Below are 144179 nucleotides of genomic sequence, written 5' to 3'. Positions count from 1 at the left end.
TGCGGGTCTGGGGTTGGCGCAGAGCGCGGAGGACAAAAAGGAGGTCTTGTCGCCTGGAAGGCGTGTGGCTGATGGTGCCGGAGGCCCCATCCAGAAAAAAGCCCAAAAACTTCACTTGGCTTGAAGGGGCAAACGTGGAGTCGCTTGGATTCAGACGGATGCCCGCGCGAACGAGTTGATCGAGAAAAAGATCAAGCTGGAGTTTCAAAAAGTCGGGGTCCGGATGCGCAAACAAAAAGTTGTCCAAATGGGACCACGCCCATAACCCGCGGGAACGAGCTTCACGAGTAAGAGCGGTCGCGAGCGACTGCATGAAAAAGGGCGCAGGCCGTATGCCAAAGGGTAACACAGTGTAACGGTAATAACGGCCGTCCAGACGAAAAGTAGTAAGGGCGCGGGTAGCTGGTGCTAAGCTGTGTGCGGATATCGGTGACGAAATCAAGGGAATTCCGAATAGACCGTGAGTTCCCGTCTGTCAATGGCCTCAACGATTCAACTAAGAACTTAGGTTGTAAGTTGGCGAACCAACAAACGAAACAATAGGGCGAAGTGGGCGGCCGGCTTTGTGCTCCTTGGGCAACCCGTACATCTTAGGAGTCACCCCATCCAACGAAAAAAGTCAGCAGTATAATGTTTGATCCAGGCGATCTTTGCTTTGTAGTCCTTGCAAATGATCAACGAACTGCCTCTCGGATTTTGCTGTGGGGTCACTCAGTTTCGGGAAGTGCAAAGGGTCATTCAAAGTTTTATGGATTTTCTCGTCATAGTCATTTCAATCTAACAACACAGTGCCCTTCCCCTTGTCAGGAGAAAGGATAACTATGGAGGTGTCAGCTTTAAGATAGACCAATGCCGCACGTTCCCCAACACTAATGTTTGTGCGGATACATTTGGCATTCGCCAAGACGCATGCAATGTGGTTACGGGCCAAGTTTACCTCAGTCGTACCCTGATATGGCGAAATCTCTCCTCGACCTCCACAATAATGTCCCGTTTCAGGACTCTCCACGGGGCAATAGCAAAGTTCAGTCCCTTCGCCGACAGACTCGCGTGGTCTTCGGAAAGAGACCTAGAAGAGAAGTGATGCACGGCCGCCGAACTCTCACGCTGCGGCTGGTGCTGGGGGAGCAGTCGTGAAAGCTTCTGGCGATAAATCTTGGAGGTCTTGTCCCTTTCCAAATCATCAGCCCGCTTGCGGGCTCTGATGATATCATGGAAGTTATTGGGACGTAGCTTCGTTCGAAGGCAGGTTTCAGCTGGATACATATGACGTCTTGCCTGTTGTATTTGTTGCTTGTTGTCCTGGATTCACACTTTCAAACAGTTGCGGCTGAAGTCACCAGCCAGCTTCCGGCCATAGGTGGTTGACATCCTCAATGTTCTGGGTGTTCGTACAATGCCATGTCAGAAATTTCCCCTAAAAAATTGTCAACTAAACAAAACAAAAATTAGTAGTTGTTAGCTGTTTTTTTGGACTTCTATTGTCTCCTTGGGGTGCCTACCGTCGGAGAGGGGTGGACTGGAATGTCGCTGGTTGCTGGAGGGCTCGTCATCGGTGGTGAGGACTGGGGAGAAGGTCGACCAAGAAGCTTCGTGTTTCATTAAAACGCAAACTTTACTTCAACTTTTGATGAGAAGACAATAAAATTGAGATACTAATGATAGCTGCCGCACGGGCTTACAGTTGTGAGGACAACCTCGTTTTTTGGAAGCGTCTATCGTTTGAAGTTGCGGAAGGGGGAGTTTGTGGCTGTCTGCTGTGCAACACAATATGGCAGTGAACCGGTTGCGCTAGTTGCCTGTCGTCTGCAGACGTACCTGATGCTCCCCTTTTCTGCGATGATCCTCTTACTCTGCATGTCATATCAGAGTGGCGTCTGGTCGGGAAGTTCCAACCACCGGCCGGATTCTGGCATTTGAAACTGGCCATTTCTTCCTTGGAGCCCGTGTCAAGCTTGAATGTAAGTTTATGTTCACTTATGTCAACTGTTTCGTCCCATTTGTTCCAGTGTGCGCCGGGACTGGAGACTTAAATGCTGCCGAGGAAGAACTCTTCCCGAGAGTCTTGTCGCGGATCCTCTTGTTGAAGTCCAACTTGTGGTGGAGGTGTTAAGTTTGGTTGCTGCTGTTACTTGAAAAGGGTTGCAAAGTGACCAAATATGCTGCAGCTGAAGCAGTTCCAGCCGTAAGGTGGGCATTGTTGGGGTGAATGTGTCGTCCTGCAGCGTGAACATTTGCGTCAAGGCATTCTGGTTGCTTGATGAGCTTGGGAGCCCTCTTGTTATCTTGTGGACGCCCGAGTTGCCTTGGCGTGTTTTGACTGTATTAGTGAACGGCATTCACTTCTGGTTCCGGATCGCTCAATGTAAGCTCTTTCAAGTGCTTTTTTGGAAATTTCCACTGTTGCATACAGAGATGATCTTGTCCAACGAGAGATTTCACTCCCGAAACAGGCGCTCTCTCAGAGCTGCGTCACAAATTTTGACAACTAAGCAGTCGCCTAAGAGCCGGATCACACTTGTCATCGAAATCTCAGCTTTGCGCCTGACAGCGAAGCTCGGTCACTAAGTCTTCAATCGTCTGACCTGGTGCCTGAACCATTGAGTTGAAGTTGCCAAGGCGAAGACAGAAAGCTGTCTTTGCCTTGGCAATCTTGCCCCGAGTTGCCCTGGAGGCATGCTTCGGCTGGTGGCTTCCAGGAGCAATGTTCATCTCCTTGAGCACCCTTTTACAACCTCTAGGACTGAGATTAAACTCAAGCACGGCTAAAGCAACACCCGTCTCCACAGTTTGCAGCGAGGCAAATTCCGTTTTGGGACAGCGCTTCCAGATGAGGGCATTGAAGCTCTCGTTTGCATTCTGCGTTTTCATGCGGGAGCATCGGATGAGCAATTCCTGCTGCATCAGCCTCTTTTAAGATCAGAACGATCTTCTTGGCGACATCCTTTGGGAAGGCTGATCGGTGGGGTTGTGGTGCTGAAGGCTTGCCTGCTGCCTCCAGAGCCTTGTGGCGGTTATAGTGGCACCATGAATCCTCGCCCCGTGGACAGGCATTGTGACGGGGCTCCTGGTCTGTGGAATAGCTATGCAGGAGGCTGGCGAAGACAACTTTCTGCATCTTGGGGACGTTGGGAGCGTTGTCCTTTATAGCGCACATATAGTAGCTCAGCTTCTTTATCACCACGTTAGCGAGTTTTCCTTTTCCGCCGAGCCCTTTTTGGTCTTCTTGAGCTTTTCCATGCCCGCATACATTCGCTTGGCCACATGGTTCACACAGTCTTCTTTGTGTATTTCTTTGTCGTACAGTTCGAGACCAGCTACGTGCGTAAACGCCTTGCTGTTGCCGTCGCACAGGACGGTGACATATTGCATGCTATACCGTCAGGGCAATCAAGTTTGGTGTGACACGTCGCGCCACCTGGTCCAAAATATTTCCAACACTGAGAAGGCTCTTTCGGCAGCTGTGCCTTATTGTGTGGGTCGAGACTCGCTTCCTCGGCGTTAATTTAAAAGTTGTCTGGTTTCCCTGGCTTTCGATACGCCTTCAGTTGTCGCGTGCGATCCCGGATGCCTCCGCAGAAGACCAAGCGTCGAAGGGCATCGAGCGTTCGGTATTGTTGCGTGAAGGGCTGTCACAACCGAGAAGGCCTAGCTGGTGTCAAGCTCCACAGGTTCCCGTCGCGGCCCTGGGAACAAGCACGCCGCCAGCGATGGATAAATGCCGTAAGGCGTGTAAAGTAAGTACTCCGCGTTAATCGCAGAGCTCGAGACGCATTGCTAGGTGTGCTTTTTGATTTGATATTTCAATGAGGACGGTCGAAGCGCGGCGTTTTTATCATTTATGTTCGATGCCACGAACTTCCTAGAGCCAGGTTCATGCTGTTGACATGCAGTCTTCTCGGCGTACTATTTTTCTTTGAACTGCGTTTTGAGGACAGTTGTGCCAATGTTTCGCGGAGCATTTCCTGGAACTGCGTTTCATGAAAATTTTGCGGAGATCAGCTCACTTGGTGAACTGCTTCGCGAGGCCAGAACCTGTTTCAATTCCAGTAATGTGATCAGAGAACCACACATTCTCTAATGTTCGCGAACCGTTGCGGGCCCGTGTCAGTGAAATCTTCGTTCGAGCAGCTTTCAGCCAGGTATTTTACGCTTCCTTCTTGCGTGTACTGAACCCAAGTGCTTTTTAAAATATAGTTTAGTAGAGATTCCAACCTTACCGATTGAATTCCCAATTTCACTCGGGTGTTATATTAAATAGGGACGGGGAAAGTAGAAAACCACACAAAGCACCAGTTTAAATGAGCATAGTCTGCATACCTTGCTGCCTCCTAGATATCAGTTGGGTTTGAAGCTAATTCTTGCATTCACTACTTCAGCGATGACGGTTCAAACTGGATTCCGAACGAGAGCTCCAGGATATGCTCAACTCATTTCCTGAACAACGAACTCAGCAATATCGAGAACCACCCTGGTTACTACCCAAGTGTACCGGAAGAAGTCTGTGGATCCTGAGGCTCAACTTGGAAGGTTCAGCAGGTAAATATTGACTTTATTCACCTTTGGTTTGTTGCTCGCTATGTGTATGGTGGTATGTGTGCACTGGCTTGTGTGTCCGCCGGCATCTTTATGGGTGCTCGCTCGCTGTAGTGATATTAAGTTCTACTTCCTCATCTAAGCTAAGCAGATCGCGCGACTGTGCGCCCTGTAAAAAAAAGAAAAAAGAAAAAGCACGGGGGATTGTTTGAGAGAGGTTCTGCCTGAGAGATTGTCGTGTGTCTGATTCTCTCGTATGCCCAGCGACAAAACTTGGTCAGCAACTGTTAATACTGTTGGAAGCTATATTTACGAGGGTTGTTTGAGAGGTAATAATGTTACCTGCGAAGGAGTTGCCCGAGGTCGACGGCACTTGAGAAATCTACTTAGTTCTCCTTGAGCGTTATGCACTTACCGGTCATATTCCAATGTATCCAATTCATAGAGAAAAAATTGCTATTTGTCTTGGTCCTCACACTACTCACATAAAGAGTGTGATGGTATGGTCACTGTGAAAAGGCTGCTGTTTTAGTGCAGAGAACAGATGAAGGTTCGACGGTGCCAAATCTGGTGAGTATGGTGGGCAAAACAACAGTCAAAGTCACATTCATGAATTCACTGCACAGAGGTGCGGGTGTTGTCTTACTTCCACGACATTCAAAAACAGAAACGACGGCAATATGTCGTCGTTTCAGTTTTTTCGTCCTTCAGCAGATGACACAGAATGGGACGGCAGCACGTCGTGTCTGTTTCTCGAGTCGCAGGTCCTTCGGCAGATGAGGGAGAGTAGACATGGAGTGCGACGGCAGCACATTGTCGTTTCTCTTTCTCGACTCGCAGGTCCTTCAGCAGATGAGGGAGTGTAGACACGGATTGCGATGGCAGCACATTGTCGTTCCAATTTCTTGAGTTGCAGGTCCCTCAGCAGACGACAGAGAGTAGACACAGAACGGGGCGGCAGCACATTGTCATTCCTATGTCTTGAGTCGCAGGCCCTTCAGCAGACGACAGAGTAGACACAGAACGGGACGGCAGCACGTCGTCGTGGCTGTTTCTTGAGTTGCAGGTCCTGCGGCAGACGAGGGAGAGTAGACACGGAGTGCGACGGCAGCACATTGTTGTTCCTATTTCTTGAGTTGCAGGTCCTTCAGCTGACGAAAGAAAGTAGATACAGAACGGGACGGCAGCACATTGTTGTTCCTATTTCTTGAGTCGCAGGCCTTCAGCAGACGACAGAGTAGACACAGAACGGGACGGCACCACGTCGTCGTGGCTGTTTCTCGAGTCGCAGGTCCTGCGGCAGACGAGGGAGAGTAGACACGGAGTGCGACGGCAAACACATTGTTGTTCCTATTTCTTAAGTCGCAGGTCCTTCAGCTGACGAAAGAAAGTAGATACAGAACGGGACGGCAGCACATTGTCATTCCTATTTCTCGTTGCTGCTTGGAGGGGCACGAAGTTTGACAGAGTGATATGAAGCATTGTCCATTACTATGAGTGACATGAAGCATTGTCCATTACTATCACACTCCTGGCCTTGATGTTTGGCAACAACTTCTCTGCAAACTACTTCTCAAATCGCTCTATTGACACACCAAAGATGACAATGTCGCACTCAGTGTGTACCTTGTGTGGCTCGGGCACAAGCAATGAAATGGAACCTTTTCGCCCCAACTGGGAGTTCATGACATTCATTTCGTCCTCTTATGACATTGAACATATGACATGACACCTGCGATCCTCGATATTCTGATAGGAAGTGTATAGTGCAAGATTAGCAGATATGTATTTGATTGTCCATACTTGTTTGCAGGTGGCAGGAGCGATTAGCATGTTCAGGTGCCTCAGCTGCAGGATCTTCAGGACTGCCATCTACAGGTGGTACCAGCCCAGTGCCTTCTGAGCATGATTCAGATTCCAGTGGAAGCCCACAACGGGGGTTGGAGCTGCTGTGTGAAGCTGTAGAACTTCGAGAGAAGTGTTTAGTGGTGAGTTGGTAGTTATTATGTCTTTTCCCCCCCATCTTTTAATTGCAGCAAGGTGCATCAGAAGCTGAAAAGCAGAGACTCAAGCCAAAAAACTAGCCGTTTGATTTCTGTTACAGTTAAAGCAGTACTATGAAATTGATTACGTTTTGGTACCGTATTTACTTGAGTCTAAGCCGGCATTGATTTTATGCCGATCCCAAAAGGTAGAAAAATAATAAAAATATATCCTCGATTGTAAGCCAATCAAAAAGTAAAGAACACCGTGCATTTTTAAAAAAAAACTGGCTCGTGCTTTCAACACTTAATTCGCTTTTGCTTGAATAATTTTTGTGATCATAGGAAGTGTCACTGTTTTCTGCGTCATCGAATGGATCACTCGAAATGAAATTGGCCAATATTAACGAAGTAAATAAGTTTACTGTGGTTTGAGTGAGGTATTTGACACTAACCGGAATGCATAAATCAGGAGAAAGCTAAACTGGTGACGCGAGCTAAGATAACCAGCTCTCCACAAAGCCGTACAGGAATCAATCGCTTAGTTTTGCAATAACTGTACCAAAAACCAAACCAGTTGTTTTTGTTGAATCTTTGCTGGGAAGTGATAATTTGAAAATGAAAATCTGGAAAGTATCAGAAAACCAGTTGACATGTCATTCACTATAGATATGCATATCAAAAGCCGAGCTAGTCGGATAATGAAAAAATATGTGCTGACTGACCTGTACAGTTGCCAGTTGGGGTCAGGAAATCTGCAATGCTAGTTACAGCTACACATTGTCAATCACGGAAAGGCTAATTCTTTGGCTGATAGAAATGAGACTGGGGATTGTAAGGCACGCTGCAGTGCATCCAGTGCCTTAACTCCCTTAGAGCCGCGGTCTTTCAGCACTCCAACAAATTCATTTTTCATGGCTGGCCTCGCTGAATGTTCAAGATGGGAAATGCTTTTTCAGGAGATCCAGACCGATGAACTCGGTACTTGCAGTCGAGGCTTCGCAGTCTTCACGTGCTCCCTCGAAGGCGGCGATGGTTGCACACAAATCACACATCGCGAGGTCTGCGACTTTGGGACACAGCACCAGCCACGGTTGTCTTCAAAGTATTCAGGTCCAACCGAGAGGACAAGTTTCTTCGGAGGTTACGAGAGCATCCGACATTCGGAGGATGCATTACAAGGCATTTGCAATGTAAGCATGAGTGTATTTGCTTTGTTTTTGAGCATGTTGCCCCTTGTCACCGAGCGGAGCTGTGATGTAACGCTGGGGAACTGGCTGCTCCTCTTTCTCATGAAAATGAAGCTCGGGTTGAGCTACACTGCTCTTGGTGTGATTTTTAGAGTCGATAGTGTCGCGCCGCTGTACTATCGGCGTACGATTGCGAGCAATGAAGAATGAACCATTCGCACGGGACGTCTGGGAAAAGGAAGCCCCTGTGTTTTATTTCGTCCGCCCTTTTATAGACAATCCTGCGGACGTCACCGATAACCAGAGTACACCACGTGTAGCTTTGTCACACTGTTACACTGTTATCACACTGATACCACACCTCCCTTTCTTTGGAGAAAAATAATAACATGTTAGCAAACAAAGAAAATACGTTAGAACTGAAACACTCTTCAGGATACCGCTTAATCATCAATCCCTAGTCTGATCGGTTTCTTAACTACTCTACCTGATCTTGTGGTTACGACGGTCGTCGGTGTCCTCGTAGTCACTGGAGAAGGATCGCAACTTATATCGCTTCTAGCTTCCGAATCTTGGACCCTTACGTCACTCTCACTGTCCGGTATATCGTAGCCTTCATCGTCCTCTGGCTCCGCTGGCAGTACCTTTAAGTTTCGGCGGTTTCGCCTTAACTTCACCCCTGGCTCGGTCTCAACCAAGTAAGACCTTGGTTTTTCTGTTTGGGCCACGACCGTTGCCCTTGCCTTTCTGTCAGAAACCCACACTTTGTCGCCCGCCTTCAATTCAGAAAGCTTCTTAGCCCGATGGCGCCTATCGAAGCTTTTGCGCTGCTTTTCTCTTAGTTGACGATCCTCTATCGCCAACATTTTAAAGTCAACGTTCCTTTGAAGGCGCAGCTGCGGAAGCATTGGTACGCGTGTCCGTAGACGTCTACCCATAAGGATTTCTGACGGGCTTTTGCCGGTAATCCCTGGGGTGGCCCTATAGGCTAGGAGAGCTAAGTAAGGGTCGGCTGATTTGAGCACCAGCCGCTTAATTGTCTGCACCATTCTTTCCGCTTCTCCGTTGGCTTGAGGGTGCCTCGGGCTTGAAGTGACGTGTTGGAAACCGTATAGATTCGCAAACTCTTCAAAATTACAACATGCAAATTGTGGACCATTGTCGGAGACCACAGTCTCTGGCACCCCATGACGAGCAAATATGCTTTTAAGCCTTTCTATAACAACGGTTGCGCCAGTCGAAGGGAGAACACAGATTTCCGGGTACCTTGATAAATAGTCTACAACCACAAGATAGTCAGAGTTCCTTATTTTACACAAATCGACCCCTACTCTTTCCCATGGAAAACGTGGAGTCATGGTCGGCATCATCGGTTCAGCCTTCTGAAAACTGAACTCGGTACACACATTGCAGTTTTTTATCATCACTGCCAGTTGCTTGCTTAGGCCAGGCCACCAAACAGACCCTTGTGCAAGAGCTCGACATCTGCTGATTCCTTGGTGCCCATCGTGCAGGCGGGATAACACTTCCTCACGAAGTGCCTGGGGAACAACTAATCTTGTACCTTTTAACAAAAAGCCATCACACACAGTTATGCCAGCCCTCTCTTGCCAGTACTGCCGAACGGAGCACGGGACGGACGGTTTTTTAGGCCAGCCTTTACGAGACAGCTGAGCCAGCGTTTTACACACTTCGTCTGTAGTTTGACTTGTTTTTACACGTGACAACAAATTGTCTCCTGTTTCAAGACCCATTAAACATCCTTGAGAGAACTTTAACACCTCTTGAATTGTAAGACGTTCCCTTTCCATTGGCATTTGATTGAGAGGTGCCCGCGACAAAACATCGGCGGTTGCAATGCACTTGCCCGGTACAAACACAACCTTAAACCTATAGCGCATTAGCCTCATTCTAAACCTCTGAACTCGAGGCGGCAACACATCTATCGGACTTTGTCCCAGCAACGTAACTAGAGGCTTGTGGTCGGTCTCGAACGTCGTGTCTAAGCCCCTCAGGTACTCGTCAAACCTTTCGGCAGCCCATGTCAGTGCCAACGCCTCTTTCTCAATCTGCGCATAGCGAATCTCAGCTTTGGTCAAAGACCGCGAAGCAAAAGCGAGAGGCCGTCGTACCCCTTGCTGCTCTTGTAAAAGAACGGCTCCAAGCCCAAATGACGACGCGTCTGCCGAAAGGATTGTCGGATGGGTTGGATCATACTTAGCCATACACTCGGAAGAACAAATCATGCTCTTTAGATCGTTCCAAGCACTTTTCTGAGCGGGGCCCCAAGCCCATTCCGTGGTTTTTTTTAGCAGTTCTCGCAACGGTGCAGTTTTCTGAGCGAGATTAGGCAGAAAACGGCCCAAGTGATTGGCCATACCTAGAATGCTTCGTACTTCCGACACGTTTGTCGGCGATTTCATTTCTTTGACCGCTTGTAGCTTTTTGGGGTCAGGCCTTATGCCATCTGCGCTCAGAAGATGACCTAGAAAGCTAACTTCTTTTACACCGAACACACACTTCGCCCCGTTTAGTGTCATGTTTGACTCTGCGAGTCTGTCCATGACTTTTTTCACGCGCTCATCGTGTTGTGCTTTGTCCGAACCAAACACCAGGATATCATCCATCATGTTAACTACGCCAGGGAGGCCATCTAGAATCTCCGACATTCTTTTTTGGAAGTATTCAGGCGCTGACGTAATGCCGAAGGGCAGTCTAGTGAAACAAAACCTTCCAAAGGGCGTTATGAACGTCGTTAGTTCCTGGGATGACCTTGCTAGTTTTACCTGGTGAAATCCCGAATTAGCATCTAACTTCGAGAAATACGTTGCGTCCGCGAGCAGTCCCAATGCCTGGTCTACCGTTGGGAGCACGTATCGCTCTCTCTGGACATTTTTGTTTAATTGTGTGAGGTCAACACACACGCGTACGTCTCCGGACGGTTTTAAGACCGGAACGATCCCGGCGCACCAGTCTGTAGGACCATCGACCTTCCGGATGACTCCCATCCCTTCCATTTTTTCAATTTCTAGCTTTACCGCCTCACGCATAGGAATCGGGACTCGTCGGGGCGCGTGTATAGCGTACGGGACCGCATCCAAATTCAATCGGATGTTGTATTCTCCCGGAATGGTTCCAAGACCATTGAACACCTGCGGGTACAGAACATCATAATTTTGTTTATCAAGAGACACACCATCGATGAAATTTACAACTCCCAAAGCCTCTATGGCTGGTAACCCTAGCAGTACCTGGCGAAGCGGACTCACGACATAGACAGTTTGCGTCGACACTTTGTCCTTCCAGATTAACTTAGCTTTGAACTTTCCAAGTACCGTAAGGCGATTTTCTCCCGCACCAGTCAGTACTTCGCTTGCTGTTTCCAGCCTAGACGGAATGCCTGGAAACGTAGACGGTACAAGAGTGGCTTCTGCTCCTGAATCAACTTTAGCAAACACTGGTACAGAGTTCAAGGTTATCTGGACATACCGCGCTTTCGCGTCCGGAACATTTATCGCCCCCAGAAAAAGTTCGCCAGTCTCTTGTTGTACGGATGACACTTGTACCTTTCTTGGAGACGACGCCGACTCCTTCCTGCAGGCCCGGCTGAAATGTCCCTTGGTGTGGCAATTGAAGCACTTCTGTGCCCTTGCAGGACACACCGACCTTGGATGCTGGTCGCCTCCACAGAAGGAACACTGCTTGTCCCGATGTGATGTTTCCGACCCGTAGACTTTTCTTCGAGGTGCATCCCGGCGTTGGCTCACGGCGTCTACGTTCAGGTCCTCTTTCGTCGAAGAACAGGCCTGTTGACCGGGCTCTCCTGAACGAAGTTCTCGCTGCTGCTGGTGCACCACTTCCTTGAGGCGTGCCTTGGCTAACGCCGATGACAAGGTCAGCTTGGCGTCCATTTGCAGGTTTTCGGAAAGCTTGTCGTCATGGAGCCCCACGACAAACCGGTCCCGGATCATGCGTTGTTTCATCTCACCGAATTCGCAGCGGTCTGCGAGGACGTGCAGTGCCGTAACGTACTGGTCCATGGACTCTCCTGGCTTCTGTAGCCTTCGGTGAAAACATGCACTTTCATACACGACGTTTCGTTCCTTGACGAAGTGCTCGTCGAACTTTCGCTTGACGAGGTCGAAGTCCTTTGCCTCCTCTGCCGAAAGGTCGAACGTGGCAAAAATTTCCCTTGCTTGCCGGCCCATTGTGTACAATAGCGTGCGAACTTGTGCCTCACCGGTTCTTTCGTTGATGCCTGTGGCGAAGCGGTAATCGTCGAAATGTTCTATCCACGCCGGCCACTCTGTTGTGTTGTCGAAGTCCAGCTGTGGTGGCTGTTGAAGTCCAAACGTTCCCGTAGGTGCCGGTGGCGTTTCGTTCGCCATAGTCTTTTACGCTTGCTTTCGCGAACCTAGACTGATGATACGCCCACTTCTGATACCATGTCGCGCCGCTGTACTATCGGCGTGCGATTGCGAGCAACGAAGAATGAACCATTCGCACGGGACGTCTGGGAAAAGGAAGCCCCTGTGTTTTATTTCGTCCGCCCTTTTATAGACAATCCTGCGGACGTCACCGATAACCAGAGTACACCACGTGTAGCTTTGTCACACTGTTACACTGTTATCACACTGATACCACAGATAGAACTACAGCATCGCGCCACTTCCGAGCTGTGCTGACAACGTTGACTGCTGCGACAGCGAGGTGGATTTTTCGGCCTCCATCTAGCATTATTCGAGCTACGTTGCCAGAGTGTTTTAAAGTCAACTACCCTGAATGCAAAATGATCATTGATTGCACCGAAGTAAGAACAGAGGAGCCAAGTAGTGTTGGCCAGCAGCGCGTGCTGTACTCGAGCTACAAGAGTGGCTACACTCTTAAGTTTCTGGTCGCTGTAACCCCTAATGGCGCTATTTGTTTCCGTCCGTCCGATGCTCCGACATCCATGTTACGGTGGACTCTGGGTTCTTAAACATTGTGCAGCCGGGAGACGTAATTCTGGCTGACAAAGGTTTTCCGGGCATCAGGGCAGGTCTGGCAGACACCGATGCGGTGCTCGTGATGCCGCCTTTTTTATCGGGGAATGGACAGTTTAGTGAGCAAGAAGTGCGCGACACTTATGACATTGCCCAGGTCCGAATTCACGTGGAGCGTATGATACAGCGAATTAAGATATACAATATCCTCAGGACAACGGTGCCCATTACTCTGATCCCCCTGATGGATGATGTTTTCCACATGTGCTGTGTGCTGGCAAATTTGCAACCTGCCATCATCAAGCCACAGGAATAAGCGGCAGTATGTGTAGGCCCATTCAGACGAATGGCAAGGCTTGGTATGTGGCTCCAATTTCTCGTATGGGGGTCGACTGTTCCTGGGTACCAGCGTAGGCTCCAACGAGCTTGAGTACCACTTAGAGCGGTAAACCGCAACCCAGGGCCTACAATGGAAATGGCACCACCCTCCCCCCCCCCCCCCGGTTGCCGCCATCTTACCCAATTGCCACATTAGTGATCACGTGAAACTAAGATGGCTGCGCCCAGAGGTGGGCCAGGTCAGATTGGCCAGATCACGGTAAGCAGAGGGGACCTCTGAGGCTGTGTTCGAATCTTACTTGAATGGATCCGCATTATTCCGGTGGGTCATGTCACGTGACAAGACTGATAGAGCAACTGGACGCGGGTAGGTTTTCGAACGCCAAGGTACAGAACATTTACCCTAGAGCGAGATCACGTAAATTTTGGACTGCGGCCCTGCTTATTGTAATCTGGCCAATCTGATCTGGTGCACCTATGGGCGCAGCCATCTTAAAGTCACGTGATCACTAATGTGGCAAACGGTCAGGATGGCGGCAACCGGGGGGGGGGGGGGGGTGCCATTTTTGGCCTATGGTTTACCGCTGTCAGTTTACTCAAGCTCGTTGGTAGGCTCTTTATTCGCAGACGAGTTCTCTGCCAGTGACTGTTTTGAAGGGGCCCTGCAAGGACTTTTTTACTGGTTTTAGTTTGCACCGAACCTGACCGCACTGGACGTAGTAACTTAGTGAAACTTTTATTTTCTCGAAATTCGCTTTATTTTAAAAGTTATAGGCAAATTAGAATTACAAAAACAAGCAAAAAATAACCTCCCTTGTGACGTCCTTGGTTGCTTGAGCGGCCGTGAACTAGAGGAGGGGTAGTGGGCTTATCGCGAGCGCTCACGGCTGCCGCACTTTGTGTCAACGGCGAGAGAGGGCGCCACTAAATCATGTTCTGGATAGGCTGTATGCAGCGGGCAGCCAGAGCGGCTCTCATTGCATTTGCTGCGCGATTAAACACTATTTCGGCATGACACTTCATTGGCCACAAACAACGGCAAACACAGGGTAAAGATCAGTTCAGAATGGGAGCCACTCCGCGCTCGCATACCGCGAAACGACCAAACCGCAAAACACAGCTGCTCGCCGAAGGCCTTTGGAACGCTCAGAGCCGGTAGGATTCTCCAGTCTGTAAACGACTGCAGCGCCGCCGCGTACATCCGGGACCTTTCCGTGTCGGCGCCCGATCCCACTATGTCGACGGGTCATTTCTTGTTTCCGTACTTTATAAACTGCATTTGTTTCTTTCGTGCTCTAAAATACTGAACAAAAACTACTTTTATAAATAATTGAAATGGTTCGCGCCACTTATATTTCGTATTTCGACTAAAAAGAAGCTTTTAGCGGCTCTGACCAGTAGTAAGCCCAGGACCTAAGACGTCGCATGTCGCGCGCTTTCGGTACCGCGGGAGGTTTCTGCGTCGTCCGGTTAAAATATGATGCACTGATATTTAGTTACTCTCTCCGTGCCCGCTGGCTTGCCTGAACCCCGAAAGACGTGGAAACTGCAAAAAAGGTAGACGCTGAAATATGATTGCAGGGCCCCTTTAATGGGAAGCTATGGAGCTTCTTGAAAAAAAATTAGTTAGAAGTGAATTCTAGTGTATTTTTACCCCGTAAACCCAAACCATTTGCTGCGCAAGTATTGTTAAACGGGGGGAAAAGGCGAAAGACAATCGCTGTATGTGACGTCATCGACGGATCTTTTGGCTGCCCAAGGCTAGGGAGGCGGGGCTTCAGCCCTATTTAGAAATTGCTCGTATGGCTCTCGGGCGCATCGCATTGAAATATAATTGTGATATCTCTTATTCTAAAGGCCAAATGAACACAATTCAAAAGTTTTTTTTTCGAACATAAAAGTGCCTTATCTTCCCTTTAAGCGTTCCTGTATGTAGGTCATCTCCTGTTCTAAAAGATGTTTGGTAGCTTTTTTATTAGATGTAAAGATGGTTGATAGCTTTGAGTGTATTTTCCATGTCCTTGGGGTTCTATTGTATAATGAAAGTGTGAAATCCGAGCAAGTTTTATGAGTACCATTGTGTTTGTCATTGAGAACGAAGCAGCGGCAAATGAAAATCGCACACCTCAGTGCAGAAGTAAACATTTCGATTGTAGGATTATATTGTGTGCACTCTGCTTCACATTTCAGCCTCGTTTTAAACCACCACTTCCTAAAAAAACTGGCAAGTATGCAAAAGAAGCATGGAACACTGTTGCAACTCATGCTGTCTGCAGTGAATTGAATGCAGTACTTTATTTTTTGTCTTTTTGTCACTCTTACTGATGTGCTTAGATCTGGTACTTTTGCGCAAGGGCTGGCAGGTACCAGCTGAAATAAAACCATTCCAGAGAAGGGATCTCATTGTTCAAAAACTTGTCATTCCTGGGAACGAGCACAGTGGCATCATGCTCATCACATGTGTAGACATAAAAATAACAAGATTGTAAGTCCAGCACAAACATCAACACTTGCACTTGTGTGTAGTAGTTGTGCGATGGTTTCAGGCACAACTTGTCATCAATGTACACCAGGCAGCTGGTGAATGTCTTCCTCTTATTGGCGTCAACGACCGGTTGCCCTTTTATCGAGCTGGGGTACTTGATTTCCAGAAGGAATGTTTCTCCATCTTGCTGGAACACTCCGTCAGCACTGCCGCAAAGCCAAGACCTCTCTTGATGCACAAGCAGGCCCACCTGAAATGAAAGAAGTGAAATAATGCTGTGGAAAGTAGACCTCCTAGCACACGATTTCGTAACATGGCTACACCTGTCCACTTCAACCACTGCACTCGGCGTGAATTCTTCTGGGGTATACTGTCGAAGCAATTAGTTTCCACATTGCTTTCGGGTCGCACCGTTGTGCGAGCACCTCACTTTGCCTTGTCTCATTCTCACATGCAAAGGAGTTGCCAAGCAATGCCATGCGCTCGTGCAAGTAGCTTTGAAAATGCTGCAAGCACTATGTTCGCCCTGGCAACATAGTGCCTGCAACTGAGAAGATGCAGTGAGAACTTTGTGTGTTTTAGAATGTGTATGTGGAGGGCAATACTGGTTTCTATGATAAGAAAACAATGCAATGCACTAATGTGTGGGTGTGTCAAACATTAGTCTTGTCATCTTTTGAATTGTGGACCGGTTTCACCGCAACTAAAAAGTTATTTAGGGTATTTGAATAACGCACCTCCACGATATGTGCTCCAAACTTTTCTTCGAACCGTCGCCGTGCTTTTGGTTCAGTCTGCAAGCCTGTGTAATTGAAATTGGTATTAGCATATATTGTGAACACTCAAAGCCTAAATAATACCATAAGTCGTTGCGTCGCTTGAAAAGCTTGTGGTGTTCATCAAGCTCGCAACAAGATCCTGTGGAGTCTTCCTGGTCCGGAGGATGGTATGTGCCATTGTGCTCGAAATCCGCACCTTGCGCTCTTGGTACCACCTGTTGGTATCGAGAACATGAATTTAATCTGAGGAACGGAGTTTACAGCTCTTCTGAAAAGTAGTGTTAATAGAGTAATCTTCAGCACCAGGCACATGCAGGCCAAGGCAAGAAAGTCGAGGAAAAAAAACAAAAAAACTCCAAAGCAAACAGACAGTGCAGATTTTGGGCAATAATTTGATAGTGGAAAGAGCAGATCCTTCAGACCTTTTGAAATTGCATTATCAATACTGCGGTTTCACCACTTCAAGAGTACAGTTTCGCATGAAACCTCACTACAAAGCTGGGCCTCTCGAAAGCACCCCAGATAGGTGCCAACATGCACCCTGACCTCTGAGGAGGTAAAATATCTCACTGTGCACACTTGGACTGTGCCATCGTTGCCATGCAGATTCCGAGTACATCACGAGAAGCCACTCTTTTTTGAAAGAATGCTTTCTCGGGGTCTGTGAGTTGATCTTGACGGTACTTCAGTGCCACTCCGTCCGAAGCCTGATGCGTTAGATGTTGCAGCACCACTTCCACTTCAGACTTCCTCACAATGGTGACCGCACCATTTACAATGTCTTCTAAGAGCTGGGCACACTCCAGCTCTACTTGATTCTGTCCTGTCAATCGCAGAATGTCCGTAAATGGGGTGTCAATGTCTGGGAAATGGTCAATGATGTAGCGTGGCAGCACCTCTCGTGGCTCTTGTTTTCCTACGAAGTTGCTTCGGTTGCCTGTGAAATTAACATTGCACGCTATTAACAACTCATAAATACAAGGTTGTAGATAATTAAAAAAAGAAAAGGTTAATACGTCCAGATTGCATGCAGGGTTTGGGGGAAAATTGCAGTTTGCGTCAGCAAGATATTAATCAATTTGGGGTAATAGTTGATGTTTGCTTGCCCATGCTTGGAAACCATCATAGCTGTTTAGCTTGCAGAAGGGTGCTAGGTAGGGCTAGTTGCTAAGACGACATAGTGAAATTGCAGCACAGAAGAAACTTGACACACAACACCTATGTTTCGTTTCTCTCCTTTTCTGTTGTGCACTGTAATTTTTACATATATCTAACTCGGGAGTCACTTCACAGGTATAATCTCAAAGTAAAACCAATGATATTGATAGTTATGCTTAACAAGGAGGCTGTAATTCTCCGTGACGTGCGGGACTAGGCTAGATAATCGGATCCTGTGCAATACTTTTATTTTTTTCTGTTGAACAGCACCCAAAATAAAACTTGTGCATAAGCTCAAAACAGTGCTCCGTGGATACATTGTATCGCTGGTGTCTGGTATTCCGTTAGGCGCGGCCGAATCGCCAACCCAGCAGTAACTTGCACGATAACGTGTACGACTTGACACTAGCTTTTGCGACTCGTAAACGTCAACGCCACACAACGGTGCTGCAGCATGCTCGTGAACCGATATGGCTGCACTCCTACCTCCAAAAAGGTCCCCGATCGACGCCTTGCCGCTTAACTTCGGCCTCTTTGAAGGCTCTTTCCACGCTTGGGGCACGCTAGTGCAAGCGCTGACCTCGTGCGTGTTGATGTAGTGCACTACAGCGGCGCTGTGCTTGCACTCGCCGAGGACACCGTACCGGCAAGTGCAGGACCCGGCGACGACCTTTCGCGAGTCTTGGATTAGCTGTGCAAGGAAAACATTAATAAATCACCCTTTTGTCCATGTAAATCTCGATAATATATCTACTCCTCATTGCTTGCACTCACCTGGAGTGTTACGTCGTACACGTGTTTTCCCTGCTGGGAATGGCACTTGGCCGCGATGTCCGTGCCGTTCTCTTCCCGCACGCCATACACGTGGTTGTTCTGGAACAACCTCTTACCCTTTTCTAATGCCTGGTCGCGATAAAAGTTGCCGATATCTTGAATTGGTTTGAATCCGCAAAATAAAATAACGGGTGGCATCTTTCACGTGATACCGGCCGTGTCGCCGATTTAAGCCTTCTCAGTAATACGGCATTTGGCCACGGTGGCGCTGGCGATCAACCGACGGTGGCGCGCCCTAGGTACACTGCCCAGGGGGTATGCCTCTCGACAGAGCGATTGAAGATGGTTGCTGCAGCTTGCACTACTATTGCATTCGATGAACCTTCATGGTTCTTCTGGCAGGTCTTCCGACGCGTGTCTGACCACTCCTCGAAGCCTTCCGTACCTCCTTGGGGCCCAGCTGGCACTCATGACAGTACTTGCTTTGCACTGCGAAGTCGATCACCAAGCCGGTCTCTAGTTGAGTTGCGACACCGACTTCAAACTTTGACGTGTGTCCACGTTTATGCCTTGTTCCGTCGTAACTGATACATACATCCAGAAGATCGCTCTCGGTGCTCGTGCCCTCCGTTGCCTGCGCTTTTCTGACGGCTCGCGCAACCCCCTCCATTACTTGGGTCGCCGCCAGCATCGCGGCATCGTGCACTTTTCCCGCAACCTTCTGGTAGGACTTCACGTGCATTGGGGGCGGAGCATTTAGTCCCCCAAGGAGATTCGAGAGCTTTGTAAAGCTAATTCCGCAGTCTCTTCCGACGACTCCAAGTCTCATCACGAGTTCGTTCTGTTGCGACTTGCCAATTGGTGACGAGTGCGGTGCCGCGACGATGTCTCCGCAGGACGAGCATCGAACAACAAACAGAAGATCGGCACCAGTCCCTCTTTCTTGCAAGCTGAGCCTCCCCTCCATGGCACTTGGGACACAGTAGAGCGTCGATTAGTCCTTGCACGGCCGACACATTGATTAGGCGATAACCATCTAGAGGCTCTTCAGTGGGAGCGTCCGCCATCTCTGCGTCATCCTCATTGCACTTGAGCAGATCGAGCTTTCTCTCGTATGTTGTCAGCGGGCACTCCGCAGAGACCGGAACATCCTCAGCATTTGACGTTGAAGCAATAGACTCTGACGCGTGAGGGCTAGTTGAGCGAGTCAAACTCGAAGCTCGCAACGACAGGGATGGTGACGGCGGTGGCAGCGGGTTGGCACTTTTTTGGGGGCGTCCTCTTGTCAAGCCTCTTCGTTTTCGAGATCGAGAACACCGGGCAAAGCTACGATCAGGAGTGAAGCTAGCTGACGAAAGCGAACAAACCGAAAAAAGAAAACAGCAGTGACGTCACCACCGTGGCCAATGGTGAGGCCTGTTACGGTTTTCAACCAATGAGATAGAGCGTAGCATATTAGGACCATCTTTTGTCCGTTTTTTCTGCTTCAATGTTTGGGCTCTCCCAGGCCACAGATACCCTATAACGCAGAAAACTTTTCACGGCAAAAACTAGAAGAAATGGCGCTCCCAACGAGGGTAAAACGATTCTCCCGCGTCAAACGAGCGCGGAGTAGGCTTAGTTCAAAAAAACTGCATTTTGCCGTGATCTCACTCAACGGGGCATCGCGCGTGCTCGCGACCGTGCTGAAAAGCTTTTTTTTTTTGTGAAATAAATCCTGCATATTTCTAAATGAAACTTCTTGACACTATGCTTTGAAAGTTAATGAACCGAAAATAAACTTTTTTTAGAAAAACATTTTTTCGAAAAAAATTGGAATTTCGAGGTTGTATTCCCCCTTAAAAATGCTCATGGGAGGTCTGGATTTTTCTCTGTGTGCACCCCTCTTGACAGAACTTTAGAAATGTAAAAAACACATACTGGTGATGGCTGACGGCATCCCTGTGGAACAGCATCTGCTGAAAATGGGGCAGTGTGATATCAGGAATGGTGTCCTCTGCATCAGCACGGCTCCTCTGCTGCTTTGCCAACTCAGCCAGGCACTGATTGGAGCAGTCCCTCAAGGATTTTTACCATCTTGTGATGAGAACAAGTGCCACCGTGGGAAATCGACAGTACATAAAGTAATTGTTCAATATCTTACGAAGAGGTAGGACATAATTACTTATATCACAAGTTATGTATAGCAGTATGCAAAAAGCTGTACGTTTCCAGGTTTTATACTTCTTATTGGTCATTTTTGCTAACAAAAACACTAAAAAAAAAGGATTTTGAACTTCAACTCTAGCCTTTTTGTTAAGACGAAACTTGAAAAAGGATTGCAATTTCCACTTGTGCTTTTCATCAAATGATTTTCCCTAGAGAGGGCATTTACTCTGGGGCTAAGATTTTATATCTTCATTTACCACTTTCTTAAGCAAGATAAAATGTACAAACTACCACCAGCTAAAACGGCAGCTGCCAAAAGCGCACATGTGGGAAATGTGCTGGAAGGAGGTTACAATGAAAAGGATTTAATGCTCAACCAAATGTCAGGGGAGATCAGAGGCAGGAAAGCATTGCTCTCGAAAATGCTTGCACAAGAGCTTATGATGTGATCTGGTTTGGGCTTTCCACACTTGCGAAAGTGATTAGTTCATATTGCAAGGCTGATATGCTTTGTAAGCAACGAAACAATTCCCACCCCCCAGTTTACCCCTCGAACTACATGTTGCACGTGGCACAAATAACCCTCACATTAGTGTCTCGTCAAGAGCAACACGTTTGTGCACATGCCTTGTAAAATGCTATACAGACGAATGACGAAAGCATACATACCACTGTTTGGGTCTCCTGGCAGCGTGAGCTTGGCAACCTCTGCCAGGCTCATGCAGGCAAGCAGCTTTTTTTTTATCCCTGTATTTTTTTATTTCACTTGCCACAGGCAAGGCTTTCCATAAACATCTCCAATTAATGTAGCTCTCAAGTTTTGAACAGCGGCCTTAGCAAGGAACATCGGATATTTTAGGTCACGTTTTCGCTGTGCGTAGCGTTGCATCCTTTCGAACGCTCTGTTAGTGTGCGTGAACCATGAGCAGACCCTGAGGGATGCTGACAGATGCTAGCTTATGCCCGTGAAAGGTGCGTGATGGGACTCTAGGACGCCACTTCACGTTGGCATTAAATGGTCACATCTCGCGGACGCTAGCGTGGGCACCTCTTTTGTGATCACGTCTCGTGAGGTCGCTGGCCGAGAGAAACGGACCTATAGGAACCGGGCTGATGGATCCCAAGCACCGACCGGGCACCTGTCTTGGCAGACACGTTATTTGTGTGGGGCAGCCTCTAGCAGCAGCTGCATTGACATTGCATTGTAGTTAGGTAGAGGTCATATTTCATGCATAGATGTAGTACCCTTCGCAACCATGCACCAAGTTTTAATGCATATTTGGTTGGTGTGCACAGCAGCTGCAAGATGCCTGGTCCGAATCGAAGAAGTAAGAACACTTGCTGGCGTGTTGCTGTAATTGTTGCGACGGCGCATAAAAATGTACTGTCGGAGGGCACTTTTCCTGGGATGAGCTGTTACGTGGTCAACTCTGACTGACAGGAGTGGTAGCCTTTGCAATTTGCCAAGTCATGCTGAAGTGGAGTATAGAAAACCGATAGCCGCCATTCTGAGGCTCGTCAGCAGGTTTCGGCATAATATGTACTGGAAGAGTCCGTCAGGAGAACATCTCAGCCAGGGATCTTCTGGCATCACAACAAGTCCGAACTAGTGCACCTCGTGGCCTCAAACTCGGCTTGAACTTCTAGCTTCTAACGCTGCCTATGTGCTTTTGCTGGAGATCAGAATAATGCTTCGTGCACCCTCATATGCGCGACATCTTGTAGGTCTCCTTGACAAGTTATTACTTTTTGTGACTCCGTGGTTGAAAGAAAGGAAACGTAAGACATCCATACCGAAACAATCTGTTGACACCGAAGCTTAAACCACTTTTCCAAATTTCCAATATTTTATGCGTCTGCATGCTGTTGGTGCGAATGTCGATCCAACCTCGAGCTGTTCCTCCTGAAATTATGGTTGCCTTATTTTACCACGTTTCTAAAAGGAAATCTACACAATTGTTATCCAAATTGTGCATATCTTGATTGCTATAATGCACAGCAGCCTCTTTCTTCACCAGATGTCCCTTTACAAGCGGGTTTTTCTGCAGAACTCCTGGGCCCTTTCTAATGAAATGTATATGCTAGTCTCATAAGCAGCCCCTCAGGAAAAGTTTTTGTACAAATTAGAGGATGGACGCTACCCAATAGTACATGCCATCTTACCTCTCCCAAAATGCCTCTTCGTTGTGGATGGGCCCTCCAGACTGAAATAGGATAACATAGTTCCGGTACCGAAATGGCTAGTCTAATAGGCTCGGGACCTTTGGGGAGGATGGTCGTCCCAATAGGCGGAGTTCCTCATCTTCCGCGTGTACCATATCTTCGACCTGCAACATGTCGTTGAGAAAACAATTTAAGTTGCTGAAGAACTTTCTTATGGGACTCATATCTATTGCAGGAAGAGAGACTGTTGCATAATATTGGCGCACAATATACAAATAAACCTGTTGTTTCCCTGTTCATGTTTTCCTTTGAGGCACAAGTTTTAGTCAACAAGTACTATAAGCTTCCATCAACCACTTGAAACAAATCTTGTATGCTACGTTTCTTTGCTACCTGCTGCGAGTTACTGCCCAACGTTAGGTGGTTTCTCTTTTAGCCACTACTCATTTATGTTCTGGCCTTAGAGTGACAGTTCGTGGCACAACATACAAGACGTGCCTCCCATTCGCTTGATTGTGTGGCGTGCGCCACACGAGAATGGTGGGGGCTGCATTTTTTCATTGCTGAGTGTGCCCCTACCAAAAGTGACAATAAAAGAGGGATACACAAATATATGTACCGCAGCATGACTTCTGCTGGCACATTATCATTTATTTATCTACTGCACCATCAAGGCTTCTAACGCTATCAAGGGGACGGGCGAAACTGATAAAGAATGAATATGAATACAAAATAATAAATGCCGAAAGAGACATAGGTGTGGGAACAACACAATTTCTGAGTAGCCGCCCTTTACAGATATCTGAGTACACCGATTCCTTGAGTCGAGTCATATTGGAAAGTTTCATCGTCCGCTTTGTTAGTCAACAAAGCAGCGACCTGCTTGGTACGAACACTATCGCCGATAATGTCGCTCACGGCGTCTTTGCGTAAGATTTCCTTTCCGCCCCCTGCCAGGGAGCCCCTCAAGTTGTTGGCCAGGGTGTCGTTGCCGAACACCATGGCGGCGAGCTCCTGCGCGTATATGGACGGGCTGGAGCTCAGTCGCCGCATTCTGTGCGCTGGCAAAATGACGGCACCAAACTGCATCTGCGATAGAAAGGAAATACAGATGACAAACAAGGCATGCGCTTCGAAGTTCTCATTAGAACTATTTTCCTGTAATAAAACTATTTACTTAAGGGGGGGGGGGACATGTAGATGAAGAAAGAACTAAAGTCAGCATAGCAGAAGGAGCCTCTGCACCCTACAATCAACCGTTTACGATGGTCGAGCTCCAAATGGCTCTTGATGTTCAAAAAAACTTTCCCCCCTGGTCCTGATCGAATACATTATCAGATGATCCGACACTTGTCAAAGGAATCACTCGCTGCCCTTCTCGTTTACTTCAATGGTCTGGGAAAATATTCACACTTCCCTTCCGAATGGAAGCGAGCAGAGGTTATTCTGCTGCTGAAGCATGGAAAAGACCCTTCGTTTCCTTCCAGTTACCGGCCAATATCATTGACGAGTTGCTTGGGGAAAGCTTTTGAAAGGTTAGTTAATAAACAGCTTGTTTATTTCCTTGAACAACATAATTTAGATATAAATCAGTGCGACTGTCGACCTGGTCGCTCTACAACCGTCCGTTTAGTTTGGGTGGCGATGATTGTACGCGAGTCATTTGTGAATAAGCAGCCTTTAGTCTTTTTTGACTTAGAAAAGGCTTATGATACCACTTGGAAACATGGCATACTGCTTGACCTACTTATGTATGGAGTAGGTGGCCGATTTCTTCATTGCATGAAGAACTTAGTGAACACACTTTTCGTGTCCGGCTAGGCACTACAGGGTGTCAAAAGAAAATTTAAAGGTTTTCTTTTTACCTGGCAAATAAACTAGGCATCACTGAACGCTTATTCTCTGCCCAAATGTAGCACTAGAGGTCACAACCCTATAGCAACTATTTTTACTGCTGAATTGTATGGTATCCTTATGGCTGTTCAATATATTCCAGAAAATGATATTAACAAAGCAGTTCTGTTTGTTGATTCCCAAAGTGTTCTCTTAGCCATTTCATCTTTAGCAGACAGCAAGAACGATCTTGTGCAGCAGCTTGGTATTCAGATAAACAAAGCTTTCCATCTAGAACAACTTATAAAATTCTGCTTGGTGCGCAGTTATTTGGGCATTCCTGGTAATGAAAATGCAGACCATTTTGCACTTTCTGCCAAAAACTACATGGAAACATTTTTTGGCCTGCCACACCAAGGCCTCAAGCCAGCCTTAAGCAAGTCAATTATTATGTTCTTGCAGCTGAATTGGGACACACAGATTGATAACAAACTTCACATTATTAAGCCCAACTTAGATGTATGGGAGAGTTCCTCCCATAAGGACTGCCGTTCGGAAGTCCTTTTGTGCCGCTCGAGAATTGGTCATTCCCGATTGACTCACCTGCACTTGCTCTGCGGGGAACATCTGTGAAAAGTGTCCTTCACATCCTGGGAAATTGTAGATTGTTTGATCATCAGCGTAGAAGATATTTTCCTGAACTTTTCAGAAACCACCTTCCATTTCATCCTTATTTTTTGCTTGGCGATAAACCTCTGGTACCATTTTTTTTGCGTTTTAAGTTTCCCACATGCAATCGGCTTTTTAACCCCTGATATAGCTAGATAACTACGTTTAGATGTAACTGCTAGGCTCTTTAAAAAAAATGACCGCATCTCCACGTGGTGAATGATGTTGATTGGGGCGAAGCTCTGGTTCATTTTCATCCATCTCGGAAAAAGAATGTGTGGTGTGGAACGTGGTTATATACGCATTTGAGCATTTGACCACAGCGTCCTCTCGTCTATAAACGTTGAACCAAGGCATGCAAAGTTTAACGCGATTGTATACGTGTTTGACCGCAGCGCCCTCTCTTGTATAGACGTTGAGCGGCGGCATGCAACGTTTCATCCATGACATCCTCAGCTCTTGAATTACTGCCAGATATCGGAGCCCCCTACTCGTCCCGCAGTCGTGGCCGAGTGGTTAAGGCGATGGACTAGAAATCCATTGGGGTCTCCCCGCACAGGTTCGAATCCTGTCGACTGCGGTAACATTTTTTTCTTTTTTTAAGAAGACAGATGGGATGGCAATTGATGTGAGCACGGACGCCAGATGGAGAAGGCTAGACCCTAAGGAGCTTCGCCCCTAATAACTTCCTTGGCGCAGCAGCTACAGACTGGAACGGCCTTCCCCACCACATCGCCGCCATCACATGTCCATCCGTATTCATGGAGACTGTCGTCAACCACCTTCCGACACGAATGTCTGTTAAAAATTCTTTCCAATGTAACCCGACCCCTTATGTAATACCCCTAACGGGGTCTTTAAGGTAATAAAATGAAATGAAATGAAGAAGTCGCATTTTGCCATTAAACACTAATCATCATTATCACCCGAGACTTGAGTCATGTTAGTCGGCACTGTGAGAAAAATCTCGGCACCTGACGCACCAAGGCGTCTCACACCATCGGCGCATATGTCCTGCCTGCCCACAGCGGAGGCAGGTATGTGGTCGGCCCGGCACAGACACAAGGACATCCACACTGAGAACGCAGATCTGCTGTGGGATGGCGTTCACTGGCACTTGCTCATGAAGTAGTAGGTGCACAGTCTGTCGTAGTTGGGCTTCCTCTGTCTCTCCCTGATGACGCTCTTCACCTTGCCAAAGGAGGCGAAGGCCTTTCCCACTACTTCATTGGGGATGAAGAGTGGCAGCGAGTGCATCCGGATCTCCTTTTCAGTGCGGTTCGGGTCGATCACGAGATACATTCTTCCCTTGATTGTTATCTTCTCTAGGCATGATGTGGCCTCCTTAGCTTCCAGACTTTTAAGCGCTAGTAGCCAGGTGTGGTTCTACCGGAATGTCCCAATAGCAGTGACATTTTCTTTTCCCCAGCATTCTTCCAAACTTCCTGGAAATCGTTGATTTTGGTAGGGCCTTGCATTAGGGTCGCAGTAAAGAAAAAAACATATCCGCAATGTGCTCACCCATTAGTGGTGGTGGATGCAGCATCCCGTAGCTTCCTTCCGCGGCCGGTGCAAGGTGGGTGGCCTCAGCCGGTGACGCCGGTCTATTTACGATCATTTTGCAGAGCTCACCCAAAACACGTCCGTCTTCCTCGACAGACATGGAGCGTCTCTCGGGGGAGACGGACGTGTTTGGCTAGGCAAGCCTTTGCACTAGTAATCAGTTTCACAAGGTGCCCTACCAGTCTCAATCACAAAGGCAGGGTGGCCCTACAATGGTCCCATTTGCCGAGCTGCCTGAGCGAGGTGGAGCAGCTGATGAACGTTGAAGCTCAGAGCTTGGCCACTGTACAGGCCTCTTGTGGTGGTGACAAAAGCCCGCAGCAGAGCTGCAAATAAAATATAATGGGCTATTGTGAAAATGGGTTAGGGCACAAATATTTAAAGAGGCAGATTATTCTCAATATAAAGTTCTCATGTAGTACACACCGCAAGTAAATTTTTTCTATGGTGATTACTTTTGTGTGGTGACCAGGCAACCCTGCCAAAATTCTGCGTAGTCTGCCTCCGATAGTGACATCATAGTGTTGATAGGCCACATGACCCTGATCATGTAGTTGAACACTTTTGACGTAAAACTATGTCTTTCTCGCCACTTGGAAAAAGTATAAAGTTGGGAGGTTGATCTCATGAAAACTTGGTCACGTCACACAGATAACATTGGAGCACTCTCTCACGACGCGCCGCCTTCTGCCGAGAAGCGAGAACCGCGCAGTGCGCACATGTCCCCCACCTTATCTGCTGGCTTGGTCATTTGCTCACCTCAGTGTGACCCGTTCCTGTCTGACTGAAGAGGTGATAGACGCAGCTCCGGCAGCCGTAATTGCACAATCTTCACTCAGTGCTCTGGCCAACAGCCGAGCTGGTGTGCACTGCAGCACGGGCAGTTCACACGACTGTGTCGCACGCCTCACCGAACCGTTAAAAAACTGCACCTAATTCTGCATATGCATCTCGGAGATGGTGACAGGGGAGACTGCACATTTGCCTCCACCGAACTCCGAGTCACAGGCATTTGGCTCCCCTGCTGGAAATGGCAGGCCTGTTCCAATTGAAATGCATAGCCAAAGCCTATGAGCATGAATGTGCAATTGGCGCCGATGAGAAAATCCGATGTTTTGCACATTGGTGCAACTGGAAATGCTGCAGAGAAGCCGCAGCACGGGGGAAGGCCAAAGAATCTGTTGAGGGAAAGTCAACTTTAGGGGGCAAGCGCCATGATGCCAATTGTGTCAATGTGCACGACACTCAGTTTGCTCATTACCGCTCATTGCAGCCAGTGGCGCTATGTGGCAGAGCCATTGTACGGGAGATAGCAAAGAGCCATGCACTGCAGAGAAGCGAACTCGGTGCAGTATGGCAGTGACAATGCTCAATCGCCAAATTAGCACACCCTTGCAAAAATTTTCTATGGGACCGATAGAGATTTTTATGCGATCAATAGGATTTCATCGTACCGATGGGCATTTCTACTGGCCCGATAACAAGTTATATCGTACCAATACAGACTTCTCTTGTACCATTAGGAACTTCTGTGGGACAAGCAGGAACTTCTATGGGACAAGTAGAAACTTCTATGGGAACAACACGAATGTTTTCTGGTCCGGAATACAAGTGCCTATTGGTCCTTCAATAGGATCAATAACAAGTTGTACTTGTTAAACTGAAAGCTTCATTGGTGAAATGGAATGCATTTCGGATCGAGAACTTTTAATGGTCGACTGGGAATACAGAACATAAAATCTACTAAGTGGGCATCTATCAGATTAAACAGTATGCTTAGTGGAGAAATTAGAGTTATTATATAATAAAGTTTTATGTTTTGAGCACAGGAAAATAATTTTGCCGCAAATATACCCGATGGCAGGCACGCAGCCAGGATTTTGATTCGCCCATGACAAAATACTGTATGAGGGGGAGGGGGGAAAGGAGGCCCCACCAAATGAAAGGTTTGGGAGGAAGGGGGGGGGTCCCATAGTTCCCCCCCCCCCCCCCCCCGTGCAGATACGTGCGTGCCCGATGGGTTCCTCTCTGTCAAATAAAGATTTTTTTTTAGCTATATAACTTGGGTTGGGCCATGTAGACACTAATTAAATAAAACATTCAGTTAATAAAGTGAATATGAACTCTTTTTTGTCACTTGTTTTAGAATTTCCTGATTACGTACTGTCCTCCTTCGTATTATAAAACATGCGGCCGCCAGTAAAACATAAAGAAAAGACTATGGGGAACGGGAACATTGTGTGTGCACATAGTATGCACAAGATTCATGAATAATTATATATAGGCAAGCCACGAAATGCAGGTATCATCGGAACTCAGCAGTTTTAGCGGTGTATTCTGTCCTTTTGTTTTCCAGGATGTTTCAGTAACAGTAATAGCGTAAACGATTGCACCAACTGGATTATGTATTCACATTAGACTTTGCTCCGTTTTATTCAGTTTTACCTGGTTTCGGAGTGGAACGTTCTCGTTTTTGTATAAATTTCGCTCCAGAACCGAGCAAATCAGAGTAAAACCGGGTCAAAAACAGAATAACACTGACTCAAAAATCTTATTATCATCTTTCACGATTGGTCCAAAGCTCTCCGACTTCCGACGTCGGGACTTTAAAACTTTGGCAGAGTTGGCGAAAAAATGCGATACTTCAGGCTTCCATTTTGCCATGTGAACGTATCCTGTTTGAGCCCTAGCAGAGGCTACGTGCTCGTTCTGGGGCGGCAGATCACGTGCACATTCTATCGTGGGCATGCTTTTTATTAACAGAAAAGAAAAGCCGGTAGGGCCGAATAACATCCAATAATTATTAACACCTAAGAAGTCATTAAAAAAAAAAAGCACATAAAATGCGCGCGCACACACACACACACACGAAATAAGGATGACCTTCCCGAAATTATGAGTGCACCTTGTTTCACGCACAGTAAGTGTCAGGCAGCGCTTTCCACTTTGTAGTTGAGCAAGGAAGTTCCTTTTTGAAAGGCATTTTACGCGCCTGTTGGCAGTTTGGGCCTTTAGTTTGGCTTCTGGCTTCCCAATGTTGTAGTTTTCCTTGATGCCGGGAAGAGTGTACACTCCAGCAATGAAGTTTTCGAGATTCAAAAGCCCTTCATTTTGCGTCCAATTAAAATGAAGGCCAGCCGAAACAGGGTACGTCAGACTCGTTACATTCGTCTTTGGCAGTAGCCTTTTCGGAAACTTGGACAGGAAATTGGCCTTCAAATCTCCCGTCACTTTCACAATTTTATCACTTGTGTCTTCACTAACTGGCCCAGTACTGTGACCGCTTCTGGTTTCATTGGTACTACTTAGTTCACGGGGAGTTTTTGTCTCACCGTGTTCCGAGACAACCGAGCTTACAGAAACTGCTGTCGGCGACGTCGGTTCTGGTCCCTGGCCTGTTGTAGCATTTTTCAGGACACAACTTCGTCTCAGGACTGTTGTCCTGGGCAAGCTGGGTATACTTAGTGGCTCCAAGTATATTTTTTTGTTTGGGTTCATGGTCGCACAGCGCGACACCCTACGTGTCTCAGTCTCAAATCCAAATTTTAAAATTCGCACCGACGTCGTCCCGCAGCAAATGCAATTTTCTAATTAAAATGACAAATAAAAATTACCCCGTTATAAGTTTAATATATATTCAGTATTTACATTTGACAATTAAGTAATACCATAATTTTTAGAAACGTTTATTATTTTCTTAAGTGCATCAGTCACACTCAAGCCCCGCATGCATAGCCCGCATGACATATAAAGCCAAAATAAGTTTTCAAAGTGCAATTTATGCAAATTTTTTGCTAAATTAAGGTCAATAAGTAAATTTTTTAAGTATTCGTTTACTTCAGCAAACAAAAACAAGAGTTAAAATACGAAGTATTATAGTCACGTGATACATCCCCTGCGTCAGGAAGTGGCCCGACGTGATAAACCGAACGGTCCGGCCGGAGGACAAGGAAGCGTGGAAGAAGAACCGAAGCTGCCGAAGCAACGTTCGCGGGAAGTCTAACCGTCTAACCGCTTGAAGCACGTTGCAGAGTCGAGACCAGTTGAGCGGCCGGAATTTTACGAACGATTATGCAAGCGTACGTCTTGAGGACGACCATGAGCCACATATCATCTAAAATTTCTGCCCGTCAAGCCTTGTGACGAAACGGAATTGGACTTCTTCAAGGCGCGGATCCTAAAGTTGTTTGGTAAGTTCTAGTCTCCACACGCGTTGTGCCCAGTCTAGTGACCATCTCCTTTAAGTTAAAAATTGCAGCTTTAAGCACAATATGTGGGAGTAACTCTCGGCGCCGGTTGTTTCAGGATCGCAGAGTGACGCGGAAACCCAGTGACAGTAAGCGGGTGCTAGTACCTCCGACAAGATGAGTGACTGCCCGGGAGCGGTGGCAATCAGTTCGTCGAACGACGTTTCATGGACAAATCGTTTCGTCGACACTGCGATGTTTCATCGACAGATCGTTTCGTGGAAACGAGCACTCGCTCGTTTCATCGACAGATGTTGCGACGTTTCGTCGACAGCTCGCTCTGCCAGATCCTGGCTCCGCCAGCTGCACCTCCTCGCGACCTCTGCGCCTGCGCAGCGTGCGGCCTTGTGTCGGATGGATGGATGGATGGAGGAAAGATGGCTGACTGGGCCAAGTATACCGAACCAGTGCGCAGCCATCTTGCCTGGAGGCAAGATGGCTGCGCACTGGTTCGCCGTACCTAAAAACTATCGCAATTTTTTTTTCTGCTTATTATTTTCTTCTTTTTTTGGGGGGGGGGGCACCGATTGCACTGATTTCGGAACTTACGATTTGTATGGTTTCGCTCGTGTCTTTGCACGAACCTTTGGGGAAGCGTTGTCAAAGCCGTGAAGTTTTGATCTCTACCACTGTCCTTTCTCAAATTAGATTCTTAAAACATTCAACAATATGCGCTGCTTTTGAGGGCTACGCTTTCGGCAGCATACGTGACCGAGGTGTCTGTACGTAATCAAATGCAACCCTTCGCGAGCTGGCCGCCAGCACTCCGACTGTTTTGAAAAAGTGGCACGATCGTTTCCAGAGCAAGTGTATCATTCCGCGCGTCGCGTCTTTTGGTAAAATCCTCAAGACCCACCTGAACTAGAGCACTATATAGCTCCTCCGGACCAGAGTAGCGCAATCTAGAACGCCGTCTCTCGGCGACTAGCGGCGAACGCCCGGAGGTTCCAACTGTGGTCAGAAATGCATGGAGAACGTGAGAAAATCGTTGTTTCTTCAGTTTTGTGGGGATGTGCGGAATGGAAATCATTTTTGACATAATAATGGAACATTTTAGAATAATATGCGATAAGTTTTGTGCCATACAAGGACGTAACTTTTTTTTTAAAAATTGCCTGAGCGGCATCATGCAGCAGACGACACGGCGACGTCACACCATTCACGTGACCCGCTCCGGCCAACCCGAAAAGCCCATCTCCGCTGCGAGCAAAAATCGTCTGCTTCAAACGCCATTGCCTTGGAAATTGCCTTCTCAAAATTTGCGCACGCATCCGATATTATTAAAACTTTGAGAAAGTGTTTAGCGCTTTACTAACTTCACGACAGGCTAGTTTTGAAAAGTGTGAACTCGCCGTTAGTTTTTTAATCAGCCGTGTTATGTCGATCTTCATGTATTCTCCCATAGGGTGGGCCGCCTCCTGGAACCCTGAGTACCACGTGACTCGCGCCGAGCCGCTCTGTCGGCCATGTTGTCGGCAAAACACGGGGTTCAAAGGATTGCGCTACTCTGCTCCGTGGGAGCTATATAGTGCTCTAACCTGAACATAGCATAGATAGTCCACACGTCAAAACACTGAAGCTCTTAAAAAATATTTGAAAGAAAAAACGAGGCCTGTTTGCAAATCACACAGCCTTTCTACCGGTAAAAATGGCATAAAATTGTTTTTTAAGCTAATCAGCATCTGGTCTTAGCCGCAAGTAATAAACTTTGAAGGAGACTGAGCATTCGGCTACGCGTAGTTTACTTTTACGGTGATAAAGCACGGTCGTTTTTCCCTCCAAACACCGGGTATTAAACGTACTCTACTTACCAGACCGCATACGATTTTTAGTTTTTAGCATATTTAGCTTTTGGATATTAAATAATACTATAATTCTGCATATGTTATGTCTGTACTGAAATTTTGCATGCACATAAACCAATATGCGACCAAAAGACATTAGATTTGGAAGCCGCTCCTTTATGCAAAAAGCTGGGTCACGAACTTGCCCCAGGTATCTGTCTGCTGGCATCGATAAAAGAACAATTGAATGTTGCGTGTGAGGAACCAGTAGGCTGCTGCCGACAGATCTCGTCTGGTACTGCCGCCTCCAAGGCCTTGGATGTGGCGGCTGCTCGAGAGAAGATATATAATGCATTAAGTTGCACATTTGATAGCAACTATGGTTTACTTTGTGTACTAAGACAACTTTGTGTAATTTTTTGTTTACATGTTACCAATTCTCGTTTTTTTTTTCTTTTTAATGTAGCTTTTTTTAGGTTTATTCGCGGGCAGCGTGTTCGCAGTAGTGCGAGTGTTACTGGTTTTCGTGTTTTTTTATTTTTTTTATTTGACATTGTTTACAGCCCCCTTATTATGTAATGTCCTTTTTAAACGGCCCTTAAGAAAAAATGACGATGAAACGAGTGAGACTAAACAGTTTTTTCGCGTATAAGTCACAGTAGCCAGTAAAATACCGCATCACTTTTCCTTTTGAATAATTAAGGGTAATGAACATGCTTAATTTCAAGTGAAATATTAGGGTTGTAATGTCGCAATAAAAGGCTGCAAGCTGTATTTTTGTTTAAAAATAACCAATATAAAGAAAAAAAATCAGTGTTTACGCCCTTTTCCGCAACCCACCATTGGATCGAAGTTTTGTTTTGCGCCTACGCATATTTTTCTCCACTACTTTTTTTCTCCCTGTAACTTGCGGTTCCATAAACGGGCATCGGAACTTGCAAATATCCGAATAGGCCGCGCGCAAAGTCCTGCGCGCTCTTGCTTATTCCATGTGACACGCATGAGAGCGAGAGGATAGCGCAGTTGCTCACCTTGGAGAGCAACTGCGCTAGGCATCGTCTTTGTCATCTCCAAGCGCTTGAACCTTAAGTTTCAAGCATTCCTTGCGAAACAGCAAAAAAAAAAAAAAAAAAGTTTGTCGACGAAACGTTTTACGGTGGTGCTGCCGACGAAACGATTGTCGACGAAATGTCACAGTGTCGACGAAACGTGTGTCCATGAAACGTGTGTCCACGAAAAGTTGTCCACGAAACGTAATTCCACGAAACGAGTTTCGACGAAATGATAGGGACCCGCCCGGGAGGGCTGGAGGAAGCTTGTTTGAGACAGGTAATTGTAATTTCATTTTCGCGCTTGCGAAGCAATTCATAAGACGTATTTTAAATTTGAGATTATCTTTAGTTATGCCGCCACAAGTACAAGGAATTTCATCGATAGGGGTGCCGTGTGTTTGTTTTTCATATGCCCAGAAACTAGGTAAAGGTTATGTGTTTTAACATTTTTTCTGTGCTGATAGGCTTAAGGTTAGAATGAATTATATCTGTCAAGGCGTGGCACAGTCTGTGTCTATTTGGAGAAGAGGTATGTGTGTGTGTGTGCGTGCGTGCGTGCGTGTTCGTTTGTTTGTCAGTTCGTTGGGGGAGAGAGAGGAGATGAAGAAGAGGAGGAGGGTGAGGGATCACGTCGAATCATTCAAATCGTTAACTCTGACAGTAATGAGGTAAAAAGGATACCTGCTAGTTACACCGGTTCCGTTTCGTGCCAAACTCAAATTGCGTTTTTCCGCGTAAATATTGCTACAATTTTTTTTTTCATCAACAAAATTAATTTTGAGGCATGCCGTTGACAAATAGGACCCCTGTTTTCAATCCCAGTCCAGGTTATTCGCGACTCCAGCGAACTATAGATGGCGCGCTTCTCAGGCAAAATTCGGACGAAAGAAGATCGTTTTCGTTGTTCAGCATGCGGACCATCACAAATTCCTGCACTGCAGCGTAAAATCGGTGTTACATTTGAATGCAAAGCGATTTTTCGACCCTAGAAACGTTTGTCTACTCAGTGCGTAGGAAGGACCCGGTGGAATCATTAAAATAATTACTGGAAACAATGTTTGTTTCTATGCTGCCTACGAGAACCAAGCAGCGATAGCAGACAACAGAGTCGGGACAACCTCCTCTCCTGAGCTTCTCGGCGCTGCCGCTATGCGGCGTCGATTTCGCTGGAGTCACGAATATTGCGCTGGTAAATTTCCTGTACATAGTGCTGCTTCAAAGATGAACTGAAGTTTATGTCTTCTATGTGTGCATTGGCAATGGCATGTGGCTCAACAAGACTTCACAGACGAAAGTTCTCAAATAGAAGAGGGAATCAATGTTCATCCGGTAAGGTTTGGTAATTATCTCCGCCACAGATGGCCTCCTTGGCGAATTGTAACCTGCAGACCTTCAAACCGCACAAAGGCTAAGCAAAGCCACAACTGGATGCAGCAAGACTAAAAGCTTTATAATATACTGTAAGGACTATGGCTTTAGCCTTTTATAGCAAAACATACTGATCTGAAAAGCGTTGTTTGTGGTTATTTTAAAGTGGTATACAAAAACTTCGTCGTATTGTATTAATTCTGGTTCACTGCACAGTTAAAAGGTTTGTCTTCGTTTGCTGCCAGAGAAATATAGCTTGCGATGAACTAAATCAAAGTTATGACTGCTGGTGTCATGTACATATTCAGAACTTTTTTTATTAAAATAATTGTAATCAAGTGTTTTTATGGGTTTTAGCACTGTGATTAAGATACGTCAATGTGTTTTCTAAGAAAGACTACTAATTTGCAGTTTGTATCTTCTCCTAAAATATTTTGTAGATCTGAGCATGTATTCATACCTGAATATGTGCCAGGCATTCCCCAGTATGTGTATAATTGTTTACTAGGCCTGTAAGCTTCCCCACTACATCATTGCCGCTATGTTAGCACTTCCCAGCTATTATTCGAGAGAGATACGGTAAGTGTTTCTCATGATCAATTAGGTTGAGATTGTTTAGCGTTAATGTTTTTGAGTCCCCCATTTTTAATTCCTGACAGAGCGCTTCAATGTCCGTTTATTTTTGGTTTGCCGCTATTTATCACCACAAGCAAAAACATCACGCCACTAGGATTAACCTGAAGCTCACCTCATGATTAACGACGCTGCCGTCCACTGTCTTAAAGTGGGCCTACGTTCATGGGTACTTGTCCAGTGGTTCTGGAGTTGATGTTGCTGAGATAACCGAGACGCCGATTTCTACGATGGCCTCTGTCAGCACCATGGTCAATTACAGCTGGCCCGAGCCCGAACCAGGCCAATCAACGTGCTGGCCCGAACCAGGCCAATCAACGTGCTGGCCCGAGCCCGGTCCGGGCCCACAGTCAAAAGTTCGAGCCCATCCCAGGCCTGGGCTTTCGGGTAAGCCCAAGCCCGTGCCCAGTGGTATAATCTTTAATCCAATCGCCATATTGAGATAAAGACGTCAAAATTCCTCAGTTTAAATGTCGGAAGTGCCTCAATAAGAGCAGGTATAAATATTAGTAGCAAATTTAATGATAAAAAAACTGCGCCGACTTTACTCAACAAGATTACCAATTTAATCAAGCGTTTCGTCTCCCATGCGGGGAACATCATCAGTGAAACCTTCAAGCAGGAATGAGTGAAAAAACTTCAACAATCATATCTAAGCAAGTCCGCATAAACATCGGGGGAGGGGGCCGCGGTTGGAGTTGCAAGCTGATGAGTCACTTCAGATGAACCATGATTCCACCAACCTTCGTGGACCCCACCTTTGTTCACACGCCAGAGTGGACGCATTCTCAAAGTCGAAACTGTGACCCGTATTCCAACAATGGTCTACGAGTTCCGTCTTCGCTGTGTTTGTTTAGGCGAGTGCAGCGCTTCCAGCCTGTCTCCCCAATGTAGGATGTGTCACTGTCTAGACCAGGGGTGGCCAGGCTGACCCGGCCTAAGAGCCGCAAACGAAACTACGAAACTTCTAAGAGCCGCGGGGGGGGGGGGGGGGGGGATAGGGCAAATTTAAATTTTGTTCGGAGTCTGACTGTACGTATGAGTGCACAAGGCTGTACGACAGTACGTATGGGGGTACAAGGCTGCCAAACCGCGAGCCGTACTTTATTCTGCCTGAAATCCCTTCTTTTTTTCCTGGGGAAACGCGGAAAGGAGCCGGGGGGGGGTCCACTTATGGGGGATCCGCGAGCTGCACTTGGACCACCAAAGAGCCGCATGCGGCTCGCGAGCCGCGGTTTGGCCACCCCTGGTCTAGACAGTTCACTTTATACACAACACCGCACTGGGACTCTGGGGGGGTGTAATCTTTAGGTTTAGAAATGAAGTCACATAGTTTATGGTGGGGTTTGAAAGCTGTGCGGATATTCAAAGGGGCGGGGGCCCTGCGAATGGACTCAAAAGCACCTCTCATATAGGGTATTGTTGCTTGCCCTGTCCTAAGTTGTCCATTATCCTGACTTCTTTGTCCCATCTGTTTGTGCGTGTTATCAATAAAACGTTTCGGATAATTCCGCTTCATCAGCAGGTCAACAATAACAGCATCCTCAGAAGCGCGCAAGCCGCCTCGGTGGCTCCGAGGCGAGAGCGCTGGCCTACGGATCCCCATGTGGCGGAGGCTTATTGCGGAGCAGGCGCCGTGTAACCGAGCTTTCGGTTGGACGTCAGAAGATCCCCAGGTAGTCTAAATTAATCCTCAGTCCTCCGCTGGGGCGTGCCAGATGCCCGTCGTTGGTTTAGCACATAAATCCCCCAAATTTGACTTTTTTCTCAGAAGCGCGCAATTGAGGATTAGAAGAAATGCGTTCGGACTGGTGGAGTAGGTTTTTTACGACAGCCCTTTTATGTTCGACAGAATGATGCGAGTTAAAGCTTAAGAGGTTGCCTGTATCACAGCTTTGCGGTACACTGTTGTATATAAGCGACCAGTACTATTTCGGAACACATTAACATACAGAAAAGGCTTTGCACCGTTCTGTTCAACTTCATGTGTGAATTGGATTGGTGATTCAATGCTGTTTAAAGCTAAATGAAAGTCACAAAAGGAACATGGCAAAGGCCACGCATGCGACAAGAGCAAAGACGGAACTCGTAGACCATTGTTGGAATACGGGACACAGTTTCAACTTTGAGAATGCGTCCACTCTGGCGCGTGAACAAAGGTGGGGTCCAAGCAGGTTCGTAGAATCATGGTTCATCCGAAATGACTCATCAGCTTGTAACTCCAGCTGCGGCCCCCTCCTCAATGTGTATGCGGACTTGCTTAAATAGGACTGTTGAAGTTTCTTTCGCTCATTCCTGCTTCAAGGTTCCACCGACGATGTTTCCCACATGGGAGACGAAACATTTGATTAAATTGTTAATCTTGTTGAGTAAAGTCGGTGCAGTTTTTTTGATCATTATGATTCCCGGCTTTTGGAATATTTTTGCAGCACATTTAATGAAGAAATGGATGCCGATAAACACCTGCCAAGGTTGACTAAAAATAAACAGAAACATCCAATCAATAGTTATGATTGCACTAAGCGGTTGCTATGTGGATGTTTTTTTATGTTTGACAGCTCAGCAAAGTCTGCGGATCTGGTTATGCTTCCTGTACGAGACAGATCACGAAGCGGTTGCTGACTGACCAGTTGGGGCGAAAATTTTTGTGGGAGGGACGTAAGAGAAAGTTGACATTCAGGAACCTTCACCTTGCTGAGTGCACCATAAGTAAGTAATCTCTGGAACAGTAGTGCAGATCGCTTCACATGGAACCAGATTTATGGAATTGTTGGTGTCATACTTCTGTTGCTTTCTTTTATCAGATGCAGTGCAGAGCTGCCATAAATGTGAAGACTTCAAGGTAGAAACCATGGTCACGGATTAACTTCGCCACGCACCTGCCTGACATCAGTCATCTCAAATGGTAAGCTGGTCTTATTAAGCTGATGTTAGCACAAAAATCAAACTTTTCTAGAACAGTAAGTATGGTGTGCAATTTCTTCAAAGCATAATTTCTATATGAGAGTATTTGAATGCTTTAAATATTAAAGCCAGTGACACCTTTTTTGGTTTAATTTGAGAGCAAATACTACAGGTGTGAACAGTATTGAATAATTTTAAATAAAAAAATTTTGTTTGGAGTGTTTCTCTAAGAGGAAAAATTTCATTATGTAATAGTACCTTATTATGGATTAAAAAGAATGCATAGACAACGAATTTTAAGGACACTGATATCTGATGTAAATCTAACAAACAAAAGTTGGCAATACAGTACACACATCCAGCATGAATGTGCTTTAAAAACAAGGCATAAAATACTTGTGATTTATTTACATCAGTTCCAATTCTTGCATATTTGAGTCACTTCACTTTGAACTTCACTGTTTTATTAGTTTTGTTTCAAAGAATGATAAACCACTGCTCACATATCTTTAACGTAACATTTTTTCGTTGCTTTTCAGGAACATTCTGCACCACAGGAGAGAGAGATGTGAACTGCCTTAAGTGGGCCTTCATTGCGCTGAGCGTTTTATTATGTTTATCAGACATTCTTTTTAAGCAAAGTATCCTGCATTGTTCAGTAAGTATACTTTATTTTGAAAACCTCATGCTGTCTATGCAGCATTGTTCAAAAATTATACTTTATTTTAAAAGCATCAAGCACTGCTCGTCTGTCTAACAGTAACAATAAAGAGTTAATGGTGATTCTTTTGGCACTGCAACTTTTTCTACAGAACGGATGTGCATGCCTGACAGGCTGGGCAGGAATTTAGTGCGCTACTCACGTTCAAAGTTACGCTGCAAGACTGCAGCGGCATCTTTTGCCATGCAGTCGGTGCTACAGCTCTCATGGAATTCTGGTGTCCTCGTCACTAGAGCATATGACTACTGAAGCCTTAGACTTCAGTAGTCAATTCCTCAGGGCCGTTCGTCATAGCTTATGACAATGTTTGTGTCCAGTATTTCAGTTCTCTCGCATGTGGCGAGGTCCACCTCAGTAAAACGAGTCAGCATCAGTAGTGTCGCCTTCCTTGTCAGTGTCGTCTGCATTGATCCTGTGGTAAAGCTTCTGAGCTTGATGGTGAAAAAAAAACATCAATATAAAGAATGTCTGCTGCGGGCCTGATTGCTACATTATACATCTGTAATGCGCCATTTGGGTATACATTGAGAGCATGCACGGCCATACAGCAAATCTGCCCTCTGAGCTCTTGTTTTGTAAAGAATTGGACTCTTATCCGTTTAAATTTTTCTGTAGGACAGTTTACACGCTATATGCTAGCATAAAATGAAGGCTGCTTAGGCACTTCCTTGCCCTCCTGGCATAGGGCTGGTCCCTATACCAGGAAAGGTAATATCTCTGAGGTATGTACATGGTACATCCTACAATGGTCCTGAATGTCCAGCTGCATCAAACAGATTGTGTTAGTGGTACGTTTTCTGGGGAACCATTTTGCACTGCACAGTAGATACTTTCAATGTTGGATGAATCGTAGCAGATATCCACTGGATATTTTAAATGTCCGAACAACACATCTCTCGGATGTTTAATAGACGGTTGCTGGTTGACTGGGTACCATCAAACCAATGTGCACTGGGGCACCTGTTGTCAATTACCGCTCATTGGTTTTCGCCCCCTAGACGCCATCAACCCAATGTGTACAGGGGTGCCTGTCGTCAATTGCCGCTTATTGGTTTTCGCCCCATAAATACCATCAATTCAATGTGCACAGGGGGGCGTGTTGCCAATAGCCGCTCATTAGTTTTTGCCCCATAAATACCATCAACCCAATGTGCACAGGAGCACCTGTTGCCAATTGCTGCTCATTGGTTTTTGCCCCATAAATACCCTCAATGCAATGTGCACTGGGGTAGCTGTTGCCAATTGCTGCTCATTGGTTTTTGTTTCATAAATGCAATCAGCCCAATGTGAATTCCCTAAAGGATTACCAATTCAGCCCAATGTGAATTCCCTAAAGGATTACCAATTGGTGCACATAGGTTTTTGTTTCATAAATGCATATTGCTCAATGTGTCTGGACCTACAGTTGCACATTGGTTCAATGTGAATTTTGGCCTCATTTCACATCGCCCATTTCCAGCAGGGTCTTGTGCATCCAAGATCATCATGCGGCAGATACCCGTTGACGTTTCTTCAGCTGCGGCCGTAGCTCTATGGAAATTTATGCTGCATACTAAACCAGTTTATCAACCAATCTTTTTTTGCTCTGTTTACTCATGATTGCCACCCTTGCACAGACGAGTCACATCTGTACAAGTCCGTTTCGCGGTTGTAGTTCAGACAGTACAGAAAAAACAATCACCGGTATTGTTTATCTGTTTCTCGAAGGATATTACCGGAAGGGAGCAGTGGAAGTGCCAAAGCACAAGTGATGACTAGGCACAGCACAGGTTTTTTTCTGTTCAGACTAGCTTCTAAGATTTCTTCGTAGTCACTCTCATGGTTGGTGAACACTGTCTTTATGCCAGCAGGCCTGCAAGATTCGTGCCATTAACCGCAGCCCACTGAAGAGCACGTGTAGCCCGAGGCAGAGAATGTTATGCTTGGACAGCTGACAATGGGCTTTTGTTCCGTTTACTGACAGATCCAGGTTTAGCCCACAAAGCGATACATGCCGTGTCTTCATCTGGTGGAGTACTTGGAGCTCAGTATACCATATTACTCAAACTTAATGAGTCTTTTTTCAAAACTTGTTACCTCTCTGAATTATAATCGTATCATTAGGATACTAGCCTCCGTGGTGGAACCACTTAGAAATAACTGCGACTTTCTGAGTTCTGGTGATTTTTCAATTTGATAGTGGCAACCTACACCCACGTGTATCTGAATTGGATTAGAAAAATGGAACCCAGATCCAAATGTACCAAACAATGTTCACTCTTCCCTTCTGATCGTTTTGGCGGGTTTGGTTTAATGTCATTGGTTTGTTTATTGCTTTATTATTGTTTTCAATTTTTCACAGTTCTGCGATGTTGGAAGTTTTCACGGAACCAATCGCAAATACAACCTCAGTTTGACGCCCACGAAGAAACAAATTTTTTAATTTTCTGCTCCTGCAGGCCACACAGGCTACGAAGCGAAGCTACTCTAGTTTCAGTGCTATGTGCATTGTAAAGGCCTGTGCTATTCTGCGAAGATAAAATTAGGGCCAAGTTCTAGTTTACAAAGGTACTCTTTTATTTCTCCAAGGATCTTGCATTTATTCGCAATTAAATTTTTTTTTATTGGGATGGAATGTTGCTTTCTGTATTACAATTATGGTCGTGCTAGAGTCGAGTATAAGTGGTAATGCCCTCAACATCTTAAAGAAGCTGTGCAACAATTTCACTGCTTTGGTTAAATAATTTGGGAGTCGGTGTCTCGACTCTACTGAATGAAAGAGTGGAAAATCACTTTTGCCTGCATGTCCCAGCTTTTATTTAAAAAATGGACAAAGATTCAGGTTTTCAGCACCTCTCAACTACTTCACTGTCTTCCGAGTCGCGTGTGCTCTGACATCAATGGGGGTCGCGCGGGGTTCCGGTGAAGCTCTCTCTCTAGAGCCATCAGTGAGCAGCGAGAACTCATCTGCTCGCGACCGCGTGACCGCAAGCTGGCGCAGCACGAACAATACGGTGAAAGGGGGAAAGTCTCATCCGGGTCCGGCCACCCCCGTGCGGCTCTGCCCCTCTCCCCCTCCGGCTTCTGGCGGCTATTTGCGGTAGCAGAAAGAGCTGACGGTTTTGTGGACCTAGGATGGATGGCGGCACTAAAACTCTGTATAGTAAAAGTTTTGTTGATGATACCATGTTTTTGATGCATTTATATTTATGTTGGAACGACAAGATTTATAGAAAAGTTATTTTTTATCGAGCAGGTGTTCGCACAGCTTGCTATCTTTCTACAAGACCTCCATTGACGTCATGCCGCGTGATTCTCATGGCCGCCGCTTGCAGCTGCAGGTCAGGAAATATTCTAATTTTTACCTTGCGATTACATTTCGAAGAAGGAGGTGTGTTTTCTGTCCTTTGTGTCAAGATAAACAATGTCAAAAGTAGAAGATGCCAATTCTTTCAACGTTAAAATCATTGCACAGCCCCGCAGGGGGCACCTGTGAAAGCAGGTGTTTGGAGAGTGGCGTCTCCACGGACCCCGAGCTCCGCAGGGGGCGCCTGCACCTTAGGTGCTAGGTGCTTGGTGGGTAGCGTCACCACGGACCCCAGCCACGCGGGCCACCATACCCGCACGCAGGGGGCACCTGCCTTGGTAGGTGCTTGGTGAGTGGCGCCACCGCAAACCCCGAGCCATGTAGGTTTACCCACCCACGCCTGGCTGTGCGTGGCTTAACCCGTGTCCGGGGAAAAGGGGACCCTGGTGGTTGAGCTGAGCCCGGGGTATGTTTGGACCCTTCGGGGCCCCCGGGCGAGGCAATACACCGCTTCGACCTCTGCTTCTCGTAGACGGGTGTCCTGGCTTGGCCCGACCAGGATGATTCAGTCAGTCGCCTCTTCTACCCTCTTCTTCCTTCTTCCACTTTTCCTCCCACCTCTTTCTCTTTTCTTCTACACTCTCTTCCTTTTTCACCTTCTTAGGCGGCAAGGGCCAACCTTGAGTGGAAACAGGTCCTGTCCCTGCAACCACACTAGGGTATAGTGCCCGGGCAGCACTGGTAGAGTAATTGTGTCAGCCAAGCCCTTCTTGCTATGGCACATTACCTACCCCCTTGTTGGGCTCCGTGGTGGGCGGTGCACCCGGGCACTGAATTTTCCTCCCATCTCATATGGGTCTGCGCAACAAAAACTTTCTTGATCGGCCTCTTAAAAAAGGTCGCACCGAAGCTCAAGTCACTCTCGAAACATCGATTGTACCTGAAAAATTTCCAAAATTTCTTGTCTTACATTCCGAAAAGGAAAAACCACTTTCTAAACTGTCCGCTTTCCTGGTCGCCAAGGTACTGGAAGAAATCATTGGAAAGGATTACTCTGCAAAAAAGATGGCGTCCGGTGACCTTCTAGTTGAGATCAACACCAAAAAGCAAAGTGAGGCCCTTCTTTCTCTCAATGCTGTGTCTGACTATAAAGTAAATGTTACTCCACACCGTAAACTTAATACAGTGCAAGGAGTTATTTCAGAGGACGACCTAATAGACTCATCTGACGAGGAACTTGTTGAAGGCCTTTCAGACCAAGGAGTAGTAGCTGCTCGACGCATCACCCTTCGTCGTGAGGGCGTGGAGCGAAAAACAAGACATGTTATACTGACTTTTGACGCCACTACACTTCCAGAGACCATAAAGGCAGGCTACATCCAGTGCCGTGTTCGCCCCTATGTGCCGAACCCTCAGCGGTGCTTTAAGTGCCAAAGGTTCGGCCATGGGTCACGGAGCTGCTGGGGAAGCGACACTTGCGCGAAGTGCTCCAGTAAGGAGCATGTTGCTGACAGTTGCGAGAGTGAACCGAAATGTGTCAACTGTGATGGCCGTCACCCAGCATACTCGCGCTCTTGTCCAAAATGGAAAGAAGAAAAAGAAATACTTACTTTGAAAACCACAGAAAACATCTACCATGAGGCGAAAAGACGTTTCTCCTTCTTATCGAAAGGAGGGTATGCCGAGGTCGTGCGCAGGGGACCCGCACGGCCTATGATTGCGTTGGCGGGAACACAGACTCCTCCAGAAGGAGTGTGTCTCCCGCCAGTGTCCCATCTAAAACCCACGGGAGCGGTGCCAGCTGCACTGCGCCCCAAGCACACGGTGGACGCTGTGCCTTCAACGTCCACCCTGAAGCGGGGGACGGCACCCCCCGCCGCCCCTACCTCCCTGCCTCCGAAAGGCCGGGGGCAACCCCGTGTCTTGAGCCAGCAGAGAGCTAGTGAGCCGTTAAGGCTGCCGACCCCAGCGGGTCTCCCCCCGGCTCCCCCTGAGGAGCCTATGGACGAGGGTGGACCCAAGTCCGGCGAGGAAAGTCTCCTCGCGGGATCTGACTCCTCTCTTTCTGCCACCAGTGACTCCACTGGCTAGCAGAAAGAGGCTGTAAAGAAGAAAAATGTACCGCGCAAAAAGATAGATTTTATCCCATAGTCATCTCATTTAACTTTTTACCGGTTTTTATATTCACTTCGCACTGGCTAAGCATATAGGTATTATGCAGTGGAACTGTCGCGGCCTTCTACGTAACATAGATGACATCAATTCATTTTTGATGAGCTCCGCCCTGTTGCTATTTGCCTACAGGAGACTTACCTAACTGACTCGCACACGCAGGTTTTGCGTCATCATCAAGTTTTTAGAAAGGACCGCCATTCCTCAAGCCCTTCGGGTGGTGTAGCAGTGGTGGTTCAGAGTGGTGTGGCATGTGCCAAAGTTTCATTACAAACTTCACTTGAGGCAGTTGCAGTTCGCATCCTTCTTGACCGCCTCATCACTCTAGTGTCACTCTACTTGCCACCTAATGTTCCACTTCATCTTCATGAACTCCAGGCGCTCATCAACCAACTCCCCAAACCTTTTTTAATCCTTGGTGATTTTAACGCCCACCATCCTTTGGGGGGAAGCTCTCGTCAGGACTCCCGAGGTGGAGTTGTTGAACGACTTTTATTATCAACTGGAATCTGCTTACTAAAAAAGAAAAAACCTACATTTTTTAGTGCTGCCCACAACACTTTTACATCAATCGACCTATCACTATCATCATCATCTCTGCTTCCATGCTTTTCATGGAACGTTTTAGACAACCCTTTTGGCAGTGACCATCCACCCATAATTTTAGAGAGCGTTTTACCAGTTTCATCGATACCAACTCGACTCCCGCGATGGAAGTTGGAAAAGGCCGACTGGTCTATTTTTGGTTTAGAAGCAGCACTTGATCCCTCCTTGTTTCTTCATATGACTCCCGAGGATGCGACGCTTTACGTTACAGAATGCATTATAAATGCTGCTTCCTCTTCAATTCCACAGACTTCAGGAAATCTTCCCCGGAGGTGCAAGCCCTGGTGGAATGAGGAATGTACTTCCACTCGGAAAAGCCAGAACAAGGCGTGGGGAACTTTTCGGCGGTATCCAACTTTCCGTAACTTGATCGAGTTTAGAAAAAAAAGAGCACAAGCTCGGTGGACGCGAAAACGGGCAAAGTAGGCTTCTTGGACAAAGTATGTTTCATCCTTAAATAGTTTTGTCACGGCTAAAGAAGTATGGGATCGTCTCAAAAAAGTTCGCGGGCAGTACCATGCTTTCAGGATTCCACTTTTTCCTTCGATCTCGGCATCTCTAACGGGGCAAGCAGACTTCCTCGCAGAACATTTTCAGCGTGTTTGTAGCTCTTCCAATTACAGTACGGAGTTTGTAAAGTTCCGGTCTACCGCTGAAAAGCAGAAATTCACTATGTCAGGCTTTAACTCTGTTGCATACAACAAACCATTCACAATGTGTGAACTCGAAGTTGCTCTCAGCTTAAAAAAGCAGTCTGCACCTGGGCCAGACAGAGTTCACTACGAGATGCTCAAACACCTCTCTCATGAATCCTTGTACCACCTGCTATCTTTTTTCAATTACCTTTGGGAAGCTGCTGCTTTTCCGCATACTTGGAGATGTGCCCACGTTATACCTTTGCTGAAGCCTGGAAAAGATCCCTCTCTGGCTACAAGCTACCGCCCCATAGCACTTACAAGCTGCTTAGGGAAAACTTATGAAAGGCTTATAAATCGCCGCCTTATGTTTTTTTTAGAGGAGAAAAACTTTTTTGATACTAACCAGTGTGGCTTTCGGGCTGGACTGTCGACTATGGACCATCTGGTCCGACTTGAGACCGTCAGCATTGTGTGTCCGTATTTTTTGATTTAGAGAAGGCATACGACACTACATGGAGGTATGGTATCCTTCGAGATCTGTACAACTGTGGAGTGCGTGGCCGCATGCTTCGTTGCTTACAGAACTATTTAAGTGAACGTACATTTCAAGTTCGATTAGGCTCGACTTTATCCAGTATCTTCTTACAAGAAAATGGTGTCCCCCAGGGCGGAGTTTTAAGTGCCACTTTATTTGCAGTTAAGATAAACAGTCTAGCTCAAGTTATACCGTCATCCGTTTCTTACTCTCTTTACGTGGACGATGTGCAAATATCTTTTTCGTCTTGCAACCTCTCTAGTTGTGAACGGCAATTGCAGCTCAGGATAAATAGAATGAGCAAGTGGGCAAATGAAAATGGTTTTAAATTCTCCCCAGAGAAAACTGTGTGTGTGCCCTTCTCCCTGCGACGAGGTCTATCTTTGGATCCATTCTTACAATTGAATAACACAGAAATATCGGTGAAGCACGAACATAAATTTTTAGGCATGATCTTTGATAAAAAGCTTACATTTAAGTCTCATTTAAAGGAAATAAAGCAGAAGTGCTTGCAATTCTCTAACATCCTTAAGGTGCTGTCACATGTATCTTGGGGGTCTGACAGGCGATGCCTCCTACGGTTGTACAATGCTTTAGTTCGGTCACGCCTGGATTATGGAGCGATCGTTTATGGTTCAGCACGACCTTCCATACTAAGGATGTTGGATCCGGTTCATCACCTTGGGCTCCGGCTTGCCACTGGGGCATTTCGCACATCACCCGTCTTGTATGTGGACACACATCAAATGTCTCTTGGAAAACGGCGACAGTACTTGAGCCTGTGTTATTATTACAAAGTGCTCTCGGATCCCAAAAATCCTGCTTATAGTATTTTACACACCCCTCAGTTCTGTCAATTGTTTGAAAACAAGCCAACAATTGTGCGCCCCCTAGGCTTTCGAGTTCAAAGTATCTGTAGCTCTCTCAACCTCCCTGTCCCTTCCACAAGTGGTGTTAAGGGGAGACGCGGGTCTTAAAATGGTAAAAAAACGCGAAATTTCACGTTTTTAAAATTTACATATTTGAATTAATTGTAGTCTAAGGTACCTGCCTGCAAAGTTTCAATGTCGAATTCAATGTCTAAGCATGAAAAAAATGATATTTACGATGTCCCCGCAGAGCCCTAACTCAGCGAGTTCAATGAAAACAAGTGGAACTTCGCGCCCCGCGCGTTTCGCGATCGCTCGTCGGATCGCGGCCATCTTGGTCTTGTTGGAAAGCCGCTTATTTTCCCCACGTCCCCATGCCATTCGTTATCGCGACAACATCGGGAAACGTCCGCATTCCGCGGGTTTCGAAGGCCCTAATTGCGATCGCTCATTGGCCGGCTAGCAAGTTGCCCATACGTCAGAGCACGCGCGGCGCTTAGCGCCCCTGCTATTGGCCTAAACGCGCCCCTCCGCTCTTTTTCTCCTTTCCTCCTTTCCGTTCCCGCGCTGGTGAGAGGTGCGTCGTCTGCTCCTTGGCCCGTCTCCGCCCGTCTAGGCCTGTCTGCTTTGTTTCTTCCGTTACCGAGCGCACGTTTTAGTTCCCCTTTGCGCGCTTGCGTTGAACATTGTTGGTTCGCTTTCCTACGAAGTCGCGCGTGTTTCGTTTCGTTTTGCTTCGAGTTCTCGAGATACCGGACGACGCTCGGTTGAAATCGAGCACGCGGCAAGCGTTCGGAAGGAAGAGAAAGCGACCGTGAAACAAGAAGCCGAAGCTGTCTGCTGCAAGTGCGCCACCGCGATTGGCACCGCCGGATGCCTTGGATCCTCCGGAAACATCAGCCGGAGACATCGCGACTCCATGCAGCAGCGGCAGTTTGTCGAGCTTTGCGAGCGCGGTTCGTGTCAACACCGCATACTACTCCACGGCCGAGCAGGCGCAACGAGTCGCACGATCGGACGAATGCAAGCGTGCGCTATCGGAAAAGTCGGCGACCCAGCGCAAATTCGACCTTCTCGGCGTCACCACAGGAGGCCAGACGCGCGACGCTGGGACACAGTTCATTCTAGTGGACATGAAAGCTCTCAACGACCTCTTCGCGCAGGCGAAGTGCGGAAGCTGCGGTGCGAGAACCCTGACACTTAGCAAGGCCACGGACAAAGAGTATGGCTTGGCAGTCAAGCTTCTGCTCGTCTGTGCCACATGCGAGTTCGAAAAGAAGCAGTTTTCTTCACCAAGAGTTGCCGGAACGGCGAAGATCACTCCTTTCGAAGTGAACATGAGGGCAATGAAGGGAATTCAGTCAATTGGGAAAGGAGTCACTGCCCTCGCAGACTTCTGTGCGTCCATGAACTTGTCACACCGCGGCCTGCATCACAAGACCTTCCAGGGACACCTGAACACCCATGTGCAAGCCTGCGAAAAGTCAGCAAGCGCAAGTGAAGCTGCCAGCTCAGAAGTTGTCAAGAGACTGTATGCAGACTTCTTGAACCCTGTCGGCAACATCGACGTGATCTTTGATGGATCTTGGATAGCGAGAGGACGCAGCTCCCACATTGGTGTGGGCTGCATTGTCGAGCTGTATTCCGGCCTAGTTCTTGACCATGTGGTGTACTCCAACTTTTGCCTTGGGTGTGCCCTGGGACCGGAGCCGGAGGAAGAGGGGTACCGCGACTGGTATGCAGCCCACGAGTGCCAGAGGAACATAGATTGCAATTCAGGTCGGATGGAAGTGGAGGCTGCATTGACCATGTTTCAAAGATCCCTGGCCAAGCACGGACTGAGGTACACCACAGTTCTCTCGGATGGAGATAGCCGAACCTTTCATGCGTTGACCAAGGCAAAAGTCTACGGCTTCGTCAAGGTCGAGAAAAAGGACTGCATCAATCATGTGCACAAGCGGATGGGGGCTGCGTTGCGTAACCTCCTTGAGAAAAAAAAGGCCCAGGGTGAAGCACTCGGCGGGAAGGGCAGACTGACGCAGGACCGAATCAAGAAGATTCAAAACTACTACAGCTATGCCCTTAGGAGCAACAGTAACGATGTGCCAGGGATGAAGAGGGCAGTGGAAGCCACCCTCTTGCACATGACGTCTACAGACAGTGCCCCAGACCACAGCAAGTGCCCCGACGGAGCTGAGTCGTGGTGCAAATTCAACAGAGCCCTGGCAAATGGCGAGTGTCCACCTGCGCACAAGAACCCTCTTCCAGATTGTGTGCGGTCCGCCCTCGAGCCAGTGTTTGCAAGGCTCAGTGATGAAAACCTGTTGGCACGGTGCAGCGAAGGCAAGACGCAAAATGCCAGCGAGAGCCTGCATTCGGTCACCTGGACGCAAACCTCGAAGAACGCCAATGCCTCCCTGGACAGCGTCAAGAGGGCTGCTGCCGAAGCTGTTGCCGTCTACAATCAGGGCAGGCGGGCAATGAGCGAGTCCGTTGCTGCGAGCCTGGGCTATGCTGCCGGTGACTGCCTCGTACGCCGCAGCATGGAGAAGGACAATCTGCGTTTGCGTAAGGCCAACGCTGCCCACCAGAGCAGCAGCAATGCAAAACAGAGGTTCTCCAGGCAACACCGGACTGAAACAGCTGGGGACTACAGTCCTGGACAGCTGTGAGGGGGCTCCCCTTTCGAGTGCTACATGAACAAAGGCCCTTTTCAGGGCCAAACAAAATCTGCTTTTGGAACGTGCAACCCTTAGTGCCTCCTCCCGTTGTCCCTTATAGAGTCTACTCATTCTTTTATAACTTTATTTTACATTGTAGACATTATTTCTCAGTTTTATATTATTTTTTAAAGGTTCTTGTGAACGGATCGCAGAATTTTTCATCTCAATTTGTTCAGATATAACTATGCTTCATATTGCTGAACATTATTGCATGAGATCCCTTACTCAATTTTATGCAATGAGTGTCAAAACTTCAACTGCAATTTTCTCAGCTTTGCATTTTTCGTCTACATGCCTAGCCTTACGGTTGTTTTCATGAGATTATTCTTCAAGGATTTCTATAAACTTTATACCGTTGGATTCAGAAAGAAGTGAACTGCAGGGTGATGCTATTTTTGTATGACAGTATGGGCCCGAAATTTTATTATTAGTGATAATGTGACCTCGTTAGGCTTTGTAAATAGTGTACTTGACCTAATTAGACTAGTTTTATACAATGATCCATCTTTACAAAAATATAAATAGCATCATCTTGCATGGCAGGTCTTTAGCTACAAATCCATATCACTTATGCAAAAAAATTTGTATTAGAAAGTTCCTTAATGAGTCGTAAGAAATGACCTAATTAGGCTTCATTATTTTCTTCGTAATTCAAAAAGTAATTGTGATATCGCAGAACTAATTGAATATTTGAAAAGAGGAAGCCAAAACACATATACACACTGATTTTCATTATAATCCATTAATAAACAAAAAAGTCGATTTTAGAACCAGTGTCTCGCCTTACCTTGCTAAAATCTATAGAGAGGATTGCCCCTTGGAACGAGCTACCCGTATGTTGTGACTGGTCTTTCACCAAATACAGTAAGAAGACCGTTGCTCCACAGTTTCTTCAGAAAGAATTTCTCTCCTTGCAAGAAAGGATATCTAGAGGTTGCAACGAGTACTATACCGACGGGTCGAAATCTTCAAGTCACGTTGGTTGTGCAGTTTATTCTAGTAACTTTATAAGAGCTGTGCAGCTTGACTCAATGGCAAGCATCTTCACCGCAGAGCTCTATGGTATTTTATTAGCCATTGAACATATTCTGGACAACAATGTATTGAACGCAGTCATTTTTGTCGATTCGCAAAGTGTCTTATCTGCTATTTCTTCCAGAGTTTCTACAAAGAATATACTTGCACAACATGTTCGTATTAAAGTAAACAGAGCTCTTCGCCTTGGATGCACTATCAAATTTTGCTGGGTACCGAGTCACATAGGAATTGCAGGAAATGAGCATGCAGATCGCCTGGCTGCATCTGCCACACACTCAATAGTATCTTTTGACCTGCCCTACCAGGACTTTAAACCACTTCTAAAGAAATCTCTTTTAAAGACTTGGCAGCTAGAATGGGACACTGAAACCAATAATAAGCTCCACGTGATAAAACCCATGATAGGCATCTGGGAAAGTTCATTCCACAATAACCGCCACCTTGAGGTTCTGCTTTGCCGCCTGAGAATCGGCCATTCACGTTTGACACATACATACCTTCTAAGTGGCAAAGATGTTGCAGTTTGTGCCCATTGTGGGGAATTACTTACAGTTTTACACATTCTATGGGAATGTAGGTTTTATCATCAACTGTGCGTATCATGTTTTCCTGAACTCTTTAGAAACCATCTTCCCTTTCATCCTATGTTTCTACTTGGAGACAATGCCTTAGTACCACTCGGACGAGTTTTTGATTTTATTAACAAAACTGGATATCTACACCAGTTATAAAAAGTTTCTCTAGCCTAGCATCTGTTTCATTCGATCTTTAAAACATTTTGTTTGGCGCATTATGGCCACCGTTGCCGCTGCGCCATTAAAATCTTAATCTTAACTTAATCATTGCACAGCTTGTGTAATGCCTTTAACATCAACATCAGCATCGCTTTGGTGGTGGTGGTATCCTAATTTCCGGTGGTATAATGTTAAGTTCACATACACCTCTGCACATATTTGAACGAGGAACGGTTATTGGCCAAAGGTACCGTGAGTTCATTTTGCAATAATTTGCCTGGCTAATCAGTAGTGTAATGAGACCCCAATTCCTGTTAATGGATGACAGTGCACGTCTTCGTCGAGCTGTATTCTGGAGGTAAACCTAGAAGGTGGTGTATCACCTGCTTATCGTGACCAGCTTGGTCTCCCAATTCAAACCCCTTTGAGCATGTATTGAATTCACTTGCATGGTGTCACCTCTTAGATTTCTTTTAAACCCTGATTATATAGACATTAAGTGACATTGTGACAACTCGGCAATAACGTTTGTCCTTACCAGCAAAGTCACTAGAAGACGGAATCAGCTCCTCTCTCAAGAGAAGGTGGACACCTTCCATGAGCTTGCCTAGGGGGCTCCAGTAGCGTGCCAAAAGAATCCAGAGCGTGAACGGGAGGCAGTAGAATAAATGGCAATGGCTCAACTTGGACGCTGTCGTGGTTAAGGTCAGCCGTCTGAGTGAAATAGAGTACACGGTCGAAGGCATAAATCAATTTATGTAAAACAGTGACATACGTAAATAGAAAAGATAACTAATGCCTAGGTATTTGCACATATACAGTTAGAAATGTTTGGAACTCTCCCGTCCCACTTCAGTTTGATGATATCAAGCACTGGGGTCACAAGTGTCTGTTGAGACGATGTTTTTTTGACGGAGTCAGTTGCTTTTTTCCAGGGGTCGCTGCCGAGGTATCTCCAAGCTTTGTTGGAGGTGGCGCAGGTTATGCCGAAAAATTATCCGCTGGGTACCAGGGTTCGTCGCCTTGATACTTTAGATTCTCGAGAGGGCTGCGGGTTCGAGTTACGGTGGAGTCGGCATGCATCTGCGGTTCACGGCCGAGGACTGCTGCTTTCTCGAGTCACCGTCGAATTCGTCTGCATCTGCGGGTCACGGCCGAGGTATGCAGCGTTCTAGGGGCACCGTCGAATCCGTCTCCTGCTTGACCCACGTCCCCCCAGCTTCTTCTTTTCTTCCTTTTTACTTTTTACCACCTAGCCTGGCACCTCTTCTTTCCTCCTCTTCTTTTTTCACCGTGTAACGTGACAGACGCCTTCCAGTTGCCATGGGTGCCCAGAGACCTTGGAGCCTTGTGAAGCAGTGAGGAAGCTTGATGTCAAGCAGACGCCTGTCCACTGCTGCGACCCAGCTGAGTCTGTCTGCAACAAAATCACTGGTTAAACAAAAGCTACTACATTTCACAATGACATTACCTCCAGTGTGTCAGAAGTAATCACATATTATTGGCAGTATGTTTCATTTTGACACCATGAGCCTGACTCCGGGCCTCTATAGCATTTAGAATTCTCTCACCTAAACTGCAAGATAACTTAAGCGGTGAACTTGTTATGCAAGCAGGTGTTTATGATGTGCACAGAGTTCAATGCTTTGCAATTAAAGAACTGACCGCTGCTGCACCGTAGGTTGAGATTAAAAAGAATAACAAATCAGTACTGACATATTGACAAACAGCCTAGACAAAAAGCGAGATGAATAGCACATCTATATAGCATATATTTTGTGGTCCTGATTTTTTAGAGATTGATTATGAATACTTGATATGTTGTTTTCTGGCGCAGCACTAGTGCCATGACGGCCGCAGCTTCTGCCTTTGTAGTGGCGGAGTGGGCAGCATTTCAGCTCCAAATGCCCGTAAGCCAGCTGCAAGTTCATCCTCCTCGCTTGCCGGGGGATCATTCAGTGGTCTCTTCAGAAATAATGGAGGATCTTGCTCTTGGGGGACAGGGTGTGTCCTCTTCGTCAGAAAAGCTAGCGTCTTCTGCAGTGGTAGTCGGCTGTACGTCTTCATCATGCAGATCTCTGTCGGAGACGAGCTTCTCGCCATCACTGGGACCATCAAGTCCGAACAAGCATTTGTTGTACCTCGTTTGCAATGCATTATTGAATTGAAGTACAGTTTCATAATGCTGCAAGAAATTGTGGAATTCATTTTCACATTTTTATAAATTAAAGCTGCTAGATGTTGCATTTTTACTTACTGTAGTAGAATCTGTCTAAGTGCAGTGGGGCATCCTTGAATTCTTTTTAATAAAGCGTAACAAACCAGCTTTACCTGTGCTGCTTCCAGTGTAAAACTTGTTGCTGCAGAAAGCAACATAATAGTAGATATATTTCTAAGATATTTTATAGGAAATGCTTGATGAAGATATTTTTCATGTCAGACTATCAATTCCATTTGACCGTAAAGGTGTGAAACCAAAGGATGTGGCATGGCTAGTTTTATTTTCAAAATTAGAAACTATCCACATACTTTAATAATCATAAAGAAAAATTTCTGCTGTCAGGAAATTCAACACAAGTTTATACAATACTTTGTAGAGCCAAGATATTTATTAAATAAAAAGTTTGCCGTGGTTTTGGTCGACAAACTAGATTCCAGACTGCTGCTTAGCATGCCTTCAGCCTTCAAATATACCTCGCCTGTGCCATCATTCTGACATTAATAAGGTTGTTTGATCTAGAATATCGCCTAAAAATACCCTATGCTTTGTTTTGTTTCTTTTCAGCCTCTCGGCAGTCTTTGTTCCACCACGGCTTTGGCCTTTTAGGAAGATGGGGGGATGTCATATGTATGGCAATCATTGTAGCTTCCAAGATGTGTTTTGTGGAATAGTCTGTTGCTTCATCGATAGACAGTTGATGTAGAGAAGTAACGTCTAAAAGGGATGATTGCTCAAAACATGGCCAATCAGATTTTTTGAACTTTCACTAAGTTGAACGCGATAAAAGAGTAACGTGATGATGGTTGAACTTCAGAATGAGTGCCAAGTGATCACTTCCATATGGATTTGGGATGACCTTCCATGAAAGCAATGGTAATAACAATGGGGGACAAATAAATAGGTTTATAAAAGTAACAATTTAAGTGGTAGAACTAAAACATGTAGCCTCATTTGTGATAAGTGGGCACAGATCCGAGGAAGTAGACAACCCTGATGCCGGTTCTGTGGCTGCAAGTGCTGGTAAAGCCAATTTTCACCAATTTCTTGTTGCCATTAGTCCTCGGTACACGTGCGTGTGTTGTGACGAGTATGTAGAAGCATGCACACACAAGGGCATGTGCGTTCCAGATCACATGACCACCAGTATGCACGTTGCTGGCACCACCTGTTGTACCATATGCCTTCATGCAAAAAAAGTAAAACAAATAAATATTTTTTGGCGATGGCGCATCGCTCACTGTTGGCTGCACCGGCTGCTCCACACGTCACCCCTAGAATTGGCAGGCAAGGGGCATATCAAATTTAGTTTGCCAGTTTAATATATACAATTAGGTAGAACCATGTCGTAAATGCTAAAAAGAACTGCATTGTTTTCTCAACATAAAAAATAAGTAGAGTTTCCCTTTAAAACAATTTGTCTGAATTTCCGCAATCAAGACTTTATTTAAATTTAATTACAAAGTTAATTGCCTTCTGCCTGCTGCTAAATCCTGTAAACTAGCAGGCCAAAAAAAAGGCACTTTTTACAAATTCTTGTGCAAGTTCAACGTTTTGCTTGGAAATTTATATTCTGTGGCACTTTCGCTTTGTATCAGTCAGCCTCCACTTGTGTGGTGATATATTACCATACTATGGAATAAAAAGAGGCCTGCCTAGCTAAGTGCCACAGATGGACTGTTCTTACATTTTTCAAAGCACCACCTGCACGTTTAGCGCAGAAACATTTTTTTAAATAATTTTGGAAACTGCAGCAGCATAATTTTTGAACAGTGCAGTACATATGCACTAATGTTCTGATAGAATTTCCGTAAAATACCGAACCAGTGCCCACTCAAAATTTAACGATAATCGCAAAACATTGAACGATGGCCACTTGTTTGGTCATCAGCTTTACGTATAATATGTACAGTGCACATTTTTCAGATGTTACAAAATTTGGGGGTAGGTGCATTGTACGGAATGGGCAGGTGCTTGATATTTGACGGGTGCCTTTGCTCATTTTATGTCTGCCTTGAATTTACTTTATTTTGTATCTGCAGTGCTTAACAATGGCTGCAGCATTCCTACTGGTGCACTTGTGAGCAGCAATACAGCAATGTAAACATTGTATCAAGAAGTATGGTAACCGCAGACAGTACCTACATTATATAAACGAAAAAAAGCATACTGATAGGCCAACATTTTGTCTAGCAATGCATGAATACGAACACGGTGAGAAATACAGTAATTTCAAATGTTTCTTGAACATGAAAAATGCAAAAACATGCCTAATGGTGTTCAGAAATATGCTTGTGACTGACAGAGCATAAACATAGGCTCTGTAGCCAGAAATATAATTTCTAATGCTTTCAAGAGAGACATTCATCTTGAAAACTGAAAAAATCTCAAATTTGTGTAATTTATAAAACAAACATGTTTTGCAATTATTACTCAGAAATGTACATTTATTTGGTTCACCGGATTCAAAGTCGCATAGCCAAGCCAAGCAGTAGATATTTTGCCCAAACAAAAAGAAATCAACTAAATGGCTTTAAGATTGGTGTTTTTCCTTAGAGCACGAGAAAGACAAAATCAAACTCAGCAGTGATAAAACAAACAAACTACATCAAATGGAGACTTCCCCCTGCATCTAGTCTAGCTCAAACATGGATGCTAGACAGACAGCAGTCATGAGCCATTGACGTGCACAGCCGAGTGACCTGACTTGTCTCGAGACGCTTTATGCCTGAAGGCTTGTGTGCTGCAGAAAATCTGAAGAGGTGGTCCACCCTCCGATTTCTTTGGCAGGAAAGCAAAGAGAAACATAGCAATTGTTGGCCACATTCTACCTCCCAGATCTTCTATAGTGTATAGTGGTGGCCGTCACTAGCTGCGAAAACAGAGTTGTTGGTCTTCTTGGGGCGTTTGTATGAAGCCGAGTAATATTGGTGCCCCCAAATAGAGATACGCTGGTACTCTACAGCCATGGCAGAAATATGGCCCAGCTTGTCCCCTTGAGCAACTTGCTCACTTTCACTAAAGGTTATGTACAGTCTACGACTTCCTCGGGTGTGTGTCAGCATGACCCGTTGAGGAGTGGCCATTGCTGTACAAAATGTAACGGTCTCCTGGGTCAGCTTTATTGTACTCATGATCTTTTTGAGGTGTTGCTTACATGGCGAAACATTCCAGAATTTGCAAAGAAACACCATTTCTTCCACTGAAAAGCTTTAAGAGCTGCCCATTCCCACACTTAAATATAAATGTTGAGTGTGAGCACAATGGTCCAAGTTTCTGCACACACTTTGCCAAATGTAGCAGGTGATGCACATTGAATGACATTGCTTGTGCCCCACAGAGTGACTGCATGACTACAGCAAACTCTGTCAGCTGACCAGGGCCCATTCAGATGTCCCGGTTCACCACAGCGTCCTTTAGGAGGAGGTAGACTGAATAGGCCAGCAGGCAGAGGTGGTCCAGGTACCTCCGTGGCAAATTCCTGTCAAGCAAGTGACTGCACAGAGGAACACCACTCTCTTCTCTCTCTAGGTTTCCAGTAGTGCCTATCGAGCAGTGATCGGGGCATCCTGGTGAACCACTGAAGGGGGGGGGGGGGTTTGATCTGCAATGTGCCTGTCGATTTTTGCCCATGTTGATGTGGCCCCAACGTAAAACTGTGACCCTGTAGATGTGATCCACAACTTGCACAGCTGCTTAACGACACCCTCCAAAACAAAATGCATGTAATCGGGGTTTACGCCCCATACAAGAGCAAACCCTGGCATGTTCATCAGAGGCTTTGGTCTTTTAAGCCATGGTACGGTGCACCTTGTACAGGAGCCGCCATGTCCTGCTTGACGCCCACCGACGTTTTTTCTGGTGGCACCACAAGATACATAGCTACCGGGTATTTCACAAAGCCTGAAAAAAAATATTATTTTACATGTCTGCATAATGTAAACCCTCAATTAATTTTAGAGTATTATATCTTAAAAAAGCCAATAAGATTTCTAAGTTTATACAAACTATACCAATATGCAGAAAAGTATTAAGGGCCCCTTTGTTTTGCAAATTTTATGGTAAATCTGTAAAAAAATATGATGTTTAAATCTGTTCAATTCTCAACAGCTTTTTGTTCATTGGGCAACAACTTTTACCTGGGTTGTACGACATATCCATTGGGAAATATTCCAACAAGGTTTGACCATCAAAACATATTTGAGCATTATGAGCAACTTGTGTGCATGAAGTGATAGTATGTAGAGCTAGCTCTCATATGCAGTGGCTCTAGTTGTGCATAAGCAAATAGAAACAACTGTCTAACAAATTCCTTACTTATCCATACAGGTGTTTTTATATGTACATTTCAAAAGAACAGAAATACATATAGCTTGTGATTGGTACTCCACAAAATTTAATGAACTCAATGTCTTCTCACTCATTTTACAAGACCATCTTGCACTGCAAGAAAAGTACAAAAATTATCGTCAATTTTACACTGATGGAGCCAAGTCCTCATTGTATGTGGGCTCTGCTATTGATTCCAATTTGTTTACACATTTGTCACGGCTAAATAGTGTTGCTAGCATTTTTGCTGCCGAGCTATATGGCGTGCTGTCAGCACTTAACTATATTATCTGGAGCAAAGTGATGAAACCTGTCCTTTTTCTAGGTTCTCAAAGGGTTCTTACTGCGGTATGTTCCCTTCCACCAACCAAGAATCAGTTGACTCAACTCATGTGCTAAAGTTCAACTGGGCCTCGGAGATGGGAAGGATATCAAGTTTTCTTGGATCCCGAGCCATGTGGGCATTGCTACCAACAAGGCTGCAGATGGACTGGCCGCCTCCTCGCGTAACCTTTTACCATCACACGCCGGCATACCATACCAAGATACCTAGTTTGGCGCAGTATGGCCATCGTAGCTCTTGCGCTATGAAACCCGCAAACAACAACAACAGCATAGCTCTTAGGTGCCCGTTTCCGGGTTTCGCGGCGTCGCCGTCGGCGCAACCGTGCTATTTAGCGGGAACCTTGACGTCACTCGACGTCGTCACCAATTCAATTCCCCACTAAATTCTGGGGGGTAAATGACGTGACATGACTTGGTGTCACGTCACCTATGAACAAGTTCAGCTTTGCTAGATTTGCCGGGAAAATTGATGTCATATGCAAAGGAGGAGGAGATGAAGGTACGGAGGAGGGGGAGCAAAGGAGGAGGAGGGCATATTGTTTGTACCGAAAAATACGGTTTGTTTCCAGCCTAAATTCTTAGTGGATTATGCAACAGGAAACCGAAACTAGATTTTATCTACTGGAATTGAAACTGGGTTTTACCATACCTGCTCCAAAAGCCACTTTTGGCGCTCCGAAACGCTGTCTTGGCTGCTCCAAAAGCCACTTTGCTGCTCCAAAACACTGTTTTGGCTGCTCCAAAGGCCACTTTTGCTGCTCCAAAACACTGTTTTGGCTGCTCCAAAAGGTGCTCCAAAACGGCTTAGGCCAATCACATCACTGAAAGCCCAATTTGCTATGCATCACAAATAAAGTGGCTCTAGATACCAATGGTCACAACTGTGCAAATATTAGTTGAGCAGATATTTGCACCCCTAAAATAAATACTGTAAAATAAAAATGAAACGCAACAACAGCCTTTAAATATTTCCATTTCGGTGCTGGCTGTTGGCCTTATTGGCGACCACTCTTTTGGCAGCTTTTTTATCTGCCCGGTTGTGGTTGACCAGGAAGTTGGACAGGATGCTGCAGACAGCACCAACTCACGCTCCTCTCGTGACATGCAGTCGGATGCGGCTGTCCACCACTGCAAAATTAAAAACACAATTAGGACGCACTTACTATACCTGCAGAAATTTATTTCCTTTTGCTGTAGTAGGAAACATTACTAAATAAAGCATGGTTTACAAGCTGGGGGCTACAAACAAAATAGCACTTTTCGACATTCTTAAAATTGGTAAATCTAAAATCGTATAACTACACATAAGCTAGCTGCTATTGTCGGTTGCACTTACTTCTAACAGCACCGACCTACTAAGGAGTCAATCCACGCTTCCTATTGGCCCCCCGCTTGATTTAGTGAAGGATAGGCTGCCCTGTGAGACTCCTGTTCATGAGCTCCTCATCCGCCTAAACGTAGCGTGTAACAAGTTTCGTAAACTTCGAGTCCGTTTTTGCCTTTCGGATCGCTTTGGCCTACTGTTGATATGTTATAAATATTCCATGCCTTAGATGTACCCCAGTCAGAAATAAGAATTTGCGGTAATACTCTACTTGGGTATTTATTAGGACGCTGCGGTATACCTAAAATTAGGTTCAACTGCCCTACAAATAGAGACACCTATGCATGACTTGCATTGACGTCACGCCGGCTTTCGTTGCTCCGTATCATGTTCATGGTGCCCGCATCTTCTGCGGCATACATTTAACACCACTGAGTCTTCTCCGCAAGGCTTGCAAAGAACAGATTCAATTTTGGTAAATGTATGCTGCAGAAGGTATGGGCACGGGAGCGTGGTACGAAGCAATGGCGGCTGGTATGGTGCCATATGACGTCACACGCAAGGCATGTATATGGACACGTCTAAGATAGTATCAGTAGTACCACACAAATAAATAAGTAATTTTTTGATAAACAGTGCAATTTCCTCTTCCCTTACCCTTCCGTCAATCAGCGAGTTCTGGAAAACTGGTTGCCACTGTCACTCCTCAGTGGCACAGCCTTGGGGGCAACCACCACTGAAATATTGCACTTCAGTTACAAAAAAGTTCACAATGATGTGATTGGTTTGAGTCAGTTTAGAGCACCTTCTGGAGCAGCCAAAACCACCTTGAAGCAGCAAGAACTTTTGGAGCACATGCACATACAGGGTGCCTCAGTTAGCGGGAGCCAAGATATTAAAAAAGTGGAGCGCTCTATGTAAATTATACCAACTGTATGTTAGAAAACGTCATGCAAAAGTGTCAGCAGTTCTTATAGGGGATAATAATTAGGTGAAATGAATTATCTCACTTTTTAAAATACTGTTTCAGTGGCCAAGGTGTAAATAAGAAAGTTATAGAGTGCCCTAGGAAACACTCGACCTCTGTCCTTGCAGCACATTAGGCATATAGCTTTGTTCTCTTTACCACCACACACCCCTAAAAAAGCCTGCAAAATTTAAAGAGAAACTACTATGGTGACCCTGCACACTGCAATTGCGCTTTTCTTGTTAGTGAAAATATTTGTCTTAGCATGCAAGGCCTTCCTTTCTTTTCCTTAATTGTTTCGCAACCACACATTATATAGCACTGACTGCACAGCAGACAGCATAATCCCTCGCACCCAACTAACATCCAAAGTGATTTTAAAAACGAGACAAAGCTGGCGCATAAAGATCACTTCATATAACGCAGGGTAGATCATCAGAATAAGGTTTGCGAATATTCAGGCCGCACTAATATCTTGAAACACTCTTTTTTTCCTCTTGCCACTCATCAATAGAACTGTTTACCCGAGTTGCTTGTCATGGTGTCATCCGACAATGTGTTTTTTCCAGACTTATTGAAGACTGCCTGCACCTTATCTCCTGATATGTCAAATGTATTATTAATTCTATAAAGCTTACTATTCTTCTTGTTCTTTTTAATAGCAAACTTTGTCACAGACCTCGAGTTTGTTTATTGTTTTCCTCTGGCTGTATAACCCCCCCCCCCCCCTTTCTGTAATGCCTCTGGGCGCTGAAGGGTATATTGAATAAATAAATAAATAAGTTACATGATGCCAATGGTGTTCACAGTGGCTGGTCACGCGCGGTGGCAGTTGCCGACATGTTCTTGTGGCATATTTTCCGCCATATTTTGCACCACTTTAAGATGGACTAACCGGAAACGCTGCAAGATTGCTCAAGCAGCAGGGCCACAAATCAAAGCTACCAGCTCGAGCTTGTATTATTATAAATTAAACCATGCTAGGCCGAGATGAATTGTAATATAGTCCTACCTTCAGTTCCATTCAGCAGCAGGAAAAAATTAAATATATCTTCATCCTACCGGCAAAGTTGGATGACAAATTATGTACACAATGTCATCCGAGCAATTAATAGCTTGTAAAGTTAATTAAAAGCCTAGGAAATCTTAGTAGACACACTGTATATTCAGTGTCATCCGACTTTACCTGTAGGATCGAGGTATGATTTTTTTTTTAATATTCAAGTATCCAATGTATGTATGCGCATGCTATCTGCAGGAGTGCTGTTCCCCTCGGCAAGTGGTACACTGCAGCGAAGTGAGATGCACAAAATTGGCTATGACTATCTCATAAATGTCGCCTGTCCGCAATCCACCTGTGTGGATTGCGGACAAGTGACCTTTAAGTCACCATTGGCTTAAATGTCACTACAACCAAGGACACATAACAAAGAGCTCGCTTAACTGAGCTAGCTAACATGCTCGAATGTATAACAAACAAAGATAGACACTATGGAACTTCCGAAAACGCTCAGTGTTCAATGCGAACATCAAATTGAATGATACATTAATCAAAGCGATAACCAAATGTTTTCAAAAATTCATTTGAACAAGCCTACTTTAACAATCGGGCCTGAGCGTTCAGAATTGATACAAGTAAAAGTCGCTAGCTTTTGTCGCACTGTCAGCCTGACTTCCTTAAATATCAATAAAATGTAGCAGGATAAAGCAGGGAGCACTTCAAAGCAAATTGCACAGCAATCACATCACTGAGTTTAGATGAAAAGAGTAACAGACTAAATGCACAAATGAAACTGGGAAATTAATGACAACATTGCAGTCTTCAAAAGTCATCCTGTGCTCTAGCCCACGTAATATTACATTAGAAGTTAATCAAAGAGCCTGCTGCGAAGCTAGGTGGCAGTCGACGCTTAAATCTGAAACTGCACCTGTAGGTATTGGGAAAGCTGCATTCTTAGGTTACAATAAATTATAGTCATCACTGCATCATTGCTGCCACTGGTTACATATTCTATGGCACATGCTGCATTTCTTGGGTTTGGTTATGCTTTTGTCTCTGGGCATAGTTTCCTTTCTTTGCACATTTGGGTGCGCTACGCAGCTTTCAATAAAACAATACAATTAGGCATGCCGAAGAATACAAAAAAGCCGTTAAAGAAAGAAAGCATGGCATCTATAAAAAGAGTGCAATCCTGGAGCTAAAAATGATGACAGTATATCTCGTCTCCAAGTAGGTGCACAGGGAACCATTACCCCCCCCCCCCCCTCTTCTAACACTTCGGGCACGGACCGTGCCTTGTGGATTGGGCTGCGGTCTTGCTGAAGGTAGAAGTAGCCGTAGCTGAACAGGCCATCCAAAACATACGGCAGAAGCACGGTCTCGATGACGTCCATGTAAGCGGCCCCCGCAGGGGGCACCTGTGAAAGCAGATGTTTGGAAAGTGGCGTCTCCACGGACCCTGAGCCCCGCAGGGGCTCGGGGTCCGTGGAGACGTTACTCTCCAAACACCTGCTTTCACAGGTGTTCTATAGATATTTCTGATATATTCTGACAATTTTATGGTAACAGCCCGTAAGGAGGACCTAGTTAAAATGATAAATTTATTAATAACTCAAAATTTAGTAAAGCTATCTGAAAACTAATTGCTTATTTGAAATCACCACTCAGAAATACATAAGTATACTAATTTTCAGCCCGATAAATGAAAAATAAAAAACGAAAAGTTAAAGACCAGCTTCCCCTTAATTGTTTTAGATAGAAAAATGAGATCAACCTCTTTGCTCTGTGGTGCAAAGTTTTCTCATTAAAATTTGGCCTGAAATTCATAAAAAAAAAACCTTTACAAGGTGTACAGCTGCCGGTGAGATAACCTAGCCACAAAGAATACCTATGGCCACCCGCACCAAAGGGCTAGCTGGGATGCCAGAATTAACCCCAAACACATGTGACATTAACTGCATTGTCTTGGAGGCTCTTGGACTAAATTCCATATTGAACACCCAATACATAGCAGTCATGGTTGTAATTGCACCCAGCAGCGAGTCTTCCTTAACATGAAGTCCATCCACGGTCACAATGAAAGATGACGGCTCATAGACGTTCTCCTCATAGCTCACTGCTGGGTACGCTTGAAGTGCGTCTGGGTCCTAAAGAAATGTAAAAAAAATAAGCATTATATTAACAAATACCATGGCACACATTTCCAAAATCTGTATTTTCTTTTGTAATTATGTTATTGTATAATTGAGACAAAGTGCCAAGCATTCCACCCAAAAAGTTGTGTTGCGCAGATGTTTAGACAACATGAAGTTAGTCAGCCCTCAAAAGGGCCAGATAAGTTCTCTGCAGTAGATGGGTGATTTGGTGAGCACAGTAAGACTGCTAACATAGGATTGAGAACATGCTCACATAGTAGATACACAAACAAATGCCAGTATGATGCTCATTCAGATTAAAATAGACAGAAATTGAACAATGTCTCCCTGGGTTCCGCAATGTGACTTACCACTCTACGTACCCTAAGCTGTTGCGCACTGAGCACAACAATGTAGTGCAAGGTGCATTATCACATTCCTCTGCTACCACTACCACGCTCTCTTTTTTACTAATGCCATGTCAAGTCACCTACGGTCACCATGGCAATAATGTCGTGGTTTGCCGCAGCTTACAACAGTGCAAGACAAAGATAGGTGTGTTCCGGTTTTGCAGAGCTCAAAATTTTAAGATGTACACATTTTGTGTATAATTTACCAAATCTCCATGGTGCAAAAAAGCAGGATTACATAAAATCATATATGTACACTTCCAAAGCACTTACTACAGCAGACAAAAATTAATGCAAGCACCGAAGTAAAAATGCAGAGATAAATGCAAAAAAAAAAAAATAACAGCAGTAAGAAGAGTAGGAAGTGAGGACACACAGCATTGAAATTCAATGTGCTATAGTAATTTTTCTAATATTTTTGGCATTTTGAGTTCTCAAATGTATCCTAAATATTCCTACAGCGTCCGATGCAATATACATAGGGTTTAGCGTTTTCAGTTCTGTTGAATTCGGCACACGTTATTCGGTTTCTATCTCAAAATAATTTTTTGGGGGATAATATTGTTCTGGAAAACAAATTGTTTCTTTTTTCAGTTACCATGTACATGCATATTAAAGTTCAAATGTGCTTGTTCAGTGATCAGTGCAGGCATGGGGAGTATGAAAATGCCATTTGAAATTGTGACAATCTGGACACTAAACGTATATGCCTAGAGCATGACAATGTAAAGCCGAGAAATAGGACACTATTTGTCCAAGTAATGTGTAATGTTTCAGAGCTGTGCCCACTACATATAATCACTGTAACCAGCTAGAACTCTAATTACAATATAAATCTAGGTCATTGTTTGCCCTGAAATTTTGAAACTGCCCTCATACACAGTTTTTAGCCGTTTCAGGCAATGAAAACAATCGAAACATTTTCTTCGAACGGCTGGTCACTTAACACACAATATCTAGTCCCCCAAAAGAAGACAGATTTAACCCTTAAGCCAACCTTGGACACAATGCCCAAAAGACTGTATCTACAACAGAGACCTGATGATGAGCTGTCAACTTCATAAAAAAATGTGTGGCAAGGTCATAAAATGGGTAACCGCAGCCTATTGCTTGCAATTAGCCGAGGAGCTTCCTTTTTCTTGGCAACTTCACTCTGCAATATATCTCAGAACAAGGGGCGTGTAACAATGTTTGGTCACCTTTCTAATATGCATACCTGCCAACCTGTGGACCGATCTGTGGCCACCGGATACACGGATAGTAAAGACGGTAAAGACCACGACGCTGCCGTGGACAGTACCTATCGCCCTCTTGTGGTGGTGCAAGATACCGCCAACAACGAATTAAAAATAAATAAATAAATAAATAAATAAAAAAAATGTTTTCGTAAGATTTGAAGCAAAATTCGGAAACTCAGAAGAGTTGGCAGGTATGAATATGGGAATAAGCCACAGATTATTGCAATTCCAAGGTTTTTAAGGGGGGATCGGTGGCCTAGCGCACCGTGTCGCAGTTAGGAGTATGTGTAGCGGAAGCTTGCGCTGCAGAATCCAGGGATCCTGGGTTCAGTCGCTACCCCTGCCCGTTTCAATCTGGATGAGCATTGTACCGGCATTACGTACGTAAAGACCCCACGCTGGCGGTTGTACTGCTTTGGCTAAATTCCTCATCTACAGCGCGAGACATATCGCATCACTTGAATGCAGACAAAAACCGCGCTGTATAAATATTCCCACACAACACAATTCAGGGTTTTTAAAACCTTAGAGTGTGTAGATTAAGTTACCACCCTAAAAAGAAATTTAGTGCCGCCTTATAAGAGCCAGGTAAGAATGTATATAGACTGCTTCAAAGTCATTTAAAAAGCTGCAATTACATTATAAACTGTGAAGAACAAGATTGGTCCCTGAAACTTACATCTGGGTAGAGAAAGGCAGAGCTTCTCTCCTTAACCAAGGACGGCAACACATGAAGAGCAGCCGTTGTCAAAACTTCTGTAATGATAAAGGCCATGATGACGTTTAGTACAAACTGCCCACGAAAACATAAAATGGCTCAAAGACATTGGCTCTACAAGTCACAAAATGGCAAAACACAGCACAAAGTGTGAGCAGGTCATGCTCCTGAAGTTAAGGCCCACAATCAACCAGAAGGTTGCTTAAGAATATTTCTGGCTTATGCTGCCTCAGAATATGAAAACCTCTACTCTCTTCGATATACAATCATCATGGCTGATATGATGAAAAGGCGTACAACTATCTATTTTACTCTTACTCGGAAACTAGGTTTTGCTCTTAGCTAATAGAATGCTACAGACGTGAGGTCGAGGCTGAGCTAGGCCCGAGTGTAATGCACGTGCTTGTGCATTGAAATCAACCCTTCAAGCTAAGAGCTTGTGCATTGTACCCTTTTCCGTGTTTTTAGTGTAAATGCCTGGAACCCAGCTGCTATGTGGACATGAGGGAATTACCCAGGGTGTCTACCAAATTACTGAGTTCAAATTTCCTGACTTTTCCAAGTTTCTTCCCGACTATTTTGATAAAACTCCCTGACAGTTTCTGGGCAACATTATTTAGCATGGCTGTGCCGATGCATAACCATCGCCTTCAATCCAGACTGCCGTGCCACTTTCACTGGTCATTTTTCCTGATTTACCTTAGCCAACTTTCTAACTTCCCTGATAATTCCCTGACTTCTCCAGATAATCAAAATTCCCTGAGAATTCCAGGTTTTCCAGATTGGTAGACACCCTGATTACCACATGCCTCATAGGAAACCATAGACAAGCAAGAGCACGCTTCCACACAACTAAGTCTAGGTCTCAACGCGAATAAGGCATGTTGGCTGAAACTTCATACTATTGAGACTAGATAACAAACTATTACAGAGCACATGCAACATTTCTCTCAAACAACTAGAAAGAAGAAATGAATAGGGGACGACACAGATGGGACCATCTTTCAACTTTAACTACATTTATCAAGCATGGTGCCCCACTCCATGGGAAAAAGGGAGTAGGAAAATGCTTAAGTCAGAGGGGGGGGGGGGGGGCAAAAGGATTGGCATACAAAGATGCTTCTAAGTGGAGGGGGCGGGGGGGCAGATGGGAATAACAGCGAGAAGGGGCGTCTGCGTAGTAGACTGCTGAACTCATTGTCTTACCGTGTTTGTCAATGCTCAACGTCCATTGTCAGCCTCAGAATGGCTAATCCTTTTTGCTATAGAGAGATGGGTGGGGAACCTAATGTTCTGTGGGCTCAGTCAACATCCAACAAGCCTAGATTATTTCTCTGACAAACTTGCAGTGGCTCCCCAAATTCGTCATGGCAGCGAAATTTGGAGCGCAGCCAGGGCATTTTCTCCCGTGAATAAAAATTGCATGTTAGGAATCCAAAGCAGCGTTATTCGTGTCCATACCTTCGCATTCCACCTGGCTTGCAATCGTTTTGCCCCCCCCCCCCCCCTTCCCCCAAGCAATTTCCCATTATCTTCTTCCCACAGAATGGTCGTACGCCGTGCTTGAAGTCTAAAAGAAATGTAGTCAAAGGTGGAAGATTGTCCTGTCTGTGTCATCCCTTATGTGTCTCCTCTTTCTAAGTGTATAAAAGCTACCAACACGCCCAAAATAGTACATTTCTCTCCTTTCTACCTAATCTATCTAAACAAAGATTAAGCACAGGAAGACTGAGCATTGTAGCCTTCCTGCAGTATTCATCTTATCAGCCCCAAGTTATTTGAACCATCAAGTCCTACCATCTTCCGGGCCTTTGTCCCCTTGTGCGACCCGTCGGTCCAGATCCTCGAAAAAGCTACACAGGTGTCGCTTCTTCCTAGCGGCATCCAAGATCCGCAGGCAGCTCTCGGACAGGCAGGCCGCCAAGCTGACCTCCATTGGCTTGCTTGTCACAGCAGTAAACTCTTGCTGCAACTGTATTAAAAAAGAAAGGATGTCAAGGCAAGTGAACTGTGTTTCTGGAACACTTAAAGGGGCACTAAAGTGCTTTTATGATCATAACTCGGTCTACGAGTTCTAAGCGTCCAAAAAAACCCGCAATTACATTCATACGCGGCGGATCGCCTTATTAATGAAGTGATCAAAGATTGTGAGTTACCGTTGTTGCAGACGGACACATGGTGCTACGAAACCTTGCTGAATATGGTTGAACGACGGACAATGCTCGTCAGCCAGCTGTAAGCGATAGGTTCCGGTGTGGACGGCAACAACCCATCGCTCGCAGCTGGCTGCCGAGCGCTGTCCGTCGTTCAACCATATTCAGGAAGGTTTGGTAGCACCATGTGTCTTTCCCCAACAACGGTAACTGTCGCAATCTTTGATCACTTTTTTTAATAAGGCAATCGGCCACGCATGAATGTAAGTTTGGGTTTTTAAGGATGCTCTTATATTAAGTTATGATTAGGGTTCTGCGTTTTTTTCCCTCTGAAATTCGGCATACTTTTGTTCTTTTTTTTTTCTAAATTATGTTTTTGGTTTTTATTGGTAAGTATATTACAGATGCAAGTTAACCGGTTTTTGTCGATGAATATGTAATGATGAAATACACTCGTTTTATGCTTGTCCATCCAAAGTGCAGTACATTAGGCACTTAACTATTTTATCTGTTGCTGTATTTTCAATTTTCCTTAAACAAATTAGGACAGTAGTTTTCACTTTGATGTGGTGAGCAGACTCTATGTGCTCTTCTAGACAATGATAATTTTTGGCATGCCTTCTCTTCCTTCCCATTTTGAGGACTGCCAAAGCTGGTTAGTTTCTACTGGCAACATGCTCGCACAGCAGCAAACTGAATTTCCTTTAACCAAAGTGGAAGCGTGATGGTTTGTGCTAGATAGTAGCGTGTTTTTTTTCGGTGTCCCCTACAATACAACCTAAATTAGATCAGACAAGATGACCTGCCCTCTCTCTCTCTTTGAGAAAAAATCAAAGGAATAAAATACAATGCCAGCAGTTGAGACTCTATCTTGAGAGGACAAGAGCAAACTTGACACAGGAAGACTGGATCAACCGAATTTCCGAAAGTTAATTCGGCATACTTTTATCGCTTTGAACCGAAAACACCAAACCCTAGTTATGACCACAAAATGAGGATCTCAAAACGGACTTCAGTGCCCGTTTAAAGGGTCTGTGTGTCACGGGTGTGGAGCTGGGAGGAAAAGAAGAAAAAGAAGAGAAGAGAGGAAGAAGAGGATCGCGAGAAACGAAGGGCAGGTGCGGGAGTTCTGACCCCGTCGCTTGTTGAAGCCGGCAACGCTCCGGCTACTGAAGCTTCACAGAAACCGGCCCCGCTCCGGTTCCTGAGACCCCGGCCACGCTCCGGCTTCTGAAGCCTCACCGAAACCGGCACCGCTCCGGTTCCCGAGAACCCGGCCACGCTCCGGCTCCTGAAGCCTCACCGTAACCGGCCCCGCTCCGGTTCCTGAGAGCCCAGCAACGCTCCGGTTCCTGAGAGCCCAGAAACGCTACAGTTCCTCAAGCCACGAAGAACCCGGCAACGCTCCGATTCCTGAGGCCACGGCGAGCCCCGCCACGCTCCTGAGGCCACGACGAACCCCGCTACGCTCCTGAAGCCCCGCCACGTCAGGCGTGAGTCGAGCTTTTGTGGGGACTTGACCACGGGGACTCCGGTCTGCTTTGAACTTTTCCTTTTCTTTCTTCACTGTTTGATAACTACCTCCTGATTTCCTTTCATTATATTATTACGTATGTACATGCCTTTGTCTCACCTGGTCTTGTCTCAATCATTTCGCGTGTCGGACCGGGCGAACGTGACACTGTGCAACAATTTTCGAACTTTGGGACGTTAAGCCTGGGAGTTAGTCTTCACCATCTCTAGAATAGAAAAGTTTTTTTTCCTACAAGCCCAAATTTTCATTAAAAAAAAAAAAAGATTCAAACGTAAAACGCTTTTTTAATTTCGAGGAGACGTCCGCTTCCCGTGGTAGTGACGCAAGTAAGATATGAGCACCACTGACGTCAAGGTCGCACGACAGGCAAAAGAGCGTAGAACATGGTTTTAGTCAACACAAGGAGATGGTGCCACCATCCCAACAGAGAGGACACTTATAACATCATCCCTCAGTAATGCAATGCTACATGTTTCACACTGCCGCCACGTTGCGAATGCAGATAGAGAAATAGTCCGTTTTCATTTTTCGATTCCTCGAGAAGCTACTTCTATCACTTGACAAGGTAAACAATCTAAAAATTACAAACTAAGAATTCTTTTTAATGTTAAAATAGTTGCACAGCCTTTTTAAAATCCTACCTTCAATAATACTTACAAAACTGCTATGTTCAAAAGCAGGGTATTTTGCAACAATGGCTGCCACACTTGGGTGGTCAGTGGTTATCCATGCCCGCCGTGTAGCAAGTGTCCTCGACATGGAGTCGGAAACATAGGCGACATTTGGATTTGCTTTTCGCAGTTCTTTTTCCATGTTGATGATATGGCCCTGCAGGCTTTCGTCATCCTCTCCATGTGCTGGCAGCACTATGTTCTGAAATATATTACACAAAAGTAAAAAAAATTAGTATCAAGGCTTACAAATTCCTGAAGGAACACTAAAGTGCTTTTTGAAACCTCGTTTTATGGTCATGACTCCACGTGGGAACCCATCACTTGCGAGTAGCTGACGAGCGCCGTCAGTCATTCTGTGTCAACGGTGTCAGGATCTTTGATCACTTTTTTAATATGCCAATTGGCCGCACATGTTAGTAATTTTAGATATTTTGGGATGCTTCTTCTACCTTCGTGACCATAAAACGAGGATGTAAAGAAAGCACTTTAGTGTCCCATTAAAATAGAAAAGAGTCTCCATGAAACAATCTCTCCTACTGTCCCAGGCCTCGTCACCCGCTTTGGGTTAGGGTCCCTCGATGCCCGCGGCTGATTCCGCGGTGAAGCCTGCTTTTCAGTGTTGTCCTGCATCCACAGCTTTGACCGTTCACGTTTTGCTTTATATCGCATGGCAACGCGCCAGGAGTCCTGGATGTACCCACAAAAAAGAATTTCAAAGAGCTTGTTTTAAAATAATCCTGGCAAAATGGTATCTCTTGTGTACAGCTCATCACATCTCACATGGGCATGTATTAAGAAACATATCTACCATAATATCACATTCTAGCAGCACACTGAATAAGAGGACTTCACCTAACCAAGCTATTAAAGACCATTTGCATAAAACTATGCCGCTGAAACCCATTTGACGTTATTACATATCTTCCAACTTTGTTTTGTAAATGCGATAGTTTCATCAATAAATTCGGTTCAGCCGCAGAACCCTCATCTCCGCCCATTCACTGAGGCCGCCATGTTTGAAAGCGTAGAACCTTCCCCCATCCCTTAAACGTCCATACACTCCATGTACGGCAGCTGATGTGCCGCCACGCAGCTGTCAGAGAAGATAGGCTTCGAGAATCCTAGTAGAGGGAAACCTCGCCGTGCCGCTGCCGTTGCCATACCAATTCTGCCGCCGCGGAGCCGCCACTGCGTCGTTAATGCGCTGTTAATTGGTATCATGAATTGCTGCGTGGCCGGTTGTACCAGCAGGTACACGTCATGCCCCACGGGGACGACGTTTCACAGTTTCTCAACTCGTCTGCGCTTTGTCAAGCAGCAACAACAATACACTGTTTTTGGAAAAATGCAATGAAAGAATTCGTCGTATGGCAGTAATCCGCGCTGCTGAATACGTGAAAGCATTCAGCAGCAGCATACCTGCCAACCTGTGAACTTTCAAATTCGTAAAACTTCCGCCGCCGCCGGGAGGTTTACGCGAAACGATGTGCAGCTTAATGTCAGCCTTGCCACCGTGCGAAACGCTTACATCACACATGCACGTGTTACAGAATCCAAACTTCTCTCCCTTTTTATAGACCTTTTCATTATAGTAGTTACCTCACCGGCGGATAGAGGGCGCTGATGCGCTCGGCGCCATTAGGTTGCTTCAATTTGGTTGGTTTCGGTTTCAACGTGAACGCGGCTATGTTGCTGTTTTACGTTCTTTTGCGTAATTTTGTGATCCGACTATTTTCCTTGTAGCACACAACCAATGAAACAGTGGTATTGAGCTACTTTGAGGAAGACGAGGTGTATTTAAACCTAAATCGCGGGTTTTTTTTTTTTTTTTTTACCAACTCTTTTGATATGTCTGATTATGGCCGGTTGCGAAACGCCTGACTGATATATAGGGCAGATTATCATCGTCTACGGCCGTGCCCGATGACCACCAAACTAATGAAGAGACTAACACGTGAATATAAAGAAGCATATCGACAGCTTGATTAGCAATCTGCTGAATCAGCCAGAACAGATGAACTCGCGAGTTTACTACTCACTGTTCGGTTTTTGTGGGCACCCAACCTTTAGTGAACTTTACAAACTAAAAACGTATCGTGTAATGACACAGATAATTGATATAAACAAGTAGTGTCGTCTCGGCCTCTTTTTTTTTTTAAGTTCAGTAATGAAGCATGTTTTGACAGGCCGAGTAGGAAATTTATTTATATTATCAACCCGGCTAAAGTACTCATAAGCAACATTTCGCCATATTGATCCTTGGAAATAAATTATTTTTATATGAACATTTGCTTCCTCAAGATATGATATAAGTGACAGGCCCGTCAAATTAAATTTGACATTTGTCTTCCGTAAAATTGGCCAAATAAAATTAAAGGCTGCAGGAGGAGAAATACCTCCGAAAGTTTGGCTGAATTCTAGCGCTAGGCAACACTCCACAGACCTGTGTGAACAAATACTTCTTTGTTTGAACAGATTCGCTTTGTAAATATTGGCGTCGCCAGCCACCAAATGTAAACCTCTATTCGCCATCGATAATCCTGGACACAAGTAATTGTTATGCAAACGGCTTCTTTTTTTTTTAATATTGCAGATTTTAGATACTGGCAATAATTAAAACAGCGTACGCAAAAAAAAACAAAAAAAACAACGTCGTCATTATTGCGCATATCCCGAACCCAAACCGCGTTTTGGATTAGCAAATAGAAACGAGATTATTTCTTTGTGCACGCTATTCCAAAACTCGCTACTGTTGTCGTGGCAGTTTCTTACGCGGGAAGTCCCGACTGGTTATCTAAATATAATCAATAAATCGCTTAAATGACTGTCGACATGGGAGGGAGCACGGCATACATTTTCTTAAACTTCATAAGTAAACCGACCAACCGAACGACTACGTCGCAAAAAAAGATTGAGAACCTCATACACATATGTAGGTGCGCTATTATTAACAAAAATCGCGTGATGTTGACGTAGCAGTACTTCTAGCCTCAGATAAAATACAAGTTAAACGTTCGTTGTCTATCTCCTCAGCAAGTTTCCTCAGATAATCAAAAGAAACAGATTTCGATATATTATAAATCCAAAGAACGATACTTTCAGGAAATACAGATAGTCTCCTTGCGCTGACTATTCTTGACGCCTTCGGATCCTAAACGCACGATATAAATATGCGCGCTTCTTACTGAGAAAGTTCCACCACTATAAGTAAACAAACCTCAGTTGTCATAAGGATCTTTGTGCCCTCGTGATGTCTTAGTCGTCGAGTAGACGTATCGGGCTACAGTTTTTGAAGTCAGGCAAGAAAGCGCGGCGAAACGCGACGAAAAACACGATTACAACCAATACAACGCATCCGCCAAGGCGCGGAGGGGAGAGCGGAGCAGCAACTTGAAGCAACCTAATGGCTGCCTCGTCACGTGATTCCAAGATGGCAGCGCCCATGCGAAGGAGGATGAAAAGGTCTATACGGCACGAGGCACGGGAATTCCACCGTGTAGGGCTTCATGAACACCTGAAAGTACCTCTTTTGAGGTTTGGAGTTCGCCATTGAGCCGCGAAGCCCCCGTGACCAGGGAATGCTACGATTACATGTGCAACAAACACAGAGGCCGCACTCCTCGCCTCGAAACCGGCCGAAACAGAGACGCCCAACCACGTCTGAACACGCCGAACCAACAAGTGCTGTCGAACACACGAACAAAGGCTTTGGGCTTTGGATTGGTTTTGGATACATGACCACCGGATAGACGGATAGTAAAAACCACGACGCTGCCATGGACGGTACGTATCGCCCTCTTGTGGTGGTGCAAGATACCGCCAGCAACAATTATACAAAAAAAGATGTTAAAAAAAATTTTTTTTTTGTATAATTTGTTTTTTTTTTCGTAAAATGTGAAGCAAGATTCGTAAAATCGTAAAATTAGTACCAATTTGTACATTTTACGAAAAATTCGAAAGAGTTGGCAGGTATGCAGCAGTAATACATAATCATTGGTTCTGAGTGCTTGCACTGCCCTGAGACACCACCTCTACAAGTGCAGTGAGTTTGCGTGATGTTCCTGCTGTCGTCTAGCTGAAGAGAAAAGAAACATGCATGCAAGAAATTTTAATACTCAACAAAATTGAGGGAACATTGTAATGAGTCTACCCCTGAGCTTTCTCACTATAAAAATGCCAGATTTACAAAATTTGGGAATACAATGCAAGGACAGCCAGAGCTGTGCAGGTTTTATTTTATTTGTTAGGACCATTAACAAGTGGATTGAGTTAGCTAGGATATTAATCACATAAAAAAACTTTGCGGCACCGCAGCGCTACGAGTACTTGGTAGAATGAAGGTACAACGAAGTGTAGCAGGGCTATTAAAACTACAGGGTCTGCCGGAAAAAACAAAGCCCGGCTTTGTGGCCCGCATAAGTGCACTGTGCGGACCCTGTAATGATAGAAGTGCATGCCAAAGTTCAAAGCTTAATTCACACATGCACGTTCGACCCAACCGCAATTACAAACGACCGGAACGACGAGCTTGGAGCATTGCTAGGCTCGTCACTCCAGCCAGTTTTTGTCGTTCGTAGTCGCTTTGGTAGCTTCGAACATGCATGTGTAAATCAGGCTTACGTTTTGGCAAGCAAGATAAACAAAGAAAGAGGTTGTTACACTGCAGCGACAAATTTAAGTGAAGCATTGCGTGAGACGCGGCGACTCTACTGCAAATCGTCATGAACCGAAGCCGCGGTCACAACATAGGAACGCCGCGGTTGCATCTGGGTCATCAGTAAATCTAAAAGGATTTAACGTTTTGCAAGTACACGGGTACTGTGTAAGCACCAATCACTTTCTGAGCATGAAGGCGTGACAACCTAATAGCCCCTTCCCCTTGCAAATCCGGAGCGCTCGGCGCGCTTGCCAAGCGGATCCCTGTGGCCCTTGCAAATCGCGAGCGATGTGTGTCTGTGTCACTTGCAGATCTGGAGACGGTCGGGCGTCGCCGTGCAACTCGAACCGCTCTGCCCGAAAGAGGTGGAGTGCAGGGAGCGGTTGGGAGGTGTTCGCTATGTAGCGACGGCGCATACGCTCGCACGCGTGAAGTTTGATCTGCAGCCACTCGCAATACATTGGTTTTGATTTCTATGCCGTTTCTGTCACAGCTACACGACAGCGATTGCGCCGGTTACGGTAGCAGTACTTTTCGATATGACAACATCAGTTGAATGTGTCTTTTTTACAAGCTGTTCGAATGTCGACTAAGCGGTGCCGACCATGCCGACTGCCGTCTGTGGTGACGTTCGCGCCAAGTACCCGAAGCTGGAATCAACATGCGCGTATACGTACACGAGAGCGCTGAGCATCCTTGGTTATTATTTCGTGGGAAGAGTCAAAGGCTGTAGAACCAAGCGGTATATTTTGCATTTCGGATAAAACCGCCCTCGCCCGGAACGGCTTTCCGATCGCAGGGCATCTGAGCGTCGGAGGTCTCGGCTGGCAGCGAGGCAGGCGGTGACGGCGACGCTGGACAGAGCATCTCCGCTTGGCTGCTGCGTGTGCCGCTGAGATTGCTCGCGACTGGATGCTCGAAGTTCTGAATCTGCGAGCGCTCCGGGTTTGCAAGGGGAAGGGGCTATAACTAAATAATTATGAAGTAAGCTTCTTGCGAGACGCACACATTTAGCCTTAAAGACTGACGTCGCCATAGCAAACCGTTCGTTCACGTCGAAGACGTGCCTGCTTTAATTAAGTTTTTTCCTTTCTTTGTGTGGCATCGCGGAAGAACGATCCCACTATAATATCTTTAAAACCAGCTCGAAGGACAAATGTTCCTGCCACGGGCACTTGTGCCGCCATAGCTTCCGAAGCAAAGGGCCAAAGTCTTCTGCTACGACTCTCAGTACTGCCTCCAGCCGCAGTGCAAGTGGCGCTGCGTGCGGTTTTCAAAGCGCCCCTTATAGGTCCCGCACGGGGTGTATAGCCATTTCCTAGCGGCTAGAGCCCTTGCATGCACTCTTAGATGGGGACTCCCAGCACCTAGGCTTGCTGTATAGATCAAACAGCATGTGGAGATGTCATATCAAATAATCAAACTTGAGTAATTTTTATGTCCTGGCTTCTTTAAAGGAGCTGTGCAACGATTTTAACGTTGAAAGAATTGGCATCTTCTGCTTTTAATATTGTTCACCTTGTCACAAATGACAGAAAACACACCTTCTTTCATCGAAATGTTGCAATTTCGCCGCGTAATCGCGAGGTAAAAATTAGAATATCCCCCCACCTGGCAGCCGGGAGCGGCCGTCATGGGAAACAGGCGGCGTGACGTCAGTTGGGTAGTTGTAAAAAAGATAGCAAGTCTGCAAATACCTGCTCGATAAAGGGTATTTTTTACATAAATATTGTCGTCCCAACAACATAAATGCTTCAAAAACGTAGTATCATTGACAAAAATGTTTATTATACATGATGATGATGATGATACTGTGGCTGCTCCCTTTATAACGGGCGGGCTCAAATAATCATGCCCAAGCCTGGGGGTGAATTCAGCGCCCCCTGTGTTGTGTATGATGCCACCAATCCTCCAGTCGTCTTTTCGTCTGCTCGATGGTCTTCCAAAAGGCTTCAGTAGTATTGGCTGCCTCGCTTGTTGAAGAGAAGCCTAACGCTGCCGCTAGAGGCGGGACACCTTCATGTAGTCGGTTCGCCTCTTCGGTGGCAGAAGTGGCACAAAGTCGGATTCTGCCACAACGGAGTATGATGTGCTCTGCGGTTTCGCTCTCACCCTCGCATACTCGGCATACAGTCGACTGCACACTATTGTCAAAGCGCTGTTTGTACACCAGTGTGCGCAGGGCTCCAGCACGAGCCTCGAACAATAAGCGGCTGCCCAAGCTGTTGTCGTACAGCCGCGTCTCTGCCGTGATTTGCTGTTTTAACTCCGCATGCATGGTAAGGGTTGACTTTGTCCGGGCAGCCTCTAGCCATTGCACATTCTCCTGTTCGCGGACCCTTTTCCGCACCACAGACTCCCATTCTTTCTCTGTGGTTGCCTCCACCGGTTCCGTGAAGAAGCCGAACTTTTTCTCAAGCTGGTAGAGGCGCTTTCGCCAACGGCTCTGCAGGGAAGTCATATGTGTGTATATGAACAGCCTCTTGGCCCAACGGCACCGGTCCATGAGTCGAAGCCGCCCGTCATAGGAAACCTTGCTTGTCGCCTCCCTCGCTTCGAAAGACGACCAGCCCAGGTCCCCCTGCACTGCCTCATTCGCCACCGTGCCATGGCAGCCCAGCGCTTGGCGTCCCACTTCTCGTTGTCTGCGCTCCAAAGCGGTTCTTGTGTCACCTGGTACACACACCACTGCGTTGGCGAACGTCAAACCTGGCACCACCACCGCCTTCCACATTTCGCGGCTCACTATGAATCTATTACAGCTCCATAGGCTGCGCTTACGGAGGATGTTAGCTCCCCGTGTGGCGGATTGACGGAGGTGGACGTAATGCTCTTTCAGATAGTCTGCCTCGTTGGACAACTCAACGCCTAGGTACTTATACTTATTCAGTACCGGTAATACGTCAAGCCCCAATCTGAGGCTATCGAGCTTTTCTTTCTCAGTGCCCGCGAATTGTATCACGGCGGACTTGGATGTGTTGTACTTGAGACCAAGCACGGCAGCCTCATCAGCACATATAAAACATACAGTGTTTTAGTGGCGCCATCTACCCGAGGTCAACAGAACCGTCAGCTCGAGCAGCGTCAGCGGCTAGCACGAGGAACCGAACGAGCGCCTTGGGACGTGGTCGTGAACGGATGAGCTCTCGCCGCTCACTGATGGCGTTAGAGAGAGGAATTCCCCGGAACCCCGCGCCTACTCAAGTGACGTCACTGCGCACGTGATTCGGAAGACGATGTACGAGTTGAGAGGCGGCAAAAACCTGGATCTTTTTCATTTTTAAAAAATAAAAACTAGTCTATCCAGGCAAAATCTGTTTTCTCTAGTTCGCTGCAGAAGTGTCAGGAATCAACTTTCACAATTATTTAAGCAAAGCCCTGAAACTGTTGCACAGCTCCTTTAAAGGACACATGCAAAGGAAAAAAACATTTTTTTAAACGGCTTAGATGGAAAAAGACGCCATAAAACGATTTTACAACGAAGGAAAAAAATTTTTAGAGGTATATTTACGGCGCAAAACGAATTTGTAGTTGGCGCCCGCGGGCACCGCGGAAAAGTGGTCCGTATTTATCACGTGACTGGTCCTTATTTATCACGTGGTGCTTGCGCTCTTTCGAAAGCTTTCTGTGCTCTTTGAAAGTTATTTATTTTCTTCATTTTTTTGTTGCCCTTATTTTGTAACAAAATATTTTGACTTCTGGGAAACTTCAAGTATAAGAAAATCATCACTTCCGTTTTGACGCTTACGAAACCAAACAAAGACCGCCATTTTTTCTGCGAAGGGGCGCGGAGCGCAGTCGGCGCGGTGTTGTTTGTTACATGCGGGTTCAACGAAAGCGACGCCGCTGCTCGACGATAGGCTGCAGTTCTCGTGATCGAGACCAACAGGAGGATTACAGTCAACATGGGGTACCGGCGGACGAGCATTTGAGAGCGATCTGGCTAGAGGCGATCGGGCGTACGCCTGGCACGCCTGGCGAGAAGAATGTCAGCGCTGCGACCCGTCGGCAACGCTGTCCGCAGGCGTATCGCTGGCCTCGGAGCTTTCCGCGGGGGGGTTCGCTGGTCTGCGAGGCGTGTCCTCGTAGGGGCGAAGCCCTAGCGGCCTGATCCGGTCGAGGAGTCTGCGCTTCAACTCGCGATCCATTGTAAAAGACGCGGAGCAGACTACCACCGCTTCCACCACCAGCACACAAACCCAATAACAAAGCGCGCGCCGAAGTTGAGCGGAAGTGGCATATTTTTTAGCCGAGCAGCCAAGTCAATCCAAGCGGCTTACCTCTCCTCCCCGCAGAGCGCGCAGGCGCGAGAGAGAAAAGTGGAAAGGAGGGGTGTTACACCGCGCTTGACAAAAAATCATCTCGCGCCGTAAATATAGCTCTAAAAATTTTTTTCTTCGTTGTAAAATCGTTTTATGACATCCTTTTTCCATGTAAGCCGTTTAAAAAAAATGTTTTTTTCCTTTGCATGTGTCCTTTAAATGTTTGGTGAGTTCTTCGTACACATTTGTTTAAATGAGTGCAGGCTAATAATTAAAGTGAAATTGCATCTAGTTACTCACAAAACCAGATCCTGTGGTGTCCTTCAGAGTTGGGAAGTTTTCCACAAGGCTCCTTGCGGCCTCGGCATAGAGCTTATCCGGGTACCTGCACAAGTAAAGGAGAGACATAGTGCCATCAATTGGAAAAATCAATGAATAGGAGCATTATTCACCATTTATGATTAAGAAAGAAGCGTACCCAGTGTTTCCTGCCAGAGAGCCAAAATATAAAGATTGGATTTGTATTGATTTGTCAAAGAGCTGTCTAAAGAATAAAAAAAAAAAATGAAAGCCGCTTACAACTCCCTGTAACGCCGAATTAGAGCGCAGCTCTTGAGGAGGAGGAGGGAAGGGCACTGGGGGGGGGGGGGGGTTAAACTAACCAGGGGGGGTCACGTTACCTTGGGGGTCACGTGACCCCCAATGCCGATGATGTCATCACTGACGTCACTGATGACGTCATCAGTGACGATGACGATGCGGGTACCGATGACGTCATTAGTGACGTCACTGATGACTTCACCAGTGATGATGACGATGACGATGCGAATGTCGGTGACGTCATCAGTGACGTCGCTGATGACGTCATCAGTGATGATGACGATGACGATGCGGATGCCGGTGACGACATCAGTGACGTCACTGATGACGTCATCAGTGATGATGACGATGACAATGCGGATGTCGGTGACGTCATCAGTGATGATGACGATGACGATGTGGATGCCGGTGACGTCATCAGTGATGATGACGATGACGATGTGGATGCCGGTGACGTCATCAGTGATGATGACGATGACGATGTGGATGCCGGTGACGTCATCAGTGATGATGACGATGACGATGCGGATGCCGGTGACGTCATCAGTGATGATGACGATGACGATGTGGATGCCGGTGACGTCATCAGTGATGATGACGATGACGATGTGGATGCCGGTGACGTCATCAGTGATGATGACGATGACGATGCGGATGCCGGTGACGTCATCAGTGATGACGATGACGATGCCGGTGACGTCATCAGTGATGATGACGATGACGATGTGGATGCCGGTGACGTCATCAGTGATGATGACGATGACGATGTGGATGCCGGTGACGTCATCAGTGACGATGACGTCATCGGGGGGTCACGCGACATCGGCGGGGGTCACGTGACCTCGAGGAGGGGGCCACGTGACCTCAGGGGAGTCACGTGACTTCGGGGGGTCACGTGACCCCCACGAGGTCACGTGACCTTGGTGGGGGGCTCGCGCGGTGCATTATGGGACATTTCCCATGATGCACCGCGCGGTTACGCCGACGCCGACGGCGACGGCGACGCCGACGCCGACGGCGACGCCGCTCAAGCCGGAAACGGGCCCCTAAGAGCTGCGCTCTAAAATATGCACATGTGCTCATTTGAGCCATTAAAAATTAGGAGTTAGTTCAGTCCCAACTTGAACTTACAGGTCGTAGAGGCACAGGTCGTGGAAGAGCCACTGAATGATCCTCGATCAGCAAGGCACGTACTGCCCCCTCGTGTGTTTTTGTAATGCCTGCGCGATGTCCAATGGCACTTTTGGAAACCTGTATTCCGATGGAGCTTTCGACGGAGCTTTTGATGGTGCAGAGTCCTCTTGAATGACGACATCCATGATTCTAGATATATAAAATAAAACATATTCGCTTCAGTTAAAAAAAACAAAAAAACACTGAACAATTTTGAATACAAGAATGCCCTTGATTTAATTTGTTTTAAAGTACAGGAACCAAATTTTAGGTCATAACTTGTTCACACAGACACGTGCATATGTTATCTTTTATCCCACAGGGAAACCAAAACATGTCAAAAGTGCAAACAACTATAGCTGCATTGTTTCTACCTAGAAGACTCGGTTTCAACTGCTAAAAGCCAGCATCTATACATGATGTCAAAAACAAGTTGAGCCCAATTATGCTACACAGACAGTCTTGAACATTTTCTTGCAGGGGCGTCGTTGTTGTCAGTCCTGATAACAGCACTTGAAGCACACATGCCTGACTGCTTCAGTCTTTGCAAGCATTTTTACCCACCTGAACTGTGACTCATCCAAAGAAATGGTTACCAGCGCTGCATCCTCGAGGATCGTGCCCTCCATGAGGTCCACATCTGTTTTATACCGAGGATGGTATACCTTGTGCGACAAAAGAATGAAAGGAAAGTTATAGGCATCACTGTCAACACACGTAACCTAAGGTATGTACAAGTAAAACCAGAGAACACTTCACAAAAATCTCTGACGGGCCTACACGTATCCATATCCTAAAACGGCCTCCTGGTCACAAGTGGTGATGCATCGCAGAAAGCTGATACTCCTCCGCCATACCCTGACGCTAGCTGCCTGTACAAAATGCTAAAGTTTAAGAACACGACATTACTTGGTTCAAAAAATATGAAAGGAAATTTTCAGTGAGCCGGTGTGTAGTTCAGCGTAAATTTTTACAAAAGAAAAATTACACTGTGGGCATAGTCGTAAGATTACTTCCAACAGCTCAGAACACGTAGAAAGGGCTAGCGCTGAAAAGTTTAGTGATCCTGTATTCGATTCACGCATGAACCCGTTTCGATTTCAATGAGCATCGAACGGGCGAGCTCCAACTCAGCAAAAGGCACCAAGCGCTTGAAATGCCAAGATGTCTAGCGAGGGTCTCGTGCTAATGCGCCTTTTTACATAAACTGTTCGGTCGTGCGGTGGAGAAATCACGAAGCAGTTTAGAGAGGGCCTAAAAGCATGTGCTTGACCAAACAATTTGATGTAGAAGGGCACACTAGCGCGAGACCCAGGCATTTCAAACGCTTGGTGCCGTTTGCTTAGTTGGAGATGCAGATTCTCGCGGGCAACTTTCTGCCGCGAATCCGACGAGAGGATAGCCCCTGCACAGTCTTAATCGGCGCTCAAGTTGCGTGATCGAACATAGCTTAGACTTCATTGCCACAAAGTTTAAGAACGTACTAAAGCTCCACTTCCAGCGAGAGCTTTGTAGCCTTGGTTACAAAAGCGTGCACGCGGAGAATGGCCATGAGCGCGTGCTGGATTCGGAGCTTTAAGTTCGTTCTTCATCGTACCGCACTCTTATACAAGTGCTGCCCGGTCCCACGCTGACCCCGCACAAAGCACAAATGACGTAAGTGAGCTCACCTGGATGTGGCTTGTTTGCAGGTCCACTCCTTGGAACAGCACATTGCCAGCAAGGGTCCGAATTCAATCGGCGCGCTTATGCTCTCCGTCAACAACGACAACTATCTTGTGTGCGCCGTACGACACCAAGCACTCAATCGCGCTCATTGCACCATTTCCGCGTTAAGCCACGCCAGCCACGCTCGTTAACTGAGGTCTCCACAGCTGAGGAAACCGTCGCCGAACTTGGAAAAGTTAGGGTGATGCGGGAACGCCGAGAAAGTCCAACCAACGTAGCAACGTAGTTCCCTGCTTTCGCTTTGAACCACAACGCAGCCGTTGTGGAAACCGCGCGCCGATCCTTGTTTGTTGTCGCTTCCGGATGTAGAGCTACGGGCACACGACCGTTGGTCTCAGCACGCACGTGCAAGCCGCGCAAGCCGCGGCTTGCGCGTGGACTGGATAATATAAATTGAAAGCTTAAAGTATATATTTTAGTTTTTCGTGGTGATGTTTTTATTACAAAATTGTGGGTCATAAGGCGTTTTTGCTTTGTTACATTATACCAATTCAATACTGCATAATCAAAAATAATATAAGAAAACATTTTCGCTATCTTGCTAGTCAATCTGATTTTGGCTCCAATTTCGGCTAGCGGATGGATAAATGTTAACGGCTATACCCTTTGTAACGGGCGGTAGCTTGCACCACCTAGTTTAAGTCTAAAAAGACAAAAACGTGATTTCTCCCGCCTTTTCAACCCCCAACTATCACCAGGCAGTGTGGGATATCACCAAAATAACCTTCAAGGGATCGGGCAAAAAAAAAAAACTATAAACATCATTCCCCTGCTTCTTACCCCCGGCTAGGGAGTCGCCAATTTTCCTCTGGTCAATCAAACCTTTTAGGCGTTACCCCAGCACCGGACCCACTGGGAGAGACTTTGGGCCGGAGCCACGCGGGAGGGAGTCCCAATTTTCCTCTGTCCCGCCTGTTCCCAGCTGTGCTAGTTAGTTGTCCATCATTCAATTTTCCCTAGATAATTTCCACCAATCTTCTAATCGTCTTAATTATAAAGCGATTAAATGCAAAGGTGCAAGCGAGCTGGACAAGAATGACGAATGGAGATTTAGGTTGGTCCTTTGTCCCACTCGTTCTCCTTCTTCAGGGATTATTTTCGTCATTCTAATCATCTCTTTGTCACTGTAATCCTTTTCTCAACCGTCCTTCCATCGTCGCCTGCGAAACCCAAGGCCGTGTCCGTCCGCGCAGTGTTGCCAAATTGGGCTATATATAGCCAAATTGGGCTACATTTTTTTCTAGTTGGCGTCAAAATTTTGTTGTTGGCTATGTGACTATTTTGGGCTATTTCTAAGGGTACTGCAAACTTTTGTCGAAACCTCAGGTTCGACTAGTTAATTTTCAAACTTCTTATCGGCTTCAAAGAAAATTGTTCCTGTTTCGTCCAGTCGAGAGGAGAGAGAGGAAGGAGAAATTGGTTTCAAACTTCGGGGTTTTCACAATGCGCAGAGGCAATGCTTGCAGAGTTCAAGCGGTCTTCCCACAGTGCAGTGGAGCAAACCAAATTGCACTATTACCACAGGCCCAGTAGCACGTCTTCTACCTGAACCTAGACTGAACTTTCCAAACGCTGCTTTGGTGCCCATATTTGAGAATCCTTAGGCACCCAAGTTCCTAAGAATGAGAAGTCCGCAGCTTCACCGCTAAACAATTGACTACCTTCCAGTCGTCGCCCACCCCAACAAAGCACAGTGAACAGGAATGGGGGACACTCATATTCTACAGAAAGAAAAAGAGACGGGTGTCCGTGTTAGATATTGGGATTCTGGTTTGAAACAGTGTTCTTACTGTTCTCCTTCTGTATTTTGTTTTTACTGTATGATCATATCTCCCGGACTTGATAATAAAGCTGTCTTTGTTTGTTCTGCATTTCTGAAAACCTACGAAGGAAGGGTCAGTGCTGCACGGATCTTTATCCTTCCGAAACAAATTTTTGAAACCTTCATAAGGGACATAATGTGCACAAAATGTGGTGCACCTGAGGGTTGAAAAAGAAAATGCAACGTGTCTTGTATGCGCGTGAAAACTGCCAGTAAAAGGCTTTAAAATAATTGTTTTTAGTTTTGGCTATATCTTTTTTTATGGATAAGGATGGCTAGTTAGGCTATATTTGGCTTTGGATATATTTGGGCTATACTCCCCAGCGATTTGGCGGTTTTTTGTGGGGCCGTCTGGCAACACTGTGGTATCATGGTGTGAATGGTGCTGAATGTTACTACAGTGAACTACTGTAATAGTACTCGACAACGTGCCTTCGCGTCGAAACCAAATACCATGGTTTACTAACGTGTCGTTCGCAAGTTGCTTATTGTTCTGTTAAGAAAAATGGTAATAAGATACTGTCCAAGGTGCCCATACTTTTCTGAACAGTTCACGAAGGTGGTCAACCACATCGGAGTCGTTCATAGCGGTGACGACAGCTTCACAGTATATTGTGGAATCGCCGGTTGCACAAATAGCTACAACCGGTTTGCATCGTACAAAACTCACCTTTATCGGTGTCACAGGGATCTGCTGGAAAGCACTGGAAGTGCCTTCGACCGCGATCGAAGAAATGAAATCCAGGACTGCCCAGCCACTGACCAAGGGGTTCTGAGTGACGATGCTGAAATGCCACAAGCGCCCCAGCCGCAACAAAGCAGCGGATCTCCAGAAAGAGAAGAGTTCAGCGATTTTGTGACAGAAGCCAAAGCTGCTATTTGGAACTTCTTTTTCAACACAACTGAAAACCACAAACTGGCACACACTGTGGCCGAAAAAATCTTCGGCAATCTGCATCTTGTTTTTGAGCGCATCATCAAGGCATATGCTGCTGAAATCGCAGCCAAGATTGATGCGTCTGCTCTGTCCCCAAATGCCATCTCACTGTTGGAATGTTCGTTCCTGCCCCGCCTTTTTGAGGGGATACAAAGCAAACACGTGAGAGAACAATATGCAAAGACAGATTTTCCATATGTCGAGCCAGTAAAATGTGACCTCGATACTGAAGGGGGCTGCTACCACTATGTACCAGTCCCGAGACTCCTTGCAAAGCTGTGCGAGGTTCCTGACATCGCTGCCCAAATCTACACACCACAAGTGCGCCGTGACGACCCCAAGGTGTATGCCGACTTCACTGATGGGCTCCTGTTCCAAGATTTCAGGGATCTTATTTCGGAAGGAGTGCAGTACACCATTTTTCTTATGCTATACAGCGACGAGGTAGAGATATGTAACCCCCTAGGAGCGAAACGGGGCGTGCATAAGCTGCTCGCCGTGTATTTCACCTTGTTGAACCTGCATCCAAGGCACAGGTCACAGCTGAGGTCCATCTACCTGGTGCTCCTTGTGAAGTATGAAGATGTACAGCAGTATGGCTTGGACGTCATTCTGAAGCCATTCATCAGTGACCTTAAGGAACTGCACTCATCTGGGCTTACGTTCACGAGCGGAGGAGCAGTGCGCAATGCACAAGTGTTTGTGCTATGCGTGTGTGGAGACAATCTGTCCATGAACCGCCTTGGAGGGTTTTCATGCTGTTTTAGTCAGGGCAGGGTATGCCGCGCTTTTGTATGGCGGCATCTAAAAGTCTGCTAGAGGTCACAACTGAGGATTCCTGTGCCCTGCGTTCAGCTCGGGCACATGAGCAGCACCTGCAAGCCATTGCTATTAACCCGATCGCCAACAAGAAACTTTATGGTGTCACTGAACGCTCCGTACTGTTTTGGAACTGCCCTACTTCGACGTCACACGTCAGTTGCCTCCCGACCTGATGCATGACATTTTGGAAGGGGGGTTTCAGTGCATTCTCCGACAAGTTTTGAAGGCATTAGTTCAGGGGGGCACGCTGGCATACAGCGATTTGGATTACATAGCTTCATTCGAGTACGGATGGAATGACAAAAAAAGAAAACAAGCCTGTTGCAATGAATAGGTCCTTTCTGACAAGCAAAGCGAACCTGAAGGGCACTGCTTCTGAAAAGTGGTGCCTTCTCAGACTCCTGGGTCTGATTCTTGGGGACCTGGTCCCAGTAGGTGATGCGGACTGGGAGTTGTATCTGCAGTTCCGCGAGATTGTGGACATCGTCTTCGCTACGGTAATACCATGCGAGTACCTTACGTACTTAGAGACGACTGTGCAGACCTTTCTCGTGGACTTTGCACAGCGATATGGTGCTGCAGCCATAACTCCCAAGATGCACTACCTGGTGCATTATGCCAGATTAATTCGAGAACTTGGACCGCTGCCACAGTTTTGGTCAATGAGATTTGAGGCCAAGCATCAATATTTTAGGAGCCTCGCCTCGCGCGTCAAAAACTTCCGCAACATCACTTGAACCCTGTCAACACGGCATCAGCTGATGCAGAGTCACCAGCTGAAGGAGTTTTCATTTGATTCTGACCTCGTGACCCCATCTGGCAAGCCAGTTGAGCAGAGCGCTCTACCTCCTTGCGCTCAAGAAGTCCTGCCACTGAGTGCGCGCCAGGTGTCGCGTGCGTCACTCGACCACCGTGAGTACCGGTGTGGTACTGTCCTGGTGAAACCTTCCCAGGATGCCGAGCCACACTTCTGTAAAGTGGAAGCTCTGTATGTTGCCGAACGCAAGCTATTCATTTTGATTGAATTGCTAATGAACGAAGGTTTTGACCGGCACAGGTTTTGCTATCAGGTGCGCAAGTCTAGCGAGCTGAAACTCGTGAAGGCTGAAGAAGATGACACGCTTCACTGTGCTTTAGATTTATACACTGAGAGTGAAGTTGTGCCCAGATGGGAAGTACTGTAAGGTTTGAACTCGAGTGAAGTTGCTGTTGTCTGCTCAGAGACATTGTACATATGTAAAAGAATAAATATTGCAGTAAACATTCCGCTTGCTCTCAGAGGCCCTGTCAGTCGTATGTTTATGCTTCGAAACCCGGGTATGTGACGCGTGCACCCCCACTCGCGTTGCGGCCTAAGGTGTTGCTGGCAAACACGCACCAACTTTTTCAATTACTTTAGACGGAAAATTTTGTCCACACAATTCGATTGCAGCATTGGTTTAATAATTTCTAACAGCTGAAAAGTATGTCAATAAAAATTGATTGCAAGGGCAGCTTCCCTTTAATTCATGAATTGTGGCTTTCTTATATGCGAAATATGTATTTAACTCAAAAATTCAAAAACCTACCGAATACCCAGACGTCCTGATCTTGATCCGAATGTATGTGTCGTAATCAAACAACGACAATGACAAAATAGATAGAGGAGATTTAAAAGAAAAGGGAATTAAACCAAGGGAACAGAAAATAGTGTTGCTCCAAGGCTCGAACTGCCTAATTACGTTTCTGATGTATGTTCATCTCTGCATTACATCAGGCCATGGCCGCGAAAGAGCTCTTGAAAGTCCGCCATGGTCCTTCGGGTCTACTTGGCAAAGTCGGACTCATGTAGAAAACATATCGAAATTCTTCTTGGAGGCAACTTTGCAGTCCTCATTTTTAGAGCTTCCATAGAATCATCAGTAAAAAGGGTCCCTGTTGTGTTAGTGACACATTTCATCGACACTGATCGTTTCATTGACACTGATCGTTTCATCAACACTACCACACCGTGCTGTCAAGTTTCATCGACACGCAAATTGCACGCTGTAGGAACATTTCGTTGTGCGTTTATCACTGGGGTATGTATTAAACTATCCAACCCACCCAGTTCACGACGCTTCGCAGCGACAGTCTGCGGCAGTTCATTACAAAAATGTGAACTCGCCCAACCCACCCGTGCAAGCCACTTCGCAGCAGTGTGTACGGGTGGTCTCGCACCCGTCCATGTACCCGTACCCTTGCTCACCAACAGACCAGCGCACCCCAGTGGCGTCCCGAGGGTCAGCAGCACCCGGGGCAGTAGCCTGCCGTGACACCCCCCTCCCCATTGCGAATCCCCCCCCCCCCCCCGCGACGCCCCCCCGAGCGCTGCACCCGGGGCGATCAGCCCCTCCCCCCCCTTGTGACGCCACTGGCGCACCCTTAACCAAAAAAAACCAAAAAAGTCGTCGACGAAACATAGCAAGATACGCCGATAAAACTATGTGTTCATAAAATGTCGCAGTGTCGATGAAACAAACTGTCGGGGAAATGTTGTTTGATGAAACAGTGCCACCGCACAAAAAACCTGTTTCCGAGCCGCGTTGCTTCAACACCATTGCAACTTGCATTATTTTTAGAAACCCATTGCTAGGCAAAATGCACTCTATAAACAAAAAGAAAAAACTAGTGAATTTCACTTCCCTCTGCTGTTAAAGTTCACGACCTGAAATTGGATAAGGAGCAGCTGGTTCGTCTCCATCAGGCAAATTTAAAAGTTTTTGGACTGGACAAGGACTTGTTATTGGCATTATTGGTGCAAAATTATGACGAGTACAGCGGGTTCGGGCTTGAGAGTTAAGGGTTAATGTGGGGCTCCTTAAACCGAGGGGCACGGCGAGTGCACACTGACAGTGGGAAGCGACCACCTCCTATGTGATCTCGTCGCAAGTCTTACGACCTCAGCCTTCAAAGGGCTCTGGATGATTCGCTGTATGGAATAACTTCTCAGCATCTATTAGATGGATCCTATGATGAATTCGCTCCAACAGTACATCCCCTCGCCTTCCAGGAGGCAACTCACTTGATCCGGGTGCGAGAAGCTAGGGACCCCAAATCATGACAGTATATATTTGACCTCTGGGCCAGCTGACGGGGGCACTACATCAGCACCAACGAAGAAGAGGATTTCGCCTGGTACAAACCACAGCATCACAAAACCGAGAAACGCCTCCATTCAATCTAAACCAGTTCCAAAAGCCGTCCAAGCACTGAAAAACGGCCTTTCATTACTTCACACCACTGCCCTCGGCAACAAGTCTGGCCGCAGTCTGTGCATTGTAGTTCTTATCGACTCTAAAAAGGTTTGATTTGATCCTCTACATTGCACTAGTCTGGGGAACTTAAAACTAAGGCCTCTATGGAGGACCGCTTCACTTCATCATAGCGTTCCTGCAAGACTGACGATATCAAGCTTAAGTCTGATTGAATCAGGCCTAGTCACCGGCATTGCCATTCCACAGATCTCGGTCCTCTCACCCAACCTTCATCAATGTTGTAGCAGACTTTCCCTCACGTCAAGCAATTGGTGCTGTTTCTACGATATATTTCAAGTGAGCACAATGGCACCTCCAAAATTTAGAAAATCTATGCCACACCCCTTCAGACGACACCTCGGCGCACAGGGCACTGCCTGCTCCTCATCCACCACGAGGTGTTAGCCAATTAACCGAAGTGCGACCCAAGAGTCATAATGGCCGTCGACTTCATGGAAGCTTTCGACGTCCCTATTATGCTTCGAAACAGAGCACTAGAGCTGGGATTTTGCTCTCCACTGTGCTAACACGAGTTATTGTTATTTCCAGGGTGGCCTCAGTCGTGTGAATGGCCACAGGCGTCCCATTTATGCTTCGAAACGGATCACTGGCAGTGATCGAGTGTTCGCTGTCCACAGTGTTGACACATGTTATTGTGATCCTCAGCCACAGCCATTCCGTTCATGCTTCGAAATTGTGAGGCGACACAACTCCGTCAAAAATTGTGGAAGTTGAATTGCGTCCAGCAGTCTGGCATTCTGATGTCCGTTCGAACGGCACCAAGCAAACGCCGCAACTTTTTTCCTCGCTTCCTCCACTTTTCGGCGGCCTCAGGGCTCGTCAGTCTTGACCAGGGGCGGATGCAGGAATTTCCTGAGGGGGGGGGGGAAGGTCAGGTGTTGGTCAGCGTACCATGTGTTTAGGAACCCTTTCCCCCTCTCCTTCGTTTTACGCCCCAAATTTTACACATGCAGAAATCAAGGGAGGGGGTCAGGACATCCGGACCCCCCCTCTGGATCCACCCCTGGTCTTGACGTCACATGCCGTCTGCGAATGCTGTCTATCAGTTCTGTTGAGCCCTCGTATCCTTGTTAGTGTTCCAAAATTTACTCGATCTTGCTCCAGTGTAAGGGTTTTGTATCTTTGCATTTGAAGACCTACTATCCGCGTCCAGCATTGCTCCGTCTGTGTTATCACATGGCACGACCCGCAGAAGAAAAGCGTGGATCTACATGGGGTAAGATTTAGAGCACAGCCCTTCTTGTTTTCGGGAGAGCAGTGGAGGCCTTGAGCGATTGATTGACAACCAACAGAGCTTGTGAGTGGCTGTCTGAACCCACGTGATGGGCATCCTCAAGACCCCCATGGAGTACACGGGCGAGACTTGACAGAGGAAACTTTCCCCTCAGCAAAAAAAAAGCAACAGACGGAAACGGAGTGCCGCTCGTTTTATGTCGGAGTCTTATCGCCTCATGATTTTGTAAGTATCCTCTTTGGATGGGCCTTTAGTCGTGTAAATGACCACAGACGTCCCGTAATTATGCTTCGAAACAGATCACTGGCAGCGAGAGTTAGCCGCTCACAGTGCTGACACACGTTATTGTGATTCTTAGAGTGGCCTCGGTCATGTGAATGACCACAGACGTTCCGTTTATGCTTCGAAACAGATTACTGGCAGTGAGAGTTAGCTGCTTACAGTGCTGACACACGCTATTGTGATTTTCAGAGTGGCCTCAGTCATGTGAACGGACACTGATGTCCCGTTTATGCTTTGAAACAGATCACTGCCAGTGAGAGTTAGCCGCTCATAGTTCTTGCACATTATTGTGATACTCAAAGTGGCCACAGTCATGTGAATGGCCACGGACGTCCTGCAATTATGCTTGGAAACAGATCATTGGCAGTGATAGTTAGCCATTCACAGTGGTGACACACATTACTGTTATTCTCAGAGTGGCCTCAGTTGTGTGAATGGACATCTACTACCCGTTTAGGCTTCGAAGCAGATCACTGGCAGTGATAGATAACTGCTCACGGTGCTGACACACATTACTGTGATTCTTAGAGTGGCCTTGGTCATGTGAATGGCCACAGGCGTTCCGTTTATGCTTCGAAACAGATCACTGACGGTGAGAGTTAGCTGCTCACAGTGCTGACACACGCTATTGTGATCCTCAGAGTGGCCCAAGTCGTGTGAATGCACACCGATGTCCCGTTTAGGCTTCGAAGCAGATCACTGGCAGTGAGAGTTAGCTGATCACAGTCCTGATCAAAGCATAGTCCCAGTGCGACTGTCTTATGCGTATCTGCAAGTGTCTCTGGAGGGTGTGCACTGCCTCAAGTGTAGTGTGGTAGTTTGTTTTTCTTTGCCTGCGCAAGCAGTTGACATTTTATTCGAGCTTCAATCAGTATTTGTTTTTGGTATCCATGGCACCCGGGGTGTGTTTTCGACACTATAATGGGGATGCATTTGGCTGCAATGATGTGCATGAAGTCTAGCCATGTGTCATAGGAGTCTGTGGGGTTGTCTTAGAATATCATGCTTTAAAGGGCGAGGTGTATAAGCGCATTGAGGCATTTAGTGTTGAGTTCTGCGAAGTGGTGGAGGCGTCTGGTACGGGGTCTGAATCTAGGCAGCTGGTGTTGTGTCCGTTATAACTGCTTTGTAGTAAGAGCCCATGAGGCTGGGTTCTGTAAACCAATTTGAGATGAGTTTGAGGTTACATTAGATCAAGAAAGGAAGTGTAGTTGTTGCTGGCGCTGTAACTTGGTTCGTTTCATACTTGGATAAGTCCGAGTGTATCCCTGTAGACTAAGTGGGAGAGAGTCTGATAGCTCAGAGGGCACAGGTGTACTTGTGTCTGACCAGTTAATGTGGGCATTGAAGTGTCCAGCCACCAGCGCGTTCGAGTACTTTTTTCGAGGGGGCGACAGAGGACGTGCTGACTGCAGCAAACTGCAGCTTTTTGACTTTGTGCTGGGGGGCAGGTATGCGACATCGAAATGTACTCTTTGGAGTGGAGGTCCACAAAAATGGCCTCAAGTTGGTCCCCATCCAGGTCGTGTCTTCTAGAGGAATTAATTGAGAATGGTACGGCGACGATAACTCCACTGCCAGATCCGTTACAGTCTTGTTTGTAGACAAGTGACTTCACAAAAACCCAAGCAAGATTGACGAGCCGACTGCCGTAGATCGAGTTGCCCAGCAAAGTCCCACATATTGCAAGTATTGTTTCAGGATGGAACTCAGTGAGTACACAGAACTCGGGCTTTTTGTTCTTGACAGATCTGAGGTTGGGAAATCAGATGAAGGCTCTTCTTCATTTTTTTTCATGTGCTGACAGCCACTGGAGGGGTGGGTTCGGATGCAGCACTGAATGGTGTTGAAAACAGGGCATCGTCGAATGCCGGAAAATGACAGATACCACAGTACCACACTTCAGATGTCAACGTGAGATGCATGTAGGACTGCATCGAGAGCAGTTCGCACTTGCGATGGAGCCAGGTACTGCACCCATTTTACTGTTGCGAGGGGGAGGGGGGGCAAGTTATATGTGGTCCGGGATTTGTCGATATGCCCCCTTCAAAAAGGAGCAGTAGGACAATTTGTAGCTGGTGGAGGCGGGTGGAGCGGATGAGCGTTGTTTTAGAACTAACAATCAGTCAACAGCTGAGCGAGTGTTTAGCCGAGGTAGTGTCAGGGGTCTGTGTGAATGAAGCAGTATGTGGTGCGTGATGAGCAGAGCAATCACTGCACCTTCTCATGGTACTAAAAGGTGATTGAGTTCAAAGATGCTCACAGAAAAAAAAAAAAAGCTGTATATATATGAAAACATGTACATGTCTTATCGCCATTTTGATTATTATGTTCAAAGACAGAAACCTATTATCTGCCCTGTGCTTGCAGGATGGCAATGGCAGCAGCCGAGGCCATATCGATAATTGTGAAGTCACTGAATTAGGAGCTACGAGTAGGAACCCTGACGTTGGTTTGTCAAAAACGTATAGGTTCTTGAAACACTGTTTCCAAGGCAGGCCAGTGGTAGTTGGGATTTGATCTTGAGTTCCAAAGCATAGAGCGATGTAAGCAAGCATTTGTTATGAACGTTAGCTAACCACCCATGAAAGAGGCTTATGCAGCTAATAATAGCAACATCAGAAGTATATAAATATTGCTAAGTATGAAAAGGTGGCACAAGTCGACGCGTGGCATGCTTGTAAAAATTTATCTAATGTTCTCCTGAGACAAGGCACACAGGGCTGAATGGAAGACAAAGTGACGAGCCCTGGAAACGCCATCATACACACACAGAATCTTCAAGAACATGTAGAAATCTCACAACACTATTTTGCTACAATATGATAGAGTGATGCCCTTTCAGCAACGATACAGCATAAGAGAATTATGATTTCGAGATCGCGTTGATGAAGTATTTGTTCAAGAATGCTAGACAAGCTGACTCGTTTCACTCAGGCATGAAAATTTCCCACGAACATTGGCAACCTTTACACACAGCTCTAGAAACAGTAGGCCGTAGAAGTAGCTTGAACTTGAACACGACGTTGGGGTCGCATGAAACGCTCAAGAAACGGTCAAGAAACCTCCGATATAGACAGGCACACGGAGCCACAAACTCGCTCCTGCTTTGAAAGACCCGACGCACGGCGGCGCAAGAACGACGCGCACGGCGGCACGGGAACGTCGCAGCGGCGGTCGCGTTGCGGAAGCGTAGCAAAAGCTTGGAGAGCGAGCTGTGTGCTCTCTGAGCAGCTGACTCGCCTCTTGGAAGCCATCTAGTTCGAAAAAATCCAAGGTCTCGAAAAGTATTTCCACTTGTTTCCTTAGCAGTAGAGAAAAGGACTTCCAGAAAACTTCGCCCGTCGCTGCTGCTCATCGCGACTTGCGTCGCTTGCATGCGGTTTCGACGGGCCGATCGATAGCGGGCCCTGTCGCGTTGCTTCGTCGCGTCGCTTGGAGGAATCACTCGTATACGGTTCATATATACTTCAAGCATTCACACGTAGCGCGAAGGCAAGCGTCAATGATCGTTGCACATTTAAGGAATTGGAATTTTCAAAGCTTTCTACAAAGTTTGGTGATCACTTCGGACGATCGAGTTCGGCTGGGCAATGCAAAATTAGGGCTATGGTGCCATAGTTTCAGGGACTAAGGGATGGAAAAGCACCGTGGCGTGGCGAGTCTAACTGCTGCTGATACTCCCGTTTACCTTTCAGATAGTCCCAGTCGAACGCAGATAGTCCCCATGCTTTGCACACGGTACCTAGATCGGACCGGATGGTCTCTTCGGGGTGCAAATGCAAGATCAAGGGACCAAATGCTGTCGTTAATCCCCGCGGGCTCGACTTTTTACTCCGTGCGACGCGACCGGCGCGCCGCACGGAGTAAAAGAGGTAGGCAGTGAGAACCCCAGAGAAAACGAAACCGAAACCACGCCGCATACGTTGGTACGCATTGAAGTCGGAATGGTGCTGTTGCGCTGGGTTCACAGCCTGTGCTGCGTCATTAAGTGCTTCAATAGTTATGCGTCGTATCTCGTGGAAACAAAGTTTCACAGTTTTTCACCTCGCCGATGTTTTGTGGGACAGCGACAACGATAGAGCCGTGCCGTACGACGCGAGAAATTTGGTGTCCCGATCATGTCTGCCACTGTGTCGGCACGGCTGACATATTCTACACTGCCGCTTTGCGCTCTGCGTTTGTTTTCGTACCAGTAACGCCAACATGTGTCAGCGCCGATGGGAGGAACTGAAATGCCATCCCACACTCGCGGGTATGCAGGGCCAATTTCGTTGGAGGAATGCCCTCCAAAAAAGTTTCGTCCCCATTGTACGTGTCGATGATATTTTCGGACAAATATGGCACGCAATCTGTACTTCATGAAGAAAGATTCCAACGGTAAAAAAAGTGACAAATATAAATCTAAAGAAAACAACCATGAAACTCGGAATCACTGGAGAATCGGCGTTTGAGTATGGAAGTTTATGTGGTGTGCTTTCTTTCTTGATCAGCCTCCTTTTGGATGTGGAAACACTGACATCCCGAGTTCTGTAGACAATTTTTTTCTCGGCTTTAAAGCCACCTATCGCAAAGTGGTTCGAACCGGAAGTACCGTCCACTGGTCCCTTCCTACCTGTAAAGTGTGCACCATTTAGTTACGCCGCCCAAACTAAATTTCCACCTGGTTTTGCTATGCCAACTATTTTTGGTATAATAAGTGTTGTGCCAAGTGACGGTCATGTCAAAGTACCTGTGGGCCGAAAATCAGCACCTCGCACAACAGCTTATTACACAACGGCTGACCGCAAAAGCACTTGGCGGCCAAACCGTGTGTTTGCCGAAAACTTCGTTTTCTCGGCTTTGGAACCACCTTTCGTAAAGTTGTTTCAATTGGAAGTACAGTCCACTAGACCCTTCCTACCTCTAAAGTCTCCACCTCCCCCGACCAGTGGTATTCTCTTGACAGCCTTTTCATGGTCAAAACCGGTTCCCGCTGAGTTACGCCGCCCAAACCAAATTTTCACCTGGTTTCCCTATGCCACCTTTTTTTTTGTATAATAAGTGCTGTGTCATGTTACCGTCAAGTCCAAGCACCTGTGTGCCCAAACCTGCACTTTGCACAGCCCGCGATAACATAACATTTTGGGTCCAATATTGGATATACCGTACAGCTTTATTTCTTTATTCGTTAGAAACAACTTTCACACCTGTAATGAAACTTGGCACACCTCGTGCAGAAACTTAGGGAACATCTCACTCGCCTCCAATATCATCGTTCCAGCAATCCCGTTTACAGCGACGAGCGAAATAAATTTCCAACTCAAAGCAACTATGGTGGCGGCCGTCTTGCTTTTCGGAAAATTGCTCCAACTCCTTTTTTGGTCGCAACTAAGGAAATTACCCCTAATAACGACTCAAACTCAATATAGAAAAAGTAGAGAACAGCTAAATGACCTTCTTAGGCCTGCCCCAGCACTCATGCAACGTCACCCTCAACGTATCGGCACAAAAAGCAAAAAGTTTCGTCCGTGCGCGCTTCCGCCGCCACAGCTTCACATGCGAAAAGGCGCCGCAGGCTGCTGAACGGGCCTCACGGTCGAACGCCAGCTCCTCCGCTAGCAGCGCTGCGTGCGTTTTTCAAAGCGCCCCCTATTGTTCCCGCACGGAGTCCCATTGGGACTCCGTGCGCACGGAGTCTGCAATTGGAGTCCCATTGGGACTCCAATTGCAGACGGCAGCGCCAAATCTCCCCTAACGGGCGTTGGGTTTCTCCAAAAGCAATAAAAAAATAGACAAAACAATACGCGCGCCGTCGTCATGGCAACCGCTTGGTTATGGGAGAGGGTGTAAGAAGTGTGGTCCCTCCTCTCCCTCTCTCTCACCCTCGGCGACAAAAGGATGTGAGTTCGTTCGGAGTTCGGAGCAGCCTCCGAACTCCGAACGAATTTGCATCCTATTGTCGCTGATGTTGAGAGAAGAGGGAACTGCTCCCATTGCCGCCGTCTCGTTCTTCTACAACACAATGTGTTTACCTTTTTTTTGCGAATGTCCGACGCTCCGAATCGATTGCACTTGACTTTGCGTCGCTCGATTCATATCAGCTTGGCAACAGTGCATGTTCAGTGACAGCCAGTTCTCATAAAATGGTCACTCAATGAATGCAAAGTACGCCCAGCCGCTGCTGTTTAGCGGCTTAAGATGGGCGCACATCGCCAGTCTGAGCACAAGTCCAAACTTCTTTTGCAAGTTCTCTTTTTATTAGGCACGCTCTTTATACAGAGAAAAAAAAAACGTTCACTGCACGGCACAATAAAGTAACAAAATCTACACGAAACTACTATTCAAGTATTCACAGACCTGCAATAACACATTTAACTTTGCGGTAGTTAGCGACAGTGATTCGATCGCCACGGTCTCTCGCAGGTTCCTTCTGCAGCGAGCTGCTCCACGCACGAGCTGCGGTGCTCTAACACCGATACCGCCCACACCGCTCATTTTAAAATACATGCGCTGTCCCTTGTGACCTTCTACAATAACTCTACCATAAAGAAACATGCACCAGCAAGTTTTCGGCAATCCGAAACTGTACAGGGTGTCACAAAAGAAAATTTACACGGTCTTTTTTACCGCAAAAATAAACTAGGTATCGCCGAACGCTCATTCTCCGCCCAAAGGTAGCGCTAAAGGTCACAACCAGATGCCAAAGTTTCAGCCCGCTCCAAACTTATTCAAAAGTTATAAGTGATTTTCTGAAAATTTCAATGGGAAAATGGCGGCCGACGGAGTTTTCAAACACATGGAGCTATATGGCACCAGAAACCGAAAACAGGCAAAAATAGGCTCCATTTTCCCATTGAACTTTTCAGAAAATCACTTATAACTTTTGATTAAGTTATCGGATCGGGCTGAAACTTTGGCATCTGGTTGTGACCTCTAGCTCTACCTTTGGGCTGAATAGGAGTGTTCGGCGATGCCTAGTTTATTTTTGCGGTAAAAATGACCGTGTAAATTTTCTTTTGTGACACCCTGTATAACCAAAAGTATAGCAGCCCGTCTTTACCTTTCGTCACTCGACCGGGAACCCAAAGAACTTGGCAGAGATGTTGGCACTGGAATTAGAGCACCACTGAGTCGAGCAATAGACAAGGTTTCGTTTTCTCCGTGTTTTGGTAAAAGAAATAGACCGATAACCAATAGGACATGTCGTGGTGTTAGGTCGTGCTTTTAACAAAAAAGGCACACGTGGCCGTAACTTTCTTTTTGTGGCGCTTAGGGCAAATAATTATGTTTGCGCCGTAAAATTGAATCTTTAGTGCCCAACGTCCATCAACAGCTGCTTTTTTCTTTTTCGTTTTTGAGCTTTTGTTCCTTTCGAGGTGCATATTCTGCGCATATAATAATCTCATTCACAGCACACCTTGAAAAATTCCTACAAAAAAAATCACTATTCAATATCCGATTCAATATTCGGCTTTTTTTTTCTTAATTCGATTTGATCAGTATTCGATTCAATAACTACTATTCGGTGTTCGCACACCATTACTTATAAGCACATTAAAAATAAGTAATATTTCGGGGCATCAGGAGCCCATTACGATATACTACCTTTTATAATACTCACCTTACAATAAGAACATAATTTACCTACCGAAGTGACATTCTGCTGCTCCTGACATCACCCTGGGGCTCCTTGGTTCTGGCAGCCATTGAACTGAAAACAAAAACGAGAACTCTTTAAGAAATGTCATTACCTACAGAAGAGTTCTGCTGCTAGAAATAAAATAATTAATTCTGAATGCCTTGGTAGCAAAGCATAAGCACCATTAGTTCTGTAACCATTGCACCACAGATCACAATGATCGCATGAATTTTGCAACTCGGCACAATGACAGATGATTACTGCTCTCTAACGCTGTGTGCACATCGCCATGCTGCACCCTTCTTTGGTATTTAAAACTAGTCTCGCAGCTTTTTGATTTTGCATCATAGACGTGCCGACGCCTAAGGTGAACTATAAATGTTATAAACAATTTGCTAACATGAATGTGCCTGGGCAACTCATGGCAGTAAATTATCCTGAAGTTTAGTTTCCACGAGCCAATTTAGAAATATATGATTCTGCACTGAAAATGTTTTGAGTGCTGTTTCGAAGTGCATTGAAATGAAGTAATTTTTTGTGTGTCAGAGGTCCTTCAAAAATTTTTTTTAATAGTCACCTTGGATGAAAATATAATCTACATACCACAACGAAGTTCACCTGCTTGTGACAGCAGTCCAGGACCCTGTGCTTCTAGCAGCTGTTGAACTGAAGAAAAAAAGCTATAAGTATAAACCATGAGGGCTACTACAAAGCAAACGTAATTGTTATGGTACTCACTTGCTGCTAGCTTGCCATCAGTGGTTCTCTGCATTGATTCAATAATATTGGTGAGCTTCGCCTTCTCCTGGCAAGCCTCAGTGTAGCGCCGCCGCCAGAATGCTGCGTCTGTCTTTGCCCTCTTCAGCTCGACTGACGAGACAATGGACTCGTCTGTATCGCTATCAGAATCACTCAACTGACGTTTCCTCCTTCCAGGTGCCTGCAAGGCACATAACATGTTGAAAAAATAGCACTCTGTACAAATACTACTGCAGCACATGAAACTAAGGTGGCAATATGGGGTAGTTGGTTCATGATTGATCCAAGAAAACAGCGCGCGAAGGAACGAAACGAGACTGCTCGTCCTGTCTCCTTCCTTTCTTGTCGTCATACTTTGTGCACCGTTTTCTGTATTTTACAACAATGAAACATGCCCTTCTGTGGTATAAAGACTATGCATTAACACAAAGAAGAATGATCTGTTATATACACTGACAGCCCCCGCAGGGGGCACCTGTGAAAGCAGGTGTTTGGAGAGTGGCGTCTCCACAGACCCCGAGCCCCGCAGGGGGCGCCTGCACCTTAGGTGCTAGGTGCTTGGTGAGTAGCGTCACCAGGGACCCCAGCAACGTGGGCCACCATACCCGCACGCAGGGGGCACCTACTTTAGTAGGTGCTTGGTGAGTGGCGTCACTACGAACCCCGAGCCATGCGGGTTCGCCCGCCCACGTCTGGCTGTGCGTGGCTTTCCCGTGTCCGGGGAAAAGGGCATCCTGGTGGTTGAGCCGAGCCCGGGGTTATGTTTGGACCCTTCGGGGCCCCCCGGGCGAGGCAATACACCGCTTCGGCCCCCGCTTCCTGTAGACGGGAGTCCTGGCTTGGCCCGACCAGGATGATTCAGCCTAGTCGCCACTTCTACTATCCCCTCCTTTCTTTTACCCTTGTCTTCTTCTTCTTTTCACTCTTCTCATTTCCCTTCTTTCCTTTTTCAACTCCTTTGGCGGCAAGGGCTAACCTTGGGTGGTGACAGATACTCTCGTCCAGATCCACACTTGGTTATAGTTTCTGGGTAGTGCTAATAGAGTAATGCTTCCAGCAAAGCCATATTTGTTATGGGGTGTTACCTATTCCGTCGTTGGGCTCCGTGGTGGGCGGCGCGCCACAGATTTCGAACACTCCTTGCCCTCTTATGGCGCCCCTCTCTTCCAAACCCCGTTCGGGGCAAGCCGTTAAAAGGCACTGCCCTGAACACAAGACTATTGAAAAAGAACCAGAGGTAGAAAACTTCACGAAGTTTTTCGTTGTTCATTCTCTCGATGAACAGAAACCTGTGTCAAAGCTTTCACCATTTGTCGTCGCCAAAGTACTTGAACACCTTGTAGGGTTTTCCTACAAGGCTAAAAAACTCCACTCAGGAGACCTCCTAGTTGAGATAAATAATAAAAAGCAAAGTGAAGCGCTTCTTAAGCTGAACACCATACTTGATGTGAAAGTGTCGGTGAGCCCTCACCGCACACTGAACACCATCCGTGGAGTCCTCTCTGAAGACGACTTCCTTCACACTAGTGAGGAAGAACTCCTCGAGGGACTCCAAGGTGCCGGCGTCGTCGCCGTAAAACGGATGATGTTCAAAAAAGATGGTGAAGAAATTCCTTCAAAACACGTCATCCTTACATTTGAACGACACACACTGCCACAAACAATCAAGGCTGGATACCTGAACTGCCACATCCGCCCTTTTGTCCCCAACCCCCAGCGGTGTTTCCGTTGCCAGCGTTTTGGTCACGGAACACGCAGCTGTCGAGGGAAGGCGACTTGTGCAAAGTGTGGCAGTCAGGATCACATCTCTGACAATTGCGAGAATGTGGCCCACTGCGTTAATTGCGATGGACCACACCCTACCTACTATCGTGGCTGTCCCATATGGAAGCAAGAGAAGGAAATCATTGTCATTAAAGCCAAAGAAAATATCAGCTATAGCGAAGCGAAGAAAAGGTATTCCTTCATGTCGAAGGGATCGTACGCCGACGTGGCACGGAGGGGTCTTGTGCCACGCTCGGAGTCGAGGACTACCCAGGTCTCATCTGAGGTTCTGGAGGCAGCCCTCAGGACCCCAACCCCCCAGCCGGGGCAGCAGTGCCCCCCTCTTCATGGAGGGAGTGCACATGCTGCTTCGCTGGTTCTAGACAGGCCGGCAAATGCCGCACCTGTCTGCACTTCGCGGTCTTCTCCCTGGGAGAGGGGGCGAAACTCCCGCCCGACCTCCTCAGAGAGGACCTCCTCTTCGAAGGAGCGGCACAACCCACGTGCCGCTCCCCCAGTACCCAAGGGGCCGGAGGAGGCAGAGTTGAAAGACACTCTGCCCAGCACCTCCGGTGCCTCTTCGGCTGGTCGTGGCCGGGGTAAGCCACCCCGTGCAACGAACCAGCCAAAACCTTCAGGTAAAGACTCGCCTTCAGAAGTGGAGGCGATGGATGATACCGCTGAGTCACCCACTCTTGCATCCGACGAGGGTGACATGGAGTGGCAGACTTTGAAGTCTAAAGGGAAAAAACCAGTGGTCCCTCTCAAATAACCATTAATTTCATACTCTCAATTTTTTCATTGCCTCTCTCTTTTTAATTTTACACTTCACCTTTTTAGATAAATGAAGAATTTGCATTTTATGCAGTGGAACTGTCGTGGTCTTTTACCCAATATTGATGACGTTAACTATTTTATGGATGATCTCCGGCCTATTGCCCTCGCGTTACAAGAAACCCATCTCCAAGCTCGTCATACACAGATTTTAAGGCGTCATCAAGTGTTTCGTAAAGATCGTGTTAATTCCACTTCTGGGGGCGTGGCAGTGATTGTACAGAGTGGGGTTGCCTGTTCCGAGGTACCACTCTGCACCCCACTGGAAGCCGTAGCAGTACGTCTTCTTTTAGACCGCCTTATAACGGCTGTCTCTATTCATTTGCCTCCGAATGTTCCCCTGCATCTCTCTGAGCTCCAGGGACTCGTGGGACAACTTCCTCAACCCTTTTTAATTTTAGGTGATTTTAATGCCCATCATCCTATGTGGGGCAGTACTCGTCTCGACTCTTGAGGCAGAGTAATTGAGCGGTTTTTACTATCATCTCAAATATGTCTTTTTAATAGGAGGGAGCCTACATTCTTTAGTTCAGCTCACAATTCATTTACATATATTGATTTATCTATTGCATCACCTTCATTACTGCCTTGTTTTTCTTGGCAGGTTCTTAAGAACCCTTTTGGGAGTGACCACTTCCCTATTACTTTAGAGAGAGACATCTGTCTTCCCACTCTGTTAAAACGAATGCCTCGGTGGATGTTAGACAAAGCCGATTGGTCTCTTTTTAAGTTAAGCTCCACGCTGGATGCATCCTTGTTTTCCTCCATGACTGCGGATGAAGCCACGTTGTATGTGACAGAGCAGATAATTAACGCTGCTCAGCAGTCAATCCCCCAAACTACCGGTAATCTGCCTCGTAAGTGCAAACCTTGGTGGAATAAGGAGTGTGCCATGACGCGCACAGAGCAAAATAAGGCATGGGGCAAGTTCAGGCGGTATCCCACCTCAAGTAACCTGGTTGAGTTTAGAAAACGAAAAGCTAAAGCGCGTTGGACCCGTAAGCGATCGAAAAGGAAAACCTGGATGAAATATGTGTCGTCTCTGAGCAGTTTTGTAACTGCTAAGGAGGTCTGGGATAGATTCAAGAGAATCCAAGGGGACTACAGAGGGTTTACGATTCCTGTTTTCAATCCTCCATCTGCTTCACTGAAAGATACGGCTAACGTCCTTGGGGAGTACTTTTATTCTGTGTCCAGCTCCTCTAATTATTCTGATTCCTTCAAGTTGTTTAAACGACGAGCAGAGCAGCATAATATAGTTACAACGGGATCAAACGCTGCATCATATAATCAGCCCTTCACACAGTACGAGCTAAAGAGTGCCCTTGATATAAAAAAAACTCTCTGCTCCTGGACCCGATGGACTACATTACGAAATGCTGCGTAATTTCTCTCCAGAATCTCTCGAATCCCTTCTTAATTTCTTCAATTTATTGTGGAAAAGGGCTAGCTTTCCAGCAGCTTGGAAACGGGCACACATTATCCCTCCCCCGCAGGGGGCACCTGTGAAAGCAGGTGTTTGGAGAGTGGCGTCTCCACAGACCCCGAGCCATGCGGGTTCGCCCGCCCACGTCTGGCTGTGCGTGGCTTTCCCGTGTCCGGGGAAAAGGGCATCCTGGTGGTTGAGCCGAGCCCGGGGTAGGTTTGGACCCTTCGGGGCCCCCCGGGCGAGGCAATACACCACTTCGGCCCCCGCTTCCCGTAGACGGGTGTCCTGGCTTGGCCCGACCAGGATGATTCAGTCAGTCGCCTTTTCTTCTACTATCCCCTCCCTTCTTTCTCCTTTCTCTGCTCTTCTCTTTTTCATTCTCACCTTCTTTGGCGGCAAGGGCTAACCTTGGGTGGAGACAGATACCTTTCTCGAACCACACTTGGTTATAGTTACTTGGTAGCACTGGTAGTGTAGCATACCCAGCCAAGCCATACTTGCTATGGGGTGCTACCTATCCCCTTGTTGGGCTCGGTGGTGGGTGGTGCGCCACAGTTTCTGAACATCCTCCGCCTTTCATGGCTTCCGCAAACCCTAAACCCGGTTCGGGACGAACCTCTAAGAGGCAGCGTCCAGAACCACAGACCATAGAAAAAGAAACTGTCGAAACATTTTCAAAGTTTTTTGTTATTCACTCACATGACGAGCAAAAACCTGTAGCAAAGATGTCACCTTTTATTGTCGCCAAAGTGCTAGAAAACCTTGTTGGATTTTCTTACAAGGCCAAGAAACTGCACTCGGAAGACCTTCTTGTTGAAGTGAACACTAAAAAGCAAAGCGAAGCGCTTCTCAGACTGACCAACATTGTGGACGTGGAGGTGTCGGTGAGCCCTCACCGTACACTAAACACGGTCCGTGGTGTCCTGTCTGAAGAAGCCTTTCTTTACACGAGTGAAGATGAACTCCTTGAGGGACTGAAAAGTTCAGGTGTCGTTGATGTCAGACGTATAGTGTTCCGCAAGAATGGTGAAAATATCCCTTCAAAACATGTTATTCTCACTTTTGAAAGACGGGCACTCCCAGAGACGGTCAAAGCCGGTTACCTCAACTGTCGCATCCGCCCATACATCCCCAACCCCCAGCGGTGTTTCCGTTGCCAGCGCTTTGGCCACGGATCACGCAGCTGTCGTGGGAAGGAGACATGTGCCAAATGTGGAAATGAGGGTCACGTGTCTGATGGTTGCGAGGCAGAGGCACACTGCGCAAATTGCAGAGGACCACATCCTGCCTACTACCGAAGCTGCCCCCTCTGGAAGCAAGAGAAGGACATCCTCACAGTTAAGGTTAAAGAAAACCTGTCGTACGCAGATGCAAAAAAGCGCTTTTCCTTCCTTTCTAAGGGAGGTTATGCCGAGGTGGTGCGCAGGGGCCCTGCACCACGCTCGGAGACAAAGGCCACTCAGGTCTCTCCTGAGATCTTGGTTGCCGACCTAAAGGCCCCATCCCCACAACAGAGGCAGCATGCTGCTCCCCTGGGCAAGGCCGGGCCGGCGATAGCCGTGCCCACCCTCCCTTTCAAGACGGTGGCAAGGGGTCAGCGGGCTCACTCTTCTCGCGGAGAGGGCGCTCCAGCTGACTCCTCTGCTCAGGACAGGCCAGCACTGGCTGTACCTGTCAACACAGGCCGCACTCCTATGGAGGAGAAAAAGCAAGTTCCTCAGCCTCAGTCTCTGGAGAGACAGCCAGGAACCAAGGAGCTGTGTGGGTCGCATGCAGCTCCCTTGTCGGGAAACGAGGTGGAACAGATGGATGGGGTAGAACCCCTCCCCAGTTCATCAACCACCCTTCCACCCAGTTCTGGTCGTGGCCGCGGATCGGGGCCTCGCGGCACGGACCTTCCCAGGCCGGCAAGCAAGTCTGCCTGCAAGGCTCAGGAAAACACTAGCGCTGCCTTGTCTGCCCCCTCGTCGACTCCGGGTTCTGACCAGGACGAGATGGAGTGGCAGACTACTAAGAAACAAAAATAAAAAAAACCTGTAATTCCTCCGAAGTGAAACAACTGACTCACCTTTCCATCTGCTCCAGTTTTTTGTCCCTAAAATGGCTTCAATACTCGTCCAGTGGAACTGCCGTGGCCTTCTAAGAAACCTGGACGATGTAGAGCATCTTCTGGAGGAGTACAAGCCACGAGCGCTGTGCTTGCAAGAGACTCATTTGAGTCCCAGTCGCTCTAATTTTCTGAGACGTTACCAGGTTTTCCGGAGGGATCGCCCGGGCTCTGGCAATTCTTCTGGTGGAGTTGCGGTGGTCCTCCCGAGAGACGTTCCCTGCACTGAGGTCCCACTGTCCACACCACTTGAAGCAGTGGCAGTTCGGTTCATGCACCATAAAGCTCTGACAGTATGCTCTTTATATTTACCACCTTCTTTCACCTTGAAATGTTCAGATTTTAACTCGCTGTTAGATCAGCTTCCAGAGCCTTTCCTTTTGATGGGCGATTTTAATTGTCACAACCCTTTATGGGGGAGCACACGTCAAGATGTCAGAGGAAAAATTGTTGAGTCAGTTTTAACCACACGAAGTCTCTGTCTTTTTAACACGGGCCAGCCAACCTATTTTAGTCCGTCATCTTTGTCATCAACTTCCATCGACCTTTCAATTGGTTCTGCTATTTTACTTCCAGATTTTACCTGGAGTGTGGATTCCAATCCACGTGGAAGCGATCATTTTCTTACTCTTTTAACCTGTAGCGTAGCCCCTCCTTTAATTCATACACGCCCGCCTCGTTGGAAGCTTGACAAGGCTAATTGGGGCCTTTTTAAGCAGGCATCGCTTCTAGCATATTCTCGTCTCGAAAGTCTCACAATTGACGAACTCAATCATCTTTTAACCGAGCGCATTATCACAGCCGCCAAGTTGTCCATCCCGCAGACATCTCAATTTCTTCCTAGGAGGCCAAAGCCCTGGTGGAATTCGGAATGTGAAGAGGCACGCAAGAAACAAAATCGGGCCTGGGGTATTCTGAGACGATACCCCACTAGAGATAACCTCATATCCTTTCGGAAAATGAAGGCCCGTGCACGCTACGTCCGAAGAAAAGCCAAGCGGGAAAGTTGGCAAGGCTATGCTTCCACTATAAATAGCAGTACCTCACCTAAGGAGGTCTGGGATCGAATACACAAGATCAATGGTTCCTATCATGCATTTAAAATCCCCCTGCTTTTTAGGAATGGAACATGCCCAGACACACTCGAGGAACAAGCTGATATTTTTGGAGAACATTTTGAATATATATCCAGTTCACATCATTATTCATCTACTTTCCTTCGACACAAGCTGAAGGCTGAGAGCAATCCCTTGAAAACCTCAGGAGGTGAACAGGAAGAATATAATGCTACATTCAGCTTGCACGAGCTTCTCGCAGTTCTTCATAACACAAAGCCCTCAGCTCCTGGACCAGATGGTTTACATTATTCAATGCTGCAGCATCTTCATCCTTCTACACTCGATGTTATTTTATATCTTTATAACCGCATATGGCAGGAGGGCTATTTTCCTTCATCTTGGAAGGTAGCACATGTCCTTCCACTTTTGAAGGCTGGTAAGGATGCTTCTTGTGTTTCCAGTTATAGGCCCATTGCTCTTACCAGCTGTCTCTGTAAGACACTAGAACGAATGATTAATCGTAGACTAATGTACTATTTGGAGCATGGTAAGGTACTCGACAAATTTCAGTGCGGCTATCGTTCATCAAGGTCTACAGTCGACCACTTGGTCCGTCTCGAAACTGTTGTGCGTGAGGCCTTTGCGCACGGGCAGCACTGCCTCTCCGTGTTCTTCGATCTCGAGAAAGCGTACGACACGGCTTGGCGCTTTGGCATCTTGAGGGACCTGTCTGACCTCGGACTACGTGGTCGCATGCTTCGTGCAATTCAGAGCTATCTAGACAGGCGCACCTTTCGAGTTCAGCTGGGAAACACACTCTCCCGTGAATTTCTGCAGGAAAATGGAGTGCCGCAGGGGGGAGTGCTAAGTGTCACCTTGTTTATAGTTAAAATGAACTCCATTGCTTCAGTAATCCCTCCGTCGGTGCAGTACTCTCTTTATGTCGATGATTTACAAATTTCAGTTTCCTCCTGTAACCTCTCAGTCTGTGAACGCAGGGTTCAGCTAGGCATCAACGAGCTTACTAAGTGGGCTGACAGTAATGGGTTCAAGTTCTCTCCTGAGAAGACTGCATGTGTTTGCTTCAGCCGCAAACGTGGAATTCTTCTTGAACCCTCCCTAACAATCTACAATAGTAATGTTAGTGTTCAACCTCAGCACAAATTTTTGGGTCTTACGTTTGATAGTAAACTGAATTTTATTGCTCATGTAAAAAGCCTGAAATTGAGAGCTCACAAATCTCTCAATATCCTTAAAGTTCTCTCGCACCGGTCTTGGGGCTCAGATCGATTGTGCCTCCTGCGGATCTATCGCTGTTTGGTACGCTCCCGACTAGACTATGGCTGCTTTGTTTATGGGTCTGCCAGACAGTCTGTGCTCAAGATGTTGGATCCCATTCATCATCTTGGGCTTCGGTTGGCTACAGGTGCGTTTCGTACATCCCCTGTGCCCAGTCTATATGCAGAGGCTAACGAGTGCTGCCTCGAGAGACGTAGATTCGCATTGGGCATGATGTACTCTCTTCGCATCCGATCTGTGCTCCAGCACCCTACTCGAGAAGTTGTTCAAGAAACACGCTCGGAACGACTGTTTCTTGCAAAACCTAGCGTGATCCCTCCGTTCAGTATGCGACTGAAGACCTTGGCCGAGTCTGTCGGATTTGATGTGGCATCCCAGGTAGTAGAATTTCCTGGCATCATAGCACCTTGGGAGCACCCTGATATACACTGCAACCTGTCTCTTGCACAGTATAACAAGAAAAACACTCCAAGTGCTGCGCTTCTGCAAGAATTTTATGAACTGGCTCAATTGTATGAAGATCATACAAAGTTCTATACAGATGGAACAAAATCTGAGACCTTTGTTGGCTGCTCTGTCATTGGCTCTTCAGTGGAAGTTGTAAGGCGGATAAACACTGCCGCTACCATTTTGACAGCGGAGCTGTATGGCCTCCTGCTGGCTACGGAACACATATCCCGCCACAGGATACCGCTGGCAGTAGTTTTCACGGACTCTCTCAGTGCCTTGCGAGCCATCTCTTCTCTGCTGCCTACAAGGAACGCCCTTGTTGTTGAAGTTCAGAAGAAAGTTATTGTGGCAGCTAGAAAGCATTGCACCATTGTCTTTTGCTGGATTCCCAGCCATGTTGGTATCCCAGGCAATGAGGCGGCCGACCGTGCTGCTCGCACATGCGTCAGCAGGGAGGTAGACATAAAAGGAATCCCTTACGTGGACTACCGCTCTTCTGTAAGGTATCGCATACAAGCCCAATGGCAAGCCGAGTGGAATGAAGAGATCTACAATAAGCTGCATCTCATTAAGCCAAACCTGGGTGAATGGGCAAGTGCCCGACACCGAGAACGGTTTTATGAAGTAATACTGTGTCGTTTGCGCATTGGCCACACGCATCTGACTCATGGCTACTTGCTCCGTGGGGAGGATGCCCCTTTGTGTGAACAATGCGATAAACCTCTAAGTGTTCTCCATTTTTTAATTGAGTGCCCTTTCTACGAACGGGAACGCCAGTCTCACTTTGCACAGTTGTACAGAAATCACACTCCCTTACACCCAATGCTTTTGTTGGGTGATGAACCATTCGTGGCTTACAAGCAGGTTTTTAAGTTTTTAGAATCTATTGGTCTTCTACATCAATTGTGAATTTCAGTTTCTCACTCATGCCCATTGTTGTTTGTGATTTAATCCAGTTTTATGTCTCATTCCTTTATTTTTAACCCTGACCACTAGAGTCCTTTCTTCTCACTTACCCTCATTGCAATAGTTTCCTTCTTTGGCGCTCTTTGGCCTCAGCAGCCCTTGCGCCATAAAACCCCAATCCCAATCCCAACATTATCCCTCTCCTGAAGCCGGGTAAGGATCCATCTCTGCCCTCTAGTTACCGACCGATCGCTTTAACCAGCTGCCTTGGGAAAACACATGAAAGATTGATTAACAGGCGGCTGGTGTACATTCTAGAAAAGGAAAGCATTCTGGATAACAATCAGTGCGGGTTCCGCCGAGGACGATCCACCTTGGATCATTTGGTGCGCCTAGAAACGGCCATACGTGAAGCATTCGTGAATAGGCAGAACTGTGTATCAGTCTTTTTTGTCTTGGAAAAGGCCTATGATACAGCATGGCGATATGGCATCCTCCAAGACCTTTATGGCTACGGAATTCGTGGGCGTATGCTGCAGTGCTTAAAAGATTTTTTGACTGACAGGACGTTTCAGGTCAGATTAGGAACTGTTTTGTCAGATCCTTTCGTTCAAGAAAATGGGGTTCCCCAGGGAGGTATCCTGAGTGTTACACTCTTTGTAATCAAAATGAATTCTCTCGCTCAGGTTTTGCCACCGTCCATTACATACTCACTTTATGTTGACGATATCCAAATCTCAGCATCATCGTGCAATCTCTCGAGCTGCGAGCGCCAGCTACAGCTTGCCATAAATAAGCTTGCTAAGCGGGCGGATGAAAATGGTTTTAAGTTTTCTCCCGGGAAAAGTGTTTGTGTCCCATTTTCTTTACGCCTTGGTTTATCACTGGATCCATCCCTAAAACTGCAAAGAACCTGCATCCCTGTCAGGAAAGAGCACAAGTTCTTAGGTGTTACCTTTGACAAAAAGCTCAATTATATTGCTCACCTCAAGTCACTCAAAGAAAAATGCCTCAAAACTGTGAATATTCTGAAAGTCTTATCCCATAAAACTTGGGGATCTGACAGAAAATGCCTTCTACAGCCGTACAACGCTCTTGTTCGATCCCGTCTCGACTATGGGGCTCCAGTTTACGGTTCTGCACGACCGTCCGCGCTCAAGATGTTGGATCACCTTGGACTGCGACTCGCAACAGGTGCTTTTCGGACGTCGCCCGTCCTCAGCCTGTATGCTGAATCAAATGAGATGTCACTCGAGAAAAGCGCCATCATCTAAGCTTAACTTATTACTACAAGGTGCTTGCTAACCGTAATCATCCAACCTTCCACTCCCTACAAAAATCTAGATTTTGCCGCCTTTTTGAGAATAGGCCAAGCATTGTGAGGCCCTTGAGTTTCCGAGTAGAGCAGTTATGTTCCTCACTTGATCTGTGTTTGAACGAGGTTAATCTTTTGCAGAATGTAGACTGTGTTTCCCCCTGGGACATAGTGCCAGTTGCTTGTGACTGGTCTCTCGCAAGGTTTAATAAACATAGCGTCTCTGCCCTTATCATGCAACAGGAATTTTCTGAGGTTGAGAAGAAGTACGAAGGTTACACCCAGTTTTACACCGATGGCGCCAAGACGTCGTCATATGTTGGCAGTGCCGTGCATTCTGATTGTTTTATTAAAGTGAAACGCCTAAATGCTTTCTCTAGCATTTTTACAGCCGAAGTTTATGCAATATCTATGGCCATAGATTATATTCTCCGGGTTAAAATAAAACAGGCTGTCCTATTTGTAGACTCTCGGAGTGCGGTTACCGCAATATGCTCCTTTAGAGTTACTAAGAATGCGCTGGTGCAGCAACTTCAAAATAAGCTTAATAAAGCGGTACATGGAGGCCTTGATATAAAATTTTGTTGGGTGCCGAGTCATATGGGAATAAAAGGTAATGAAGAAGCAGACAGACTCGCTACATCCTCAGGTAATCTTCCCCCGTCTCACTCCTGTTTGCCACACCAAGACATTAAACCTATAACAAAGTCATCCCTTCTTCGTTATTGGCAGTCTGAATGGAACATGGAGTGCAATAACAAACTTCATATTACAAAGCCGGTTCTTGGGCTCTGGGAGAGCTCTTCTCAAAGGAACCGATTTCATGAAGTACTATTGTGTCGTCTTCGAATCGGTCATTCTTACGTAACGCACAAATATCTTCTTAGTGGAGAGGACCCACCGGTGTGTCAACATTGTGGGGATACGCTTACCATCATGCATATCTTGTGGCTGTGTTCAACTTTGGACAAGGAACGTCGTATTCACTTTCCTGAATTGTTTCACTTCCAAATCCCATTCCATCCTGCTCTTTTGCTGGGAGAATACCCCCTTATCCCATTTGACCGTGTGTTGTCTTTTATCACAAGCGCAGGTTTTATTAATAACATCTAACCCTACATCGGTAATTATTATTCTGTAGCTCGTTAACAACAGCTGGTTTCTTAAATTTTGTTTGGCGCAGTATGGCCTCCGTAGCTGTTGCGCCATAAAACCCCCAAACATCATCATCCGACCAGGATGATTCAGTCAGTCGCCTCTTCTACCCTCTTCTTCCTTCTTTCACTTTTCCTTCCACCTCTTTCTCTTTTCTTCTGCACTCTCTTCCTTCCTTTTTCACCTTCTTAGGCGGCAAGGGCTAACCTTGGGTGGCGACAGATAACTTTCTTGAATCACACTTGGTTATAGTTACTGGGTAGCACTGGTAGAGTAGCATACCCAGCCAAGCTATACTTGCTATGGGGTGCTACCTACCCCCTTGTTGGCCTCGGTGGTGGGCGGTGCGCCACGGTTTCTGAAAACCTCCCCATCTTTATGGGTTCCAAGCAAAACCAACTTGATCGGCCTCCCAAAAGAGTCCGCACCGAAGTTTTCATCTCAGACAAGACTCCAGGTAACCAATCCAAGTACCCAAAGTTTTTGGTGATTCATTCCGAAGGTGAAAAGCAGTTATCAAAATTATCGCCCTTCCTCGTTGCGAAAGTACTCGAAAGTGTTGTGGGCAAAAGCTTCAAAGCTAAAAAAATGTCTACTGGCGACCTTCTGGTGGAAATTGAGACCAGCGAACAGAGTGCGGCCCTCCTTGCACTGAGTGCGGTATCTGACCATAAGGTGTCAGTCACGCCACATCGCACACTGAATACGATTCAGGGAGTTATCTCTGAGGATGACCTTTTAGAGTCAACTGACGACGAAATTGCTGAAGGTCTTTCTGACCAAGGGGTCGTGGCCGCAAGGCGTATCTGCATGCGACGAGACGGGCAGGAATTAAGAACAAAGCACATAGTTCTAACCTTTGAAGCCACCAAACTTCCTAAGCCGTCAAGGCTGGATACCTCCACTGTAGGGTTCGACCATATATCCCTAACCCCCGGAGATGTTTTCAGTGTCAGAAATATGGACATGGTTCCCAGAATTGCCGTGGGAAAGCCACATGTGCAAAATGCAGCAAAACCGACCACAAGACGGATTCTTGCACAAACAGTGCACAGTGTGCAAACTGCAATGAGGCCCACCCAGCGTACTCCAGATCATGTAGGGTATGGAAAGATGAAAAAGAAGTTCTGACACTAAAAGTAAAAGAAAACTTAACATACCAAGAGGCACGTCGCCGTTTTGCTTTCTTGCGGAAGGGCGGCTATGCGCAGGTGGTGCAGCGGGGACATGCACCACTGAAGGTTGCAGTGGCTACCCAAACGTCCTTTTTGGACTACCGGAAGCCACAGCAGTCCCCCACGCCCAAGCTGAAAATTCAGCTGCCCGGGCGTGCAGTAACGGCTGGGGGTTCTACTGCCTCCTCCAGCCAGACCACCACCCCTCCCGCTCTCACGGGGCAGCAGTCTGTCCCAGTTAGTGGCGAGGGGGCACAGACGGCATCCCCCTCACAGGATGGGTCGGCAACGGCCAAGCCTGGCCGTAGCCCGCGATCCCCTTCAAGGGAGAGGGGCCCACGCCCTCAGGAGAGGAAATCCACATCCAAGGAGCGGCATGGTTCCTGTGCCACTCCAACACCCAAAGGACAGGAAGAGGAAGTCTCCGGCACTTCCCTGCCTGGCACCTCCACCGCCTCTTTGGCTGGAGGTGGTCGAGGCCGACGCCTGGCACCTCGTGGCCAGAGTCTTTCCACACCTTCCGGAAAGGTCTCACCACAGGAGTCGGAACCTATGGATGAGAATACCCAGGCCTCCTCTCATGCGTCTGACACAGAAGACATGGAGTGGCAGGCTCCCAAGGCCCGCGATGAAAGTAAAAAACAAATAATACCTCCAAAGTAACAATCTCTAACACATGACTGCAACATTTCTTCAATGGAATTGCAGGGGATTGCTTACTAATCTTGACGACGTTGACTATCTTCTGCAGGAACACAAACCTGCAGCCCTGTGTTTACAGGAAACACATTTAAATGCCACACATACCAACTTCCTCCGGAATTTTACTGTCTTCCGGAAGGACCGCCCAAATGCTACCATTTCATCTGGAGGAGTAGCGATAGTGGTTCCAAGGCTGGCTGCTTGTACGGCCATACCCTTACACACTCCTTTAGAAGCAGTGGCAGTGCGTGTTCTAGTACATATAGCCATTTCTGTTTGTTCACTATATTTATCACCCTCACAAGCTATAACCAGTGCAGAACTTCACTCTCTTTTAGATCAACTTCCAAAGCCCTTTCTTTTGATGGGGGATTTTAATGCCCACAATACCCTTTGGGGTGGGAATCGAACTGATGTTCGTGGGGAAATAATCGAATCAGTTTTAACTTCTCGAAGCCTTTGTCTTTTTAATACTGGTACGTCAACTTATTTTAGCACCTCATCCTTATCATCGACCTCCATCGACCTCTCCATTGGTAGTGCCTCGTTGCTGCCTGACTTCTCATGGAGTGTAGATCAGAATCCCTATGGCAGCGATCACTTTCCCATTGTTTTAAAAAGCACAGTCTCTTTTAAGTCATTACAAACTCGAACTCCACGTTGGAAGTTAGAAAAGGCTCACTGGGCCACTTTTAAAAAGGAGTCAGAGTTGCATCCAGATACATTAGTTAGCTTAGATGTCAATGAAGCCTGTGAAGTCCTGACTAATGTAATTGTCCAAGCAGCACAGCGCTCTATTCCAAAAACGACAGGACGCTTACCATCAAAACCAAAGCCTTGGTGGAATGAGGAGTGTAGCCTAGCTCGTAAGCGGCAAAACTGTGCATGGACAATAGTGCGCCGTTACCCAACAGTTGAAAATGTCATTAATTTTAAAAAGCTACGTGCTAAGGCCCGCTGTGTAAGGCGCCAATAAAAAAAAAACCACCTGGATGTCGTACACTTCCTCAGTCAACAGTTCCACAGGTGTAAAAGTCGTATGGGACAGGGTCCATAGAATTAGAGGGGTTACCGTGCATTTACTATCCCTCTCTTTACACTAGATGGTAGTCGTGTTCCCACACTAGAACAGCAGGCAAATATTCTTGGGGAACACTTCATGTCTGTCTTGGGATCTGAGCATTATTCAGACACATTTCTAAAATACAAGGCTGCCAAAGAGAAAGTACCAATAAAATGTACCGGTGGTTCTAACGAGGCTTATAATCAACCATTTACCCTTGTGGAACTAATGATTGCCCTTGACAAGGGAAGGAACTCGTCCCCAGGGCGAGACCTTATTCATTACAGTATGCTTCAGCATTTACATCCTGCAACATTAGATACCATCCTGTTGTTTTTTAACTCTATATGGAGCAGTGGAGCTTATCCCATTCTCTGGAAAAGGGCAATTGTGATTCCTTTGCTAAAGTCTGGAAAGGATCCATCATTACCCTCCAGCTACAGACCAATCGCACTAACCAGTTCTCTGGGAAAAACGTTTGAACGAATGGTGACCTCCAGATTGGTGTATTTTTTAGAACAGGAAAACTTCTTCGACAAATTTCAATGTGGGTATCGGACAGGGCGATCAACTGTTGATCACCTTGTTCGCCTAGAAAAAACAGTCAGGGATGCCTTTGTTAACAGACAACATTGTTTATCGGTGTTTTTCGATATTGAGAAGGCATATGATACCACATGGCGCTACGGAATTTTAAGTGATTTAGTTTCAGCTGGAATTGGTGGGAAAATGCTAGCTCTTATCAAAAGCTTCCTCGATGAGCGCTCGTTCCAAGTGAGGTTGGGCACGACATTTTCTGAAACGTTTGTCCAAGAGAATGGTGTTCCCCAAGGGTCAGTGCTGAGTGTTATTCTGTTTCTGATCAAAATGAACTCTCTTAGACAGGTTCTTCCCCGAGCTCTCTCCTATGCACTTTATGTTGATGATGTGCAAATTTCCTGCTCTTCGTGTAATTCAGCTATTTGTGAACTTTAAGTTCAACTAGGTATTAATGGAATGACACGTTGGGCAGATGAGAATGGTTTCCGTTTCTCAGCAGAGAAAACAGTCTGTGTTCTGTTTTCTCTTCGAAGGGGTATCATTACAGAACCCACTCTAACTTTGGGAGGTCAGACCTTAAACATACGTCCTGAGCATAAATTTTTAGCGGTTATTTTTGATAAGAAACTTAGCTTCCGTAGTCACATCTTGCAACTAAAAAAGAAATGCCTGCTAGCATTGAATATTTTAAAAGTTCTTTCTCACAAGTCCTGGGGTAGTGACAGAAGGTGCCTGCTGCGTTTGTATCAGTGCCTTGTTCGATCGAAATTAGATTATGGTTGCATGGTGTACGGCTCGGCGCGGCTTTCTCTTCTTCAGGTCTTGGATCCTGTCCACCACCTGGGACTACGACTTGCAACGGGGGCTTTCCGGACCTCTCCAGTCCCCAGTCTCTACGCTGAATCTAATGAATGCTCTCTTGGAAAAAGACGTCTGCTCTTGGGCCTTCGATATCACTTAAGAGTTCGCTCCATGCCTCGACATCCTGCACTCGAAGTGTTTTTGGACACGCGGTATGAAAGAACGTACCAGAACAAACCCTCTGTTGTACCTCCCTTTCCTCTGCGCCTTAAATCTGAGGCCAAGAATTTTGCAATAGACTTATCGAGTCCGGTAGCAGCGTTGCCCAGCCCAGTTGCACCCTGGAACATCACATCTATTCCGATTAATTTTTCTCTTTCCAAGTATGACAAGAAGAATGTAGCAGCAGAAGATCTCAGGCGAGAGTTCTTACAAATCTTCGAAAACTACAAAAACTTTGTACAGTTCTACACGGATGGAACGAAGGGGAGCAGCAGTGTTGGATCTGCTGTAGTCGGGCCGTCATGCAATATTGTAACGCGGCTCAGCAACCAAGCCACCATCTTTTCTGCAGAGTTATATGCCCTACTGGTAGCTCTAGATACCATCATCAAAAGGAATATCAAGGCAGCCGTAATTTTCTCAGATTCTCTCAGTGCAATCCGTGCACTTGCATCCCTAGATCGATCAAAAGATGCTTTTATTCTGCAAATACGTAACAAGATTGTAGCTGCCACAAACTCCAACATCACCATTAATTTCTGTTGGGTCCCGAGCCACGTCGGTATAGGCGGAAATGAGGAGGCCGATAAGGCTGCTAGAACATGTCAGAACATGGACACAGAGGTTACCTCCATCCCATACCAGGATTACAGGTCCTCATTGAAAACGTTGATTAAAAGGAATGGCAGGAGGAATGGGACACTGAAGTCCATAATAAACTCCATTGCGTGAAACCTGTTCTTTCCGAGTGGGCCAGTTGCCGACATAACGAGCGTTTTTATGAAGTTCTCTGTCGCCTCAGAATTGGTCACACTCAACTCACACATGGCTTCCTTCTGCGAGCAGAGGATGCTCCAATGTGTGAAGAATGTGGTGAAACACTCTCCGTCTTGCACATTCTCATTCAATGTCCGAAATATCATGAAGAGCGTCGCACCTACTTTTCACGGTTTTTTAGAGAACAGATCCCATTCCACCCAGCCCTTTTGCTGGGAGAGGAACCTCTTGTTCCTCATAACCAAGTCTTTAACTTCCTAAACAGCATTGGCCTATTACAGCACATCTAAGTGGATTTTTTTTGTATTGTTCACATTTTATGAAAGATTTTAAACTCTCATATGCGTCACCTTTAAATAGCACCGCAGTTTTTTCTTCTACCATTGTTCTGGCGCACTATGGCGTTAGCAGCCGCTGCGCCATTAAAACCCAAAATCAATCAAATCAATCAACACTGACATCACTGACGACACCACTGTTTTTCCTCTGAGAGTTGCTTAGTTGCTCTTGCAGGCTACATTCATAAGCACTGCTTTTTGCTGCTTGCTGCATCTCTTTTTGCCTTTTCTTGCCCTAAAAAGGGAAACAATCTGACAACCCATTGAAGGCAATGACACACCCAAACACAAGATAAAATTATGAAATGATTAACTTTGACTACCCGGATATTCCGATGTACAACCAAAATCTATAACCTGACACTTTTCAGGAATAAGGAATGTATATGAGGCCCAAGACGGCATGCATTTATATAGGGTCTTGTTGATAGCAAACAACCACTGTAGAGCGAGCTGAAAGTATTGGTACCTGCATGCTGCCAACTCAAGTTTTCTTCAAAGGTTTCTTTTAATTGTCTAGTTTACATTATAAAATTTAATGCTCAGAATACATTTTTCTGGGAAACTTAAATTTCAGTTTAGTATTGCTTTATAAGCACCATACCTGCTTCAATGATACCCTGTCAGATGAAGCTGCAGTATTGTCCTCAGCCTCATAATCAGATGGGTGGACCACTGCCTTTCGGAGCCTTTTTGATGTCCGCTTCTTTTCAAGATCCTCTCTGGTGTCTGTTACAGCAAATAATTGGAACAAAAAAATTATTTTTCATCCTGGGAAATGTGTTGGCACCAGAGCTCTAATGAGGTAGTTGCAATACATAGCACAGATGCAAAATGCATATAGGTATAGGCACAAATCAATGCTATGTGCCCATAACTCTGCCAATGCTTGAAAATGGTCTATAGCGAGCTCAATGGACCCTTTTCAAGAGCCTATCAGCAACATTGACAGTCGCCATTGCTTGTACACGAAGCATGTAGCTGGATCCGAGTTCTCTTCGAACGCTGACGTAGCACTTGTTTCCAGTACGAGCTGAGCTGAGTTCACGCCGAACGCTAATACAGCCCTTGTGTGCAATACTTGCTCAGAGTATGTGATAAAGCAAAGCAATGGCGGAAAGGCGATGGCACCAACTTTTGAAAAAGATCGTTGGATACATAAATATTCAACTTTAGTTGCGTATGGTGCCGCTTCTATTGATCCACTACATAATGCAAGACAGCTCTTCTAGTGTGAACATATATATCCGATAGCATAAGAGGACAGGACAGGAGAAGCACTACTCACAACTGCTACTTTACAGAGAAAGACTAGAAAGAAGCGTAGAATGTGATGATTGGAAATTATGTGAAAAAAAAAGTTGAATGTTGTACATGTATTCAATTATGAACATTTTAAAGTCGAAAAATAACCCAAAACGCTCGACATTAGTCACCCAGCCTGAGCCTTGATAGTTTTTGCCTAATAACCTCTCTGGTCATCCGATTCTGGAAACGCTCTCGTGTGTTTCTGTACATGCGGCACCGCCTGGCAACGGGCTAGGGAAGGTTGCGCATGCACAGTAAGGTCAGAGATACGAGGATTCATGTCCAACAATGGTATGCTTTGACGTATCTTTGGACCATCGCTTGACGTGAGAGTGCTTGATTTGGCAAGCCGCGACGCTAGGGGTCCCATTCATGCTGCCGTTATCTAATGTCTTGGCTGCGTGGTGCGTGTGCAAGCAGAGTTGGTTGCTCCGGCAACGCTGAGAAGGCGCTTTGTACGGTGCCGAGGAGCCTTTTCTCTTGGAGCTCGATGTGCAAGCTCTTTGGCTCATGCGCCAAACCAAAGCGCTTGCAAACCAAGCGATGTTCAAGACGTATCATAGTTGAACGCAAACCCTCGTATCTATGACTTTACTGCACATGCAAAACCTTCCCTAGCCTGTCGCCAGGCTGCGCAGCATGCACAGAAAGCCACGCACTTCGTTCATAAAAGCACGATTACAAAATACAAAATTTGCAAAGGTGCGTTTGAAATAAGAATGATTCATATATAGCACTGAGGAATTTTCTATTCATTCAGACGTGCAGATACAATTAGCACAAACAACTGATTTGCTGCTCTCTGACACAGCAGAGTAATAGAATGTGCTCTTTAACACGCAGTAAAGTGTTGTGCTTGTCATTACTGTGTTTAAACAAACTGCAAAAACAAAAGTGGATATATTGCGGCGGCCGGCACAGTAGCTCAATAAACAAACTGCCGGTAGTGCCACAGCTTCCATAGGCTAGCTTCAAGTGGGATCCATGCGGTAGCCGTGGTCTCCCACCGTGGATTTGATTGCATGTGGTCGCAGTTGCACATGTTTTCTGATGCCCGCACCGCCTACAATTTTATTTTCAAACATACTATGCTGGCTCTCGGCAAAACATCTGTGCGAGTGCTCGCAATATTAATATGACTGCAAGTAATTAATATGAGGTGAAATGATACTCACATGCCAGCAGCAATATTTGTGCTGAATAGATGCCAGAGTTCTCACACTTTTCTTTGTCCTCCCAGTACGTGCTGTACACGCCATTCTTGTCGCTGTCGTTTTCGTCCGTCGGATTAAAGTCCTTTATGGACTTTGCAGGGACAACATAGGGTGTCTCATCAAATTCATCCCCGCAGGGGGCACCTGTGAAAGCAGGTGTTTGGAGAGTGGCGTCTCCACGGACCCCGAGCCATGCGGGTTCGCCCGCCCACGTCTGGCTGTGCGTGGCTTTCCCGTGTCTGGGGAAAAGGGCATCCTGGTGGTTGAGCCGAGCCCGGGGTAGGTTTGGACCCTTCCGGGCCCCCCGGGCGAGGCAATACACCACTTCGGCCCCTGCTTCTCATAGACGGGAGTCCTGGTAAGGCCCGGCCAGGATGATTCAGTCTAGTCGCCACTCCTTCTACTATCCCCTCCCTTCTTTCACCTTTGTCTTCTCCTTCTTTTCACTCTTCTCATTTCTCTTCTTTCCTTTCAACTCCTTTGGCGGCAAGGGCTAACCTTGGGTGGCAATAGATTCTCTTGTCTTGAACCACACTTGGTTATAGAGACTGGGCAGCACTAATATAGTAACGTCTTCAGCCAAGCCCTTCTTGTTATGGAGCGTTACCTATTCCCTTGTTGGGCTCGGTGGTGGGCGGTGCACCACAGTTTCCGAAAACCCTCCCCCTTCATATGGGTTCCAAGCTTAAACGTTCTGATCGGGCCCCCAAAAGGGTCCGCACCGATGCATATCTACCACCTTTGGACAAGAACAACACTGACTACGTCACTAAGTTTTTCATTATACATTCCGAAGTTGAGACGAAACCGATGTCAAAACTCTCCCCTTTCCTTGTGGCTAAGGTCTTAAAAGACTTGGTAGGGGAAAAGTTTAATGCAAAAAAGACTTTTTCTGGAGACCTTTTGGTAGAAGTATTTGAGAAACATCAGGCAGCAGCGTTGCTCTGCCTCAACCATATCCTTGACACGAAAGTAAGCGTCTCTGCACACCGTACGCTCAACACCATTCGTGGTGTTATATCTGAGGACGACCTGATGGAGAGTCAGGAGGAAGAGATTCTTGAAGGCATGCGCAGCCAGGGTATTGTTGCTGTAAAGCGCATCACCATCCGTAGGGATGACAAAGAACTTCCTACGCGACATTTGGTCCTTACCTTTGAGCTCAACAGCCTGCCTTCTTCCGTGAAAGCGGGGTACTTGAATTGTAGGGTCCGGCCTTACATACCTAACCCTGTCCGTTGTTTCCGTGGTCAGCGTTTTGGGCACGGCTCGCGGTCATGCCGTGGCCGTGAGACATGTGCCAGGTGTGGTAGCTCCGAGCACAGCGCTGACGACTGTCATGAAGACATGAAATGTGTAAATTGTAAAGGCAAGCACCCTGCGCATGTGAACATTTCAAAAGAGAAAAGGAAATTCTGACGCTCAAGGTGAAGGAAAACATCTCTTATCCCGAAGCAAAACGTCGCCTCTTGGGTTTTCAGAGAGGCTCTTCTGCCGAGGTGCTGCGCCGGGGACCTGCACCACCTATGGCGTCTGTGGGAACGGAAGTGTCCTGTGGGGACCTTGCTCAACCACTTAAGTCCTCTGGTCCCAAACTAAAGGTGCAACTCCCAGGGCGCGCTATCTCAGCTGCCCGGGCAGGTGCCCTCCCCAGCCGTGCGAAAGGTTCGGATTTATTATCCGAGCAGACGGAGACCACCCCGTCGCAGAAGAAAGGCACCTCTGGAGCAGTGCACACTGCTCTACCTCGAGATGACAGGGTGGATGCCGGTCTGTCGGGATCCACCCGAGCACAGGGGTCTGCGTTCCCTGCACAGGGTTCCGCACCCCCTGCTTCTCTGTTCCAGCCACCACGAGGTCGGGGACTTGATCCCTCTGCCCCTGGTGGATCTCGGAAACCGGGGGAGCCGTCGAGGTTACAGGCCTCCAAGGAGGAGCCCCTTTTAGCTCCAGCTGAGCCAATGGACGAGAGTGGGTCAAGGTCCGACGAGGACAGACCCCACTCGAGCTCCGAATCTCTACTTCCGGCCTCCGGTGGCACCACGGGCAGGCCGAATGACACCTCCAAAAAGAAAAATGCTCCGCGTGTAAAGATAGATTTTAAGTCTTAAAAAATTTGCTTACTCTTGACAGTTATTTTTAATTTTATTTTTTATTATATAAACGTTACAATGGTCCACAATTTTAGCATGATGCAGTGGAATTGTCGCGGCCCTTTTCGTAACATTGATGACATACATTTTTTTCTTGATGAGCTCCGTCCTGTTGCCTTGTGCCTACAGGAGACTTACCTGAGTGACACCCACACAAAAGTGCTACATCGTCATCAGGTTTTCCGAAAGGACCGCATTTCATCAAACCCTTCGGGTGGTGTAGCAGTGGTAGTGCAGAGTGGAGTTGCCTGTGCTCCAGTCCCTCTACAGACTCCACTTGAGGCAGTTGCAGTTCGAATTCTTCTTGACCGCCTGATTACCCTTGTATCGCTCTACTTGCCACCCAACACTCCGCTGCATTTGCAAGAACTTCAGGGACTCGTCGGCCAGCTGCCCGAGCCTTTTTTAATTCTTGGCGATTTTAATTCCCACCACCCCCTGTGGGGTAGTCATCGACAGGACTCTCGTGGTGGAGTCATTGAGCGACTTTTATTATCATCCGGGTTATGTCTTTTGAACCAAAAAGAAGCAACATTTTTTAGTGCCGCCCATAACACTTTTACAGCTATTGATTTGTCCTTATCGTCACCATCGTTACTTCCATGTTTTTCATGGCAAGTTTTAAACAATCCTTTGGGCAGCGATCATTTTCCAATTGTTTTAGAAAGCGTTAAACCGATTCCATCGATTCCGACTCGCCTTCCGAGGTGGAAGTTGGAGAATGCCGACGGGTCTATTTTTGAATTAGAGGCTGTGATTGATCCATCTTTGCTTCGTACTATGAGCCCCGACAATGCGACAGTTTATTCACTGAATGTATAATTGGTGCGGCTTCGAATTCTATTCCTCAAACATCTGGACATCTTCCTAAGAGGTGCAAACCTTGGTGGACTAAGGAGTGCACAACCACTCGCAAGGACCAGAATAAAGCCTGGGGAGTTTTTCGTCGGTACCCTATTAATCAAAACCTAATTGCATTCAAGAAAAGTAGGGCTAAGGCGAATCGGACACGAAAACAGGCTAAAAGGGTCTCATGGACCAAATATGCCTCTTCTATAAATAGCCTTGTTCCAGCGAAGGAAGTGTGGGACCGCCTGCGAAAAGTCCGAGGCGACTATCAACCTTTCCGAATCCCTCTTTTTCCCTTGCCTGCCGTATCTCTCAAAGATCAGGCCAAAGTTCTTGGTATGCACTTCCAACATATATCTATTTCTTCCAACTTTAGTGTAAAGTTTAAGAAGTTTCAGTCTACTGTTGAAAAGCAATCGATCTCGATGTCAGGATATGACCGGGCAGCTTATGTGCGAACTGGAAGTGGCGCTGGGTGTAAAAAAGCAGTCTGCACCAGGTCCAGACAGGATTCATTACGAAATGCTGAGGCACTTGTCCCCAGCATCATTAAGTTATTTGATTATGTTTTTTAATCATCTATGGAGAGTAGCTGCTTTCCCTCGATGCTGGAAAAGCGCCCACATTATTCCTCTTCTGAAGCCTGGTAAAGGCCCCTCTCTTCCAGCGAGTTACCGTCCCATTGCGCTCACTAGTTGATTTGGGAAGACTTATGAAAGGCTCATCAACCGGCGTCTGGTCTATTTTCTGGAGGAAGAAAATATTTTGGACATTAATCAGTGTGGATTTCGGGAGGGACGATCAACCACATACCATTTGGTTCGTTTGGAGACTTTTATCCGTGAGGCATTTGTACATCGGCAGCATTGTGTCTCGGTATTCTTCGATCTGCAAAAGGCCTATGATACCACATGGAGGTATGGAATTCTTCGGGATCTGCGCAACTATGGGGTACGAGGCCGCATGCTCCAGTGTATACAGAATTTTTTAAGCGACCGGACTTTTCAGGTCCGCTTGGGTTCTACACTGTCCGATGTGTTCCCCCAGGAAAATGGAGTCCCTCAGGGAGGAGTTTTAAGTGTTACTCTGTTTGCTGTAAAAATTAACAGTCTTGCAAGTGTCATACCACCGTCTGTGTTTTACTTATTGTATGTGGAAGATGTGCAGATCTCCGTTTCTTCTTGCAACCTCTCCAGCTGTGAACGACAACTACAACTTACAGTCAATAGGATGAGCAAATGGGCAGATGAAAACGGTTTCACTTTTTCTCCCGAAAAAACTGTCTGCGTTCCCTTTTCGTTCCGCCGGGGATTGTCCCTTGATCCTTCTTTGCATTTAAACCACATTGACATACCTGTTCGCCAGGAACACAAATTTCTGGGCATAATTCTTGACAAGAAGCTCACTTTTGTACCTCATTTGAAGGAATTGAAGCGCAAATGCTTAAAATCATCAAACATTCTCAAGGTGTTGTCCCACAACTCGTGGGGGTCCGACAGGCGCTGCCTCCTGCGACTCTACAATTCCTTAGTTCGGTCTCGCCTGGACTATGGTGCAATTGTGTATGGATCTGCACGTCCATCTACACTAAAGATGCTGGATCCGGTTCATCACCTGGGGCTCCGACTGGCTACAGGTGCTTTTCGCACATCACCTGTGTTGAGTTTGTATGCAGAAACCTTTCAGATGTCTCTCGAGAAGCGTAGACAGTACCTTAGCCTTTCTTATGCTTGCAGGGTCTATTCTGACCCGCAACATCCATCTTACACTACCATCCGTACCTGTCGATTCTCTCAACTTTTTGAAAACAAGCCACGTATTGTGCGTCCTATTAACTTCCGCATTCAAAGCCTTTGTGCCTCCCTCCAGTTTCCACTGAATGATGCTGTCATACTAAAGCACAAAGAAAAAGTTTCTCCGTTGGACGAATTGCCGATTTTCTGCGACTGGTCGCTCACAAAGTATGATAAACGGGCTATTTTCCCTCAAGCCCTGCAGCAGGAGTTTCAGTCGTTGCAGGAGACATATAGAGATTATACTGAATTCTATACTGATGGGTCGAAATCTTCATCTTTTGTTGGTTGTGCCGTATATTCTGGTTCCTTTGAGAAAGCTTTGCGAATGGATGGTATGGCAAGCATTTTCTCTGCGGAGCTTTATGGTGTCTCTAGCCATTGAACATATCATGAGTAACAAAATATTAAAGGCTATCCTTTTTATTGATTCACAAAGCGTGATACAGGCTGTCTCTTCTAGACTTCCCACAAAGAACCTTCTTGTACTACATATACGGTTCAAAATAAACCGGGCTCTCAAACTCGGACACACCATAATATTCTGCTGGGTGCCCAGTCATGTCGGAATTCCAGGGAATGAGCAAGCAGATAAACTGGCTGCAGGTGCAAAGGACTCGGCAACATATCTTGGGTTACCCTATCAGGACCTTAGGCCCCTTTGGAAGAAATCACTTCTGAAGGCATGGCAGTCCGAGTGGGACGCGGAGTTTAACAATAAACTTCATGTCATTAAGTTCATCTTGGCTCAGTGGGAGAGCTCATTCCAAAAGGAACGTCGACTGGAGGTTCTATTATGCCGCCTGAGGATTGGCCATTCACGTCTGACTCATCTACATCTTCTTTGTGGCGAAGACGAAAAGCTCTGTGCTCATTGTGGAGAAGTACTGACAGTTTTGCACATTCTATGGCATTGTAAATTTCATCACCAACATCGCCGACAAAGTTTTGCTGAACTTTTTAAAGATCACCTTCCATTTCATCCTATGTTTTTGCTTGGTGATCATCCTTTAGTGCCCTTTAACCGTGTTTTTGACTATCTTAAAAAGATCGGATATATACATCAGCTGTAACTTTTACCATGAAAACTTTAATATCTCTTTCCTAGTATAGCCGTCTTAAGTAATTTTGTCTGGCGCAATATAGCCAAAGTCGCTCTTGCGCCATTAAACCCCAATCATCATCATCATCATCATCAAATTCATTGAAGAAACGAATGAGTGCAAACATAGTGTTTGAAAACAACAAGCTTAGAACAGCAGAGTACAAACGAGAAGCATCCAGCCCAGCCTAGCCCCCCGAGCCAGATTGGATTAGTTTGGATTGTAATTGTAATTGTAATTGTAATTGTAATTTATTTGCACAAGTATGATCTATATGCGACGACGTGCGAGGCTAGGCAGAAAGGTAAGAACCCTTACGCTTGTGCGCCTGTTAGCCGGTCGCCGCATACACCGTGGATAAGGGGAAAGGAAAAGGGATTGTGCCGTAGATTAATTTAATCTACAACTACTGAAAAACGTCGCGTAGTTTGCGTTGTTTTATTGACATATGGTTCATAAACTTAATCTTCAATAAAATGTTTCACTTTAAACTAAACCTCAAAATATAAGACCAACTTATTTGCTTTGAAAACAATAGTGACATTAGTAGCCAACGCGAGCCAATCCATAAGTTGTTAGGGTTAGCTATCCCTGGCTATCCCAAAACATCGTGAGCGCCGGTGGTGGTGGTGTGAAAGTGCTGGTTCTGCTTCGTGTGCCTATGTAAGCAAACTATGAACCCAAGTAACTACAAATCGCGAAAGCGCTACCTGGAACCAGACGCTTGGCGCGAACATCTGCCACGAGCAACGGTACACGATCTGAAACAAAGAGCACTCGCGGCTTCACCGTCTACTTCTCCCCAAGCTAGCTGCTCTACAGCTGCAGCGTTCAGTTCAGCCATTACAGCTAATGATGTGTCAAATGACTACAGTGAAGACGAACTGGACGGTAATCCAGTTGCACCAGACAACAGAGTGGTAGGCGACAATAGCGAAGATGAGTTCGATGAACCTCTAGCTGCAGCAGACAATGGAGTGTCAGACAACAGTCTCGACGAGCTCGATGAAAATCTTAATAATGGTCCTGTTCCCGCAACCGAAGAAGACGTGCCCCCCTCTGCTGCAGAATCTCCACCTCCATTTGATGGAAATAGTTCCCCTTTCCGCTTGGAGTTCACGACTCTTCTTGGGAATGGGAGCTCAATGTCAGTCGGGGATGCTCTTGTTCTTCTTATGGACATCTCCACAAAGCACTGTTTCTCATGGGCAGCGATAGAAGACGTCTTGAAATTCAGTAACGTTCTGCTGGGAAGAGACGCCCTTCCAGAAAGCAAGTATCTATTTCGCATGTTTGCTGGAGCGACGCCTGTAGTCATGCATTTTCACTTTTATTGCCCTACCTGCGAGCATCCACTAGTGAAGACGACAGGAAAGGTAGCAGAGCGCAACAACGTGTCAACAACATGTGCAGTCTGCGGAAAGAAGTACAGCGGCAAAGACCTTGTATCACAAGGCAACTTCTTTGTTAGCTTGCCCCTTGAAAAGCAGTTTGCTTCCATCCTTGCAATTGATGGTGTGAGAAACCAGCTGCTTCAGTCACTGGAGCACAGAACAGAGCCACAGAATAGAATGTCGGACATCACAGATGGTGCCTTCTACAAGGACCAGCGGCAAAGGCTTCATTGTAAAGACCAAGATCTCACGCTGACCATGAGTGCTGACGGGTGCCCCGTATTCAAGTCATCCACTTACTGTATTTGGCCTGTGCATGTTGTGCTCAATGAACTGCCTCCATATCTTCGCTGGAGCAACATGATGACGTCCCTTCTCTGGTATGGCTCGAAACATCCAAATATGACTCTGCTGCTTCAGGCTTTTGCTGAACAAATGAAAAGGCTCTCAGCAGATGAAATTACATGGAACGCAGGCGGTCGGGAGCTCCATTCAAAGGTAAACCTTAGCTACATTGTTTTGTATGAGTGATCTTTACTACCAACAGCTTTTACATTTTTTTTTTATTTTCGAAAACATGTTTTGTAGACGCATGTATGATTCTTGCTCTTGTAACTGCTGTAGCTGGGATGTTTCCCTCCTTGCCATCATGTGGCTTGTTTAGCAGTAGGTACTGTAAACGACCATTTCCGCAAGCTCAATGTTTTGCGAAACTCCCAAAGTGCTGATTGCAGGAATATTTTTCAGGCACAAATTTTCGCGTTTCGGAGCATTCACTACCATGTTGTGGTAGTAAATGCTACGAATTCACTACCACGACATGAATTACTGTAAACGACTTATATTCGCGGACTTAATATTTCGCGGTTTAGGTCAAAGCTGAAGTTTTGCAATAATTCGCGGATTCTAATTTTCGCGACTCGGTGGATCTTAATATACATTCCAACGTGTTTGCGTGTTACCGGAACTGTTTGCGGGGCCTATTTTTCGCGAATTGTAGGCGATTCACGAAATTCACAAAAATTAGGTTTTCACGAAAATTAAGTCGTGTGCAGTATTTGAAGGACCAATTGTTTGTGAATATTTTTGAAGCGCTAAATAAGCGTTTCGAAACTAAAGGGGCGGTAAGATATTAACGTTGATAGAATTTGCAGGGTGTATTTTTTATTGTTTACTTGGCCCAAATTAGAGAAAACATGCCAACTTGAAGTACTCCTATTCTGCTGCATAATTGCAAAGAAAAAGTGCATTATCTCCCGACCTGGGGCCACATGTGGCAGTCACAGAATCGGCGGCGTGACATCATTCAATGTGGGCTTTTGTAAGTGAGCGAGTTAAGCAATTTTGTACTTATAAGGTTAAGTTTTAAAAATATTGTCGTTTAGGCGTGGGCAAATAAATGTCTCAAAAGCCTAACATTTGTGACTAAAGTTCATTAAATATATGTGGTGCCATATACCGAAGTAAACGAAACCATTCCCTCTTCGCCCTCAAAGTCAGTGGCCACCTGAATTTGTTCAGACAGAACCCGACCGGAAACCGGGTGCCACTCTGAATGGCGTTGCATGCAAGTGTCTCAAAGATGGTGTTCAGTGAATGTTGATTTGAGTGAAACGAGAAATTTCGATTTCTTTCATTTTTTTTAAATAACAACTAGGGCACGCATGGAAGAATGATTTTCGGTTCTTCATTATAAGGTGACTGGAATCAATTCCCGCAATTAATCATTTAAAGTCCAAAAATCGTTGCACAACCCCCGTTTAAGTCGTTTACAGTATATAGTACACAAGGTATTCTTCCAAAATTCAAGTGAAGGCTGGTACATTTTAAGTGTCACTACCTAGCCAAGGTTTATAGGACTCTATTATCTGTTTCTTTTTGTATTATCTATTTTTGGGACAGTCATTTAGTTGAATTCCTTAAGAAACCATAAAGGTCTCATCCTTGGTCTTTCAAACGTAGGTCTACTGCATCACAAGCGTTGCCGATGCCCCAGCCAGGGCTTCGATGCAAAACGTGCTCCAATATAATGGGTATTATGGCTGCGGCTGGTGCCTTCATCCTGGACTTTGTGTTGAAGGCTCTGTCAAGTATCCAATGACGGTCGGCATGGTGAACGACGACAGAGACCATCCCTCAATGCTGGAAGACATGAAAACTGCTGCCATGACGAAGCGGACTGATAGAGTGAAGGGACCGTCTCCACTTTTAAATGTTCCTGGATTTGACATTGTATGGAGCTTTAGACCTGATCTCATGCATTGTGTTCTCCTTGGAGTTGTGCGTCAGCTATGCGATCTATGGTTCAGTGATGTCGGAAAAGGGTACTACATTGGAGTTCCTACCACAGTAGCAGAGGTGGACTGTAGGCTTCTACTCCAGAAGGCACATCAGTGTTTTAACCGTCCACCACGGTCGGTAAGAGTACGCAAATACTGGAAAGCTGTCGAATGGGAGTCGTGGCTTATCTATTACTCCCTGCCATGTCTCGGAGGCATTCTGCCAAGGCAGTACCTCGAGCATTTTGCTCTTTTAGCATCTGCCCTGTATGATCTCTTGAAGAGTGTAGTCTCGAAACAGCATGTGGATCGAAACACAGAAAAAATAACAAGGTTTGTTGTGATGACGCAATACCTCTATGGCGAAGGCCAAATGACATCGAATGTACACACATTGCTTCACATACCTAAAAGTGTTCTTCTTCACGGGCCACTTTGGACACTCTCGTGCTTTGAGTTCGAGAGCAATATGGGACAGCTGCTCAAACTTGTTTCTTCAGCAAAAGGTGTCCCATACCAGATCCTGTCTCGCATTTTTCTTCGAAGTAGCTTTCGCCAACTACAGTGTATGGCTTCGGAGGAAGTGCAGGAACTTTGCTCTCAAATGCCTAAAAAAAGAGATGGTGCAGTGAAGCTTCTCGGGAAAGCTAAGGCAGCACCGCAGGATGTCTCAGACCTGCTGCAACGCAACCTGGGAGCTGTGCACAGTGTTGAGGAGTTCAGCCGTGTACGCATCTGTGGATGCACAATCCACAGTGAGCAGTACAAAAGCCCTCTGAAACGGGATTCAACAGCTGTTACAATTGGAGACGACTATACAAAAGTTGAGCGTGTACTATGTATTCGGAAGCCTGATGGGACACAAGCGGTGTATATCCTCTCGCATGTGTACGACATTGACAACTTTCCCAATGTTGACCACCTGAAGTTTGCACGAAAGACTGGCTCTAAGCAATTCCACCCGCTCACTGAAGCTGCACGCCCGTGCATGCATTTGGAAGTGTTAAACAGGGTTGTGTTCGCCCAGTTGTGTGACCGCCATGGCTGGTCTTAGACATCGAAGGTTGTGTACAGTCGCCGACCGATTATTTTGACTTCGCAGGGACCGAAAAATCGTTCGAATAATAGAGCAGTCCGACAAATCAGCAGATTGAAAAAAATTGCCTTTATTACTTCCAAGTGGCCTTAAAAAAAGCCATAAATAGTGCCTTGCTTCAGTTACGCCTCCGTTTGCGTTTGGCAACTTTCTGTTAGCTTGAGAATCGCTGCCTTCTTTTCTAGCGTTATGGTCGAGTACTTTCTGCGCTTTTTAACGACACATCGTGGCGGCAGAAGAACAGAAGGGGTCACGTCGTCCAAGCCAGCATTGTCATAACGAGAAGAGAGGCGCAAATCCACGAGCGCAAAATGGCGACTGTTGACTCAAAAGTGGGGCTACAGTGGCTTAAAGAGGGCAGTGTAACGAACGAAACCGGAGAAGCGGCACACCGTTGGAAGACGGCCGCGGGTGGCGCTGGCTCTTGCAGCACCGTCGTTCCGGCTATGGCTCCGGCTCGGCCGCTTAGCCAGCTTGGCTCCGGCCGATTCGCAGCTGTCGACTAAACTGTCGTCTGCTAGTTTCACATTTTTATTCGCCTTCAAACACAAATAATTTCCTTGGAAGTTCACTGGAAACAAATGATTGCTTTTGAGGTATTTATATTAGTTACAAAGCATGTTAGGGTGCCTCTATCTGCCAGCCGATGGAGGCACCCTAACGGAGCTGCAGGTCGAAGCGCCACCTGCGCCGTCTTCCAAGGAGTGGCCGTTCCCGATGCATGGTGGAGGCTACGCGGTAACCACACTACCCCCTTTAAGCCACTGTAGTGGGGCGGAGGCGCGAAGTGATAGAAAGAAACAAAGCAAAATTTTAATGATAATGATGATGACGTGCAGCTAAATGGAAAGAAAGGGCTAGCATAGCGTCACCTAGCGGTAGAACTCAGGAGTGCCCAAGTAGCGCTGCCAAACCAAGCCAATCTATTTGCAGCCAGCAGAGAATTCAAAATGGCCGCTTCTCGGTGGTGTTTCCCGCTCATTGCTCACGACGATTTTGTCCAAATAAGTGAACTTTCGGACTTCAAGCTGTCCGAAACATTGGTCGTGAATATGCACTATTGGGCAAGTCACGGTTCCTCCTTTAGGTCCGAAATATCGAACAAGTCCGAATTATCGGAGTCCGAAAAAACGGCCGGCGACTGTACATGAACACATATTTTGGAGCGGAACTTGTTGCAAAATTTGTAGGTGCGTCAGAAATATGTGGAAGGCTGTTCCCTTTTATATTGTTACCAATGGTAGATATGTCATGTGCTAGTAATGTTAACATGCATCCCTTTTTTGAGTGCTGTACTGTGCTGGAAATGTTTGCTAAATATCATATCTAGCTGAAGTGTAAAAAAATGGTATATCCATTAAGGCTTTGCGATTGTATAAGTGGTTATAAAAAGGGAGCTGGTTATATTTGGACAATCCTTTTCAGTTTTAGGTAGTTATTGGCTGTGTTAACATTTTTTTTTTGTTTTGCTACTTCTGAAAAAACATTTTGCTCAAAAAATTTAAATATAAGCCCTGTAAATACTTTTTCTATGTATAAAAAGTCTATTCGCTGTTCCATAGTTTTTAAGTTTGTTCTAAATGTTAAATAGTAAAAGTCATATATTTTCATGGTCCCTTGTACAGAACATGAAGCATTTGCTTTGCTCATGTATGCCACATTCTGTGAAAGTAAAATGGTGCTTCATTGTATTTGTGAAGGCAGCTTTCTTGAAGTGTAAACTGAAGGCATAATTGCATATTGACCTTGAGAATCTCCTGAATTCTCATCTTTTAAGAATATTCTACGAAAGGCTGCCTCCTCTTTATTTTTCTTACTGTAATTAGCAATGTGCATAGACCAGATGATCATACTTCATACTGTACTCCTTTTTACCTCATTTAAGCCTCTGTGCTGTTGGGTTCTATTAAATAACAGTCTATAAATTTGTTGTATGGCCACTTTTAATAGAAGATTGTTTTTGGTAACACCGACATCTTTTTATAAAGGGAACTTAGTTTGGTGCTTGCAGTTGTTAAATAAGTGCAGTGAACTCAATTTTATCCAGTCTACCATATCACTCTCCCCTCGTTTACCGAATATTCAAGCAGTAAGGGCCTATCAATGGAAGTTTTGGCATGGGGTAATGTACATTATGTTTGTTAGAAGCTAGATGCAAATGATAATATGCTCACACCCTCTGTACCCAGCATGAGTCCAAAAATCATTAAATTAATTATATTTTGAATAGAAGTACAGGATCAAGAGGGATAACACCAGCTATTATCTAATTTATTGTGGGCATGAATGCATTAAGACTATTTGGGATTTTATACTAGTAGCAGTCTGGTTCAAGTGGCAATAGTACAACTTGACAATCAAATTTTACGAAATCACTTCAGTGAAGTCAGCTTGCAGCCAGACAGACACCAGTTGCAGTCCAAGTAGCACCGCTTGCAGCCCAACTGGCACCGCTTGCAGCCCAACTGGCACCGCTTGCAGCCCAAGTGGCACCGCTTGCAGCCCACGTGGAACCGCTTGCAGCTCAAGTGGCACCACTTACAGTCCAAGTGGCACCGCTTGCAGCCCAAGTGGCACCGCTTGCAGCCCACGTGGCACCGCTTGCAGCTCAAGTGGCACCACTTGCAGTCCTAGCGGTACCATTTCGAACTCAAGTGGTACCACTTGAAAGAAAGTGGTACCACTTGAAAGAAAGTGGTACCACTTGAAATACCCTAGCCGCGATAACAGGTGTGACAGAAACCCATCATTTAGAAATTCAGTTGTTTTAACCTTTCTTAATTGCACACTGGAAGTTAGCCCACTAACGATTTTCCCCAAATTTCCTCACAATTTTATGTGTGCTATCTCTCGGGATGTTACGGTACGTAAGACGAGTTGACTCAGCTCGTGATGGGATTTTGTAGACCCCCGAACTGTAGTGTGAAAAAAATTGACCATGGCTTATGGTTTATGTTTATTACCACTGCCACATACATTTACAGTAACTTTATCAAAACAACAGCATACAAATGTTAAACCGCCTCCCATTTGACACAAACTTCCCTGCCGTTGTACAAGTCCAGAGGATAGTGTAGGGTGTCGTCCTCCTTAGCCTCCACGAGTTTTCGGTGGCTAGACCTACCCACGTTGTAGCAGTACCTGTGTCTGTCATAACATCTCAACCAAGATTAGCTGTCTGCCTGAGGCAACATACAGAGCCTCAACTCTCCAAAATTCTGGCCCAACATTCTGTGCAGCTCTGACAAAAATCTCACCAGACCTGTAGCTGCGGTGGTCCACTGCTGCATGTGTCACCTGGTGTGCATCCAATGGTAGCACTCCCTGAGCACAGGCCGGCAGGGCACGCTGCTCGACCGGTTTGCCAGACGAAGCCATGAGTTGAGCGGCCATTGACATATCCTTGATCTGGTGGCTTTGCAGCAGTTGATGTCGTTTTGACGTCATTGTTGCATACCAAAAGTTTTTGATACGCGAGGCAAGGCTCTTGAGTTATTGGTGCTTGGCCTCAACCCGCTTAAACCAGAAGTGTGGCAGGGGTTGAAATTCACGGATGAACCTTGCGTAATGCACAAGGAACTGCAGCTTGAGATTTATAGCTGCAGTTTTGTATCGCCGTGCGAACTCCACGAGAAACGCCTGCACAGCCGTTTCCAGATGGGGAAGGTACCCACTGGGAATGACTGTGGCAAAGCAGATGTCTATAATTTCATGGAAATGAAGGTTTAATTCCCAGTCAGTATTCTCTTCTGGCACCAGGTCGCCAAGGATTATGCTCAGGAGCCTGAGAAGACACGACTTCTCAGTTGCCGTGCCTTTCATGCTTGCTTTGCGAGTCAAGAAGAACCTGTGAATCGCAACAGGTTTGTTTTTGTTGTCGTTCGCCCCATACTGAAATAAAGTGATGCGGTCAAATCACTGTATGACAATACATCATCCTTGATGAGCACATCTAGAACTGGCCAAAGCACACACTCAAAGCCTCCTTGAAAATGTCATGCATGAGGTTAGGGGGAAGTTGTCGCGTCACATCAAAATATGGCACTTCCAGCATGGGAGGGTGTTCATTCACGCCATATAGTTTATCGTTGGCCTTGGGGTGGAGAGCGACGGCCTGCAGGTACGCTCATGGGCTTGAGCTGTACCTAGGTTACAGAAGTCCTCTGTGGTTAGCTCTGACAGATGTTTAGAAGATGCCATACAGAAGCTGCACACCCTGCCTCGACTAAAGCAGCACGTGAATCCCCCAAGCCGGTTCATGGAAAGGTTGTCACCGCAAACACAAAACACGAAGATGAGGATAAGAACCAAGTTCACACTTCCTTGGTTATATATAGGGGGCATGTGCTTTGGCATACTGTTCCCGCAGATGTCTGCTCTGAAGTCCTTTGAAGAGGCCCAGCAGGAACAAACATCTGAGCAGTGAGAGCACATTGGAAGGCATGGCGGGCACATTAAGCTTGGGTTCAATTTCCTTAGCAAACGCCTTCATTATCTGTTCAAAGACGAGTTGCAGATCGCTAAACACCTTTTCTGCTACAGTGTGGGGCAGTTGCAGTTCTTGGTTACATTTAAAAAAAAGTTCCAGATTGCGCCTCAGACTTCTCCTAAAAAATCCAGGAACTCTTCGTTGCTTTTTGGTGAAGCACCCATTGTGTCCGTGTCAGGAGCTTCTGCGATGTCAGCATCACTCTCATCGTCTCGAAAGTTTTAAGTGTCCTGATCTGTCCTTTCGATACTTAAGTTGCTTCCATTCTCACGCAGCAGTTGCTTGTGACATCGATAAATATAAGTTCGGTATGATGAGAACAGCTTGTAGCTGCTCGGGGGTATTCGTCGATTCCACACACAGTTGAGAAGATTGGAGAGGAGAGACAATTAAAGCACCTTCAGGCTTCCTAAACAGTGCTGGCAGACCTGCTGTATCCTGCGAATTACCAGATCCTGGTAGCACGCATCTTCCGCAGTGATTCAACATCTAGAAGCTTGACACTGACAATTTACTTCGGAAGGTATCTTCTTGTGAACGCGGAGGTAATCGGCGCAAAAAACTTTGAGTGAGCTATGTGCTGCGTGCATTGAGTGCACAACGGCGACATCTGTCACCTCTCCCGTTGTTTCGTCTGCGCCGCCAAACCAACTGAAGCCCGAAGGTTTCGTAATGCTCTTACGACCGAGGAGTTCCGCCGCTGACGGACAACGCACATGACCACAAACCAGGCAGAGTCATAGCTCACACGTAGTGAAGCTCTGCATCGATGTCTCTCCTGAGCATACACACGCAAACAGACAAATGTCGAGATAATGTACATCACTGACGCGTTGACGCCAACTCTGCCACCGCACATTCGGAAAGAGTCTAGCTGAACTGTCGCAGTCATCCACCTTGATGCGCCCAAAGTTATGGATTCTCCAAATATGATTCACTAAATATGACGAGCCGTCATATTTAGGTCGTTGTTACGTTTTTAGACGTAAGAAAAGAAGCACACGGACAACTGTTCGTGCCGGAGCCCCTTAGGGGGCACCTGTGAAAGCAGGTGTTTGGAGAGTGCCGTCTGCACGGACCCCGAGCCCCGCAGGGGGCGTCTGCACCTTAAATGCTAGGTGCTTGGTGAGTAGCGTCACCACGGACGCCAGCCACGTTGGCCACCATACCCGCACGCAGAGGGCACCTACTTTAGTAGGTGCTTGGTGAGTGGCGTCGCTACGAACCCCGAGCCATGTGGGTTCGCCAACCCACGTCTGGCTCTGCGTGGCGTACCCGTGTCTGGGGAAAAGGGGATCCTTGTGGTTGAGCTGAGCCCGGGGTACGTTTGGACCCTTTGGGGCCCCCCGGGCAAGGCAATACACCGCTTCGGCCCCTGCTTCTCGTAGACGGGTGTCCTGGCTTGGCTCGACCAGGATGATTCAGTCAGTCACCTCTTCTACCCTGTTCTTCCTTTCACTTTTCCTTCCACCTCCTTTTTCTTTCTTTCCCTCTATACTCCCTTCCTTTTCACCCTCTTAGGCGGCAAGGGCTAACCTTGGGTGGCGACAGATAACTTTTTTGAACCACACTTGGTTATAGTTACTGGGTAGCAGTGGTAGAGTAGCACACCCAGCCAAGCCATACTTGCAATGGGGTGCTATCTACCCCCTTGTTGGGCTCGGTGGTGGGCGGTGCGCCACGGTTTCTGAAAACCTCCCCACGTTTATGGGTTCCAAGCAAAACCAACTTGATTGGTGTCCAAAAGGAGTCCACACCGAAGTTTTAATCTCAAACGAGACTCCAGGTAACCAATCCAAGTACCCAAAGTTTGTGGTCATTCATTCCGAAAGTGAAAAACAGCTGTCCAAATTATCGCCCTTCCTCGTTGCGAAAGTACCCGAAAGTGTTGTGGGCAAAAGCTTCAAAGCCAAAAAAATGTCTACTGGCGACCTTCTAGTGGAAATTGAGACCAGCGAGCAGAGTGCGGTCTTCCTAGCACTGAGTACGGTGTCCGACCATAAGGTGTCAGTCACGTCACATCGCACACTAAATACGATTCAGGGAGTTATCTCTCAGGAGGACCATTTAGAGTCAACAGATGACGAAATTGCTGAAGGTCTTTCTGATCAAAGGGTCGTGGCCGCAATGCGTATCTGCATGCGACGAGACGGGCAGGAATTAAGAACAAAGCACATCGTTCTAACCTTTGAAGCCACCACACTTCCTGAAGCCGTCAAGGCTGGATACCTCCACTGTAGGGTTCGACCATATATCCCTAACCCCCTGAGATGTTTTCAGTGTCAGAAATATGGACATGGCTCCCAGAATTGCCGTGGGAAAGCCACTTGTGCAAAATGCAGCAAAACCGACCACAAAACAGATTCCTGCACAAGCAGTGCACAGCGCGAACTGCAATGAGGCCCACCCAGCGTACTCCAGATCATGTAGAGTATGGAAAGATGAAAAAGTAGTTCTGACACTAAAAGTGAAAGAAAACTTGACATACCAAGAGGCACGTCGCCGTTTCGCTTTCTTGCGGAAGGGCGGCTATGTGCAGGTGGTGCAGCGGGGACATGCACCACTGAAGGTTGCAGTGGCTACCCAAACACATTTAAATGCCACACATACCAACTTCCTCTGAAATTTCATTGTCTTCTGGAAGGACCGCCTAAATGCTATACCATTTCATCTGGAGGAGTAGCGATAGTAGTTCCAAGGCTGGCTGCTTGTACGGCCATACCCTTAAACACTCCTTTAGAAGCAGTGGCAGTGCGTGTTCTAGTACATAAAGCCATTTCTGTTTGTTCACTATATTTATGACCCTCACAAGCTATAACCAGTGCAGAACTTCACTCTCTTTTAGATCAACTTCCAAAGCCCTTTCTTTTGATGGGCGATTTTAATGCCCACAATACCCTTTGGAGTGGGAATCGAACTGATGTTAGTAGGAAAATAATCGAATCAGTTTTAACTTCTCGAAGCCTTTGTCTTTTTAATACTGGTATTTGAACTTATTTTAGCACCTCATCCTTATCATCGACCCCCATCGACCTCTCCATTGGTAGTCCCTCGTTGCTCCCTGACTTGTCATGGAGTGTAGATCAGAATCCTTATGGTAGCGATCACTTTCCCATTGTTTTAAAAAGCAGTCTCTTTTAAGTCACTACAAACTCGAACTCCGCGTTGGAAGTTGGAAAGGCTGACTGGGCCACTTTTAAAAAGAATTCCAGATACATTAGCTAGCTTAGATGTTAATGAAGCCTGTGAAGTCCTGACTAATGTAATTGTCCAAGCAGCACAGCACTGTAACAAGTATGTAGCGCCCCCTCCAGTCCGCGCGTCTGTGGCCGCCAGGCTCGGCGGGCAACATAGGTCACCGCGCCCAATAAACCGTTGAGGGCACGCCGCTCCGGTCAGTCATCGTCCACCCTCACTACAGGCTGCGTGTCGTCGTTTCTCGGTGGGTGCTTCGGCCCCCTTCGTCCACGTTCTAGAAGGATCGTGACACTGGCGACGAGGAACCGTGGCACTGGAGGCCACCAACGTGCACGGTTCGGCCCACGCCGCCGAGAGAGTCGGAACACCGCCCCCCGCTCCTGTCGCCATACTGCTGTACGGGAGGCTCGAGCCGTTCGAGGGAGATGGGTCCGCCTGGCCAGTCTACAAAGAACAGGTCCACGTGTTCTTCCGGGCGAACGACACGCCCGAGGCAAAGCAACGGGACATCTTCTTGGCCAGCTGCGGGACCCGCGTCTTCAGTCTCCTGCTCGACCTCCTCAAGCCGGCCACGCCGCACGTTAAAACGCTAGGTGAGCTGCTCTCTACGCTGCGCTCGCACTTCAGCCCGGCGCTGTCCGCGCTGATGGAGCGGTTCCGCTTCAACAACCGGAGCCGCCTGGACGGTTAGACCCTCGGGCAGTTCGTCTCTGCGCTACGAGGGTTAGCGAACACCCGCGCCTTCGGCGACCAGTTGGACTCGGTACTCCGGGACCGGTTCGTCTGCGGCATCAACAACCCCGCCATGCAGACGCGACTCCTGGAGCTCCCCGACCCCTCGCTGGACGACGCGGTGAAGGCAGCGCTGGCGATGGAAGCAGCAGCTAAGGACGCCAGCGAGATAGCGCTTGCGGCCGGCTCACGGTCGATGGAAGCAGCGGTGAACAAGATGGTGGCAAGGAGTGGTGCCTGCAGCCGCTGCGGTGCTGCCCATTCCCCCTCACAGTGCCAATTCGTCCAAGCACAATGCTTCACGTGCGGAAGAACTGGGCACCTCGCACGTGTCTGCCGAGGGGGGAGGACTAGCGGCGGCCAGCAGCAGCAGCAGCAGCAGCAGCAGCAGCCTGGTTCAAGCCCGTGTTCCAGCCAAGCCCGCGGCCAGGGTGGCCGCCGCAAGAGAACGCGGCGGGGACGAGCGGTACCAGGTCCGGGTGCCTCCTCAGCCAGGATCCACGTCGTGGCCGAGGAACCGCAGATTTTCGACGTGCGGCACGCCAATAGACTTTCATCGTCTGTGCCACCTTACTTGGTATCAGTTGAAATCTGCGGCCACCCCATCACCATGGAACTGGATAGGGGGGCCAGGCCTGTCGATCATGCCCGGGATGCTGTTCAAGGGGACCTTCCCAGGCGTGTCCATCGAGGCGTCGGACGTCATGCTGCGCAGCTACTCCGGGCAGCTTTCCCAGGTCCAGGGTCGGGCCCAAGTCAGCGTTCGCCTTGGCGACAGGCAGGCAATCCTTCCCCTCTATTTAACCAAGGGGTCGTCGCCGACGCTGCTGGGCCGGAACTGGATTCACTCGCTGGGTGTTCGGCTGCCGGAGTACCAAGAAGCTGCGCTGCACGTGGTGAAAGACGTTCCGAGCCTCCTGACCGACTTCCAGTCCCTGTTCCAGCCGGGGGAGGGCACCTTCGCCGGCACGACGGTCGGCATCCACGTACCCTAGGGAGCCCGGCCTCGGTTCTTCAAGCCGCGTCCGCTGCCGTTCGCCCTGAAGGACGGGGTCACCCAGGAGCTGCAACGGCTGCAGCGAGAGGGTATCCTGGTGCCCGTCAAGACTTCCGAGTGGGCCGCACCGATTGTTCCAGTCCTCAAGCGAGACGGTTGCGTCAGGATCTGTGGGGACTTCAAGGTCACCATCAACACCGTCGCTACCGTCGAGAAGTACTTGCTGCCTCGGATAGAAGATCTCTGGTCGGCTATGTCCGGGGGACAGAAGTTCTCCAGGCTCGACCTTCGAGATGCCTATCAGCAGCTGGTGCTCCAGGATGCCGCCCGGAAGTATGTCACCATTTCGACTACCATGGGACTCTTCCAGTACACGCGCCTACCGTTCGGCGTGGCCTCAGCCCCAGCCATCTTCCAGAGGGAGATGGAGAACCTCTTCAGGAGCATTAGGCACGTGGCGGTGTACTTGGACGACATCCTGGTTACCGGTACCGACGACAGACCACCTGCAGAACCTGCGCAAAGTCCTGACACGATTGCAGGACGCCGGTCTCAAGCTGAGGCTGGACAAGTGCGTGTTCCTGACCCCCAGCGTGGAGTACCTGGGACACATCATCTCCCAGGCTGGCCTGGCCCCGGCACCCTGCAAGATTGAGGCCGTGCTCAAGGCGCCGAAGCCCAAGAGTAAGAAGGAGCTTCGGAGCTACCTCGGCCTCGTCAACTTCTACAGGAGGTTCCTGCCCAACCTATCGATGCACCTAGAGCCGCTGCATCGCCTGCTTCGTGACGGTCAGCAGTGGGCCTGGAGGAAGGAGCAGGACTTGGCCTTCCAGCGCAGCAAGGAGCTGGTTGTTAAGGCTCCAGTGCTGGTGCACTTCGATCCGGCCAAGCCTGTAGTCCTCACCGTGGATGCGTCGCCGTACGGGGTAGGAGCCGTCCTGTCGCACCGGGGTCAGCATGGTCAGGAACACCCTGTGGCGTTTGCTTCTCGTCGGCTTTATGCGGTGGAGCAACGCTACAGCCAGCTCGACAAGGAAGGCTTGGTCCTCATGTTCGGGGTCGGGCGCTTCCACCAGTACCTCTGGGGCCGGAAATTCGAGGCAGTCACGAACCACAAGCCGGTGCTGGTGCTGCTGGGGCCTGACAAGGCAGTCCCAGTGCAAGCATCGCCTCGTGTGGTGCGGTGGGCCTTGACGCTGGCGGTCTACAGCTACAAGGTGGTCTACCGCCCTGGGAAGGACCTGGGACCTGCCCACGCCCTGAGCTGCCTGCCCCTGCCGGAGGTGCCTGCTGCCGTTCCAGAGCCAGCTGACGTGTTCCTGCTGGAGCGGGCCTGCCCGGGGGTGCTTACCAGGACTGCGGTGGCGCAGGCGACCAGCTGGGACCCTTTCTTGTCTCAGGTGGTTAAGGCGGTTGCCCGAGGGGAGGAGCTGCGTCACCAGGCGTACAGCCACAAGACCGCCGAGCTGAGCTTGGACCCCGCAGGGGGCAACTGTGAAAGCAGGTGTTTGGAGAGTGGCGTCTCCACGGACCCCGAGCCATGCGGGTTCGCCCGCCCACGTATGGCTGTGCGTGGCTTTCCCGTGTCCGGGGAAAAGGGCATCCTGGTAATTGAGCCAAGCCCGGGGTAGGTTTGAACCCTTCGGTGCCCCCCGGGTGAGGCAATACACCACTTCGGCCCCTGCTTCTCGTAGGCGGGAGTCCTGGTAAGGCCCGGCCAGGATGATTCAGTCTAGTCACCACTTCTACTATCCCGTCTCTACTTTCACCCTTGTCTTCTCCTCTTTTTCACTCTTCTCATTTCTCTTCTTTCCTTTTCAACTCCTTTGGCGGCAAGGGCTAACCTTGGGTGGCGACAGACACCTTGTCCAGAACCACTCTTGATTATAGAGACTGGGCAGCACTAATAGAGTAACGTTTTCAGCCAAGCCATTCTTGTTATGGAGAGTTACCTATTCCCTTGTTAGGCCCGGTGGTGGGCGGCGCACCACAGTTTCCGAAAACCCTCCCTAGTCATATGGGTTCCAAACTTAAACCTTTTGATCGGACCCCAAAAGGGGCCGCACCGAAACACTGAACACGATGAAAGAATCTTTTGTACTGCAGAAATTCCCGAAGTTCCTTGTAATGCACTCGGAAGGTGACACGCCACTTGGCAAACTTTTTCCCTTTCTGGTCTCCAAAGTTGTTGAGGGTGTTATCGGCGCCAATTACAGTGCAAAGAAGATCGCTTCTGATGATCTCCTTGTCGAGGTCAACACAAAGCAGCAAAGTGATGCCCTTCTTAAACTCAACCTTGGCTCCGACTACAAAGTAAGCGTCAGTCCTCACCGCAAACTGAACAGTGTTCAAGGAGTCATTTCTGAGGATGACTTGCTTGACTCACCTGAGCCAGAGATAATTGAGGGCCTCTCTAGTCAAGGAGTTCTAGATGCACGACGAATCACTATCCGCCGTGATGGTGTGGAACGGAAGACTAAACATCATTTTGACTTTCGATTCAACCACTTTGCCACAGACGGTAAAAGCAGGTTACCTTCAGTGCCGGGTCCGACCTTATGTGCCGAACCCTCAACGATGCCTCAAGTGCCAGAGGTTTGGCCATGGGTCACGGAACTGTCGGGGAAGGGACACCTGTGCAAAGTGCTCCAGCAAGGAGCACGTCGCAGATGCGTGTGATAATGAGCCCCATTGTGCGAACTGTGGTGGCAACCAGGTACAATGCAGTGGAACTGCCGCGGTCTTTTTTGAAATATTGATGATGTCAACTTTTTTCTCGATGACCTCCAGCCCGTTGCCATCTGTTCACAGGCGACTCATCTTAATGAAACACATACACAGGTACTACGGCGACATCAGGTTTTTAGAAAGGACCGTGTTTCTTGTAACAGCTCTTCTGGTGGAGTAGCTGCGGTTGTGCAGAGTGGTATTGCCTGTGCTCCTGTCTCTCTCGCGACCCACTTAGAGGCAGTAGCAGTTCGTGTTCTGCTTGACCGCCTAATTACAATTGTCTCGCTTTACCTTCCACCAAACCTTCCAGTGCATTTACATGACCTACAAGGACTTGTGGGCCAACTCCCACAACCTTTTTTAATCTTAGGAGATTTTAATGCGCACCACCCAAGTGGGGCAGTGCTCGTCAAGACTCCCATGGTGGTGTCATAGAACGTTTTTACTGTCATCTGGCCTTTGCCTTTTAGTCAAGAGACAACCAACTTTTTTTAGTGCACCTCATAATACTTTTACTTCCATTGATCTTTCCATATCATCACCTACTTTACTTCCTTGTTTTTTCTTGGAAGGTTTTAGAAAATCTTTTTGGTAGTGACCATTTTCCCGTAATTTTAGAAAGTGCAGTATCCCTTCCATCTCTTCGAGCTTGTGCTCCCAAATGGAAGTTAAAGCCAACGGGGTTTTTTTCTCTGGAGGCAGTTGTTGATCCCGCTGATCTCGCTTCCTCATGAGGAAGCGACTCTTTACCTTACCGAAA

The 144179-nt window shown here is 46.8% G+C and overlaps 1 protein-coding gene, 1 long non-coding RNA gene, 1 other non-coding gene and 2 pseudogenes across 3 annotated transcripts; 4 read left to right on the top strand and 1 right to left on the bottom strand.

Moving 5' to 3' along the window:
- The first annotated feature begins 5080 nt into the window (after window positions 1-5080).
- Window positions 5081-13075, top strand: LOC120840638 (annotated as a pseudogene).
- A 12461-nt stretch (window positions 13076-25536) lies between these two features.
- Trnas-aga lies at window positions 25537-25618 on the top strand. The gene has a single exon. It is a non-coding gene; the product is annotated as a tRNA-Ser (tRNA).
- Window positions 25619-35988: 10370 nt separating this feature from the next.
- Window positions 35989-39372, top strand: LOC115312660. The gene is made up of 4 exons (XR_005715602.2): window positions 35989-36072; window positions 38244-38394; window positions 38490-38590; window positions 39129-39372. It is a non-coding gene; the product is annotated as an uncharacterized LOC115312660 (long non-coding RNA).
- A 24593-nt stretch (window positions 39373-63965) lies between these two features.
- Window positions 63966-83465, bottom strand: LOC115314558 (annotated as a pseudogene).
- A 2238-nt stretch (window positions 83466-85703) lies between these two features.
- Window positions 85704-131231, top strand: LOC120840637. The gene is made up of 4 exons (XM_042293542.1): window positions 85704-86833; window positions 88015-88137; window positions 127379-128396; window positions 129861-131231. The coding sequence occupies exons 1-4, from the start codon at window positions 85704-85706 to the stop codon at window positions 131229-131231; spliced, it is 3642 nt and encodes a 1213-aa protein (XP_042149476.1).
- Window positions 131232-144179: the final 12948 nt, after the last annotated feature.

This window comes from Ixodes scapularis, unplaced genomic scaffold (assembly GCF_016920785.2).
Source record: "Ixodes scapularis isolate PalLabHiFi unplaced genomic scaffold, ASM1692078v2 PGA_scaffold4__175_contigs__length_147842914, whole genome shotgun sequence".
In the NCBI taxonomy this organism is placed as follows: Eukaryota; Metazoa; Arthropoda; class Arachnida; order Ixodida; family Ixodidae; genus Ixodes; species Ixodes scapularis.
Note: the sequence above shows the minus strand (reverse complement) of the source record. Positions and strands in the feature narration are given on the sequence as shown.

Coding starts and splice junctions, on each gene's coding strand:
- LOC120840637 (XM_042293542.1), top strand. CDS start 85,704: ATGGTAATAAGATACTGTCCAAGGTGCCCATACTTTTCTGAACAGTTC. Junction 86,834..88,014: donor GCAGTGCGCAATGCACAAGT/GTTTGTGCTATG, acceptor TGACCGGCACAG/GTTTTGCTATCAGGTGCGCA. Junction 88,138..127,378: donor GTGCCCAGATGGGAAGTACT/GTAAGGTTTGAA, acceptor AAATGACTACAG/TGAAGACGAACTGGACGGTA.